Source organism: Budorcas taxicolor, chromosome 21, assembly GCF_023091745.1.
Source record: "Budorcas taxicolor isolate Tak-1 chromosome 21, Takin1.1, whole genome shotgun sequence".
NCBI classification, from domain to species: domain Eukaryota; kingdom Metazoa; phylum Chordata; class Mammalia; order Artiodactyla; family Bovidae; genus Budorcas; species Budorcas taxicolor.
Genome location: NC_068930.1, coordinates 16890425 through 17023529, shown reverse-complemented (window position 1 = coordinate 17023529; position 133105 = coordinate 16890425). Strand labels below are relative to the sequence as shown.

Here is a 133105-nt window from a genome sequence, read left to right as displayed (position 1 = left end):
TGGCATCTGGTCCCATCACTTCATGGGAAATAGATGGGGAAACAGTGGTAATAGTGTCAGACTTTATTTTTTGGGGCTCCAGAATCACTGCAGATGGTGATTGCAGCCATGAAATTAAAAGACACTCCCTGGAAGGAAAGTTATGACCAACCTAGATAGCACATTGAAAAGCAGAGACGTTACTTTACCAACTAACCTCCGTCTAGTCAAGGCTATGGTTTTTTCCTGTGGTCACGTATGGACGTGAGAGTTGGACTGTGAAGAAGGCTGAGTGCTGAAGAATTGATGCTTTTTGAACTGTGGTGTTGGAGAAGACTCTTGAGAGTCCCTTGGACTGCAAGGAGATCCAACCAGTCCATTCTGAAGGAGATCAGCCCTGGGATTTCTTTGGAAGACTGATGCTGAAGCTGAAGCTCCAGTACTTTGGCCACCTCATGAGCAGAGTTGACTCATTGGAAAAGACTCTGATGCTGGGAGGGATTGGGGGCAGGAGGAGAAGGGGACGACAGAGGACGAGATGGCTGGATGGCATCACGGACTCGATGTGACGTGAGTCTGAGTGAGCTCCGGGAGCTGGTGATGGACGGGGAGGCCTGCGTGCTTGCGATTCATGGGGTCGCAGAGAGTCGGACACGACTGAGCGACTGAGCTGAACCTGAACTGAAGGGAGGAAGGGATAAATTGGAAGATTGGCTTTGACAGATACACACTATTGTATAGAAAATAGATACCTAAGAAGGGCCTACTGCATAGCACAGAGGACTCTACTCAGCTCTGTAATGGCCTCTATGGGAGAGGAATCTGAAAATAGAGTGGGCATACGTATGTGCATACGTATCGCTGAGTCACTTTGCTGTTAGCAGAAATAAATACAGCATCGTAAAATCAACTATACTCCATAAAAATCATCTAGAAACACAAAACAAAGAATTACAAAAACTCATCCCAAATGCCCCAAATGGGGACTATGCGCACAAAGGAAACGTGAAGGGGGAAGGACAATGCATAGAAGGTCTTCCCAAGTTCTCCAGCTGCCTTGGGACTCCCTCCCCTCCCTCCCCTCCTCCCCTCCCTCTCCTTCTGTCCTCCCCTTCCTCTCCTGTCCTCCCCCTTCCTCTTTCCTCCCTCCCTCCCTCCCCTTCCTCTCTCCTCCTCCCCTCCCTCCCCTCCCTCCCCTCCTCTCCCTCCCTCCCTCCTCCCCCCTCCCTCCCTCTCCCTCCTCCTCCCTCCCCTTCCTCTTCCTCCCCTCCCCCCCTCCCTCTCTCCTCTCTCCCTCCTCCCCCTCCCCTCCTTCTCCCTCCCGTTCCCCTCCTTTCTCCCTCCTCCCCTCCCTCTCCCTCCTCTCCCTCCTCTCCCTCCTCCCCACCTCTCCTTCTGTCCTCCCCGTCCCTCCCCTCCCTCCTCTCGCCTCCCCTTCTCTTTCCTCCCCTCCCTCCCCTCCCCTCCCTCCTCTCCCTCCTCCCCCTCCCCTCCTTCTCCCTCCCTTCCCCTCCTTTCTCCCTCCTCCCCTCCCACTCCCTCCTCTCCCTCCTCTCCCTCCTCCCCCTCCTCTCCTTCTGTCCTCGCCCTCCCTCCCCTCCATCCTCTCCCTCCCCTTCCTCTTTCCTCCCTCCCTCCCCTCCCTCTCCCTCCTCTCCCTCTCCCCCTCCCCTCCTTCTCCCTCCCGTTCCCCTCCTTTCTCCTCCTCCCTCCCTCTCCCTCCTCGTCCCTCCTCTCCTCCTCACCCTCCTGCTCCTTCTGTCCTCCCCTCCCTCCCCCTCCCTCCTCTCACCCTCCCCTTCCTCTTTCCATCCCCTCCCTCCCCTCCCTCTCCCTCCTCTCCCTCCTCCCCCTCCCCTCCTTCTCCCTCCCGTTCCCCTCCTTTCTTCCACTCCTCCCCTCCCTCTCCCTCCTCTCCTCCCTCCTCTCCCTCCTCCCCCTCCTCTCCTTCTGTCCTCCCCTCCCTCCCCCTCCCCACCCTCCTCTCCCTCCCTTCCTCTTTCCTCCCCTCCCTCTCCCTCCCTCTCCCGTCCTCCCTTCCTCCCCCTCCTCTCCTTCTGTCCTCCCCTTCCTCTCCTGTCCTCCTCTTTCCTCTTTCCTCCCCTCCCTCCCCTCCCTCTCCCACCTCCCCTCCCTCCCCTCCCTCCCCTCCCTCCCTCTCCCTCCTCTCCCTCCCCTTCCTCTTTCCTCCCCTCCCTCCCCTCCCTCTCCCTCCTCTCCCTCCTCCCCCTCCCCTCCTTCTCCTCCCGTCCCCTCCTTTCTCTCCTCACTCCCCTCCCTCTCCCTCCTCTCCTCCTCTCCCCTCCTCCCCCCTCCTCTCCTTCTGTCCTCCCCTCCCTCCCCTCCCTCCTCTCCCTCCCCTTCCTCTTTCCTCCCCTCCCTCCCCTACCCTCACCCTCCTCACCCTCCTCCACCTCCCCTCCCTTCTCCCTCCCGTTCCCCTCCTTTCTCCCTCCTCCCTCCCTATCCCTCCTCTCCCCCTCCCCCACCTCCCCCTCCTCTCCTTCTGTCCTCCCCTCCCTCCCCTCCCTCCTCTCCCTCCCCTTCCTCTTTCCTCCCCTCCTCCCCTCCCTCCCCCTCCTCTCCTTCTGTCCTCCCCTTCCTCTTTCCTCCCCTCCCTCCCCTCCCTCTCCTCCTCTCCCTCTCCCCCCCTCCCCCTCCTTCTCCCTCCCGTTCCCCTCCTTTCTCTCCTCCCCTCCCTCCTCTCCCTCCTCTCCCTCCTCTCCCTCCTCCCCCTCCTCTCCTTCTGTCCTCCCCTCCCTCCCCTCCCTCCTCTCCTCCCCCTTCCTCTTCCTCCCCCCCCTCCCCCCACTCCCCCTCCTCTCCTTCTGTCCTCACCCTTCCTCTTTCCTCCCCTCCCTCCCCTCCCTCTCCCTCCTCTACCTCCTCCCCCTCCCCTCCTTCTCCCTCCCGTTCCCTCCTTTCTCCCTCCTCCCCTCACCTCTCCCTCCTCTCCCTCCTCCCCTCCCTCTCCCTCCTCTCCCTCCTCTCCCCTCCTCCCCCTCCTCTCCTTCTGTCCTCCCCTTCCCCTTTCCTCACCCTCCCTCTCCTCCTCTCCCTCCCCTTCCCCTTTCCCTCCCCTACCTCTCCTCCTCCCCCTCCTCTCCTTCTGTCCTCCCCTTCCTCTTTCCTCCCCTCATCCTCCCTCCCTCTCCCTCCTCTCCTCCCCCCCTCCCCTCCTTCTCCCCTCCCTTTCCCCTCCTTTCTCCCTCCCTCCCCTCTCCCTCTCCCTCCTCTCCCTCCTCCCCTCCCTCTCCCTCCTCTCCTTTCTGTCCTCCCCTCCCTCCCTCCCTCCTCTCCCTCCCCTTCCTCTTTCCTCCCCTCCCTCTCCCTCCTCTCCCTCCTCTCCCTCCTCCCCTCCTCTCCCCTCTGTCCTCCCCTACCCCTTTCCTCCCCTCCCTCTCCCTCCTCTCCCTCCCCTTCCCCTTTCCTCCCCTCCCTCTCCCTCCTCCCCCTCCTCTCCTTCTGTCCTCCCCTTCCTCTTTCCTCCCCTCCCTCCCCTCCCTCTCCTCCTCTCCCTCCTCCCCCCTCCCTCCTTCTCCCTCCCGTTCCCCTCCTTTCTCCCTCCTCCCCTCCCTCTCCCTCCTCTCCCTCCTCCCCTCCCTCTCCCTCCTCTCCTTCTGTCCTCCCCCTCCCTCCCCTCCCTCCTCTCCCTCCCCTTCCTCTTTCCTCCCCTCCCTCTCCCTCCTCTCCCTCCTCTCCTTCTGTCCTCCCCTTCCCCTTTCCTCCCCTCCCTCTCCCTCCTCCCCCTCCTCTCCTTCTGTCCTCCCCTTCCCTCTTTCCTCCCCTCCCTCCCCTCCCTCTCCCTCCTCTCCTCCTCCCCCTCCCCTCCTTCTCCCTCCCGTTCCCCTCCTTTCTCCCTCCTCCCCTCCCTCTCCCTCCTCTCCCCTCCTCCCCCTCCCTCTCCCTCCTCTCCTTCTGTCCTCCCCTCCCTCCCCTCCCTCCTCTCCCTCCCCCTTCACTTTCCTCCCCTCCCTCTCCCTCCTCCCCCTCCTCTCCTTCTGTCCTCCCCTTCCTCTTTCCTCCCCTCCCTCTCCCTCCTCTCCCTCCTCCCCCCTCCCCTCCTTCTCCCTCCCGTTCCCCTCCTTTCTCCCTCCTCCCCTCCCTCTCCCTCCCTCTCCCCTCCTCCCCTCCCTCTCCCTCCTCTCCCTCCCCTCCCTCTCCCTCCTCTCCCTCCTCTCCCTCCTCCCCCTCCTCTCCTTCTGTCCTCCCCTTCCTCTTTCCTCCCCTCCCTCCCCTCCCTCTCCCTCCTCTCCCTCCTCCCCCTCCCCTCCTTCTCCCTCCCGTTCCCCTCCTTTCTCTCTCCTTCCCTTCCTCCGAGGCTCAGGAAGCAGGAGCCCCACAAACAGCTGAGTCAGTGACTGTGGCCGAGGACCTCATGGACCCTACCAGAGACAAAATAACCCACAACAGGCCCTTTGGATGTGAGATCCCAGTTTTTCCTTTCGGGAGAAAACTGAACGAGGAATTGGCCCTCTTAATCTCTCCCAGACCCGTGCGCTGCTATACTGGGGAGACCACGCGGCGTTTCTCCGGCTCAGCGTGTGGGTAACCGAAGGGCTGCTATGAGCCCAGTCTACTCTCAGTGATGTCAGGGGGCTGGGGGCTGGGGGCTCCTCCCAGGGCTGCTCAGGAAAGCTTGGAAACGGCTTTCAGGCGGAAGAGTGACCCCCACCCCGCGGAATCTCCAGAAACCCATGAATATTCCCCCATTGGCTTAAGATTACACCTGGGGCTCCGCTGCTGGACGTGTGTGTGTGTGTGTGTGTGTCGCTCAGTCGTGTCTGACTCTCCTCAACCCCGTGGGCTGCAGCCCGCCAGGCTCCTCTGTCCATGGGATTCTCCAGGCAAGCATACTGGAGGGGGTTCCAGGGGATGTTCCCAACCCAAGGTTCAAACCTGGGTCTCCTGCACTGCAGGCAGATTCTTTACCATCTGAGCCAACTATCACCAAAAACATGTTGCTATAAAGGCAGGAACCTGATGACTCTCTATAATCATTCTGAATTGTCAGAATTATGTCCCTCTCGGTAAACGTTTAGTCTAGGCTTCAATACATGTGGGATTGCAAAGTGCCAGGAAGAATGTCTGTGCCATAAAAACATGCAACTCTGCTTCGTGGTAGAGATCATCTCAAACAATCATTCACCACATAAATGTTGAGCAGTAATAACGCCCTTTTAGAGTGTGGGAGAGTTTGAGACAATTTGGATTTAATAAATTCCTTTTAAAAAAATGTCTGGGGAAATTTAAATTACTGCTTTCTTTTTCATATCAATAAATTTCCTCCTAGCAAAAAAATGGAAGGCTATTTCAAAGTGTGTAGTCGTCACATAGGTGCATTTCAGATGAGGATTCTTCTCAAAGAGAGCAGTGCGCCACCGGATGCCCTGAAGACCTGGCCAAGAACTTCATTTGTGAAGATGTGAAAAGAAAGGATGCCTTTATGACCTCCACGTTTCTTTCGCCCTCCACCCCTCATTTTAACAGATCAGCAGTACTGTTGCCAGCATCAGGCCATCCTCAGCAGAATCTGAGCAATGGTTGCGGGGAGGGGGCTTCCCGGGTGGCACTGATGGTAAGGAACCCGCCTGCCAACGCAGGAGACCTAAGAGACGCAGGTGTGATCCCTGGGTCGGGAAGATCCCTGGAGGAGGGCAAGGCAACCCACTCCAGTATTCTTGCCTGGAGAACCCCATGGACGGAGGAGCTTGGCAGGCTACAGTCCATAGGGTCGAGAAGAGTCAGACATAACTGAAGTGACTCAGCACGCACGCAGGCACAAGGCCAACGGGAAGTGGTCCCCTCGGCCCCTGGGAGTTACAAGATTTATGCCCCCTCCTCTCCCTGCAAGTGGCTCTCTGAATCGCCCTTGTGCTCCAGAAGCTGCGGCTGGGCTGTGATACAAAACAATCAACAGAGAAGTCCAGGTTAAGGGGAGATCAGGCAGAGAAGGCAATGGCACCCCACGCCAGTATTCTCGCCTGGAAAATCCCATGGATGGAGGAGCCTGGTAGCCTGCAGCCCACGGGGTCGCTAAAGGTCGGACACGACTGAGTGACTTCACTCTCATTTCTCACTTTCGTGCATTGGAGAAGGAAATGGCAACCCACTCCAGCGTTCTTGCCTGGAGAATCCCAGAGTCGGGGAGCCTGGTGGGCTGCCGTCTATGGGGTCGCACAGAGTCAGACACGACTGAAGCGACTCAGCAGCAGCAGCAGCAGCAGTGACATCAGGTGAGAGGACGGGAGTGAGAAGCGTCTCCAGGGCTCCCAGGATTAGTGGGGCAAGTTTTTGTAGGCTGTGCTTTCCTTCACTGGAAATTGCAACATGAATATTAGGTAAATGCTTGAAAAACATCAAAGAAAGACTGGAAATTATTTGCAAAACCAATTTTCTTTACTTAATTTTTGTGTTTATATTGAGTTATTCAGAAAGAATATTAAACTCTGGCAGGAAAAAAAAATTCAGTGCAGAGAAAATAGGCACAACAAATTTTAATGACATTTTTCTTGATTATAGAGTCATTTATGATCATTGTAGAAAATTTATAAAACAGAAAAAATTATGTAGAAAAATACAAATCAACCTAAGTTTCACCATCCAGCGATAACCCCTCCTCACATGTTATATATAGTCTTTATTTTTTTGTATTATCCTAAGTGATAAATCAAAGTCCATATGGGATGAGCACTTTAGGCTAGGATTCCATGTACTTTAGATACATTATCTTAATTTGTTCTCACTGAAATTTGTGAGTTAAGTATTGCTATTTTCTTCATTTCATATTTAGGAGACTGAAACTTGAATGGAGATCACACAAAAAGGTGAGTTCTGAACAGTGATTCACTTTGCAATCAACTCTAAACCAGAACTCCTCCAAGTGTGGCCCATGGACCAGTGCCAGTGTGTGGACTGTCTGTTACGGATCCCTGCCCAGACAAGTACAGAAAAGTAAAGACAAGCACTTAGTAACATCTGTAGCAATTTCATATTTGCAACATCAGGGGCTCCTCTGGATGAAGAGGTTTGGGGACCCCGGACACACACAGTGAGACATGGTGTGAACTGCATTCTAGTTACCCAGGAGGTCACGCACTGGTCTGCAATCAGTGAGAAATTCAAAATGAAATGAAATGAAAACCCTGGTCTTGCACCAAGAATACTTTGAGGTGCACTGCTCTAAACCACGTAAACCATGTTTTTAAATGTAGGTGTTATTATTTATTGTTCAGCTATGGAGAGCCAAATGGATCAGGAGGGCCACTGAAAACACAGTTTGTTCCTCACAGTTCCAAGAGGAGGGGCCACAACATGCCGAGCAGGGCCACCGAGGGAGGCAACAGGGTCAGGCGGCAGGCAGAAGGCGTAGGAGGAAAATGTGGGCAAGAGCCGTTGTTGTGGTTTCCATGGAAAGGAACAGGTGAGGCAGGATAAGCACTTAGAATTCACTGGTTTGCATAATTCCAACCTCTCCAGGGTCAGGAAGGACTCAGATGTCAAAGTATTAAAATCAAAATATCTGCTTAAGACAAACAATTTGCGTTGCCGCCTAGGGTGATAACAATGAAATAAAGGTAGGAAAATTAGCTGCTAAGAGATAGAAAATGCAACAATATGGAACAGCTACAGAAACTCTCTGCTGCCCCCACACACATGGTCAGCAGCTTCTGGCAAGTCCTTGTTTCAGACAATCATTGAAGGCAGGCTGGATGAGGGCTTGGGTGCAAAGCTGGAGGTAGGAGAAAAACACCTGCTAAGGTCTTTTCCATCCCCATTGCGGCAGAGCCTGCCCGTCGTCCCTCTCATCTGTCCTTCCCTTCTCTCATGACACGCTTCTCAGCGGAGCACACAGAAGGCCAGGATAAAGATTTGCTTCACGCTTCCCTTGCAGCTGGGTGTGGCCACGTGACTGTATTCAGAAGAGAGTGGACAGATACAGAAGCCAGTTTTAGACAGACGCAGACAAACGTGGCCAGCTTTTAAAACTTTTCGTCCTTTTTTTTCCCCTGTTCTTCTTCTTTAAAGGCGTAGCTTTATTTATTTATTTTTCTCCCACCATTTACTCTCTTTATTTCAGTAACCCTAGAAAATATCCCCAGAGAAAAGGAGACCACAATATCCTAGAAATCAGTACTGACAGGGTGTACTCTCTTCCAGAAGTCCTGCCAGGACATTTGCTGCAAATCTTCCCCTGTTCAGACCCCCATTTTCAACTTTTTAAACTAATTTTTGTTGGAGGATAGTTGCTTCACAATGTTGCATTAGTTTCTGCTGTATAGCAAAGTGCATCGGCCGCTCGTATACCATGTCCCCTTTTTTGGGTTCTTCCCCGTTTAGGTCACCACAGAGCACTGAGGCGAGTTCCCTGTGCTGTGCAATAAGCTCTCACTAATTACCCATTTCATACATAATGTCGATAATGTACATATGTCAACCCCAGTCTCCCAGTTCCTCCCAGCACCCCTCTCCCCATCTTGGTATCCATACATTTGAAGAACTTTCTTTTTGTGTTTATCTCTTCCTCCACTTTATTGCCTGAAACCTGGGTGTGATGGATCATGAGGAAAGGGCCTCACTGTAGGGTGGGAGAGAGGAAAGGTGGGAGGACCCGAGTCCGTAAGAACCTCGGAGACTTTGTGGACAAACCAGCCCTGGCTATCTGCCTGGAGACTTACACATGAGAGAGGAGGGGCAGCGGGAACCTTGTTTTAAACAAGCCATTGGCATTTTGGGTTTACTGTTGTGTGCAGCTAAACTTCATCCAAACTCAGATACTCCCAAAACCGCTGGTCTCTTGATCCTTCTGAAACTTTCCCAATCTGCTTCATCAAGCCTGTCCTGGGGGGACTGCGAAGAGAAGGTGTCCAACCACGAAGAATACATTTGAGGAGAAGTGAAAGAGGACTTGGAGAAGGCGATGGCACCCCACTCCAGTACTCTTGCCTGGAAAATCCCATGGACGGAGGAGCCTAGTGGGCTGCAATCCATGAGATCACTAAGAGTCAGGCACAACTGAGCGACTTCCCTTTCACTTTTCACTCTCATGCATTGGAGAAGGAAAGGGCAACCCACTCTAGTGTTCTTGCCTGGAGAATCCCAGGGACTGGTGATCTGGTGGGCTTCCATCTATGGGGTTGCACAGAGTCGGACACGACTGAAGCGACTTAGCAGCAGCAGCAGCAGCCGAAGAGGACTCCTAATGGGATGCTGTACAAGAAACCCACTTGGGGCCATGGGGCACTCCCCTTTAGCCAGGGTTTTGTGAGGAGATCTCAGCAGGTGGATATTACGACGAATGCTGCCACGGCTTTGGAGACTCTCATCTGCACTTCAGAACTGGTGTTTCACCAGCCTGCTCACCAGGTGGGTGTGACTGTGCAGCTTCCTGTTGCCACTGGTCACCGTATTGAGCTGGAAATTGCTGTTAAACAAGGCCATCATTAAACGCTGACGTATATAAGGTGAAAGTCACTTAGCTGTGTCCAAGTCTTTGCGACCCCATGGACTGTAGGCCACCAGGTTCCTCAGTCCATGGAATTCTCCAGGCAAGAATACTGGAGTGGGTTGCTATTGTCTTCTCCAGGGGATCTTCCTGACCCAGGGACTGAACCTGGGTCTCCCACATTGCAGGCAGATTCTTTATGACCTGAGCCACCAGGGAAGCTCCAAAAGTATATAAACTTGCATTAAATTAACTATATTAAAAACAAGGGCAATACATACTCCAAGGCAGCACTTCCTAATTTTATTCTCCACCTTTTTCCTATGTTCTTGAGATTATTACATGTGTGGTCTCTACCTGATAAAAATACTACATCAGCTCTTCTCAACCTTGCCTTCAGTGAGGTGATGGCTGTGGCTTGAGATTAGCCATGGCTGAGACAGGTATTGAGTTGGTTTCTGCTATGATGGATAACATGGGACCAGACGAGAAACAAAAAGCCACGGCCCGCGAGAATTTACAATCTCACTGAAATGTCATGAAAAACTACGTAGAATTGGTTACGTGCGGGAGAGCTAGCACTGAACTCAACTAGGAGACAGGGGGGCTGGATTCTGTTCCAGTTCTGAAATTAGCAGTGGGGCTGTGGTCAAGCCTCCTGGACTCTGGGTCCCAGGGTTTTCCAGCTGTAAATGGCCTTCTAGGGACTCCAAGCTGCACAAGATCAGAAACTGTGCCCACAGATCCCCACTACATGCCCAGGCGGAGGTCCAGACACATGGTGAGTGATGCAGCGATACTTGTTAGGCAAATAAACGGCCAGGCCCTGCCTCTACCCGCTCCTCCAGCTCTGAAAACATGCAGGCCCCCGATGCAAACTGAGGCCAAGAGAAGTGACGCAAGACTGAGGGCCAGGGAGGCTGACCCAGCCAGTTTCCTGGACGACTCCAGGGGTGTCCGGGGTGAGAGGGCCACACCGGACTCTGAGCACAGAGAAGGCTGATTCTGTGACCTCAGTGATAATTTCGCTGAAGCACCGGTCAGAACAGAGAAAGGGCATTCTTTTGTTTTGACCCTGAGAAAATATTTTTAGCATGTGTGTCTGACAAAGGACTGTTCTCGTGGATGCCTTTATTCTTAATTGTATGATTTTTTTTTTTTTTGGTTAAACCTATTTTTATGGAAATAGTTGATTTACAAAGTTGTGTTAGTTTCAAATATACAGCAAAGTGAAGTCATCCTTTTTGGTTTATCTTCTCCATCTGGTACCTGACTTCACGCTTTGGTTCAAAACCACCTTAATTTTTTTTGTGTATGTGTGTAATTTTACTAGAGCACTAGTTAAAAGCCAGAATAAAGATTTGTTTCACGCTTCCCTTGCAGCTAGGCGTGGCCGCGTGACCATATTCAGAACAGAGCAGACAGATGCAGAAGCCAGTTTTAGACAGACGCAGACAGATGTGGCCACTTTTAAAAACTTTCTTTTAGTCCTTTCTTTTCCCTGTTGTTTTTCTTTACAAGGGTAGTGGCTACAAGAAGTGACACAGATTGAGGGCCAGGGTGGCCGACTCAGGCCATAGTTGGCTTAAAACGCTATCTTAGTTTCCGGTGTACCACAAAGTGACTCGGTTATACACAGATTCATTCATTTTTAGATTCTTTTCTCATACAGGTTATCACCAAGTACTGAGTCGAGTTCTCTGTGCTATACAGCAGATCCTTATACATTATACATAGTAGTATATATTATATATAGTGTGTGTATATTCATCCCAAGCTCCTGATTTGTCCTCTTCCCACGTGTTTCCCTTTGGTAAACGTGTTTTTTTTTTTTTTCTCAATATCATCAAGTCTATTTCTCTTTTGTAAATAAGTTCATTTGTATCATTTTCCAGAATTAGACTCCACACATGAGAAATATCATATATTTATCTTTCTCTGACTTACTTCACTTTAAGCATGACAATCTCTAGCTCCATCCATGTTGCTGCAAAAGACATTATTTCATTCTTTTTTATGATTGGGTAATATTCCATTGTATATATGCACCGTATTTTCTTTGGGTTTCCTACTGGTGCGAGTGTAAAGAACCCACATGCCAGGGCAGGAGACGGAAGAGATGTGCGTTGGATCCCTGAGTCAGGAAGATCCCCTGGAGGTGGGCACAGTCACCCAAACCATTTTCACCTGGAGAATCTCACGGACAGAGTAGCCTGGTGGGCTATGGTCCCTAGGGTGGCACGACTGAAGTGACTTAGCGCACGCACACACCGTGTCTTCTTACCCGCTCCTCCGAGGATGGGCCTTCACCCGCTCCTCCGTGGATGGGCATTTAAGTCGTTGCCATGTCTTAGTTGTCATGAATTCTGCTGTAAGGAACATCGGAGCGCGCGTATCTTTTCAGATTCGGTTGTTAGTTTTATCTAGTTAGGAAATCATTTGCTTATTTCACAGGAACACATTGTCAAGAATTTAAGCCAGAGATGGTTTATGATAAGTAACTTTTATGATTCCTAGCCCCTAAATGTTTATAATATAATTTCAACATTTTGTCAGTAGTTGAATGGTTACAGATTTCTACACTGAAAGTCAGTCACCCAAAGCTTAAATGTTCCATTTCATTTTCTTCCAATATTAAAAGCTGCTAAAAATTTTGATACATGAGTTCTCTCGTCTTTCGTATAAGACAAAATCACCCTTAATACCATTTGAAGGATTAGAAAATTCCTAACAAAAATGAACCATTTCCCCACTTTCTGCTAGCATCTCCAGTTCCCTGGGGAGCAGTTCCCAAGGCCCTTGCAAGATCTCCTGCTGATAATCCCAGAAACAGTTAGAGCAATTGCCTGGACACATTTCCTTCCTTACTTTGACTAATGTACAATGTTGCCATTCACAAAAGCTACAAGTGAAATGCAAATGTGCCCCCCTTTACTTTGTCTTGTTGTTGTGTTTGTGTGTGTGCACTCAGTGGTGTCCAACACTTCGTGAACCCACCGGACTGTAGCCCGCCAGGCTCCTCTGTCTCGTCCATTGTCTGTTCTCACTATAATATTCCAGCTCTTTACACACACACACACACACACACACATACACAACACCCCTACCTCACTCTGCCTCAGGTATAGCTGTTCACAGCTTCTGCTTCAGAGATGGCGAAGTCAGATCATTACCACCTGGCAGATTCTTTTTTTTTTTTTCACTTTATTTTACTTTACAATACTGTATTGGTTTTGGCATACATTGACATGAATCCGCCACGGCTGTACGTGAGCTCCCAAACATGAACCCCCCTCCCACCTCCCACCCCACATCATCCCTCTGGATCATCCCCGTGCACCAGCCCCAAGCATCCTGCATCCTGCATCAAACATAGACTGGCGATTCATTTCTTACATGATAGTATACATGTTTCAATGCCACCTGGCAGATTCTTAACACTCTAAACTGCTTTCAGAGAGTTCAAAGCTGCTGGGTACCAGGTCAGAGTTTTGAATGGGAAAATTATCATATATCACTGAGTTATAAAAACAAGTTTGGATTGACTGAAAGGCCTACACTCTTCCATGTGGAAAGATGAAAATTGAGATTTATGATTATGGTGTTTCTACTGATGAAGAGTGTGCAGGGAGTGAAGATAAATTTGTTCCTTTTATCTTGACATCCCAGAACTAAGGGGATACGGCAAGAATCAAAGGCAATGCAGGCTTACAAATCCATTTAGTAGTGCCTGGGTGCTAGAGGGGCCCTTGGCAATCATATCCCAGAAGTTGCTGAGGCTCAGGGGAGGTGGACTGAATTAAAAGTTCCTCTCTGCTGGGTGAATCATCATGGCAGTTTCGCTCTTTTGAGCCTCAGATTCAAATCTGAGGCTCAAAAGAAGGTAGGGACCCATGTGAAATGACTGCCAACATTTCTGAGAACCTGAGAAGCAGTTCTGGTGAAAGTTTACATACATACCTTGTGGGGGAGGGTTAGTTAAATGTGTAAATGGTACTTGCAGTTTGGGATTTCACTGAATTTCAGCTCTGGGTGCCAGGTCCCACTCCTGGTCCCCGAAAGGGGAGCCAAGCCCTTAGATAGTGTCAGGATGAGAAGGGGCTGTCCCATGACTGGGTATAGCTCTGTCCGACCCCTCTGGGGCTCTGCTTCCTGCTTCTCTTTTCCTCCTGTTAAATATTCCTGGGGACCTGATGAGGTGCCTGAAGAGCTAATAGATTTGATATGCATGAGTGGTCAGTCATTCAATCCCTTTGTGACCCCATGGACTGTAGGTCACCAGGCTCCTCTATTGATGGAATTTTCCAGACAAGAATACTGGAGTGGGTTGCCATTTCCTACTGCAGGGGATCTTCCCGACCCAGAGATCAAACCCCTGTCTCTTGCATTTCCTGCACTGGCAGGGGGATTCTTTACCTCTGGGCCTCCTGGGAAGCCCAAGAGACACTATTAATTTGAGCTAAAATGTTACTGGTTGGTAATGACTTTTGACTTGCTGCCACTCCCATAAACTCCTATATTTTAACCCAAACATTCAATGACTTAGCTTAAAGTCATGATTACTCTGGGACCTTCTAGTTTCTCCGACAAATTAAGGCAGAAAAAAGTAACATGTGTAAACAGAGGGTTCAGAAAGAAAAGAGGCTAGCGCCAAGCATGTGCCCACTCAGTTTACCCAGCACCAGCAGACTTGACAATTCCTATCCAATCATTCTTTCTCTTCCAGATCCCAGGAACACACTCAGTTTTCAGAGAGAGCTGCAAGGGGCAGTGAATGTACAGACCACTGTAAAAGCAGCTGGTTCATGAGGATTCAAACCCAAGTGCTTAGGGACAGCATTCCAAGATCAACTATCATAAGGGTTCCCTGCAGCTCTCCGAGTGAAATCCCATCTCAATGACTCTCGGTGCAAACTCCCTGTTACAAAGCTAGTGCTACTTCCCAGCAGATATACTTGAAGAATGTTGCTCTGTGGGACTGGTTACAAGATTTCTCTATAAGAGAGCAGTGTCCAAACTGTCTGGCACCAAGAACCGGTTTTGTGGAAGACAGTTTTTCCAAGGACAGGGCAGCAGGGGTTGGGGGGGGGGGGGATGGTTTCAGGATGATTCGAGTGTATAACATTTATTATGTGCTTTATTTCTATTATTATTGCATCAGTTCCACCTCAGATCCTCAGGCATTAGATCCTGGAGGCTGGGAACCCCTGCTATAAGGGATGGAACAGTTCACCAAGTTTCTGTTCCTCCTGGCCATTTATAATGACTCCTCAAGTGAGTCCAAAAAAGGAAGCTTCTGACGCTGGAATGATAACACAGGTCACCTAATGGGAAATGGAAATAGACTGTCCTAGCAGTGCTTGTAACAGTGGCGTTTACCTGAACTGGGATGAATGCAGGATGGCAGCAACCTCTCCATGATGTTCAGCACAGTAAGAATATAGTTGGTAGAGAAGCAGAGAGCAAAGGCCAGCCAGTTTCTTCTTGCTTTGGGGGGAGAGGGCTGACCCCACTGATCAATTGTAAGCCATTTAAGAGGCCATAGCTATATTGCAGCTCACATCCTCTGCGTATGCGTGCTAAGTTGCTTCAGTCATGTCCGACTCTTTGCGACCCCATGGACTGTAGCCTGCCAGACTCCTCTGTCCATGGGATTCTCCAGTAAGAATACTGGAGCGGGTCGCCATGCCCTTCTCCCAGGGATCTTCCCCACCCAGGGATGGATCCTGCCTCTCTCTGTAGTCTCCATGACTACAAATGTGCAGGTCTGTCTTCCTCCTGAACCGTGAACCACTAGAGGGCAGAAAACGTGTGCCTCTTGGTAGGCCATCTCTAGCTCCTAGCACAGAGCCTGGCACAGAGTAGGTGTTCAGTAAATATTGCCAAGTGGTGGAGTGAATGGGGGAATGATTGAAGCATGGAGCAGCGTAGCAGTTGCCTCCCATTCTGCCTGCTCCTCTTCCAACATCCGAACCATTTATCTCAGAAAAAACAAGGTTAAATGATATCAAATACAACTCCTACACCCAAGGAGGCAGAAGGACTCAGCACAGCCAGTGCTTTGGAGGAGAAATCATAAAGGTCAATTCGTACCACCCCAGGGCTCCTCCGAAGGGGCTCGCCGCAGTCACCTCTGCTCCAAGCCCCTCTGGGACCTCGCTCCGTGTGGGGGAGCCGACCTGCCTCTCCCATTCATTCTCCAGTGCTTTCCAGAGAGGACTTTGCAATGTAACCTCCCTTTGCTAGCCAGCTGATCATTTCTGGGAAGTTTTCTGATTTCAGGATTGTTTACAATTAGCACAAGAAGAAGAAAAGTTGGGTAATTATCTAATTCCTGTAAAACTTAATGGGGCCCTTCCCACCCCAGGCTAATGGGTGATGCAAAATGTAATTTGAGTTAAGCTGTCTAGTGCTGGGGAAGTGTAAACTATTCAGCGGGAGAGGAGAGTATTAACCCTCGTGCGAGGCAAATTTTCTAGCAGACATTTAGATCAAGGTAGGATCCGCCCCCCACCCCGGGGGGTATTGATTTTGCCAGAAGAGGGCAAGAGCTGGGAAGATGAAACCCAGCTCAGAACTAGCACCCGGAGGGCCCAGGCAGGGTGAGCGCTGTGTCTGCCGCTGTGGATACAGGAGCCACTCCGGCAGGAGTCGGGCTTCTAGCCAAGGCTCCAATAAAGGAACTCAGCGAGCCCTCTCTGGACCCAGTCTCCTTGGGTCTGTCAATGGAGACCAAGAGGACCGCCTGGCGGGGCTGATTTCTCTCGGGGATGGGGGGCGAGCACCTCGCCCACAAATTGCAATCAGCGTCCCCGCCGAAGTTGGCCTGTCTCGGATGTCTTCTCCCCTCCCCTTCCCCCACCACCCCTCCTAATTCGTCAACTGCTGAAACATCTGCCTGGCTGAAACCAGCTCCTCGCCGCGCGTCGGGGGCTGTTCCCAGGTGTTGGGCTTTGTGTTGGAAAAACTTTGCGAGAAACCGAGGGCGCTGGACAAAGACTGAGAGAGGGAGGGCGTTTGCCAGGCGGCGGGGCACGCCGAGCGGCGCGCGCTCTTCCCTGGGGCTCCGCTTGGTACCCGGACGCACGCGGTGCCCTGAGCCCAGCCTCCCTAAGCGGGGAGTGGCTGGCTCCGGCCACATTCCAGCGCCCTCGGGAGCGAAAAGAAGGCAGGCGGGAGAAGCAAAGGCCGGAGGCTGGACACTGGAGTTGCCTAGAGTGGGAGGAGGAGAGCAGGGGCGCGGAGCGAAGCTGTCAAACTGCGCGCTGAGCCCCGCGCGGGGCGGGGGAAGGGAGGGGAGGGGAGTGGAGAGGAGGGGCGGACGCGAGCTGAGAGCGAGCGAGCGGGCTCGCCGCGCCTGAGCAACCCTTGTCTGCCGCCGCCGCTGGCCCGGACTCGCCCGGAGCGCAGCGTGTCTGCCCGGCTGCGCGCCGAGGCTCGGGCGCCTGCCGCTGCGCCCCCCAGCTCCAGCTCTTCTCGCCGGCCCGCGCGGGCCCCGGTGGGCGCGAACCCACCATGCAGCTGCAGTTCCGGAGCTGGATGCTGGCTGCGCTCACGCTGCTCGTGGTCTTCCTCATCTTCGCAGACATCTCGGAGATCGAAGAAGAAATCGGGTAAATAAACAGCTGCGCCGGGGCCCGTGCCGAGCCCAGGCGGGATTTCTTCCACACCCCTGCACTCTGTATCCACCCTTGCACCCGCTTTGTTTGCGCGCCGCGCCCCCCTATCGCTCGGCAGGAGAGGTGGGGAATGATTTGGACCCGGGGTGGCGGTGCCGGGGGCCCGGGACTGTCTGCGCAGCGGCGGGCGGGGGCGCGGCTGCCGCGGGAAGTGCCCGGGCCGGGAGGACTGGCAGCCTCCAGCTGGCCCGCGTAGGGAAGCAGACTCGCCCACCCTGCCTCCCTTCCGTGGCCTGTCCGCGCGCGTTGTCGCTGGGGTCGAGGGAGGGCCCCGGGGAGTGTCTGGGGCGGGCGGAGAGGCCGAGAGTGGAGGAGGTTGGAGTTTCTTTGTCTCCGGCTCGGCCGCTTTCTCGCCTTAGCAAAGTGGGCAGGGGGCGCGCGGGGATCTCTGTGCTGGGGGAGGGGATCCCCGGGGCCAGGGCGAAGGGCGGGGGCTCTCCGCGGGCTCCCGGGAAGGCGAGGTTCCCCAGGACACCCAGATGGGCACACGCGCCTCCCGCCTGCCCGGGAGCCCAGCACCGGGGCGGGCCGGTAGCAGCGCGCAGGGGTTAGCTGACACCCTTCCCCACCCTCACCTGGTTTTGGACGTTCAGCTGATTCCGCCGCGCCCCCTGCTCCCTCGGGTTCTTCTGCTCTCGGGTCGCGGAGACGGAGACCTCTGGGCCAAGTCTGTACCGCCCCCCGCGTGTCCTGGCTGGGATTTGGGGCGGGGCGGGGGCGAGGGGTTCCCAGGCACACGGTCTCGCCCTCGCTTTTCTCCCGTTCCCTCTAAGGGCGGGACCGCGAGCCCCAGTCCTGGCGCAGGACTTCGAGGAGTGCGCACTCGCGGCGCGCGGCGCACCCGCTGTGGGTCCGGGAGGCTGAGGCTCGCGCCCCGCCGCGCGGCCGCCCGCACGCTGGCCAGCCCTCTTCCACAAAGAACCTCCACCCCGTGGTGGGCAAGTGTGGGGAAGGGGCTATCCAGGGTTCTGAGAGGCCCTTTGGAGAGCCTCCTGGCCCAGGGCAGAGAGAAAGTGAGGTCGCAGAGTGGGCAGAAAGAGTGCCCTTCCCCCGCGGGGCTAGCTTCGGGCAGGCTCCCTGCCGCTGGTCCCGCGCCGCGCGCGCCCCTCCGTTGTCCCGCTGGGTATTTCATTCACTCTCGGCGATAGTTGAGGGCCGGCTGAGCCGACAGGCTCCTCCGCAGGGAAGTGCCAGCCCTGGCCCAGAATGCCAAGGCACGAAGGTCTGAAGCCCGGGCCGGGCTCCACTGCCTGTTCTCGCCTTTGCCCCTCGCCCCTGCCCGGGTTGGGAACCCCAGAATTTCTTCCGGGAACTCCACTGCTCTTTTCCTCTCCCTCCTCCTCCTCCTCGATTTCTCCAAGAGCTCAGAAAACTTTCACAAATACTGTTCACGTAATACACGACAGGCTCCCACGCGGAGATAAGAGAAACACTCCCTTCCGTAGCTGTTCGTCTCGAAACTGTGGATCGGCAAGGAAATCCGGCAGGACAAGTTTTGGGGTGACGGAGAACGCGGTGGGGAGGGCCTTCCTCTCGGCTCCCCTCGACACACACACACCCCCATTCTTCCCCAAGATGTGGGCTCTGCCTGGCCCAGGCCACTTGCTGACCTTGACCTGCGAGGGAAGGAACAGCGACTGCCCATTGTGCTAGGAAAACTTAAGAGCTGGGCGCTGTCAGGCCTTGCTCGCTTGTCCATCCACTGAACTTTTACCGAATTTTCTTCTAGAGGCCAGTGACTTTTTAATTTTTAAAACGCGATCAGGAAATCACTTTGCATATAATGCTGCGCTTTCCTGCCAAATACCTTGTAAACCCACTCCCCACCTTAGGTTTTTCAATAGGGTATCCAGAAATAAGCTCCAGGATGGGAGCCAAGAGGGGCATTTACCATACGCTTAAAAGCCAGGGCTCCTCTGCTGTGGGTGTGTTTCCTTAGATCTGTTTCATTGGGGCTGGGGAAGGGGCGCATTCCTGCTTGGGCCCACCGTGGGGAAAATTGTCAAACAAGTCAAATGTGTTACCTCCTGTGGCACTACTTGCCCCGCCCCGAAGCTCCGGTGCCCCTGTCCTCAGGCTGACCCCTGGCTTCCTCCCCCTCAGCCCTCCTCCAGTGCCACCCCCAGTCTGCCCCACACATGGTTCACTCATCTGGAATCTGCCATGACTCGGGGAGGAAGAACATGGAGCAGAGGACCGGAATCCAAGCTTACAAGCCAAGTTGCAAGCTCAGTCACTTATTTAATCTTTGGGAGCACCCCAACTTTGGACAGCCAGCGGGGGCTCAGTGCAGTAAGTGCCGTGGCACAGTAGCCAGTGAGGGGTGCCAGGCATCGACTCCTGTCTTCCTCAACCTATGCCCTGCCTTCCCGGGAGAGCCCCAATCCAACCTATGCCCTGCCTTCCCGGGAGAGCCGGAATCGAACTTCAGACCCTGGGGCTATGGCGCCAACCCTGCCTACCCTTCCCCAACTTTATGTTGACCTGTGCTCCAGAAGATTGCAAATCACCTGCCAGTGCTGGTCCCTGGGAGAAAATAGGGGTTCTGTTAAAGGATGACTGTTTCTGGAAGACAATGGTAGGACCCTGTGATCTGTTAAGAAGGAAGGAAGGGAAAAAAATCTCTTTTTGGAGTAAATTTTCCAAGGATTAACAAATGAGAAGTAAAAGAGGAAAGACGATTTCATGTGTGTTATCTAGAGGAACAAAACTGAGGTACATTTTTGCTAAGCTCTTGATTCCTTTTAGTATTAAGCCTTTTGATGTGGTGTTCTCAGAAGTTCTGTCCTGCCCAAGGAATCGTCTAAGGGATTGCGAAGGGCACGGCTTTCTTCCAGGGGCTGCTTCCCTAGAGACACGTCTCTTGCTAAGTAATGATTTTCACAGTTCCATTTCTAACTTACTTGCTTGTGGAAGTGCCTCCCTGCAGTTGAATGGGAAAAGAAAATGTAAAAAGATGGGTTCTTTGCAAAGGTTTCAAAGAGTGAATTCAAATTCTCAATCAGAGATTGGGTGAAACTTTAGTAAAAGCTCCGATCAACTCATGCAGCACCCCCAAATTTTAGAGTCCACTGGACAAAGTCATAAGCCAAACTTTTTCTGATCATCCCCTGAGCTTTAGCCTTGAATGTAACCTTCAAGAGAGAGTTGTGAGCATGGCTGTCCTGCCCACCATGGTGGGCTCAGAAGCTGACACAAAGAAGGCGTTCAGTAAGCATCTGTTGGATAAATATCCCCCTGGGGTCTGGCCCAGTGATGGACATGCACGGCATCCTTAGGGAACTAACAACTCACAGTCTTGGAACAAGAAGGGCGTGCAGGGCTCCGCCTAAAAAACCTCCTCTCTTTTTGTAATTGGGGTAAATTTGACCCAGAGAAGTAGCTTCACTTATCCAAGATTACACCCTGGCTGGTTAAGGACAGAGCAAGCCTGCTCGTTTGAGCTGGTCTCCTCACTTTTAAACCCATGCCCCAGTCCCCAAGTGAGTTCTCTAATCATAAAAGAATAACAGAACTCTGGACAAACAGGATGTGCACACATGCTAACCCGCTTCAGTCGTGTCTGACTCTTTCCAACCCCAGATACTGTAGCCCACCCGGCTCTTCTGTCCATGGAGTTCTCCAGGCAAGAATACTGGAGTGGGTTGCCATGCCCTCCTCCAGGGGATCTTCCCGACCCAGGGATTGAACCCATGTCTCTTGATGTCTCCTGCGCTGGCAGGCGGGTTCTTTACCACTGGTGCCACCTGGGAAGCCCCAAAGAGGATGTAGCCAGTAGTAATAATAATAGAAAGCATGGCAATGGCAAAGATGAAGATAATGATGGTCATTAACGTTTATTGATTTATTGAGTGCTTGAAGCAAGAGCTATTCCAAGGTTTTGTAGATGTTAACACATGTCATCCTTGCGGAAACCCAGTGGTCCCCTACCAAGTGGCCCCAAGAACTACTATTTGTTGAGCACAAATAGTGCCAGACACCATACTTACTGCTTTAAAGCACTAGTTCAGGGGACTTCCCTGTCTATTCAGTGGTTAAGACTCCATGCTTCCACTGTAGAGGGTGAAGGTTTGATCCCTGGTTGGGGAACTAAGATCTCACATGCCCCCAGGATTATTTTTGGCATGATAAGATCAAAAAATAAATTTTAAAAATGAAGTCAGTAAATGACTTTTAAAATAAATAAATGAAGCACTAGTTTACTCGGTCCTCACCACACTTCTTGGAACCAGCTAGGTACTGTGGCTACCTTTAGGTCATCAGTGAAGACATTGACGCTCTGAAAGACTGTATAACTCGCTCATGATAAAGCCAGTGACCCTAATTCTATGAGAAGCCAAAGTCCCTGTCTTGATTGACACCCTAGACTGCCCTTTCTCTGAATTCTTTGCCCTCTGTAGTAGCATTACAGAATAGGTCTCAGATCTGGGCTTCCTGACTCATTCCCCTGTTTTCCAAAGGCCCAGTTTCTCTAAGGATGTGGTCTGACTTAGTAGTAACCACCTGCACGCCAGCAGTTTAGAATGAGGGCAGGTGAGTGATGAAGACTGAGAAGGACTTGGGGCTCGTCTCCCAAAAGTGCCGCCGGTCCGGTCAGGTTCAGTGTGGCACTGTCCCCTGGTTAGCAGACAAGTCCGCTGGCCATGGGCTTGAGCCTCCCAGACTCTCGGGTGGGGCCTGGGACTAGAGCTTCTGAAGGAGGGAAAACTCCCATTCCACTGCAACTCTGATTCCGATGTCAGTTGAATGAACCTTCCTCACTTCTGCACACCATGCGATTGAGCATCCAGGCTCCTGGACTAGGGCTGACAGTAAAGATGCTTAACAACTGGTCCCTCTGGGGCTCCGCCCTCTTAGAACGGACATCTGATTGGTCAGAACTGATGCCCTCTAGAACATCATGGCCAGGGTCCTGGTGCACCCCAGGCAGACATCAGACGCTGTCTGGGAAGATAATGAATGAACCAGCTCTGATCATCAAACCCGTGAGCTGGCAACTACTGCCATCAGCCAAGGATGAGTGAGGTGCACCTTTTGGTGGATAAGTCCAGGTGGGGAATGAAAGGAAATGACTTTGGACAGTTGCAGTCCAGGCACTCCGTAAGAAACACACATACCTATACAAAATGAGGCAACGTTTTTTATTTTTTTAAAGCCCAATCTTCGCCCCAATCCTTGTGTACTTCGCTCAAGTATAAACATGATTGGAGGATAAAATAGGACAGAAAGAAAGTCTGGTTTTTAACTGACTTGCTCCAAGTCCTTCTTGCCAACTGTTCCTAGCATCAAATTTAAATTGTAAATAGATATCCTTCTTAGAAACCAATTCGCCACTCAGGGCCTCTTTCCCCTTGTAAAGCAGGGTTGCTAGGTTTTAAAATTGCTTAGGTTTTACAAATTGGGGACGTTGTAGATTACAAATTATAAATACTTCTCAGAGAGGGTGGAATTCTATAAAGGCTCCCATTGCTTCTAGTGTGGCATACGAGATAATACGTGATCTGGCCCCTGCCTCTCTCCTCAGTCGCCCTGGGCTCCAGCCATTCTGCATTGCTCACAGTTCAGTGGAACGTACCATGACTTCAGGCAACTGTGCCTTTGCATGCGCACTTATTGCTTTCTGGAACAACCTTCTTGCACACACTGTTCTTCCTGACCCCACCCCATCCATCCTGCCTCCCTCTGACTCCTCCTTTAAGGCTCAGAGCTAGTATCACCTCCTCTGCAAAGCATTCCAGGACCCCAGACTTTCCTTGGACAGTCTGGTGTAGCTGATCCTCCTCTGTATACCCTTAGCATCCCAGTATCCTATGGAGATGGACTCAACGATTATGTTTTTCCCCCTTCTTATCACCAGCCCCTGTATACCCTTAGCATCCCAGTATCCTATGGAGATGGACTCAATGATTATGTTTTTCCCCCTTCTTATCACCGGCCCCTGGTGATAAGTATTGTCATTTGATTGCTAAGTCATGTCCAACTCTTTGCACCCCCCTGGACAGTAGCCCACCAGGCTCCTCTGCCCTTGAGATTCTCCAGGCAAGACTACTGGAGTGGGTTGCCATGCCCTCCTCCAGGGGATCTTCTCGACTCAGGGATCGAACCTGCATCTCATCGAACCTGCATCTCTTGCGTCTCCTGCATTGGCAGGCAGAGTCTTTACCACAGAGCCACTTGGTGATAAGTATATGGTTTAGTAAATAGAGCGCATAAAGTATTTTTAGAATGAACAAACTTGGGCCTCAGTTCAGTTCAGTTGCTCAGTCATGTCCAACTCTTTGTGACCCCATGGACTGTAGCCCACCAGGCTCCTCTGTTCATGGAATTCTCCAACCAAGAATACTGGAGTGGGTTGCCATGCCCTCCTCCAGGGGACTGTCCTGACCCAGGGGTCAAACCCACATCTCCTGCGCTGCAGGCAGAGTCTGCCCTGGAGCCACCTGCTGATAAGTATATGGTTTAGTAAATGGAGCCCATAAAGTATTTTTGGAATGAACAAACTTGGGCCTCAGTTCAGAGTTGCTCAGTCATGTCCAACTCTTTGCGACCCCATGGACTGCAGCACACCAGGCTTTCCAGTCCATCACCAACTCCCGGAACTTGCTCAAACTCATGTCCATCCAGTCGGTGACACGATCCAACCGTGTCCTCCTCTGTCGTCCCCTTCTCCTCCTGCCTTCAGTCTTTCCCAGCATCAGGGTCTTTTCCAATGAGTCAGTTCTTTGCATCACGTGGCCAAAATATTGGAGCTTCAGCTTCAGTATCAGTCCTTCCAATGGATATTTAGGACTGATTTCCTTTACGATTGACTGGTCTCAGGCCAAGCACATGGCAAATATAAGCATTCACCCTTCTGCTCCCAAAGGTCTCTGTGTGTTAGTTGCTCAGTTGTGTCTGACTCTTTGACACCCCATGGACTGTAGCCCACCAGGCTCCTCTATCCATGGAATTCTCCAGGCAAGAATATTGGAGTGGGTTGCTGTATCCTACTCTAGGGGATCTTCGCGACCCCAGGGATTGAATCTAGGTCTCCTGCATTGCAGACAAATTCTTTGCCATCTCAGCCACCAGGGAAGCCCTCCCCACCAAAGGTCTACACAATTGTAAAGCAGCTAAACACCCTCCGCTTGCTAAGAAAGCCCCTTGCTTTTCACTACATGTGTATCCAACACGGAAGTTGCCGCCCAATTGAGAGCACAGCTTTTGTCATCTCAGATGTTGGGGAGCAGGCCATGGGAATGAAAGGAACTTTCTAGTTTGTAAGAGAGGGGGACCCAGTGCTAAGGCTCCTGCTGCCAGTTCAGATAACAAAGCAAAGATGTGAAGCTCCACTTCCAAGACCCTGTCCAGTTCTGTTTCTCCAGAGAGCTCTTCCTAGCTCTGCCACTGCCTATAATGCCAGCGCCCCCACCATCCTCCTCTTGCCTGGAAAGGAAGTGCCCACTATGCCCATCTTTATCACCTTAACAGCCTCCACACTGGCAGTGAGAGCAAGCTTAATTTGAGGCCAGCTGTTTCCTTCCAAGGGCTGGTCCCCTGAAAGGATGCCGAACAGAAAGGATGTGCTGTGTGTTTGAAACATTGAGGGAGAAAGAAATAAGAGGTCAGTTCGATGCATTGTTGTTCAGTCGCCATACAACTCTTCGCAACCCCATGGACTGTAGGACACCAGGCTTCCCTGTCCCTCACCACCTCCTGGAGTTTGCCCAAGTTCATGGCCACTGATTGATATGCATCATCTCAAAGATTTTCTCTATGAAGCACCTTTAAGTGGTGTTTTGATAAACACTGGTCAAACCAGGGAATCATGATGGATCGGCCAAGACTTCTAAGCAGCTGTGAGGACCCTCAGTGGGGTTCAGGAGCCTGGCACCTTTTAGCTGCCTCAAGCAAAAATGACTTCATGAGGCAGGTGGAAGGATATAGTGAAGAGAGTTGGGGGGGCGGTGCCCTTCCCTGGTGAAGCAGTGGTTAGGTATCCCCCTGCCAATGCCGGGGATATGGGTTTGATCCCTGCTCAGGGAAGATCTCACATTCTGCAGGGCCAACTAAGCCCATGGCCACAACTTTTGAAGTCTGTGCTCTGCAACCAGAGAAGCCGCTGCAATGAGAAGCCCATGCACCCCAACTAGAGAGTAGCCCCCACTCGGCGCAACTAGAGAAAAGCCTGCACGGCACACTGCCAGTAAATAAATACAAAGAATAATAGGGATGGGCAGGAACATGAATGCCAGTGGGGGCAGCAGGAGGGGAGTTGGTCAGGAGGCAGCCTCCCACGAGGAGCTGGGCACAGATCCATGTCTCCAGGAGAAGCCCCAGGGTGAGACCCTGGGGTGCCATGTGCAAGCAGGAAAGCCATCCCCTGTGTCTGAGTGACTGCTGGTCTGGTGCTTGTCCTTAAGTGTTGAGATTAGTCACTCCCCTGGGCGGCAGCTGGGCTGGTTTTAAATTCTTCCCGGTCTCCTGCAGTTCGTCACTTGGCTAGGAAACTGCCCAGTGTCCTGACGGGACCTGTTTGTCCCAGCATTTTCTTAGCTTCAGCTGTCGCAGACTTTGCAGTGGCTCCAGAGGTGTCTGTATTCCATGGTGGCAGGGAGTGGCTCCTCCCGGACACTTCTAGCACTTGGAATCCTGGTTGGCTGCTGCTGGAAGCCCCGAGTCCCTGTGCGGGTGTGTGTTTGAGTTCCGAAATTGCTCTTTGAGAAAGAAGCTCTCTGCTCTGTCAGAGTTCTCCAGCACTTGGCTATCATTACTGCAGGAGCACGGAGGCACACAGCTCTGGTTCCTGGTCCCTTTTCAAGGCTCAGGGCTACAGTTTCTCTTCAAGGCTCAGGGCTACACTTTCTCCTCGCCTCTTAGTTGATGGTGGGAGGCTGAAATGACCCTGAGGTCAGCGGTTCCCAATGCTGATCTGCAGATGGGTGGTGACACAGAAGGAAAGGAAAGAGAAAATAAGAGATACATTGTAGCCATGACGATTCTGTTAGTTTCACATTTTTAACCTGTCATTTCCTGAGAACTCTTCTATCTTCTGAGATGATTTTCTTTTGGGTGTTGATGTCCTTTCTTTCCTGAAAGAGGGTGATGGTACATAGTAGTGTTACATTTTTCCTAAACTTAGGGCCAACCTGTTTTTTTTTGGTTGGGTGCAGTAGGGGATCTTAGTTCCCCACCCAGGGATCGAACACACGCCCTCTGTGCTGGAAACATGGTATCTTAACCGAGGGACCATCACAGAAGTCCCTCAGCCCCAATTTTTTTGGAAATGTTATTGATGGCTGAAATCTATAGTCTGGGATCTGAGTTTACCTTGAAGAGTAAACAGAGGGCATTGCTTCTAGAAACAGGGGCTCACTCCTCACACATCTTTTCTCAGTGGAGGCTGACGGCAGCAAAGAATAACAACGGTCTTTTATTATTATTATTATTATTATTATTATTATTATTTGGCGTATCTGTTGTGTGCATATGACAGCCTAAGCACCTTAGCTCTGTTCGCACCTGAATATTCCCAACAGTCCTATAAGGTCCGTGTTGTTATTAGCTCTGTTAAACAGACGCACAGCCTGAGGCACAGAACAGTTAGCAACTTGACCAGAGTCACACAGCCAGTCAGTGGCAGAGCTGGGATGTGCACCCAGGTTCCAGGAAATCAGGAGAACGACCTATAACTGATGTATGAAATGACATCCAATGAGGGAAATATGCATGCGCGTTCCCCCAAAGGATAAAGCTGGGACAGAGAGAGGTCTGCAGGAAAGAGAGAAACCCAGGGAACAGCCACGCTCCAGGAGAGCTCCGGAGACAAGACGCTAGAGGCGGGGCTGTAATGGAATATGGGAGCCCAGGAGATGGAGGCGATTCAGGGTGGCCAGCTCCACGGCATCTTGTTTTGGATGGTGCTCCCCACGCCGCCTTCCCTCCTTCCCTCTCCCCCAGCCTCCACTTGCCCCCACCAGGTCTCATCAGAGTGGCTGTGGAGCATGTTTGTTTGATCAGTTCACTATAGGACACACACACACACACACTGAGGAAGAGAAAAAACAACACAAGTGATTAAAGCCTGGAAGAATTTTTTTCTGGGGAAAGACAGAAGGGCTAGGGTGGTCAGCTTCCCAGATCCTGGCAAGGAAGAAAGGAAGCAGGTGGGGAGGAGACTTCTGCAGGGAGGTTGTGGGGCCCAGGGAGCCTCTTTCCTAGGGGCTGATATTGTACTCGGAGCTGCCAAGTTGGTTCATCTATAGATGTACTTGGAGGCCCAGAGAGGGACCAAGTCTTGCTGAGGTCACACAGCCAGTAACAAGGAAATGAGGTGCCAACCAGCTTTGCCCAACTCCATCACGTGCCTTTCGTAGTGACTTCTGTGTCCCGGAATCACCAGGGACCTGGTGCCTGTTCCCCCTACCTCCTGCCTCCCGCCCTGGGCCATTTCCTGTACCACAAAGACGGTTTGCAAAAGGAAAGTGGAAACACTGGGACTTCAGCAAGGGCTCACGGCCGGTCAGATGAGCCTCCGGAACACCGTGGCGACCCCATACTTGGGTGCAGTACTTCAGCCCATGTTGAGAAGAGGCACACCCCCTTGGACAGTCCAGTGACACGTGGGTGCTTGCCGTTAGGTTTCCCGTCTCCAGTTTCAAGCACAAGAATATTGGCTGCACTCGGAGGAGTGATCCACAGGATTAATTCACATCTTCTTGCTTAGTAAATGCCAGAGTGGGGAGGCTAAGATACCCAGAGAAAATGAACTGGTAAACTGATAGGGCAGGTGACTTGCTTTTGCTCTTCTCCTATAAGCAGCAAGCCCTCCCCTACTGCACTCTGAGGCTCCTGAGGTTTGGGAGCTGACTCTTAGGTGGACTCTGCCTTATGTCCAAACTACACCCCAGTCCATAGGCTTTGTTTGAAGGAGAGGTAAAGAGAAGGGCGAGAGAGGAACCCGCAGTGGTGTGAGGGTCCTGGCCGGAGCTGGGAGCCTCTTCCACCGAAGCAGCAGGGCAGCAGCCCTCTGACAAGTAGCTCCTTAAAGAACAGCCAGCCTTGGGGATGGAGCCAGCCCAAGGTGTCACAGCCCCAGCCCCAGCCCCAGCCTACAGGTACCCAGGCCAAAGCTCTGCCCTCCAGCATCGTTAGAATATGACTCCCTCAGGTCTTCATTGTAAATCTCTCCCAGCTGCCAGCCTAGGACCTTCCTTTTCTCCTGGCTGTAAGAACTGGGGCTTCCCTGCCTGCAAGGCAGGAGGCCCGAGTTTGATCCCTGAGTCAGGAAGATCCCCTGGAGAAGGGAATAGCTACCCACTCCAGTGTTCTTGCCTGGAGAATCCCATGGACAGAGGAGCCTGGTGGGCTACAGTCCAGGGGTTGTAAAGAGTCAACTGACACCCACACAAGAACTGGCAAGTCTTCCCTACAAGCCAGACTCACTGTTCATGCTTCGAGACACTGGACCGCACCTCTGGAGCCCCTGGGAGCTGCTACGGGAAGACTAAGGCACTGATCACTGATGCCATACTTATTACCTGTGTGACCTCAGGCAGGTGGCTTTACTTCTCTGAGCCTCGGTTTCCTAAACTTTCTAAAGGAGTTAATGGTATCCTATTCATAGTGTTCTGAGACATCAGTAAAATATAACTGATGGGAATGTGAAATGGTGCAGCTGCTGTGGAAAACAGTGGGGTGGTTCCTCATAAAATTAAAAATAGAATTACCATCTGACCCAGCAATTCCATGGCTGGGTACATACCGCAAAGAATCAAAACCAAGCCTCTGAACAGGTATTTGTACACTTGTGTTTATAACACTATCATTTTCAGTAGCCAAAAAATGTCCATCAGTGGATGACTGGATAAGCAAAATGTGGTATGTACATAAGACAGGAATGTTGTTATTCAGTCACTAAGTTATGTCCGCCTCTTTGCAACTTCATGAACTGCAGCACACCAAACTTCCCTGTCCTTCACTGTCTCTCTGAGTTTGCTCAGACTCGTGTCCGTCAAGTCGGTGATGCCATCCAGCCATCTCATCCTCTGTTATCCCCTTCTCATCTCTCTTTCAATCTTTCCCAGCATCAGGGTCTTTTCAAATGAGTCAGCTCTTCGCATCAGGTGGCCACAGTATTGGAGCTCCAGCTTCAGCATCAGGCCTTCCAATGAATATTCAGGACTGATTTCCTTTAGAATTGACGTGATCTCCTTGCAGTCCAAGAGACTCTCAAGAGGCTTCTCCAGCACCACAGTTTGGAAGCAGCAATTCTTCGGCGCTCAGCCCTCTTTATGGCGCAGCTCTCACATCCATGCATGACCACTGGAAAACCATAGACTAGATGGACGTTTGTCAGCAAAGTGATGTCTCTGCTTTTTAATATGCTGTCTAGGCTTGTCATATCTTTTCTTCCACGGAGCAAGCGTCTTTTAATTCCATGGCTATTTAATTCATAACATTATGTCATACCAAAAAGCATAGTGGGGAAAGAGCAGAGGGAGAAAAAGAGGAAAGAGGAAAGAACTGGTACTGAAATTAGAGAAACGTCAATGTGAACCATTACTTGGTTATGAGTATATTTGGATACGCTTGCTAGAGGGGAAGGGCAAATTCCCAAGGCCTAGGATTTAGGACTGTGTATGTGCATGTAAGTGTATGTGCAAACATACACTTTTTGTGGACACTGTAAATACTCATTGGCCTGCCTTCCTGTCTAACTTCGGTGGAGGGACCCATATGGCCTAGAAAAAGTCCAAACTGCATGGAAGTCATGGAGTGGTGGGGAAGGGGAGCAGGGGGAAGGAAGGGGAGGCCAAGGGTGCAGACGACCCAGACCACCCGCCCTCCCAGCCCAGGTTCCCAGAGGTCCTTTTCCTTACCACCTGTGTGTGAGAAGCTTTCGTCAGTGTCTGTGGCTCAGGGGTGAGTCTGAACAGAGAGACCCAGAATGCTCATCCCTAGAGATCTTCCTGCTGGCCTGGGGCTTGCTGAGAGGCAGCTGTCTGTCCCCTTTGAGGCTCAGGCCAGACAACGCCCATATGACCGCAGACCTGAGCTAGTGCTCCAGTTTCCAGGGGCACGAAGTGCCAGAGCTGGGGGCTGTTACAAACAGTGCTGGCCCCACCCTCGAGCTTCTGATTCAGCAGGTGAGGCCTGAGAACTGGCATCACTAACAAGTTGCAAGTGATGCTGATACCTTTGGCTCCTCCCTCCGAGAACCCCTACTGGGAGAACCATTGAGCCTTGTCAATCAAAGTGTTATTCTTGGCCCAGCAACAGGGGCCTCATCTGGGGGTTGGGTAGACAAGCAAAACCTCAGGCCTCACCCCGGAACCCACATCTGATTAAATTGAATCTGCATCGAACAAGACCCCAGGCAAATTGTATACACGCTCCCTGCATTGGTGGGAATAATTGGTCTCTTGGCCTTTCAGCAGAGCCCCAGCCCAAGGCAAAGACCTTGACCCGTCAAACCAGGGGAAAGTTGTCCGAGGATCCCTGTTGCCCATCAGAGTTGGCCTTCACCCTTAGATGGATGTCAGAAAAATCAATAGTGGTTATTATTACAGCCAGATGCCTGTGTGCACACCAGTTTTCATACGCTATTTCACACGTGTATTATAAAACCCTGGACAAGACTTCCCTGGTGGTTCAGAGGTTAAGACTCGAGCTTTCCGTGCAGGGGGGGCACAGATATGATCCCTGGTTGAGAAACTCAGATCCCACCTGCCACATGGCGAGACCTTAAAAAGCATACACACATTAAAACCCTGGAAAGAAACCATTTTATGGATGAGTAAACTGAGACTTGCGTAAAGTAACTGCTTAATAAACACACAAAAAAAGAACTGAATTTCATCAAGGTCTAGCTGGTCGTTCCCAGAGTGCCAGTGTTTAGCCCTGTGGATTAACCTGCTTCTCTGTCTTTCCCCTCCCAAAGTGAGGGCCTGGCCATGAAGTAAGGCAAGGAGAAATCTTAAACAAGTGTTGAATTGACGTTTTAAGTGAGCTTAAGGAGGCTGCAATGTCTGTACCAGAATAACCATGATCCACGGCTGGGGCAAGTGATAGAAATTTCCAGAGAAAACTGCTCAGCCACCTGGCCTGTGTCATTAAGCCCTCTCATGCATTTGGCCTGATGTGATCATTCACACAGCTGACGGCCCCACTTCACAGTTGGCACGCGCAGTAACAGTTCCCTAGAGTTCTTGGGGTTCCTGAGTGGTTTTGGTGGCCTGCCCAGCCAGCAATCCAATTCCAAACTCCATTCTCAGTTATAAAAAGCAGAGGAATTGATGAGGGAGGCCTCTAGGGGTGATCGAAGGCCAGTAGAGGGGAGCCTTTTAAAACCAATCTGCTACTTCAGATAAAGACAGCCTCGAGACAGGCTGGAAGCCAGGAATTTAATTTTATTTATTTTTGCCGTTACCTTCTATTTAGGGCAAGGGATATTGGTATTCTATTTATGGCAGTGATATTAAGGGTTCCTTTGATGATAAACCCATTTACGTTTTTAAGTGAGTCAGTTTAAAGAAAATATTGTCAGTAAAGTGGGATCAGCAAAACACAGGGAGGTAGACCCCGAAATGACTGCAGTTGACGCCGTGACGCTGTGCTTGCTTGACTTCTCTTTGGGACCCTTATCTGCCCCCTTGGCAGCAGAGCCGTGACAAGTCCTTGTAGAACTTCTACAGACAGTGAGTTAATCTTCCAGATTAACTAGTTCCAGATACAATGTCTCACTGTATCTGGGAAATTGCCCAGTGCACAAAAAAAGAATCCTCCAGTGAAACAATGTTGTGGACGACTCAAAAGGCATGGGCGGTTGAGCTCCTCCCCAGCCCCCAGCAGCACTGCTAGGTGAGACCCCCTCGCAGCCCCCCAGGCTCCCAGCATCCTCTGCTGTTGCTGCTAGGTTGCTTGAGTTGTGTCCAGCTCTTTGTAGACCCCATGGACTGTAGCCCCCCAGGCCCTTCTGTCCACGGGACTTCCCAGGCAAGAATACTGGAGTGGGTTGCCGTTTCCTCCTCCAGGGGATGTTCCTGACCCAGGGATCGAGCCCACATCCCTTATGCCTCCTGTATTGGCAAGTGGGTTCTTCACAGCTGGCACCTCCTGGGAAGCCCTGTTTTTCACAACTCGCATTTCTTGTATGGTGCTTTTCCTGCTTGCCAGACTGTAGCTTTAGGAGGGCTAGACCATTTCAGATCTGTGCTGCGTTGGTTCAGTACTTTCAGCCCCTTGCACAGTGCCTGGCAGAGAGTAAGTGCTGGTTTGGAGAACAAAGAAAGGAAAGGAGGGAGGGCAGGAAGGAGGGAGTCAGTTTCAGAGAAATGCTCAGAACAGCCTCTGCCACCTGCATTCCACAATCATTTATTTATTCCTTTCCATGGTCAAAGAGAAAATAGAGTGGGTTATATGGGCTCCCGTGTAACTGTCTGATTTGAGACCCGTTGAGGGCTGTCTGGTTTATAGAGGAAACCTACTTTTCCTTTTCCCTCGGTTCCATGGACAGAGACCAGCTCACTGGTAAAGTTTTCCTAGCAGGGTAATTCATGGTGCTATACAAGCTCCATGGCCTGGTACGCAGAAGCCAGGGGGATGTGGATGTGGCCAGAATTGGGAATCTAGTAAGCTGGCTCCTGGCAGGCTGAGATCATGCTGATAACAAGGAGATTAAGAAGGGTCTGCAACCTCCTCCATCCTGTAGTATCCAGGAGGGTTTTTCAATCAATGCTGGTCTAGCCGGCTTAATGGCACCTAATCTTAAACCTTCTGAAGCTGGAGCATTTGAGAGTTGAGATCAATTGAGATAAAATAAAATGTGTTGAACTTTTTGGATTTGGGGTCTTCATCAGAGTTCCATTGTGCAGTGTTGTTTTTATTTTCTGTCTTGAAAATAGGCAGAGATTAGCCACTGGAGAGGGTTGTTCTGCCAGGATCAGATGATGATATATTTGCTTTTGTTCTTCTTTTTTTTCCTCTTGCACAAGATGATTGTTCATGAGGGAAAGATCCATTCCGTCCTGTTCATCTCCATATACCCAGGGCATGTCACCTGGTAAATGCTCAATGACTAAATCTCAAATACAGCGTTTCCGTGTAGCCAGCACACTCTGTGCCATGGGCCACGTCTGCGGGAAGAGTCAGTCTGTTCCTGATTGGGTGCAGAAACAGCAGCCTTACAAGGCATCCAAGGACCCTGGAGAAAACCTTGGGAAGGCTCACCAGTACGTGTTACCATGAGCCTTGCGTAGTCATCACAAAACATCTCATTTGTCACATGCTGGGCTCACAAACCCTGTGCAAGATGCTGGTGACACACAAAGAGGTTGTTCAGTCACTAAGTTGTGTCCAACTCTTCACGACCCCATGGACTGCAGCATGCCAGGCTCCCCTGTCCTTCGTCATCTGCCAGAGTTTGCTCAAATTCATGGCCACTGAGTCAGTGATGCCATCTCATCCTCTGTCATCCTCTTCTCCTTTTGCCTTCAATCGTTCCCAGCATCAGGGTCTTTTCCAATGAGTCAGCTCTTTGCATCCAGTGACCAAAGTATTGGAGCTTCATCATCAGTCCTTCCAAGGAATATTCAGGGTTGATTAGCAACATTTGTTGGATTGTAGAGAAAGCAAAGATGAACTCAGCACAGAAAAAGTGCTCGAGGAGTTTGTGATCTGATGGAGGAGAGAATTCTTGTGTGATGATGAGAAACATGTCGTCATCACAGGTGAGTAAGAGTTGGGAGGGCTGCCACCTCAAAGGCAGGCCCTGAGTTCTGAGGACCTCGATTTCCCCATCTGTAAAGGAGGTTCCAGAAACCACAGATCTTCTCCAGCTCCCCAGCATCACCACTGGGTACCTTCCCTGTTGAGTGAGTTCAGACTTGCTGGAAACATCTAATCCTTTTGCTATGCCTCTAAATTCCTTGCCCTGAAAGGCCAGAGCAGGATAATAAATAGGCGCTGAGCTATTTTCACTTACCACCTGCTCTACATTTAAAAGAAAGTCACTCTAAAGGAGGGAGGAAGGCAGACTTACACACTGAGGGGCTTCCACATGCCCAGCATCTCAGTAGGTGTTCTCACATCTCAGGGAAGCCTCTTGATGAGCAGGCAGGATGAACTCACAGCATCCTTATTCCCCACATCTCAGTACCACTTGGACCATCATCCGGTCACAGCAGGACTGGTGTTCCAGATAAATCATGCTCAGTATACCATGCTCATGCTTCCCTGATGGTAAAGAATCTGCCCTTCAATGCAAGAGACCTGTGTTTGATCCCTGGGTCAGGAAGATCCCCTGGAGAAAGAAATGGTTACCCACTCCAGTACTTTTTAAAATATATTTATTTTTTAAATTGAAGGTCAATTGCTTTGCAGAATTTTCTTGTTTTTCTATCACAGATTGCAAGAATCGGCCATAGGTATGCCCATGTCTCCTCCTTCCTTAACCTCCCTCCCATTTCCCTCCCCATCCCACTGTTACAGATTGTTACAGAGCCCCTGTTTGAGTTTCCTGAGCCATACAGCAAATCCCCATTGGCTCTCCATTTTACATGTGGTCGTGTAAGTTTCCACGTTACTCGCTCCATACATCTCACCCTCTCCTCTGCTCTTCCCGTGTCCATACGTCTGTTCTCTAGTTTCTCCATTGCTGCCCTGTGAATAAATTCATCAGTACCATCTTTCTAGATTCCATATATAAGCATTAGTATATGGTACTTATCTTCCCCTTTCTGACTTACCTCACTCTGTATAATAGGCTCTAGGTTCATCCACCTCATTAGAACTGACTCAAATGTGTTCCTTTTTATGGCTGAGTAATATTCCATTGTATATATGTACCACAGCTTCTTTAGCCATTCATCTGTAAGTGGACATCTAGGCTGCTTCCATGTTCTAGCTGTTGTAAAGAGTTCTGCAATGCACATTGGGGTTCATGTGTCTTTTTCTTGCCTGGAGAATCCCATGGACAGAGGAGCCTGGCGGGCTACAATCCATGGAGTCACGAAGAGTCAGACATAACTGAGCAACTAACTTTCACTTTCATACTATGTTTTAGAAAACACGTGGGTGTGTGTAATAAAATATAGAAAAGCTGGCATCACTCAGAGCCCAGCTGGACCATTTTGGAAGCCTTCTTCCTTCAGTCATAATCAGGAAGATTCATTTTTGCCAGCAAGCATCTCAGCCTAGTGACGGTCACCGGCCTCAGGGGTGAGCCTTGCCATGTCATAGAAACAAAAATTGACCATATGGTGCTGATGGCTGATGATTCAGACCTACAGGAGCGCCAAAGAGGAAGCCCACACAGGGCAGGGAGCAAGAGAGACCTTTTCTGGAGAAGGTGGGATTGGTGCGGGACTTGAAGGAATGGTCCAAGACTTAGCTGCAAGAAGAAAGAAGTTGATGATTCAGATGGGGAGAATGGCCTGAGCCAAAGAAGATTCACGTGCTCATCAAGGAGCTGCTGCTACCTTTGGGGCTTGGCTGGAGTAGGGGCTTCAGGAGGATCTGAGGGTGGAGGAAAACAGGATGGAAAGGGGTTGCAGAGTTAAGTTGTCAGGGGCTCTGGAACTCAAAAAATGAGACTCTTTGGTCTAAGCTGGGCTTGAAAGAACTTTAAAGAGCCTGTGATACATTTCAGGAGATCCATAGTCGCTCAGTTGAGTCCGACTCTTTGTGATCCCATGGACTGTGGCCCGCCAGGCTCCCCTGTCCATGGGATTTCCCAGGCAAGAATACTGGAGTGGGTTGCCATTCCCTTCTCCAGGGGATCTTCCTGACCCAGGAATCGAACCCAGGTCTCCTGCATTGCAGGCAGATTCTTTACCATCTGAGCCACCAGAGAAGCCCATGGACCTCTTGAAGTTTTAGGCATTTTTCTGGACAGAGGATCCATACCTTTTGAAGGATTCTCCAGGGAACCCACAAAGCTGAAGAGGAGCTGCTGTGAACAATTGGGACCCTTGAAATGTTTTGAATGTGCAGATTGTATGTTGCTGAAAGGGGCAGAATCTGCGGGGGACCACCTGGGTCATCTCTAGAAGCAGCATGGAGGGAGGGCAGGGGGCAGGGGGCTGCAAGTGGAAAGGAAGAGAGAACTAGGGAGTCTCGGTTACAGAGAAGAAATCACAACGCTCTGGGAACGTCCGGGATGGCTGAGCCCACTGTGTGTGTATCAGAATCCAGAGGGGTAGCTGTGCCTTAATGAGGAATTTAACTTTAAACATGATTTTAAGAGGACAGAGTTCATCTATGTGGGAATGGAGACATTTAAACATCATTGAGTCACCAATTATTGGAGCTTAGGGACAAAAGAAGCCAGCCAGCCCGATTCCCGGTATTTTCCAGGCATGACAATGACACTCCAAGATGGGGATGGACTTCTCTGAGGTCCCCTAGATGGTAGATCACTGTGACCAATATGTAAGGAATAATACTTAGGGGAGAGGTCAGAGCTGAGATGGAGATTGCAAGCCAGCTGGAGGGAGACAATTGAAGCCATGAGTGTAGCCACCTTTAACGTTGCTGAGATCCCAGGATTAAGCTACAAGAGTTGGAAGCAGGAACAAAAGGAGAAAGGCCATAGTGAAGGACCAAGAAGCGCGAGAACCAAGAGACCGAAGCAGTCACCTGGGTGGTGCAGGGTGGGCACGAACACCCCCTGCAGGAGCGTGCCTGGGATGAGGGTGCTCCAGGGCCACCAGCTGGGGCATCAGCAGGCTCCTGGGGCCAGGAGGAGAAGGGGACGACAGAGGAGGAGATGGCTGGATGGCATCACCAACTCGGTGGACATGAGTTTGAGCAAGCTCCAGGAGTTGCTGATGGCCAGGGAGGCCTGGCGTGCTGCAGTCCATCGAGTTGCAGAGTCGAAAATGACTGAGCGACTGAACTGAACTGGTGCCGTGTGAGTGATTACTTTCCTCGCTGTGGTGAAGTGATGTGAAATTTCAGAGAGCTCCCTGATCAAAGCGGGCCGTGATTACAGGCCGGCCTTGCCAGAGGGTTGAGAAGCAAAGAGAAGCAGGTCGGGCAGATGAGTCAGAAGGAGAACGTTTTACAAATAAAAAAGCGTATTTGTAAACATAAGGTAAGGAAACAACGAGGGAAGAGAAGGAAAGCGGGAGGTTGTAGGAAAATGCCACAACCTTGAGGCAAAAGTAGGACCAATAAACAGGTGAGGGTGAAGAGTCACAGGCCATCTCAGGGGGAAAGGAGGTCCCAGAAACCACATAAATTTTCAGTAGGGAAAACGGATCCGTTAACACATCGGGCTCCTCTTGCTTTGGGACCCTGGCTTGTGCACACCCTCTTGCCTGATGCTCCTCCCATAGCCCTTCTGAGGCTGCCCCCTTGTATTTTAGGGTTCTGACAAAATGCCACCCCCCAGTCAGCCCTTCCGTGCCCACTCCCACATACACCCTCAGTCTCGAATCACCGCTTCTCCTGGCTGCGCCTTGGCCTCACCCCACATGTGGCTGAGTGGCTATGATTCTGTTCCTTTGTTGGGGTGTTCCCTGTGTATGCGTATGTGTGTGCTTCTTGTCTCCAAATCTGTTTTAAGCACCTTCAGACTGGAGACTGTCTCCATCCCCCACGGGGAGTCCAGAGCCCAGCCTGGGGCCCATTACAAAGTGGGGGCTCCATGAACACACACTTATTGGAACAAAAAGAAGAGAAGGCCTCTTCTCAAAAAGGTTTCCCAGGAACAACAATGAAAATTAAATAGAAACAGGATCTGCCAAGTTGTTTACACAGACTCCTCATCTCTTTTACTCTTCACGGCTTACTCATTTTAAGGGATGAGGAAGCTCCATTTTAAAGAGTCCGCTACTGATGGGAGAGTCAGGGATCTCATCAAAGCCTGTGTTCTTTCTGGCAGCCTCATTTTCTGACAGTTTTGGGTCAAAGAGGCATTTCCATCAAGAGAACTCGAGGCTAGATCTTGTTCTCTGGTCCCTGAGGCCAGGTGCTAGGGAGGCCTTGTGCTCCCCTCCCCGTTCTCGCCGGCAGCATCACACAGTTCCGAATGTACCCATGCAAAGCGTTCACGTGCGGGTGTCTGACTAGGTAGAAAAAAAGCATTAAATTTCGCGTCCACTTGTCACTCCACTGTGGTCACTCCACTGGGAAGTCTGCAGGTGAAGAGTTCTCTTTGCAGCTTTATTTACTTCCGGCCTCACTGGGTCGTCGCCACTGCGCGTGCGCTTTCTCCAGTTGCGGTGCCCAAGCCTCTGGGTGCAGCGGCTTCTCTGGTGGCGGAGCACGGGCTCTAGAGTGCAGACCCAGTGGTTGGGCACACGGGCCCAGGGGCCCTGCAGGTGGCATGGGGAATCCTCCAGGACCAGGGATCAAGTTCGAGCCTCCTGCTTTGGCAGGCAGACTCTCAACCCCTGGACCACCAGAGAAGTCCCTTCTCTTCGCATCTTGATTATTCTAAGCCCCAGGGAGGGGCCAGGGTGTCCCCCCCTTCACCCTGGCCTTCTCCCCTGGCATTTCCTACAGGAATGTGATAGCAGGAGAAATGGGAAGAGGATGAGGCTCTGAGGGAGCCCCCAGATACCGAGCCCTCAGTGAGAAGTTGGACCAGTGTCCCCTGGGCACCACCCAAAGCCCAGACCCTGGAGGTAGGGAGCCTGAATCTGTGATGCCACCTCGGGCCCCAGCCCACCCTGGCTCAGGGCAAGAAGAAAAGCAAAGGAGGCGGCACCCTGTTAACCCACCTTTGTTCCTCTCCCTTGCGCTTGTTTAGAACAGAAACCAGTTTCCCAGCCTTCTGCACAGCCTGAACATCCTGTCTGAAGCTGCTGGGAACATTCCAAGTATTACGGCCAAAGTCTCCTGGAGTGAGGGGGTAGGAATCGAGTCGGATGGGACGACCCCAGGTCCCTTGCACAGTCCCCGGGTGGCTTCACACCGCTTCCTCGTAACTGTGGCAGGTGCTGGCAGGTGGCAGGGGATGTTGCAGGCAGGTGATGCTGCGAGCATTTCTGGAGTCAAGTATTGTGTCCCAGGTAGAAGGGCCGCCTGGCCCTGCTCTCTGGCTTCTCTCCAGGGTTTGCTCCTGTTACACTAAACCTCAGTTGTGACTGAGCTCAGGCTTTCACCTCCACCCCCACTCCCACCTTTTGCAGTGGTTCCTGACTCGGCGATGATCCATCAGACAGAGTTAGGGTCAAATCCTGCAACTCTTGGATAGGATGCATAACATCTCTAAGCAAAGTAGGGGTCATAAAAAGGCCCACCTCTCAGGGCTGCAATAGGGACAGAGGAGAAAAATCCACAGTGAGAACTTGGTCTGTGTGTGCCCCGTGGTAAGTGCCCAGGCAGTGTTAACTCTGTGACGGTCACTCCTCCACTGTCCACCCAAGCAGAGTCCTCCTCAAGCCCCCATTCAGACACCTGGTTCAGCATCAACCTGGGCACAGCCTTGGGTGCCACCATCTTCCCTGCGCCCACCTGCACCCACTCCCTACCTGCTACCAGATGCAGTGGTGTTTTTTTGGGTGAAGTCAGTTTCCCTGCCCTCAAGCACCAGGGCTGGAGTTCATTTTCTCCACCCTCAACGCTGGCCCTGGGCTTTGCTGTCTGAACTTTACTCCAAAGCAATCCGAAAGGAGCTCACAGAGAGGACCTGGAGGGCAGATTCCGTCCCCAGTTCCTGTCCAGAGCCGTGGAGTCCTGTCGAACACGGGGTGGGGATGTGGGTGGAGACCACAGCTGAGCCCTGAGACTTTAGGGCTGAGGATCCTTCCAGACCCCAGGCCCGCTTCCTCTTACTTGTCTATCGGTCGGTGACTCAATCAGCGAGTCCCAGAAGGCAGCCTCATGCCACTTCACAGAGCGGAAGGAGCTCCCAAATTTTCACCTCCAGAACGGAGTATTGCCTGTGGGGTGGGGAGGGCAGTGCCCCTGGGTCGTCCTCTTCTGCTGCGATTGACTGTATCAATCAGCATCTTGTCAGCTGTCACTGAAAGAGAACTAGTAACTAACCCCTGCCACTTCCTGTTGGGCTTCCCTGGTGGCTCGATGGTGAAGAACCTGCCTGGCAGTGCAGGAGACGCAAGAGATGCAGGTTCGCTCCCTAAGTCGAGAAGATCCCCTGGAGGAGGGCATGGCAACCCACTCCAGCAGTCTTGCCTGGAGAATCCCATGGACAGAGGAGCCTGGAGGGCTACCATCCACGGGGTTGCAAAGAGTTGGACACGACTGAGCTTGAACACATGCCACTTGCTATACACCCGCGGGACCTGTAGGCTTGCTGTACCTGGCGTAAGTGAGGCTTCTGGGTCAGGAAAGGTCATGGGGAAGGTGACATGAGCTGACTTTGCTACCTGAGTAGTAGTGGGTCTGGTGATTCCAAACTCAGATGCCTTCAAGGTCTAGGCAGGTCACATAAATAAGTGAAACAGCTCAGTGTAAGACAATAGGAAGTGGTGTGGACTCCCAGTGAGGCACGGCTCCACCAATTCATATGGGTCAGGGCTGCCAGTTCTTCTCATTGTTCAAAAGAAGCCAAAACTTGATACTGAGTTGGCCAAAAAATTCATCCGGGTTTTTCCATACAGTGTTCAGCACGGACATGCACACACTGCTGTATTTAAAATGGATAGCCGTCTATGGGGTCACACAGAGTTGGACACGACTGAAGTGACTTGGCAGCAGCAGCAGCAGCCAGCAAGGACCTACTGTATAGCCCAGGGAACTCTGCTCAGTGTTATCTACCACCCTGGATGGGAGAGGGGGTTTAGGGGAGAATGGATACATACACGTACGCCCAAGCCCCTTTGCTTCTTACTTACAGCTATCACAACATGGTTCATCAGTTATACTCCAATATAAAATAACAAGTTTTTAAAACGAACAAAGTTTTTGGCCAGCCCAATGTTTTATATTTTATAATGGCTATTCCCTTGAGTTTTTATCATTGGCATTTTAATTATAAAAGACTTAACGTTATACAAGTCTCCCCCCACCCATCACCAAATACATATTTATGCCAGATACGACCTGGGGCTGGCAGGTCATAAATGCTGACTTAAGTAAACTTGGAAAACAGAATAAAGGATTCTGGGGAGAGAGGATAATGTTCAAAGGCACGATCTTGTGACCTTGACACATTCCAGAAACTGCCCCTTGCTCCGTGGAGGCAGCTGGTGGGCGTGTGAGAAGGTGAAGGTGAGGACCAAGAGGGCCAGCTCGGAAAGGGTCTCTTGTGCTGTGCTAAGGATCTGTGCTGACTCATTTTGAGAGCAGTGGGACTTGATGAGGGAACCCAGAAGAGTTTCGAGGAGGAAGCGCCGTGCATTTTGGAAATCTGGGTCCCACATGGGAGCAGTTCGCAAGGAGTTCCTCTCTGCAGACAGGGAGCTAAGGCAGAAGCCACGGCAGAGGACCCAAGGGAATGGCACCTGCTGTCCTCGAGGGGGAGCGTCTGAAGGCTGGGTGATCTTGAGGGGAAGCCTGGGAAGCGAGGGTGCGGAGGGCCCGCAGCACCCTGATTCTGCATGACTGCCATTCCCTGAGAGAACGCTGGGAGAGAGCAAGTTGAGGTGTGAGTGACGGTCAGGTCTGAGGTCTGTGGGGGGTGTCTGGGCTCTTCTGTGATTCTGGCGCCTGGAGCGCACCATGCCTGAAGGTGCATTGGGAGTTCTGGGCATGTAGATGAACAATGGAAGGGGGGGCTTCCCAAGGCCTAAGGGTGGGCTCTGAGCAACTGGGATACATAGGGGAGGGGCTGAGAAGGAAGGGCTGGGAGGACTGGCTGAGAAGGAAGGGCTGGGAGGAGCAGCTGAGAAGAGTATCAAAGAAAACCCGAAGGTGTTGACACGTGATGAAGGCGGAGGGGATCTAGGACCTAGGGGACGCTTCTGGGTCCATTCAGAGAAATGATGTGTAGTCAACCCACCCAGGGGCCAGGCCATGCTCTGCGGGTCCCACAGGGCCTCCATGCAGCACAGCCTCGTGGCCGTTGGACAGGCCACACCCAGGCCTTGGCAGCATGACTGTCAGACATGCCTCTTGTGCTGTTTAGCTGAGCACGTCTTGCTGAAGAAAAGAAAGGGCATTAATTTACTCCTGGGCAGGGCTCCCCTCTGGACGGCCTCAGAGCCATCAGACAGCGCAGCAGTGGCAGCGGGAACCATGGTCCTGCAGCCCAATTTCTTCCGTCCATACGTGCATGTGTGCTGAGTCGGAGCCAGGCTTCTCTGTCCATGGGATTCTCCAGGCAGGAATACTGGAGTGGGTTGCCATGTACAGTGGGTTGCCATGCCCTCCCCAAGGAGATCTGCATTGGCAGGGTGATTCTTTACCACTAGCGCCACCTGGGAAAACCTTTTCTTCCGTCCACTGTGCTTTATTTCTCCCTAATGGACTGCCCTTGGTGGAAGACAACCTCCCTGAGGACAGCTGTTCCAAGGGGGTCAGTGGCCTGTGGCAGTGGTTTATTCTGATTCCCAAGGCAGCAGCCATCACCTTCAATAGCAATATTACAACTAATATTCACGTCTGCCCGGGGCTTCTCACTGTGATCCCACCATAGGACCCTGCTTTGCAGAGAAGGAAGGACTGCAAAGCTAGAGCCTGATGGCAGTCAGAACTCCAGCCCCCTCCTTGATAGTCCCACTGTCCCCCTTCCCGACGACAGTGCGTTTCCATGAGTGATGACTGCTGCTTGGGACCAGCAGAGTGGCGAAGGGGGTGCATCAAACATCTGGAAGGAAAGTGACTTTAAAGTCCTCCCCAACCCGGAGGCCCTCCAGGGATTTTCTCGGGGAAAGGCTGCAACTGTGTTAGTAGGGACACGGCCTCTGAATGCTGATCCGTCAAGAAGTGAACAAAAGAGAGAGAACAAAGGCCGGCTTCAGACAGAGGCCTTTCAAGTCCCAGCGAGCTGGGTTCAAGAGCGCGGCATGTGGGATGGGCGTTCTGCTTCTCTTTAAAGAGCACGGATTTATCCACACCATGTGACATGAATGAAACGAGGAGTTTCAGGGCTGCCAAACCTCTCCATGAAGGTTTTGCAGGAGGCAAGGCACTGTCCGTAGTGGACACACACGGAAGTGCGGTGGCTTGAATGTTTTTGTCCCCACCAGATTCACACATTGGAACCCTAATGCCCAGTGTGATGGTTATTAGGAGAGGGGGCCTTTGAGGTAGTTAGGTCATGAGGGTGGGGCCCTCATGAATAGGGTTAGTGCCCTTATGGAAGAGGCTCCAAAGGCCCCTCACCCCTTCTGCCTTGTGAGGATACAAGATGCCTGTGACCCAGGAGGAGCCCCTCATCTGGGCACCCTGGCACCCTGATCTCAGACCTCTAGCCTCCAGCGTGCTGAGCCATCAAGCAGTGTTGTTTATAAGCCTCCCAGGCTATGGCATTATGTTCTGGGTGCCCAAACAGATGAAAATGCGGTTGAATGAATTTCATATGAAACTCCTCCTAAGCACAACTCTTCATGGCTAGATCATATTTTATCCTTATTGGTGTGGTCCCAGTGGAGAATCTGAGTTGAATATTTTCCCAGTTAGCTCATCACATGTCTCGCAACTACTTATTGAATAACCTTTGCATGTGTGTGTGCTGGGTTGCTTCAGTTGTGCCGACTCTTTTGTGACCCCATGGACTGTAACCCACCAGGCTCCTCTGTCCATGGGATCCTCAAGGCAAGAATACTGGAGTGGGTTGCTATGCCTTCCTCCAGGGGATCGTCCCAACCCAGGGATTGAAGTTGTATCTCCTGTGGCTCCTACGTTGCAGACAGATTCTTTACCACTGAGCACTGGGGAAGCCCTGAATAACCTTTACTTCCTCTTAAGTCTCAAGCATCTCCCTGACTGTATATTAAATCCTTATGTGCAGTAGGCGAAGGGCAGGGTACAGGGGCCAGTGTTCTGCAGGCACACGTGGTTTGACCACATGCAACTCGAATCCCTGCTCTGCCAGTTTATTTGCTAGGGTTGACCCTGGGCAAATCACTTAACCTTTTTGAGCCTGTGTGTCCTATTTATAAAACCAAAATATGCAAATTAACATGCCACTGGTACAGTGCCTGGCACAGGGTGAAGCTCAAGCAAAGGAAGTTATTCATCCTCTTCACTGCTCTCTTGGAATCCACATCCCCATCCTAAGGATGGGTTTTGTTAACATGTCTGTTTGCCACTGGGATTGTCACCTGGAACACTGAAGCCATCGCTCTTGGGGAGTAAATTCTGGTGGAGAGGGGGCCAGGAAGCTGTTGAAAAAAAGTTCAACCATATTTAGTATTTGAAAATTTTGTAAAACTAATATATTTTGTAAGAAAAATATTTTCTGTATTTTGAAAGAAAGCAATGCTGGACACAATTTTGTTGGGTGTGAATATAGAGAAAAATTGAGATTTTAATTGGGGAGGGTGCCCTCTGTCAGGGGAACAGAATCAAGGAGGAATTTTGTGTCATTATTAGTAGAACCTTAAAGTGTTTGAGAGGAGATGATTTAAAATAATGGATTTCCAGAGCCAGAAGGAATCTGAAAGATGCCCCGAGGACTCTAACCTTTCTCTCCACTTGGGGCCATTTATCATGTCTCTTCCCAGTAGCTTATTTCCTCCAGGGGAAGAAGGTTTGTCCAGGCCCACTCTGTGGCCAGACCCAGGAAGCCCTGACTTTACTAATCCAGGAAGGGAGACATGCCACCATCATCAAAAGTTGACAGAGTTCAAATAAAATGGAGACAGACTTGCCCATCACAAGATGTTCATACAAGAGCACTTTTGATAGCGTGATGGGGACATGAACCAGAATGGAATGGTAGGGGAGATGGTGAAGCGAGGAGTCACTGGTAGTGCAGACGTCTGCAAATGCTGGCGAGAGACAGAAGTAGCGAGGGGTGTATGGAAGGAGGGTTGGGTCATTTACTGGAGGTGAGACAAGCAAACGTACATAAATGCGAGTGGGGATGAGCCAGCCACGTGGCGATGCGACCAGGCGCTGGTCTGAGCCAGCCTGCTGGGTTCAAACCGTGTCACCCCTGCTTGGGGGTTGTGTGGCCCCAGGCAGGATTTCCCCCCTTTCTGTGCCTCTGTTTGTTCTCATGCAGAAATGCATCATCATTTCTGCATCCTCAGGCTACCATGAGGCTTACATGAACTAATACAAAATTTGCAGAATGGAGTCTGACATATACAAAGACCAAGATAAAGACTAGAATTATTAGGCAGCTGGAAGGAAGCTGTAAAAAGATGAGGAAGAGAGAAGAAATAGTTGATAGAGTAATAATCACGGAAGACTGGAAAGGATGCATTTCAGAGCACAGGTGGAGGTATCGGGTTTGGGTAAGAGGACAGCTGCCTTCTCTGTTGTAACAAAGGATGGGAGGAGGCAGCTTCCTGCTATTTGTAAATATTCACAGACCTTTCGTGATGTCCAGGCACTAGAGGCATAGCCGTCAATGAGACAGGCACAGTACTTCTGTCGTGGAGCCTGCAGTCCTGTGGCGAAGGAAGACCATGCGCATAATACATGAAATAGTGATGAAAGTGTTAGTCACTCAGTCGTGTCAACTCTCTGCGACAATATGGACTATAGCCCGCCAGGCTCCTTTGTCCAAGGATTCTCCAGGCAAGAATACTAGACTGGGGAGTCATTCCCTTCTAGGGATCTTCCTGACCCAGGGATCGAACTTGGGTCTCCTGCACTGCAGGCAGATTCTTTACTCTCTGAGCCATCAAGGAAGCAGTCATTTATGGATGTGAAAGCTAGACCATAAAGAAGGCTGAGCACTGAAGAATTGATTTTTTTGAACTGTGGTGCTGGAGAAGACTCTTGAGAGTCCCTTGGACAGCAAGGAGATCAAACTAGGCAATCCGAAAGGATATCAAACCTGAATATTCACTGGAAGGACTGATGCTGAAGCTCCAATACTTCAGCCACCTGATGCAAAGAACCAACTCATTGGGAAAGACCTTGATGCTCTGAAAGATTGAAGGCAGGAGGAGAAGCGGATGACAGAGGATGAGATGGTTGGATGGCATCATCAACTCAATGGACATGAGTCTGAGAAAACTCCAGGAGATCGTGAAGGACAGGGAGGCCTGGCGTGCTGCAGCTCATGGGGTCACAAAGAGTTGGACACGACTGAGCGACTGAACAAGTGATGTAAAGATACAAGGAGATGGGAGAGAGGAGGACCTCCATGGAGGAGGAGGACAGCAGGTGCAGTGTTGAATGGGACGGGCAGGGAAGGCCACTCTGAGAAGGTCCGATTTGATCAAGACTTGAAAAAAAGAGGAAAGGGAGGAGGGAGCCATGGAGTATCTGTTGGAAAAACTTTCCACGGAGGAGAACAGCCAGTGCAAAGGCCCTGGGGCTGGAGCATGCTTGGCAGCTGTGGTAGGTGGGCAGTGGGGGTGGGAGTGAGGCTGGGGTTTCCCTTCTTCCTCCCCGAGCCATGCTACCGGAGGGGCTGAACCCTTTTCTCTCCAGAGAAGGAATGACCTCGGCTTTCTTGGCTCATTTATTCATCCAGTAGTCATCTTCTCCAGTATTCTTACCTGGAGAATCCCAGGGATGGGGGAGCCTGGTGGCCTGCCGTCTATGGGGTTGCACAGAGTCAGACACGACTGAAGCAGCTTAGCAGCAGCAGCAGCAGCAGCAGCAGTCATCTTCAGAAGCACGTTGAATCTGCAGGAGACACGTGACCTCCTCCGCTCCATGGCAATACAGAGATGAGCAGAACCTTGTTCCAGGCTTGCCCCCAGTCTAGGCGGTGAAGCCACATGCTAGGTGAAGCTGCAGTGGTAGCTGAGTATAGGAAAACCTTGCTATAGGTGTGACCACCATACCAGGACAGGTTAAGGGACCCTGACTCACTGTAGAGCAGTCTTCAGAATGGGTGGGAGGGACAAGGGACTCACAAAAGGCTCCACAGCCAAGAATTACTTACTGGAGATCCACTGGAGAAGGAAATGGCAACCCACTCCAGTATTCTTGCCTGGAACATCCCATGAACAGAGGAGTCTGGCAGGCTACAGTTCATGGGGTCACAAAAGAGTAGGACATGACTTAGGGACTAAATAGCAACAAATTACTGAAGAAATCTTCTTTAATGATAGCTTTCACCAGTTCCAACTGCATACATAGATACATATCCAATTCAACCAACTACCTAGATACGTATCACCTCTGAGTTTTAACTGCCTTGGTTTCTAGGGTTTTGAATGATCTGGATTTGTGATGCAGCATTCTCCTAAAAATCTTTGTATTATAAAGTCTGTCTTCTTTATAAGATGAGTGTAAATTGGAGGGCCATTCCCACATGAACTGGTCATCTCAATTCATGCGTCCTTTCCTGCCTCAGTTGTGGTGTCGGTTTATTCCATAAGTGTTCTAGTCTGGAAGACAAATTCTCTGGTCTCTCTTCTGGTTGTTGGTGACAGTTTCATGATGAGAAAGAGGAAAGATCAGGAGTAAGTGTTCGGGAAATGCTTGGCATCCCAGTGGCTTGTTTATTTTTCTGATGTGCAGATGACTAGCATAAGAGACTGGGGAAATTGGCTGGAATCAAAGCCTTCAGCTCTCACGGATGTTTTCTGAGGTTGAGCAGAGGGGAGAGCCAAGACTGAGCCGGTATCTTTTTGTTCCAGCTGATGGAAGCTGATTCACAAACAAAAGTTTGCTGAAATCACATCCAGCGGATACATCAAACCATATTAAGCATGAAGGGAGAGGGGATGGCAGAAGGAGCTGAGTGTTCGGGAGGAGGGTGTAAGAAGACAGCAGCCCGTGAGCTTGCTGACATGACATCCCATTGGCACTTACAATACCCAGTAACCAGAGATCTCAGTTATCATGGAAACACCATTGTCAAGGATACCACTGGTCTCTTCAGAGCTCTGTGCCCGGTGGTGTTTCAGTATCTGCGAGGTCCAAGGGCTCTGGGGCAATGATCAGACCTGCTGAACAGCAAAAGGCCTCTCAGGGACTGTTGAGTGAGACTGTTAGACCTGAGAAGCCGGAAGTGGAGTGGATGGACCTGGAGGAAGGTAACCACATTGGTGCCAGACACGGGTGGCACTGGGAATAAATCTAAATTTGGTGCAAGCATCATACTATCAGCAGTGTCCTTTCCTGCCTGTAAGGCCGAAGAGGAGAAGGGGACAACAGAGGAGGAGATGGTTGAATTGGCATCACCGACTCAATGGATATGAATTTGAGCAAACTCAAAGATAGTGAAGGACAGGGAAGCCTGGCGTGTGCAGTCCATGGGGTTGCAAAGAGTCAGACACAACTGAGTGACTGAATAACAACAATAAGGCTGAAGCTGCTGAGAGGGAGCCCCCTATACCATCACACGGGATCCTGGCTGGCAGTCCGAAAGTGCCTGGCCTGTTCCAGCTTTCACTGTGATCCACATAAGGAGCTGGCAGTGCAGGAGTTTGTGGTCCTCACTGTTGGAGCTGTTACTTCAGGAAAGCCTTCTCTGGCAGTAGAAGCCTACCTCCACCAGAAGGATGTCATCAGGAGACATATGGCAAAGATGCTACATGGAGGGGCATTTTGCTCCTAACATCCTAGAGAAGACTATTCAGGAAATCAGTCCTGAATATTCATTGGAAGGACTTATGCTGAAGCTGAAACTCCAATACTTGGGCCACCTGATACAAAGAACTGACTCATAGAAAAGACCCTGATGGTGGGAAATATTGAAGGTGGGAGGAGAAGGAGATGACAGAGGATGAGATGGTTGGATGGCATCACCGACTCGATGGACATGTGTTTGAGTAAGCTCCAGGAGTTGGTGACAGCCAGGGAAGCCTGGAGTGCTGCAGCCCATGGGATGGCAGAAGTCGGACATGACTGAGTGGCTGAACTGAACTGATCCTAGAGAACAAGTAAGGAAAGCATAGCTCACAGGTCAGATCTGGGCAGCTACCTGTTATCATGTGCCTCTTAAGTCAAGATGATTTGACTTTTTCTAAGAACAAGTACTTATTTATTTATATATTTGGCTGTCCTGGGCCCCAGCTGCTGCATGTGGGATCCTCGATCTTCATTGCCGCGTGTGGGATCCCCAGCCGTGGGATTTTTTAGCTGTGTCCTGGGGGATCTTTAGTTGCATGAGGGATCCCAACCACGGATCAAATCCAGGCCCCCACCCCCACACTGAGAGTGTGGAGTCCCAGCCCCTGGACCACCAGGGAAGTTCCTGCATTTTTAAAAGGTTGCAAAAAGTCAAAATAAGGATAACATCAATATCAAGTTCCTTACAACGTGTCACGCGCTGTGCTACATCTCTGCACTTATTAGCTCGTTAAATCTCTACAGTCACTCCACGAACAAACGTAAGCCTGGAGCAGTGGTCCGAGATCACACAGCTAATGATTAGTTCAGTTAGAATGCAGACCCTGGGAGTATTACCTCAGAGCTTGTACCCTTAACTTGCTTCCCCTTATGACAAGTTCTCCAGCACTGTTAGGGTGGATAGAGGGTAAGTCTAGGAGAGAGATTCAGGTAACACAGTCTGGCAAGTTCACCAGAAAGAAGCAAGGGGACAGAGTTTCTGTTGGGAGGGATGAAAAAATCCTAGAGATGGTGATGGCTGCACGATCTTGTGAACAGAGTGGATGCCCCAGAATTGTACACTGAAAAAGGACAAAATGGACATTTTGCGTTATGCATATTTTTCCACAAAAAGCCTTTGACTGTGTGGATCACAACCCACTGTGGAAAATTCTTAAAGAGATGAGAATACCAGACCACCTTACCTATCTCCAGAGAAACCTGTATGCAGGCCAAGAAGCAACAGTTAGTAGTAGACATGGAACAACAGACTGGTTCAAAACTGGGAAAGGAGTCCATCGAGGCTGTATGTTGTCAACCTGCTTATTTAACTTCTATGCAGAGTGCATCATGTGACATGCCCAGACTGGATGAAGCACAAGCTGGAATCAAGATTGCTGGGAGAAATATCAACAACCTTAGATATGCAGATGATACCACTCTAATGGTAGAAAAAGAGCCTCTTGGTGAGGATGAAAGAGGAGAGTGAAAAAGTTGGCTTAAAACTCAACATTCAGAAAACTAAGATCATGGCATCTGGTCCCATCACTTCATGGCAAATAGATGGGGAAAAAGTGGAAACAGTGACAGATTTTATTTTCTTGGGTTCTGAAGTCACTGTGGATGGTGACTGCAGCCACGAAATTAAAAGATGCTTGCTCCCTGGAAGGAAAGCTGTAACAAACCTAGGCAGCATATTAAAAAGCAGAGACATCGCTTTGCTCACAAAGGTCCGTAGAGTCAAAGCTGTGGCTTTTCCATTAGTCATGTACAGATATGAGAGTTGAACCATAATGAAGGCTGAGCGCCAAAGAATTGATGCTTTGGAATTGTGATGCTGGAGAAGACTCTTGAGAATCCCTTGGACAGCAAGGAGATCAAACCAGTCAATCCTAAAGGAAATCAACCCTGAATATTCATTGGAAGGACTGATGCTGAAGCTTAAGCCCCAATACTTTGTCTACCTGACGCAAAGAGCCGACTAATTGGAAAAAGACCCAGATGCTGGGAAAGATTGAAGGCAGGAGGAGAAGGGGGCGACAGAGGATGAGGTGGTTGGACCTGACTGACCCTAGATCATCCTTTTCCTTGCTTTTTTCCTCACCATGTGTCCGGGGCACCACATACATATGTGTCCTTGGATGGCATCACCAACTTAATGGACATGAGCTTGAGCAGACTCCAGAAGATAGTGAAAGACAGGGAAGCCTGGTGTGCTGCAGTTCATAAGGCTGCAAAGAGACAGACATGACTCAGAGACTGAACAGCAACCACCACAAAAAGAAAAAGCCAGTTTAAAAACCACGCGTGGAGCCTGTTGGGAGCTCTCACTCTTCACGTGACTGACGCTAAATCATTCTGCCCCTTCCTCTCTCCTCACCACGTGTCCTTGGAGGAGCAGCAGGCAGGAACCCCAGTGGTTTCTGTGCACAGGCTGAACACACACACTCAGTATCGTCCCGAAACTGTGAAGGAAGAAGCAGTCACCTGCAAATTCATGACTTGTGCTTCAGTTTAATCTTCTATTCTCAGGACTAATCAGCTGTTTAAGTTGGGTCCAGACTCTTAATTAAAGCTGTCAGCTCTTGAAAGTTCACTTACCGAGCCTGACTCTCCAGTGAGAAACCAAGGATGTGGGAGATTCTAATACAGCTGTGAGACTCCAACACACTAGAACGTGACCTTACCTACAAACAGCTGGGCTTGGATGAAGAGGCTAAACAGAAACACAGTTTTCACCTTTGCTCATTGCTTTTCACTGAAAACAAATCCAACTCTGCATGTTATTCTCTTGTAACATGCTATTTTTATTTATTATGTTGGCTACTGCTTGGAAAGAGTATTACGTTTGTGGTGGAAAGGAGACTAACTTCTCAAAATGTAGTGCTTTGGAGTAATCAACCTGCATCCTAACTATGGCTGAGAATATTGGGCAGGTCAGGTGGACATTGGTTGTTATGAACATTGCACCTTGTTTTATAGCGTTCTTTATAGTGTGCAAAGTGCTTTCCCATGTATTTTTTTCACTTGGATGATCTCAGCATCTTTGTTTCTATGATTTCAGAAGTTGATTAATTATCTTTAGCAGATTTTTCTCACCAGATCATCTTCTTCTGTCACTCAACCAAGCAGGTCTCAGCATTCTCCTGTCACAAGGGATGCAGGCTTATTTTAATAACAATGGAGGCCAAACCTAATTAGACCAAAAAAAAATCCCTTGCCAATTCATGCAGTTCATTTTGAGCCAAACATCTGCAGCCTGAGTTTCTTTGAATGACAGTATGCCCCATTCTCTGGGTATCTGAGAGGTGAAACAGTGTCTTGCACAGGTATAAATAATATGTGGGAACACACTATGCAAGCTACTGGAAAGACTTAGGAAGAAAAGTCCCACTGAGTAAGGTACTGTGCAAGGCTAAGAAGGTGAACAAGATAAGGTCTCCCTGTTTTAAGTTTTATTATTTAATAATAATAGATAATATCTATTAATATGTTATATATTAATAGATATAACAATATGTACTTTAGATAATATCTATAATAATAGTTTATTGTTATTTGAAATAATAATAATAGGCCAACAGATCAGGAAATGGCTGCCATTGAAAACGGTGTTTTTTGTACTCCCAGATCCCAAGAGAGGTGGCACGCCACGTCATGCAGGGCTGAGGGAGTAGCCCCAGGTCCCTTAAGAGGCAGAGGGAGGGGAACTGTGGACAAGAGCCTTTACTGTGGCTTGCAGAGGAAGCAAGGGTGAGGCTGGGTGAGCAGCTTAGGACTGGCTGTCTTGGATAACTTCAGCAGACTATGGGGCATAGGAGCTGACCCTGTGTGTCTGGGATAACTGTAATCCCTGGGTTTATTAAACAGTAGATGCATAGACGTCCAGTACCTAACTCTACGTTGATTATGGCAGGTGGGCTGTGACCCAGGGTGTAAGATCCCAACAAGGGAGGTGGTGGGGCAGGGGAGGGGTTGGGCTTCAGATTGGTTGGTTTGCATTGGAAAGGTGCCCTCCCAGGCCGGTGGTTTACTATCTCTAGGAATCTGCTAACCCTGAGAGAAGCTGCCCCTCCAAAGTCAGCAAGCCCCCAGATGTCAAAGCATCAGATAAAAGAAAAGGCATGGTTAGTGCACGCCCCCCGGGGGCCTCCACTCTAGTGTGCCCGGCAGCCAAGGAAGCGGAAGCCCAAACCAAATCTCGAGACCTTGGTTCCTTCAACTGTAAGAGGAGGAGTTTGGACTAGGTGAATGACAGCGTTCCTTTCATGTCCCCTATCTGTGACCCCATGCCATAACTGAAGATGAAAAGGTGACCAAAGCTGTAGCGGACCGCTGTGGAAGGAGAAGGGAAAGGTGGCTGAGAAGTGAAAATTGGGTTTTGAGCAGAAGCATAGGTGTTGGGCTTGGAGTCTGGCATGGGGTTGGGCTTGGGAAGGTGATGGAATGGTTGGCTGGTGAGGGAAAGCAGGGGCAGGGAGGCACCAGGTGGAAGACAAGAATCTGAGCAGAGGTTCTCAAGTGGAGGTAATTTTGCCTGCCTGCCCCAGGGGACACCTGGAGGCATTTTTGGTTGTCACAGTTTGCAGGGTGTGGGGAGGGCTGCTCCTGCCTTAAAGCAGGTAGAGGCCAGGGCTGCAGCTAAACATACTGCAGCACCCAGTTAGCTGCCCCGACACCCAACACCAACCTGAAACATCAGCAGTGCTGAGGTCGAGAAAGCCAGGGTTAGAGGAAGTTTTAGAATGAAGCCCCGGGGAAGGGACAGACTACCCACTCCAGTATTCTGGCCTGGAAAATCCCAGGGACTGTACGGTCCATGGGGTCGCAAAGAGTCAGACACGACTGAGCAACTTTCACTTACTTTCTTAGTATGAAAAAGTACCTGGTTTGTGGCACCCCAGTCAGCAGGTCTGAGTGCTCCTCAGAACCCGGCCTGGAGGCAAGAGAAGAGAAAGATGGTAGGAGGCGGTTGTACTCAGCATCGCATCCTCTCCAAACCCCTGGTTACAGTAAACCAGATAGAAACCCAAATGCAGGGTTCCCCTCACCTGGAGCCCTCTCATATTCCAAGAAGGACACTGGAGAGAGTTTGTTGAGCTTTGCTGTTTGTATAAGCAGAATTTTAAATTTTTATGAAATCAAATCTGTCTGCATTCCCTCTTAGGCTTTCTTCTTAAACTTCTGAATTTTAGGAGTCCTTCAGATTCGCTCCTCATACCTCATCAGGATTTGATAAATACTCTCTTCCATCTTCATACCAATCTCATATGGGTTGCCTTCTTTAAATATTCAACTGTGTAATTCAGTCTTTTCCAGAGGTGCTACAAGAGTTCTTGGCGATAATGTCAGATGATTTTAGGAATTCCATTGATAAATATTTTGGGGGGTAATGGTTTTGTGTTCTTTTCAAATGAATATATATTCATGATATGAAACCCATATTTTCACCGATGGCGTTGCTTAGGTTAAGAAGTTTTCAAAAGATGAGTCAATTTGAAAACTTAAGTATATAGTAGAATGGGTGATAAACAAAATATGGCAAACTGCTGATAGGAATAGGAGCATTATTACGGTCTGAGAAACACTAGTTAAATCCACTTGAAATTTATAAAAATCAGGAAACACTTAACCTGATTTCCCTCCAACTCACCTCCAGATTATTAATCAACTACTTCAAACCATTTATCGAATTTCTCATTGATAATTTTTAAAAGATAATACATCAGTTCTAGACAATCTTTTTTCCATTAACCTTTCATTAATCTTGAGCTATGACCACACTTTTAATTACAATTCTTGACTTAATATCTGGCCCAGCAACCCTTCCCTCCCGACAAGGAGTGCTGATTTTGAAAACAGGGGTCAGGGTCAGGGCATGGTGAAAGGTCAGTGACTTGTGGACAGCAGCATGCCCAGGAGAGCCCCTGGGCTCTGACCTAAGTATAATAGATTATGGTTACAAGGGAGCTGGCCGGGTAGTCCTAGACCCTTGAATTAGAAGTATGAGTGCTCTGCCATCCCAGGGGGAAATGAAGAGAGACAAGAAAGAGATATTATGCATTGATTGCAATGTGAGGAACCAATGATACTCTATGCAATTAAAAGCTAGACTGTGTGTGATGAAATCTGAGACCTGAAGAGATGCCTGCAAGGAGGCACAGGGTGAGTCATAGCACCCTTCCTGCTGCCGCTCATCCAGCAATGAGGCAGAATGATTCTTATTGCAAACAGTGTCGAAAAGACATTTCAGTCTATCAGGAGAACATAAACACACACGCACTCACATACACACACACACAATGTTATATCTACAAGTATGTGAATCCTAAAGAAATTTAGGATTTCTGGCTTCAAACTTAAAACCAGTGAGGAAATAGGCATTGGCTTCCCCCTCAGAGGTTCTTTAAATACACAGTGATTTTGCAGTGATTTTAATTGTTTCTTTGAAGTATACCAGCACCTCGGCTGAAGGTCTAGATGGAACTTTTAAAAACTGAGAAGAGTATGGAAACCATCTCCTTAAACCACATATCCTACAAATCAGTGGGGAAAATTATTTAATTTAACCATTAGTCTTGATCTTGGGTGGCCTTGCCCTGCAATGGCTTGGGTTCCCAGCCAGAGATTGAAGCCAGGTCGTGGTGGTGAAGGAAATGGCAACCCACTCCAGTAATCTTGCCTGGAGAATTCCATGGACAGAGGAGCCTGGCAGGCTACAGTCCATGGGGTTGCAAAGAGTCAGGCATGACTGAGCAACTATCACTCACTCACTCATGACGGTGAAAGCACCAGATCCTAGCCACTAAACCAGTGGTCAGTGACCAGGGCCCTGGCCTTCAGCTTTGCAGAAAAGAATTCCCACGAAGATGAAAATAGTGAAGCAAGTCAAGTATTATATTAAGAAGACAAAGAATTACAGTACATGCGGGCAGACACATGGGTGGACTCGGGGAGAAATAGAGTCGCTGAGGCACACCCTTGTGGCACTTTGAATTACTTCTGTGGGTCATTTCTTCTGGGTTTCCTTTGGCCAGTCATTATGATTTGCCTGGTTCACAGTCTCTATTTGACATACGTCAGGATCCTCCCGTGTGTGCGCATGCATCTCTTAGCCAAGATGGAGTCTACCAAAAAGGCATCTGGGTAGAACCTCCCTTACCATGACTCCCCTTTGGCCTCCAAGGAGCCTTTTCTGTGCATGTGTGGTTGGGGAGGTCTCCTGACTTCGGGAATGAAACGAGTGGTCTGAGCAGGGCCCAGCCTCCTCCCTTAATTGTCCTGCTACACTCATCTTGGAGTTTCAGTCAATAGGGAATGAATCTCCAATAGCTTTGCCCTGGGTCAGGGAGGTCCATCTGCCTCCTGCCTCAGTCTCACATACAACTTTTAAAAACACACACAGAGCACAAAGTGGGCTGAATACCAAGGCAGATAGATTCATGTCTCCTCTGACCTGGTGCAACTGGCAAAGTAGGGTGAAACTTCATGGCCCTATAGCCCCCACCCAGAACAGAATGTGACAGAACTGAAGGCTCTGTGGGACTGGAAAGGCTTTAGAGTGCTTTGACGCCCACAGCTTATCCTCCAGAGGAAGAAGCAAAGGATGCTAATACTCACCCATCTCCTGCTCCCCTACAGAGTGACACTGCCATTATTTTTCCTGCCACCAAAAAGCAAATCATCTTCACACTTCGTTGGAGGCACTGGTGGAGTCAGTCTCGCTGCCTCTGTTGAACTTCTGAGATCTCACGTTTGGAGACAATGCGGTGGACAACAGCTCACCACAAGTTGCCATTGCTGTTGTTCAGTCGCTCAGCCGTGTCCGACTCTTTGTGACCCCATGGACTGCAGCACACCAGGCTTCCCTGTCCATCACCAACTCCCGGAGCTTGCTCAGACTCACATCCATTGAGTCAGTGATGCCATCCAACCATCTCACCCTCTGTCGTCCTCTTCTCCCACCTTCAATCTTTCCCAGCATCGGGTTCTTTTCCAGTGAGTCAGCTCTTTGCATCAGGTGGCCAAAGTGTTGGAGCTTCAGCCTCAGCATCAGTCCTTCCAGTGAATATTCAGGGCATAATTCCTTTAGGATAGACTTGTTTGATCTCCTTGCTGTCCAAGGGAGTCTCAAGAGTCTTCTCCAACACCACAGCTTAAAAGCATCATTTCTTTGGCACTCAGCCTTCTTCATGATTCAATTCTCACATCTGTACATGACTGCTGGAAAAATCATAGCCTTGACTATATGAACCTTTGTAGGCAAAGTGATGTCTCTGCTTTTTAATACAGGTTTTGTACAGGTTTTGTCATATCTTTTCCTCCAAGGAGCAGAGTCTTTTAATTTCTTGGCTGAAGTCACTGTCCACAGTGATTTTAGAGCCCAAGAAAACAAGCTGCCACTCTTTACACTTTTCCCCCATCTGTTTGCCATGAAGTGATGGGACTGGATGCCACGATCTTTGTTTTTAGGCCAACCTTTTCACTCTCCTCTTTCACTTTTATCAAGGTAAGTGAAAGCAAAAGATGAAGGGCAGATGCTGAGTCAGGCTAGAGTTAAGGTTGAGTCATGCTACAACACGTGCTGAGTTGTGCTAAAGCATGCTAGCCTGTGGGGTTAACCAGAGGGGATGAATCCCAGAGGAGTCTGTCTCGAAGTCAGATAAAATTCTCAAGTGGAAACCTAGGTGGGAATTGAAACAGTGCTCAAGTGGGAGGCAGGAAAGGACCTGAGGTCAGCTTCCCCCTCAAAGACTTGGATTTGTGGCTAGATCAGGATGCTGTCCATTCTGGAGAAGCCGGGGCAATAATGCATCCTCCCTTTGTACTTCTCCAAGGTGGGCTGCAGGACTCTTGGCGACTGAAGAGGGCTTTGTAAAACAGAGCTGGATTTATAAATAATGCATTTCCTTTGTCTTGCAGGAATTCTGGAGGCAGAGGTACAATCAGATCAGCTGTGAACAGCTTACATAGCAAATCTAATAGGTTTGTAAATTAGATTTTGTGTTCATTTGTTTTTGCTGTAAGGCAGCTATTAATCTGCTTCTCCTCTTTGCTGGATGGTGCCCTTCTTACTTAGCAAATAGATCTGTTTCATTTCACTTTGGCTTTGCATTTCTCTAATCAGCGTGTGTGTGCGGGCGGGGGGAGGGGGCTGTTGATAGAAGAGCCCAGGAAATGGCCCCGGTCTAGAGGCTGCGGAGATGGAAAATTCAGATGGGTAAGAGTCTGAAAAGGAGCCCACCCACTTGGAGGCACTTGAGCCACCAATGAGCTTATTCATAACTTGAATTTTTGCCAAATATTGGAGACTCTGAAAGGACTCAGGATTTTTCACCCAATTTCATAGGGAGAGATAAAGATGGAAACTAGAGCACTCAGAAGCTTTGTTGAGACCTCTTAAAAATATAGAGGAAGTCATCTCAGAACTGTTAACTTTGATTATTGAAAGTGAAGTGAAAGTCACTCAGTCATGTCCGACTGTTTGTGACCCCATGGACTATACAGTCCATGGAATTCTCCAGGCCAGAGTACTGGAGTGGGTAGCCTTTCCCTTCTCCAGGGGATCTTCCCAACCCAGGGATCGAACCCGGGTTTCCCACATTGCAGGTGGATTCTTTACCAGCCGAGCCACAAGGGAAGCCCATGATTACTGAAGGTGCACTCTAAATCTAAAAGAGTGTTTCCCCAAATGACAGTCTTTGGCCAGAGGACAGCTTGATGCTGGAGAGTGAGAAAATGCTTTACAAGCCAACAGACCCAGACTTGCCACTGGCTATGGTGGGACCATGCCTAGTCCCGATTCAGAGAAAATCTTCCTCTTCCACACCCTCTTTCTGTAAATGGGGAAACTGAGGCTCAGAGTGATAAAGTAATTTGCCTGTAGTCTCACAGCTTGTGAAATCTCTCCACTACACCCTCTGCTTCTGGTCATGAAAACAACAAAAATTGCAAAGGGTCAGGTCTTCTGTTTCCTTTGATAGCTCCCTATAGGTCTGTCAGCTGGAGGAATACTCAAAACCCTTGAATTTTCTGTTCTCTGCCAAAGGTGCATATTTTTGAATCTCTGACAAGTAGTATCAGCCAGAGGAGTCAGAAGTTTGGGGAATGGAGGTATGTGGGGAGAAAGCGAGTCCCCCAGGTAAATTTCTTCTCTACCTACAAAAAGCAAAATAGAGCCCTGGGTTTAGACCTGTTAAAAGGATTTCATCTCTTTTAGCATGGCTGTTCCAAGGTAAATGCAGAGGACATAGATGTTTGGTTTGAATCCTTTCAAGCTCCAGAATTTGGCATCACAAATCCACTTGTCATTCTAACTGAGAGAATGTGCCGTCAGCACACACAAAAGGAACTTGCGATGTGACCCACAAGCACCACTGTGGTTCCTGCGCTGCCTTTAGAGATGTAATTGTAACCTGGTTTCTTAGAAACCCACTAGCATAGATTTCCAGCAGCTGAATTCAAGCAGGTCCTGTAATGCCTGAGTCAGGTGGGAAGATGATGGTATGCACCCAGAATTATGTGTGAGTGGCCTCAGGCATTCAGAGCCAGCCAGCAACTTCATCCATCCAGGCTCCCCTAGGGTCAAATTCAAATTCAGCAAGCACTTATTTATTGAGCATCTGCTATGTTAGACCATTGGGGAATGCAGAAACGAGTGAGGGAGGTCCCCTGCTGCCAGTCTAGTGGGGAAGAGAAACAGAGCACGAATAACTCTGGAACAAGGCAGGTATTTGAAGAGGCATCTTACAAACCAGGGATAATGAGATAAGGCTACATCCCATCGCCCCAGTATGAGTTTTTGTTTTCCTCTTTATTAAGTTTGCAAACCATCTTATGATACGAAGTTGTTAATGCAAGTGCTCTGCAGAGTTTTGCAAAAGTGGCTTGAAGAAGGATTACTATTCCGACAGTGACTGCTAAGTTTCACTCAGAGGAAACATTGTGGGTGGGAGAGGGGAGAAAGACAGTTTATCACCCCTTTCCTGTCTCCCAGAATATATGTAGGTTATACCTGAGGGAGAGAGTTGGTGCATTCTAGAAGATAAATAGACTTCCTTCCCTTCCCAGGTAATAACTGCAATTTTGCTCCTCCGAAGAAGTTTACATTCAAGCTCGTGCAAAAACAAAACTATTAGGCTTGTCATTGGCTTGCTAACAGATCATGTCTCCCCTCTTCCTCTTTTTTTCCCCCCACTTCCAGAGCTGAAGTTGTGATAAATGGCTCCTCGTTGCCAGCTGTTGTTGACAGAAGTAATGAAACCATTAAGCACAACATCCAGCCAGCCTCGGCCAAATGGAGACACAACCAGACGCTCTCTCTGAGGATCAGGTAGTGGTAATTACCTCTAGGACAAGAGACAGACTTGGCCTTCTTCAGCACAAGCCAGCAAATTGCTGCTCTCCATCACCTAAGGAAGTCAGGATAGAAATAAAATGTTTACCTCCAGCTGAGGCAGGTTTCATCTCTAAGCGATCAATTGGAAATAAAAACCCAAGACAAGCCCGGCAGCCCAACATGTGTGTGCAGTGACTGGTGTGGGGAGGGGGCAGGAGCAGCCAGCTGAGGTCCTGGGTTTGGAAGGAGTGAGGCTCCAAGTCAGCAGCAGAGAGAGCCTGGCAGGGGTAGGGGGGCAGGCATAGAGATCACAGATGGCTTCTTTCCAGAGGAGCCTGAAGCAGCAGTCCTTGCTGCTTCCATCCATCCCCAGCTTTCACCAGTGAGGGTCTTCCCGTTTGCCTCTGGAGAGTTGTCCCCTCCCGTGGTCCTTGGGTCAGCAAGCCCCTCCCTAATGACATGAAAATAAAAAGTCACATCCCAGCAGCAGGTGACCCAGGAGCTGACGGGACGCCTAACCACAAAGGGAGGGTCTGTTTAACCAAAGAGGAGCTCTTGTCTTGATCTTAAAAAAAAAAAAAAATTTTGATTAATTGATTTATTTTTGGCTGTGCTGGGTCTTGCTCGCTGCGCAGACTTTTCTTCGGTTGCAGTGCGTGGGCTTCTCCTTGCAGTCGATTCTCTTTCTCTCGTCGCGGAGACGACCTCTAGGGCACGTGGGCTCAGTAGTCCCCACGCGTGGGCTCAGTAGTCCCCGCGTGTGGGCTCAGTAGTCGCCGCACGCGGGCTCAGTAGTCCCCGCGCGTGGGCTCAGTGGTCGCCTTGTGTGGGCTCAGTAGTCCCCGCGCGTGGGCTCAGTAGTCCCCGCGTGTGGGCTCAGTAGTCGCCGCACGCGGGCTCAGTAGTCCCCGCGCGTGGGCTCAGTAGTCGCCTTGTGTGGGCTCAGTAGTCCCCGCGCGTGGGCTCAGTAGTCACCGTGTGGGCTCAGTAGTCCCCGCGTGCGGGCTCAGTAGTCACCGTGTGGGCTCAGTAGTCCCCGCGCGTGGGCTCAGTAGTCACCTTGTGGGCTCAGTAGTCCCCACGCGCAGGCTCAGTAGTCACTGCGTGCGGGCTCAGGGCTCAGTAGTCCCCGCGCATGGGCTCAGTAGTCGAGAGCCTGGGCTCAGTAGTCGTGGTGTAGTCTCAGCTGCCCTTTGGCATGGGGAGTCATCCCGTATCTGGGATCAAACCCATGTCTCCTGTGGATTCACCACCACTGGGCCCCCAGGGAAGCCCCTTTTGTCCTGACCTTTACAGAGTGATGTTTTCAGAGCAGTGTGGTCACCGTTGGGCGGTGGGAATGGGGAGCTGTGGCGGAGGGATTCCAGGGTCAGCACGGTGGCCACTTGGCTTTGACAGAGCCACAGTAGACCCCACACAGACTGGTCAGTGTAGCCCAGCCATTCCCTTGCAGACGGTGTGCCGGGAGCTGACGTGAATCAGACACGCTCGCAGGAGACCCAAGTGTCACAGAGCTAGAGCGCGGCAGTGAGATACTGGCAATGGGCAGTGTTACCTCATAGAAATAGGTGGGGAAAGCGCTTCATTTTGCAAGTGGACTAAGAGGGCCAGCCAGGAGAGAACTTGCCAGAAGCAGTGGGTTTTGAGGGATACTTAGCAGTTTGCCAGGCATGCCACGCTGCTGCCTAAAGTTTGGTGTCTGTACTCAGCGTTGCTGGAGCACCCCTCGGGAGGAGGGAAGGAGGGGATGCTGGTGTGGTAGCCAGGACCAGGCAGGAAAGCTCTGACATCACGGGGAGAAGGCTGAGAACGGGTGGCAGGGGCCTGGTAGTCAGCCTTGACCTTAGCCGCTGGAAGGGCCACCACATGGAGTGGGGAGCTGCCCCCTTCAGGTGCCCCCACCCCCTGGTTCTTGAAGCTTGGCTTTGGGACCTGAGGAGGTGTGGGGAGTAGGGAGGATGAGCTGGGAGGGCTGGCAGCTGACAAAGTGCCTGAAGGAGTGGACCCTTGTCACCTCCCTTCTGCCCCCCTCATTCAAGGTCTCTTCTGAGGTCCCCGTGATGGGGGCCCCAGCCTTCATCTTACACCCCAACAACTGCCAGCCTGCCCTTACTGACCCCTGGTCAGTAGTCCTGGGGAGCACTAGGCCTGAGGCTGCTGTAACAAATTTCCACCAACTTGATGCTTCAGAAAAAAGAAAATGCATCCTCTTACTGTTCTGGGGGCCCGAATTCTGAGCGTGGCCTCTGAAGGCTCCAGAGGAGACTCTGTCTTCACCTCTTCCAGCTTCTGCTGAGTCCAGGTGCTCCCCATCGTGTGGCCGAGCCGCTCGTCTCTGCCCCGTCTTCACAGAGCCTTTCCCTCTGTGGCTGTGTGTCCCCTCTCCTGTCTCTGATAAGGGCACTTGTCGTTGGATTTAGGCCCAGTGGGGTAATGAAGATGACCTTGAAATCCTTAATTTAATTACATTTGCAAAGAGGCTGTTTCCAAATATAGCACGTTGCCGTTCCCAAGGGTTAGGAACGTGAAAGTGAAGTGAAAGTCGCTCGGTCGTGTCCGACTCTTTGTGGCCCCATGGACGATACAATCCATAGAACTATTTAGACCAGAATACTGGAGTGGGTAGTTTTTCCCTTCTCCAGGGAATCTTCCCAACCCGGGACTGAACCCAGGTCTCCCACATGGCAGGTGGATTTTTTTGCCAGCTGGGCCACAAGGGAAGACCAAGAACACTGGAGTGGGTAGCCTAGCCCTTCTCCAGCAGATCTTTCCCACCTAGGAATCAAACCAGGGTCTCCTGCATTGCAGCCGGATTCTTTACAACTGAGCTAGTTAGGAGGTGGACATATGTTTGGTCTGGGCTGTGTTGTGGTTAGTCATTCAGTTGTGTCTGACACTTTGCTGCCCCATGGTCTGTAGCCTGCCAGGCTCCTCTGTCCATGGGGGTTTTCCAGGCAAGAATACTGGAGTGAGTTGTCATTTCCTTCTTCATGGGATCTTCCCAACCCAGGGATTGAACCCAGGTCTCCTGCATTGCAGGCGAATTTTTTGCCAGCTGAGCCACAAGGGAAGCCCAAGAATACTGGAGTGGGTAGCCTAGCCCTTCTCCAGCAGAACTTCCCAACCCAGGAATCGAACCAGTGTCTCCTGCATTGCAGGTGGATTCTTTACCAGCTGAACTACCAGGGAAGCCTCATATATTTGGGGGAGCTCCTATTCACCCGAGGCTTCCCTGGTGGCAGAATGATAAAGAATCTGCCTGCAGTTGAGGAGACCTGGATTCCAGTCCTGGGTGGGGAAGATCCCCTGGAGAAGGGAATGGCAATCCACTCCAGTATCCTTGCCTGGAAAATCTCATGGACAGGAGCCTGATGAGCTACAGTCCATGAGGTCGCAGAGTCAGACACGACTGAGCAACTAATACTTTGACTTTCATTCATCCCAGTGTGGCTCAGTGGTAAAGAAACTGCGTGCCAATGCAATAAATGGAGGTTTGGTCCCTGGGTTGGGAAGATCCCCTGGAGAAGGAAGTGGCAACCCACTCCAGTATTCTTGCCTGGCAAATGCCATGGACAGAGGACCCTGGCAGGCTCCAGTCCACAGGGTCTCAAGAGTCGGGCACGACCGAGTGGCTGAGCAACATATGCACAGCACCTGTGAATGAAAACTTTCTGCCAGAACAAGCCCACCTGTGATCTCCACTTGCCCTTTCTCCCACCACCGGGTAGAGAAAAGGATATCCCCACCCCTTTGGAGAAGAACAGACTGTGGCCTTCGTGGGGAGCCTGCAAGCACACAGCCACCTCAGCAGGAACAGCGTGCCTTCACCCAGCGGGGAAAAGGATCTCCTTCATCTTCCTTCAATTAGTCACCAACATTATTCATAATAAAGATTCTGTGAGTGATTTGGAATGCTGTTTAATAATTGGTAGTAATTTCTCCTAATTAGTTAGAAATTAATTCAGGCACAGAGGAGTTTCTCTGTGGGCTTTCTGGGGGCTCTTTGCTTTTAAATATTCTAGGGTAAGCAATTGCAAAGGTTTCAGCAATTTCCAAGCCGTATTAGTTTGTCAATTGCATCATCTTTGGTAAAGGTTCAGTAAATAAAAACAATGCCTCTGTTTTCCATTAGGAGATAGAAATTATTCATCAAGGGTGGTTTTCCATGCATGAAAACACAAGATTCAGGTCATTAATAAAGCAAAACCAGTGGAAACAAAGCGTCATGCCCTGCCAAGTATTCTAGCCACCCTTGGACAATGCCAAAGGCTCCCAAATCTGGACCCACCTAAGAGTCCCCTGTGGAGCCTTTCAAAGCATGTTGAGACCCGGGCCATGCTGAGAATCAGGATTTCTCAGGCGTCAACCTGGACCTTCTGAATTCTTTATGGTTCCTCAAGGATTGAATGTGCACCCCACCAGGATACATCACAGGTTGTGACCATCTCAGAGCGCATAGACTCTCAGGGATCAGTGTTACCGTCTGTTCAATGGGGCAGCAACCTTGCAAATCCTTACATTTGCAAAATGTGTGATGGTCCTGTCCCTCTGGAGCTTGGTGGAAAAGAAGAACAGTCTCATCCTATCTGTTCTATATGGGGGCTTGCTTGCTACAGGAAGTGAAGTTAATTCCAGCTGATCTGGGTACCAGATTTCCTTCTCCTAATGACTTGAATCATTTCTAACAATCTTTGGGGCAGTGTATGTGTGTGTGTGTGAGTCACTCAGTCATGTCTGACTCTTTGCAACCCCATGGAGTGTATAGCCTGCCAGGCTCCTCTGTCCATGGGATTCTCCAGGCAAGAATACTGGAGAGGGAAGCCATTCCCTTCTCCAGGGCATCTTCCTGACCCAGGGATGGAACTGAGGTCTCCTGCACTGCAGGTGGACTCTTTACCATCTGAGCCTCCAGGGAAGCCCTTGGGACATATACAGTTTTTACAACAAAACCTCCAGTTAGGATCCCCAGCCTCTTGGGATAAAATTTCCCAGGAGATTCTGAGAGGATTCTTGTCCCTTTTCAGACCACATCCCATCCCATTTATGTGCTTTGCTAGATGATTCTGGAACTTTCCCCCTAGAACTCACCCTGGAGCCAAGAGGAATGCCCTCTTGTCCTCAACACAAAGCAGTGCTGCTCTATGGGACCAGACCTCTCTGGGCTTTGCAAATCACAGTCGACAAACTCCAAGCTAATAGCGGCGAGAAGGGCCAGAAAGCGCACAACCCGGAAAGGACCAGCGCACAGGCTTCAGGCCGTGTTCTCGGGCCCACCGAGGGGGAGTGCTGACACATCGCCACTGCACCCAGACAAGGCTGCCAGGGAGGAAAATGGGCTCTGAGGAAGAAGGGATAGGAGTCATCTTGGTTTCCTGTTCCTAATTCAGGACTGCTTGTCAGATGGTGACCCTGAATCCCGCTCAGAGAAGGGGGTCTGACATAGGATGACTACAGTCTGGGTTTGCCCAAGATTCAGGGACACAGTTTGCCCCTGGGGCACAGAGCTTTCAGTCTAAGACCATGCTTTCCTAGGCAAACCAGCTCGATGGGTCACCCTTCCTTCCAGGTCCCTCCGTGATGAACTCGCATTGAGTCCTAAAGACGTCATTTCCCAGGGCAGGTGTCTTGTCTCTTAGAAAGGGGGTGTGAGCACAGCCACCAGATTGGCCTCTGGGCCATTTTGCCAGTCTCTGCCTGGAACCCATTCTCAGAGGGCAGCTGACCTCTCACTTCACCTGGGTGCGGGTCTGCGGCAGTTCTGCAGAGTGACCGAGGAGAGGAAAAGCCAGGCGGGCAAAAGGCAGTTAGCAACAGCAGACTTTTTTCTCATGTGTGTTTGGCTTTTGCAGGAAGCAAATCTTAAAGTTCTTGGATGCTGAAAAGGACATTTCTGTCCTCAAGGGGACCCTGAAACCCGGAGACATTATTCATTACATCTTCGACCGAGACAGTACAATGAACGTGTCCCAGAACCTCTACGAGCTTCTCCCCAGAACGTCTCCACTGAAAAACAAGCACTTTGGGACGTGTGCCATCGTGGGCAACTCCGGGGTCTTGCTGAACAGCGGCTGCGGGCAGGAGATTGACACCCACAGCTTCGTCATCAGGTAACCGCAATAGCTACTTTGGATCCAGAGTGGCAGGCACTGCCAGTTATCCCAAGAGGCTGAAACAAGGTTAGGTGGCGTAGCTCCCTGTGCATTAGAATTGCTCGGGTAGCCTTGAAAAGTCCCAAAGTCCAGGCTGAGCCCCAGACCATTTGAATCCATCTGAAGGGTCAGAGCCCAGGGAGCCTGAGGGCTTCTGACGTACAACCAAGACTGAGTATCGCTGATCTAGAACAGAAGCAGGCAGACTCTGTCCCACGGCCTGTTTTTATCAATAAAGTTTTATTGAAACAACAGCCAAGCTCGTTCATTCTTGTATCCTCAATGGCTGCTTTCTCACGGCAGTGGATTAGTTGGGCAGAGTTGAAGAATCAAAACAGAGAGAGCATACAGCCCACAAGCCTAAAATAATATCTGGCCTTTTACAGAAAACTTTGCTGACCCCTGGATAGAACCCAGGACAAAATGTCGGTTTAAAAAAATAGTCTCTTGGCCAGTTTTTGGTCCAAGTTTATAAAACTCTTTTAAGGTGTATTCTACTAGTGTCTTTATTACCCTGTAGATAAAACCTGTGGAGTGAGGGGGCAACAAGGCTGGGTGGCTTAGATCCCTGTGCATCAGAATTGCTCGGGTAGCCTTGACCATTCTTCTCTCCAAAGTGTCAGCTCTCATTTCCCAGTCACCTGGGGACACGTTTGGCCCTGACATCTGACCCCCCACCCCAACCCAGACAGACTCAGAAACAAGGCCTTGCTGTCCCCTGATCAAAAGCAGGGCACACAAAGCCTCAAATTTCATCCCAAACACACCCCGGCCCTGGCGGAACCGCGTCTCACGTTTCTATTGGGACCGTCTTGATGCAAAGAGAGCCTTGTCCTCGGCTTTGGGAAGCGGCCTTATCACAGAGCTCCCTGGACCTCAGGACGTGGGACTAGATGGTGTACTGACTCCTGTGTCCGCTGTGATGGACGAGCCTCCACAGCCCAGCAACCTCCCATGTTTTAATTTGTTGTCCTCTGCCTGGTTCTGTCTGTGCCTGGCGTCCCCACTGGCTCAGTCTCTTTTTTTTAAAGCCCTCGAGTCTAAAGACTGGAGACAGAGGGGAGAAGGGGAGGGAAGTGGCAGGTTTGTCTGATTAGAAGCCAGAGAAGAGGTGAGGGTAGGTGAAAGTGTTAGTCGCACAGTTGTGTCCGACTCTTTTTGACCCTATATGGACTGTAGCCCGCCAGGCCCTTCTGTCCATGGGATTCTCCAGGCAAGAATACTGGAGTGGGTTGCCGTGCCCTCCTCCAGGGGATCTTCCCGACCCGGGGATTAAACCTGGGTCTCCTGCATTGCAGGCAGATTGTTTACCACCTGAGCCACCAGGGAAGGCCTTGGTAGGAAGAATATTAAAGATGCAAAGGGTCCAGTCACCTCCTGGGGACCAGGGCAGAGGTGGCCTGATTCTCATGGTGACCTTTCTTTGCTCCACCCAGCCTGACCCCAAGATTTCCAGAGGCCACGGCAGGTTCTAGTCAACATTTTGTTTGTTTGTTTTGGACACTTGCACAGAGAGATGAGCAGCGTGGTGTCTGGAGTCTGGTCTTGGCTCTGCTATCCTTTTGTTGCTTGACTCAGAGTGTGTCACTCCCCTTTCTGGGCCTCAGTTTCATCATCTGTAAAATGGGTATTTGGGCTGGTGGTCTCTGAACTTCAGTGAGCATATGAACCACTTGAGCTTATCAAGAGGCAGGGTCATCAGGGCTGGGGTGAGGCCTGACTAATGCCCTTGTGCTGATGCATGGACCACACTTGGAGAGATTCGGCCACAGCCTGCTTTGCCTCTTCTGGGACCCACATCCACAGCAGTCTACACACACTTAGAAAAGAGGGAGCCACTTGGGGCAACGTGTGGTTGTCCTTTGACCTTGACTCCTTGGCTCTTGCAGATCTGTGTGTCTGTGGGGCAGACTTGTGAGATCTTTAGGGACAAAAGTCAGATGGCCCAGCTGTGTACACACCCACATTTGATGCCAGATGCCAGCACCCCTGACATACAGGCCCTTTGCCATCTCACCCTGCTTGCTTCTCCAGCCTCATCCCCACTGCACAATATGCCCCTCTCAGACCAGATCACCAGCCCTCCTGTACGTACCAGCACAGGTCCACACCTCTATGCCCCAGGAATACATTCATTGGGGCTAAAATGCCACAGTGTGATGTTTTCTAAGCTGCCCGGTTATAAGACTCAGCTGAAAAGCTTGTAAAAATAACTATCAATTCCTCAACTCGCCTGCTGAATCCAGATCTCCAGGTGAGGGACCTGGGGAGTCTGTATTTTTAACCAGTGCCTGAGGTGATTCTCCAGCTTTTGCAAGCTGGAGAAACACTCTCCTGAGGAGCCTCATCCACAAACGGGCTTCTTCTCTTCCATCCTCCTAGACTTCCCGCACGGTTACCCCCTCCAGAAGACCACCTGAAGTGCCTCCTCCCTGGGAGGATGCTGGTAACTGAACATGTACTGAGCTCTCCCTGTGGTCCAGCAGCTTTCTAAGTACTGTGGGTGTCTGGGGGCTGCTTTCATCCCTGGGAGAGGCCCCTGCTGTGATCTCCATCACAGAAGCTGTTGTGGCTGTTCCTTAGCCAGCGGGGAAGCTCTCAGAAAGCACAGAGAGGCTGAACAGGTTACCTGGAGTCACACAGGTAGAACGCACTAAGTCGCTTCAGTTGTGTCTGACTCTGGGTGACTTTATGGACTGTAGGCTAGCCCGCCAGGCTCCTCCGTCCATAGGATTCTCCAGGCAAAAATACCAGAGTGGGTTGTCGTTTCCTCCTCCAGGGGATCTTCCCGACCCGGGGACTGAACCTGCATCTCTTAAGTCTCCTGCACTGGGAGGCAGGTTCTTTACCACTAGCGCCACCTGGGGAGCCCAGGTAGAAAGTGTCAGAGCTGAATTCTGAACCCAGGAGTGTGTCTTTGGAGCCCAGGCTCTGTCACCTGATGTGACCTGGTCACACTTGCCTATAACATGGTCACCATGTGGGCTGAGTGCTCTTCTCCAAGATCCTGAGCACCGGAAGGCAGGCACTGTACCACTCCTGGGCCCAGCAAGTTTCTATGAATGTGCTAGAGAGAGAGCATGCTCAGTCATGTCTAACTCTTTGCGACCCCATGGACTGTAGCCCACCAGGCCCCTCTGTCTGTGGGATTCTCCAGACAAGAATACTGGAGTGGGTTGCCATTTCCTCCTCCAGGAGATCTTCCCAAACCAGGGATCAAACTCGCATCTCCTGCGTCTCCTGCATTGGCAGGAGGACTCTTCCACTGCTGAGCCACCTGGGAAGCCCACGAATATGCTAAGGACCCAATAAATATACATAGCAGGAGATCTTCTTCATAGCAGGAACAGAGATTCCAGAAGGGACCAGAAAGTGCAGGAAGATGCCCTGGGTCTTTGTTTGGGGATGAGGAGGAAGCCAAGAGAGTGAAGGATGGATAAAGTGAAGGATATGCAGTGGTGCCTCAGCTTTCCCCAAAGGATCATTCATTGCCGCCTTTCTCTCCGGCAGGTGCAACCTGGCCCCCGTGCAGGAGTATGCCCGGGATGTGGGGCTCAAGACCGACCTGGTGACCATGAACCCGTCCGTCGTCCAGCGGGCCTTCGAGGACTTGGTCAACGCCACGTGGCGGGAGAAGCTGCTGCAGCGGCTGCACAGCCTCAACGGCAGTATCCTGTGGATCCCCGCCTTCATGGCCAGGGGTGGCAAGCAGCGGGTCGAGTGGGTCAACGAGCTCATCTTGAAGCACCACGTCAACGTGCAGACTGCATACCCTTCTCTGCGCCTGCTGCACGCCGTCCGCGGGTGAGCGGCCCCGGGGTGCGGGAGGGGTGGGGGGGGGGCGTATTCCTTTCCCAGCTGCGTCTGCAGCCCCCACTCACTAGTTGTCTAATTTCTGCAAGTCACCTGGCCTCTCTGAGCCTTGTGTCCTGGAGAAGTGGGTCGGCAGACAGGCAGCATGTGGAATGCTGGTGTTGACCGAGGGGTATTGCTTGCCCAGAGTGCCGCGTGGAGAATGATCCTCCAACTGCTGTTGAGCGGAGAAGGAACCATAAGGGGGCAGGAACAGAAGCAGGAATATTTGTCAGGAAGCTCTTGCTGGAGTCCAGGCTGGGACTTACAGTGGTTTAGACTGGGATGGTGGGCGTGAATATGCCACAGTGTGGCCAGATTTGCCAGAACATTTGCAGTAGTATCTAAGTGTTAGTTGCTCAGTCATGTCCAACTCTTTTGCGAAAGCCACAGACTGTAGCCTGCCAGGCTCCTCTGCCCGTGGGATTTCCCAGGCAAGAATACTGGAGTGGGTTGCCACGCCCTTCTCCAGGGCATCTTCCCGACCCAGGGATAGAGCCTGCATTGAAGGCAGATTCTTTGCTGTCTGAGCCGCTGGGGAAGCCATTTGGAGCAGAGGCAGCAGGACTTGCCAATGAATTCTGTTTAAGGACCTCAAGGGGTGAGAGACAGAGAAAAATCCAAGGCGACTTGTCAAGATTAGAGGTAGAGCAGATGCTTGGTCGATGGTGTCATTTTCTGTGATGGGAGAATTTGGGGGAAGTTTGTGTGTGTTTCGGCATGTTGAGAAACAGCTCTTTCTCGGACGTGTTAAGTATGAGATGTCTGTTACAAATGTACCCCTCCACAGTCCTGCCCCCCATCTGGGTCCTGCATCTAATGATTCGTCCAGTCCCCTGGCAGCTCGCAGTCTTCCCCTGGTGTGGTAAGACAGTTTCCGAGGGATCTAGGGATGATCTTCACTTGGGCCTTAGCTTCACTTGGTGTGACCTGGGAAGCCCTCTGAACCGCCCAGAAGGGACTCATGCTATTCTCATAAAGGTGACCCCTCGAGGCACCCGAGCCTGTGACCCACACTGGTCTCATTAGAGTAGGTATCAGTACAGAAATGCATTGCCCCCAAGAAAGACCCAGAGAAACACCCAGTGAGAGACACTCGTGGCTGATGGAGCAGAGTGATACCTGCATGGACCAGGGCTCACAAGCCACGTCCCTCATCCTGGAGGCTGACCTGTCAAGCCTCCCTTTAGCGCCCACTTCACCCCCCTACAGGGAGCTGCTCTGGTGGCTCAGACAGGAAAGAATCATCCTGCAATGCAGGAGGCCCAGGCTCAATCTCTGGGTTGGGAAGATCCCCTGGAGAAGGGAGTGGCAACCCACTCCAGTATTCTTCCCTGGAGAATTCCATGGACAGAGGAGCCTAGCGGGCTACAGTCCATGAGGTCACAAAGGGCCAGACACGACTGAGCAACTTTCAGCTCAGCTCATTCCCTCCCAGAGCGGGGCTGTTGCAGCATCCCGAACTCATCGGTTCAGTCTCCATGCCTTTAACATCATTTCTTCCTGGAAGGAGGTCTTTATGTGATTTGGAGGTCAGAGGATATAAGGGAAGGAGATGAACTGCCTTTTGGTAAAGAGAGAAAAAGTCCCTTGGCTGGGGAATGGGCAACCACCTGGAAGAAACGACGCAGCCAGAGCTATTTCCAGCTATAATTGACTCACTTTCACCTGTCAAAATAGCATTAAGAGCCAGTAATAAACCCTTTAAACAAACAGGCTGTTAATCCTGAGATTGCCGCGTCTTCCTCTGCAGGAACTCCCAGGAGGAAATACTGCAGGAGACAAATGGGGAGGGCTTCTCCTTTTAGCAAGTGGAGGAGGTGGGGGATGAGGACTCCAGGGGCTTGGGACTGATTTCTGCCAAGGACCCCCTCCCTCTGTGGGGACTCTGGGCCTTGTAGGGTTTGTGTCCAGGAGGGATCATTGAGAAGATGAACAGTGTCTGTATTGAGAGGAAGGGCTTGCCTCTGTCTTGATGGGAGCTCATCTGGTGTTTACTGCAAGAAGCATGGGCTGATAAGGGGCACAGAACAAATGCGTCTGAGAAAAGACCAAGGGGTCATAGAGAAGAAGGCTGAGGAGGAAGCTGGCTAAGAGGCGATCTGGCCTGGCATCAGAAACATGGGTTTGGGAGGTAGGGACACATGGGTTCACATCCCAGCTCGGTTACTCCCTTAGTTGTGTAACAAGCTCGGCCAGGTGGCTTGTCTCGCAAGCCCCGCTTTCTCTCTGTATCCACTGGTGAGCAGTAGCTGTGACAGAAGGTCCCGTCATCAGTACAGGGTGTCCTGTGCCGACCCAGGGGAGACGCAGGCAGTCAGGCATGGCTGCTGTGATCACGGCAGCTGCCTCCAACCGCCGGCCAAGGGAGTGGACTTGTTCTGTAGGCTCACGAGGTAGAATCAGGATCAGAGGGTGAAACCACAGAAAGGAAAGTACATTTAGGCTCCGTTTGATCAAGGTTTCTAAAGAACAATGGACCAAGTCAAATTCACCTGTCAGGAGCTCTTCACCTCAAAGTTCCAAGATGGACTATAGTTTTCAGAATAATCTCATTTCCTTATTAAAAGTCTATTTATGAGGTTTTTAATCCAGTCTCACCCCTGGTTATGAGGTGGGACCAGATAAACACTATTTATTGTGGTAAAATATACACCACATGAAACTTACCACTTTAACCATTTTTATAGTTACTGTAAAGTTCAGTACAGTTCAGTAGTGTCCAGCATATCACATTGCTGTGAAACAGATCTCCAGAACTTTTTAATCTTTCAAATCCAAAATTCTGTACGCATTAATCATAAGTCCCCTTTTCCTCATAAATCCAAGCTCTGGTGACCACCATTCTACTTCAATGTCTATAAATCTGGCTAATTTAGATACCTCATCTGTGTAAGTTGCTCCGTTGTGTCTGACTCTTTGTGACCCCGTGAACTGTATCCACCAGGTTCCTCTGTCCATGGAATTCTCCAGGCTAGAATATTGGAGTGGGTAGCCACTTCCTTCTCTAGGGGATCTTCCCGACCCAGGGATCAAACCCGGGTCTCCTACATCGCAGGCAGATTCTTTACCGTCTGAGCCACCAGGGAAGCCCATTAGTTCCCCTAAAAGATACTTCACATAAGTAAAGTAATAGAGTGTCTTCTTTGTGACTGGCTTGTTTTGTTTAATGTGATGTCCTCGGGGTCCATCCATGTTGCAGCATGTGTCAGAATTTCCTCGGTTTTGCAGGCTGAATAGCATCCTATTGTATACAGATGTCATGTTTGGCTTGTCCTTTCATCCATCAATGGACATTTAGATTGTTTTTACCTCTTGACTCTTGGGAATAGTGTTGCTATGAAGATGAGTGTGCAAATATCTCTTTGAGAACCTGCTTTCTGTTCTTTTGGATATACACTCAGAAATGGAATTCTTGGATTATACAGTGGTTCTATTTTTTTATTTTTTTAGGACCCTCTATAGTTTTCCACAGTGGCAGCACCATTTTACAGCCCACCAACAGTGTACAAGAGTTCCAGTTTCTCCACATTCATACCAACATTTGCTATTTGATTTCTCCACATCCTTACCAACATTTGTTATTTTGTTTTTTGAGAGTATCCCATTTTAACCATTTTAAAGTGTACAGTTCATTTAGAAGAAATTCACTGTCACAGGAAAACATAGACGAATCTCTATAATCTTGGGTTTGGCGATGGTTTCCTAACTATGACTTGAAAAGAACAGGCAACAACAACAATAATACAATAAATCAAAGTGGACTTTGTCAAAATTAAAACTCTGTGTGTGCCAGAAAAACAACACATCAAGAGAGTTAAAAGACAAACCATAGAATAAATATTTGCAAATCATGTATCTACCAAGGGATTAACATCCAGAATATATAGAGACCTCAATAACTCAACAACAAAAAAACCAAACAACTCACTTCAACAATGGCCAAAGATTTGAATAGACATTTCTCCAAAGAAGATATACAAGGGACCAATAAGCACATGAAAAGGTGCTCAACATCACTAATCACTAGGGAAATATAAGTCAAAACCACAATGCCTTGCCACTTCACACCCACTAGAATGGCTGTTATCAAAGCAGTGGAAAATAACAAGTGCGAGGAAACTGGCATCCTTGTGCTTGCTGATGGGACTGTCAAGTGGGAATTGACTCTGAGACACCCTGTGCCTCTGTTTTACAAATGAGGAACCCGATGCCCAGACAAGTTTTGTGACTTGCATGAGGTCACCCAGCCAGTGAGAATCACAACCCTGCGCTGAGCCATGTTGGCTCACTTTAATGCAGTGTCCTAGGTGCAGCAGAAATTCACATCCACCCACTTCTGTATTGGGGCGCACTGTGAGTTCAGGGGGCTGGGAGCTGCTGTACTGCACAGGTGGTCTTCGCAAACTGCAGTGGGGAGCAGCGTATCAAGACTCCACGTGCACAGCACCATTGTCCCAGACACAGGGCAGCTTCCCCACCAGGCAGAACAAACAGGAAGGTCAGCACACCTCGGAACAAACGTATGAGATAGAGTCTGTTTCCAGACCCGTTTTACTCATAAGGAAAGAGGTTCAGGAATGCTACGAGAGAGAATCACCCGAGCTCACTCAGATGGGCAGGAAGGGGATCGATCAGAATCCACAATAGAGGTTAATGCTCTCTGCTCCTCCCACCGCCACCCTGTTCCCGTGTCCTTGACATACAGACTGATCTCTGTCTGTTGACCACTGATGCCCCATGGTCACTGATTGACTACCAGCCTCCTGTCCTGCCAACTGTCCCATTTTTTTACCTGTGACTTGCATGAAGTCAGGGGCTTCCCAGGTGGTTCAGTGGTAAAGAATCCGCCTGCCAATGTGGGAGATGTTGGAGATGCAGGTTCAATCCCTGGGTCAGGAAGATCCCCTAGAGGAGGGCATGGAAACCCACCCACTCTGGTATTCTTGCCTGGAGAACTCCATGGACAGAGAGGAGCCTGGTGGGCTACAGTCCACGGGGTTGCAAAGAGTCAAACAAGACCCAGCAACTAAACAACAGCACAGATGCACTTGAAGGCGTCAGTTGTCTGATTAGCAAATTCACAGGTGGTGTGACTTTGGGGGAATTCCCAATACATGGGTCCTCAGCGTTGAATCCAAATTTCTCTTGTCAGGCTGAAGTGAAAGTGTCAGTCACTCAGTCATGTCCGACTCTTTGCAACCCCGTGGACTATAGCCCACCAGGTTCCTCTGTCAGTGAAAATCATCTCCAGGCAAGAACACTGGAGTAGGTAGCCATTCCCTTCTCCAGGGGATCTTCCCAACCCAGGGATCGAACTTGGGTCTCCCACATCTCAGGAGAATTCTTTCCCTTCTGAGCCATGACGGAAACCCTTGTCAGGCTGAAACAATGAACCAATCTAAGAGGAAGACATTTCATATGAATGAATGAATTCAAGACTCTCTACTTGGGTTCCAAACGACTGTATGGGTACAGAGGGATCGGCAGTACAAACCATCGGCAGAGGTGTGATCGCCCAAAGGAATAACATGATCTTAACAGTACACATCCTTAGCAATGGATGGATGGAGAACATCTTTGACAGTCAGGGAGTTCAGTTACGGCTTGATCAAATCCCACTCAGAGAACCTCATTCAGTTCTGGGTACCAGGCTGGAGAGGGGCCACAGTGGCAAAGAAATTCAAAAGGTGAAAGGATTTGGAAAGAGAAGTCTCCAAGGAACATGACAGCAGTTTTTCTTCATTCAGCAAATACTTACAGACACCTTGAGGGTTCCAGGCCTGTGCTGGGGAAACACAAAAATCATTAAATGAAGGCTCCTGCCTTGAAAGAGTCACTGATTTGGGCTGTGAGGCTGCAGGTGTACAATGAGTTCTGGGAAAGAATCTATAGCAGCAGTCCCCAGCCCTTTTTGGTGTGCGTGCATGCTAAGTCACTTCAGTCGGGTCCGACTCTGTGTGACCTTATGGACTGTACCCCGCCAGGTTCCTCTGTCCATGGGATTCTCCAGGCAAGAATACTGGAGTAGGTTGTTATGCCCTCCTCCAGGGGATCTTCCCGACCCAGGAATCAAACCCACGTATCTTATGTCTACCTGCATTGGCAGGCTGGTTATTTACCAAGCACCACCTGGGAAGCCCAACCTTTTTGGCACCAGGGACCAATTTCATGGAAGACAATATTTTTCACGGGCTGGTGTAAGGGATGGTTTTATTCTAGCACATTACATTAATTGTGCACTTTAAGGCTGCCACTGATCTGACAGGAGGTACCAGTCCATGACCTGGAGGCTGGGGACCCCTGATCTAGAGTGAGTCCGGTTTCCTATGGACACTGGGAAGAACATTCCATCAAATACGATCATCTGAAATGATGGTTGCCTCTTAAGAACGGATGAATTCTGCATTCTTGGAGACGTCCAGTCTGCAAGGCCTGCCCCTTCCTGGGCTGTGGAAAGGGAAATCCATACTATACAGCGAGTGTGTTAATTTGCAAGGGCTCCTGTAACAGAGCACCACAGGGCGGGTGACCTAAAGAACAGAAATGGGTTGCCCTACAGTTTGGAGGCTAGAAATTCTTCTGGGGGCTTTGAGGGAAGAATCTGTCCCATGTGTCTCTCTGTGGCTTATAGATGGCCGTCTTCATCATCCTCCCTGTGTGTCTGTCTCCAGCTTTAAGGACATCAGTTGGATTAGATTAGAACTCAGTCTCATAACCTCACTCTAACTTGGTTATCTCTGTAAAGACTTTTATCTCCAAAGGTCACATTCTGAAGTACTGGGAGATATGACTTCAGCATACGAGTTTTTTTTTTTTTTTAATAGTTTTTTTTTTAAGATTTTTTTTTAATGTGTACCATTTTTAAAGTATTGAATCTGTTACAATACCATTTCTGTTTTATGTTTTGCTTTCTTTGGCCACAAGGCATGTGGAAGTGGTTTGCCCCAGTCTCCTCCAGTGAACACAGATATGGAACGTGAAAGTGTGTTCCATGGTGGAGGTTTAGTCGCTAAGTTGTATCCAACTCTTTACCACCCCTGTTTGGACTGTAGCCCTCCAGGCTTCTCTGTCCATAGGATTTTGCCAGGCAAGAATACTGGAGTGAGTTGCCATTTCCTTCTGTGGATCTTCCCAACCCAGCGATCAAACCTGGGTCTCCTGCATTACAGGCAGTTTCTTTACCAGCTGAGCCACCAGGGAAGCTCATGGTGGTGTCACCTAAAGAAAGGGAGGAAGGACTGGAGTGTTAAAGCACGATGGCATTTGGTCATTTTTAATGGATTGTCTCCATTTTTTTTTTTAATAGCAGGTACATAGTCCAAAGAAAAAGTAAAATAGTACAGAAGGATTTCAAGTGAAAAATGAGCCCTTCTCCACAGAGACAGCCTGTTAAACTGGTTTTTCTATGTGTAACCTTCCAGAGATATCCACTTTCACACCTTAGGGAGCATGTTTTAAGCACTGCATTTGCTAAATTCTGAGAATTATTCCATACCGCCATGCACCACTTCATCCTGCTTCACAGCTGCCTAACAGTCCACCATATCTGGACCATAATTTCTGTAAGCAGAAGGCATCAGTGGGCATCACAGGCTTTTCCAGTCATCTGCTGGTATCATCATTATTACAGAGATCATCCAAGTCTGAGATCTACACACATATGTGTGTATGTAGGCTTGCTTTTTAGATGCGCCATTGCTACAAAGAGATGGTTTTGCTACACACATTGTGAGTTTTCCTAGAGACTGCCAAATTGCCCAACCTGGAGGTAAGTACCAATTTACACTCCCACATATGATTATTGAAAATACCTGTTTTCCCTTAACCTCGCCAACATGACATATTATTAATACCTGCTATCTCTGCCAATCTGGTGAAAAAATGACATCTGACTGTTGTGTGAAATTGGATTCCTTCCATTGTGAGTGAGGTTAAATATATAAATATATATTTTCTGTTTGGAGTGGCATCAGTTTAGATTCTTGGAGAAGGAAATGGCAACCCACTCCAGTGTTCTTACCTGGAGAATCCCAGGGACGGGGGAGCCTGGTGGCCTGCCATCTCTGGGGTCGCACAGAGTCGGACACGACTGAAGCGACTCAGCAGCAGCAGCTTAGATGCTGGAATCTAGCCTGCAGGTGCCTCTTGGTTTGCTTGCTTTTGCTGTGCTGGGTCTGTGTCGCTGCGTGGGCTTGTCTGTAGTTGCAGCGGGTGGGGCTGCTCCCTAGTTGTGGCGTGCGGGCTTCTCGTTGCAGTGTGGCCGAGCATGGGCTCCAGGGCGCGCGGCCTTCAGCAGTTACAGCATCTGGGCTCAGTAGTCGCGGCTCATGGGCTCTAGAGCACAGGCTCAGCAGTCGTGGCACACGGGTATAGCTGTGAGATCCAAAGCCTGTGAGGTCTTCCCGGAACAGTAATCAAGCTCGTATCTCCTGCATTGGCAGGCTGATTCTTTACCACTGAGCCACCAGCAAAGCCCTAGCCAGAAGGTTTAAACCCCCAGGAAATGGTTTTGCCAGGTCCTTGCATGGCCCCTAGGACAGATGCAATATCTGTGCAAGAGTGGCTGTCTCTTGACTCCCTGAGCAGGGAGCTCCTCGACCCGGATGTAGCAGGAAGAACCCTTTAAGTAACCAGCATCTTGTTCTCCCTCCTTTCTTTGGGCAACATACTGTCTAGGATGCTGTAAGCCTACCTTTCGCAGGTGAGGATCCAGTGTCTGCCTAGAAGGGTTTAGGGTAAGGCTGGACTCCTTCACCTCTCCTGCCAGTTCCCCCAAAGGCAGACACTAGCCTCTACTTGTTCATCTTCACTCATTGCTTCATTAAATAAAGATTGTGAAGCACCCACTTTGTAGATGAGCTATACTAAGATCCGGGGTAATATGGAAGCAGAAAGTCAACCTATTGTCATAGAAATTTAAATTGTAGGGGAGGAGAAAGACAAGTAAATAAGTCATTATAGCATGGTCGGTACTAGAATAGGAAAAGAACAGTGCACAGGACACAGAAGCACCCAGGCAGGTCCTGGAAGGCTTCCTGCAGGAAGTGGCATTGAAGCTGAGACTGTAAGAAGGAGTTGCCAGCCAGGAGAAGTAGGAGGTAGTGGTGTCCTAGAAGAAGCCGGAAGTCCCTGGTAATAGTGTGGCTGTGCACAACAGATGGTGGGAGGGATTTCAAGCCCAGATCTCAAGGACTTCACCAGTCGAGCTGAGGGTGCTAGCTGTCCTCCTGTGGATCTCAGGAGTCACAGGGGCTCTATTGGTGGTATGGTCAGACTTGAGGCTAGCCTGGCTCACTGAGAGCACCAACTTGGGTAAGCATGGAGGCCTGGGGACCAGGCATCGGCCTCAAGAATCCCCAGGGCTTGCCCAGCTCTGCAGGTTTACCCCAGCCTCTGAAACAGACCTCCGATCTCCACTTCCACAAAGCTGGAAAGCCACATCCTGAGATCCCCCCAAGACGCCAGAGCTCTCAGGTGCTCCCAAGGACAGTGATAGTCTGTGGAGTCCCTGGACCACCACTGGCTGCCGATGTAGATGACGAGAGACCAGGCTGTCTGAGAGCCCTGCTCCTGGCTTTGCTGCTGATCTGTGCAAAGCATCACCAAGAGTCCCTCAGCAACCACCTGTGACACATTGCTGTTCCTTGGGGATGATATGAGCCATATCCCACGAAGTGCTTTCAGCTTAGAGAAAGCCCTCTTGGCCACTTTTTCTGAAAGTGGCAACCACCATGCTTGCCATGTGCTGAGCACGGGAATCCAGGGAGAAAGACAAAAAAGGCACTTTGGTGATGATTTTTGGCCCTCCTCATTTATTGCCGTCCACGCTCGTAAAACATGGCGCTTAGTCGTCCTGGCAATTGGGGTAACCGCTTTGAAAAATAATTACTGCCTTCTTGGAGATTACTTTGCCTTCTAATTAAAACCTCCAGACTGGTATATTAAAGGTGCATTGTCAATGCAGCATCCCGGATACACCCAGCTAACCTCATTTGGGAAGGCAAAATTAATTAGTTTGTGTTTTAACACCCAGCTGTTATCCTAAGGAAAAGAAATTGTCTACAAGTCGGCCACGCACACTGTCTCTAAATTGGCCAGGGCGGCTGAGGAGAAATAAAGGAAATGGAGAGTGATTTGTTCCTGCATAACTCCGCCAGCTTCTAGAACAAGCTGCTCGTTAGACGGTGGCCCCATGTCCCTGTCAGACCTCGCTCGGGAGTTCTTGTTTACCCAGAGAGGCAGAATTGGAAATGAGAGGGCCCCTCCTGCTGCTGAGCTCAGTTCACTCTGGAGCCTCTTTTGCTCCTAATACCTTTCGCTGAGCAATCCTGGGCAGCAGATCTGAGAGGCTGGGCATTTCTCTTCCTGTCCCAGCCGGTCAGACTCACAAAGCTGCGTGCACTGCCAGCCGCCCCCCTCCTTTACTACTACCTCCCCTTTTGCAATTCCATTTAAGTCCAGCACTTGCCGAGCGCCGTGGAAGCCAGGATAATCAATTCTAGTTTATGCTACAATAACAATCCCTGGAGCCCTTGTCATTTCGCACAACAGAAGTTTCTCATCCTTGCAAAATGTGATGTAGGTTGGCGGGGGCTCTCTTCCAACCAGCGATTCAAGGACTTAGGATTCTTCTATCTTAGGCTGACATCTTTCCAGGAGTCACTGAGGTTATCCAACGCAGGAAAAAAAGCACTGGAAGAACCATTAGTCCCGCAGGGGGCATTTCCGGCTGCAGCCCATTGGCCAGAACTGGTCACGTGACCCCAGCTCTTTGACAAGGGATGTTGAGAGATGTAGGTGAGCCCGCAGAGAACTGGTCGAGTGATGCTGTCTCTGCCGCAGGGCCTTGGCTGTAGCACACACTGAGCCAGGGGCCTCTGATCGCCCCACAAAGGAGCGTAAGGCGTGGGGGAGATCACAGCCTAGTGGGAGTCCAACCCAGACAGTCATGAAGGGTCAGCCCGGGTTGAGAAGCACAATAGGAAATGTGGAAACAAAACTCATGGTAACAACGGGGAGAATGACTAACTCAGTTTGAGCAGAGGAGAGAGGGGAACAAAGGGAGCGTTTCCAGGAAGACGTGATTCATCAGCTTAGTTTGGGGGCAGGGGGCGGAGAGTTCACCCAGAGGACATGTGGGGGACAGGCGTATCTATGAGGAGGGCACAGCACAGGTCTGGGTAACCTCAGACCCACCTAGGAGCTACTTGGATGTTTCCCCACTGATTTCATTCTTCCCAGCCCCTCTCTGGTCAAAGCACTGATGGCCAGAAAAAAAAAAAAAAGTAATTTCTAAAGGCCTTACCCCGCTAAAGCCTTGCGATCAGAAAATAAACCGCAAATCCCGAATATGGCATGTGGCTGTTGTTAGGCTTGAATAGCTCAGAAAGTGAGTAATCTGTGAGATGCTCCCATGCAGGGACACAGCCTGTGGTTCGTGTGTCTCTGGATACCATCAACAGCGGCTCCATCACCATGGAGCACAAACAGCCCAGGAAACAGGAGTGGGGAAGCCGCATTTATCCGAGCTCTGTGTGACCAGCTGCGTGAGAAGTTTGCCTCTTCTCGGGCAGGTCACCCTGGATTCTCATTTTCTCCTCTGTAAATTGAGAGACGGAAACGAGTTCGATCCAGGAGACCCGTGGATTACTCACAGATGTGGTCTATGAACTCACTCAAGAGAGACCCACGTGATTTATTTTTTAAATGTTTTAAATTAGTTGCCAACATTTAAAAGTCTGGAGAATTTGCTTGAAAATCCAGATTTCGGATAGCTTTGAAAAAATTAGAAAATTTGACAGCACCCCACAGGACAACCTTAAAACCAGGCGCCCTATTAGATGCCACAGGCCATGCTGCTCCCTGTTGCCTTGGCAACACAGAGGCCAGTGTCAGTCTTCCTTCCACACGTGTCCCAGCTCATTCAGTTATATCCCCTTGCCAGGTTGCTACGCTGGATGAGCTCCCTAGACCCAGTTGTCTTTAAAGCTCTGTGACTACGCCTCATGCTTACTTTTAACCATCTCTTTTCTCTAAACAAGTCTCCTTCTTAGGTTCTTGTAGCAGAACTGCCTGCCAGTTAGAGCAGGACTTCTTAGCCTTGGCTGTACAGTTGAATTTACTAGGGGAGGTTTTAAAAATCTGTGTCCAGGCAGCACCTGGATGGTGGGAGCCAGGCCTCGGTCCTCTTAAAGCTGCAGGCGATTCCAGTGGGCAGCCTAGGGTGAGAAGGGTTGAGTTACAGCTGAAAGTGCAGTGGACTAGCTCAGGAGGGGATGAGCTGCCCGTTGCTAGAGGTGGTTAAGCCGACGTAGATAAGCACTTCGCAGGGACCAGCTGCTCTCTTGTGGATCCTTCTCCTCCTTGCACTTTCCCTGCCTTCACCCCACAGGGTCCCCCCAGGCTCCACTCAGTGCCACGGAGCATGCACATCACACTTACAGGGCTTCGGGACATCCCTGACCGTCCAATAATTAAGACTCCACGCTTCCAGTGCAGGGGGCAGGGGGTTGATACCTGATCAAGGAAGATCCGGCAGGCCGTGCAATGTGGCCAAAAAATATTTTTAAATCAAAAAGTGAAGGGGCTCAGCATAGGGCAAGTGGAAGGTTTTACTAGAGATAAAGAGGTTGGACCACACTCTCATTCTACATCCAAGCAGGAGAAAAACCATGATGGGAAACAAAAGTGATGACAATGAGAATGGCTGTTTTCCCACTTCTGGATTATATGGAACTTGGAGGCTGTCTTTGTTGTTGTTGTTTAGTGGCTCAGTTGTGTCTGACTCTTTGTGACCCCGCGGGCTGCGGCCTTCCAGGCTCCTCTGTCCATGGGATTCTCCAGGCAAGAACACTGAAGTGAGTTGCCATTTCCTTCTCCAGGGGATCTTCCCAACCCAGGGATCGAACCTGTGTCTCCTGCATTGGCAAGTGGGTTCTTTACCACTGAGCCACCTGGGAAGCCCCTGGAGGCTGTCTTGGTGACCCCTTGGTCTGTGCCCCATCATTGTATAAACGTGAAAAGTGGGTTCAGTAGGGAGAAGCGACTTGCTCAAGGACACGCAGGTGGCTGTTGATAGAACTGTCACTGAAACTCCCTTTCAGCCTCTGTCGCTTAGTCGGTGAAATGGAGGTGGATTCTTCCTTACTGTTTTCTTGTGCAGGTGAACTGAGGCCCTCTATGTATGGAGGGAGCTCAGAGCCTCACTCACAGGAACCCCTTAGCCTAAGGCTCCACTCTTCCCCATACAGGAGACGTGGGTTTGATCCCTGGGTCAGGAAGATCCCCTGGAGAAGCAAATGGCAACCGACCCCAGTATTCTTGCCTGAAAAATCACATGGACAGAGGAGCCTGGTGGGCTACAGTCCATGGAATTACAAAGAGCTGGGCATGAGTTAGAGACTAGACCACAACAAGCACTCTCCCCCACCCCGCCCTTGTCTCCTCTAACACTCCTGGCAGACTCCTTTGCGGGACCCAGCCACATTGGGCAGCCCACATCAGAGGGTTGTGGGGCCTGTGGGCAGGGATGGGAAGGAAATCTGATGATGCTTAGGAGGCAAGGAGGTCAACCCCTGCCAAAGCCAGGTATGGTGCCAGGCAGTGGGCATCACGCAAGAGGCGGCCCCTTATCAGAGCTGGCCAGAGCACCAAGATCGGCCACACCTGTGTGCGTCGTCTGTGGCTGCTTAGTGCTAGGACAGCAGAGGCCAGGAGTGTGGCCGCCACCTGGCCCTTTACAGAAAAGGTTGCCAGCCCCTGCTTTAGATTTCAACAGGCCTGGGCTTCCCTAGTGGCTCAGTGGTAAAGAATCTGGCTGCCAATGAAGGAGACACAAGACACTCAGGTTCAGTCCCTGGATCGGGAAGATCCCCTGGAGCAGAAAACGGCAGCCCACTCCAGTATTCTTGCGGGGAGAATCCCACGGACAGAGGAGGCTGGTGGGCTACAGGCCATGGGCTCGCAAAGAGTCGAACTCCGCTGAGCACACGCGCAGTGTTATGTACTGAGCTCGAGGCAAGGTCATTTTCTACCTCGGTGACCTTGGGCAAGCCACTTCCAGCTCTGAACCTTGTGTCTGCATCTGCATGTATTCACAGGCTTGTGTTCTTTACATCCAATCACATATATGAAAGCACAGAGCCTAAGGGCAGTTCCAGTACTTGATAAATGATGGCTGTCACTATTTACAATAGCTACGGCATGGAAGGAACCTAGATGCCCATTGGCAGATGGATGGATAAGGAAGTTATGGTGCATATACACAATGGAATATTACTCAGCTAATAAAAAGGAACATATTTGAGTTAGTTCTAATGAGGTGGATGAACCTACAGCCTATTATACAGAGTGAAGTAAATCAGAAAGAGAAAGACAAATACTGTATATTAACACCTATATATGGCATTTAGAAAGATAGTACCAACAATCCTACATACAGGGCGGCAAAGAAGACACAGATGGAAAGAGCAGACTTTTGGACTCTGTGGGAGAGGGTGGAATGATTTGAGAGAATAGCATTGAAACGTGTATATTACCATATGTAAAACAGAGGAAGTTTGATGCATAAAGCAGGACACCCAAACCCAGGAGGATGGGATGGGGAGGCAGGGGAGAGGGGTTTCAGAATGGGGGGAACACATGTATACCTGTGGCCGATTCATGTTGATGTATGGCAAAACCACCGCAATATTGTAATTATCCTCCAATTAAAATAACTTAAATGGTGGCTATTAGTCCTCTGTAAAAGGACCTTGGAATCGGCCACTAGATTGGTATCCACAGATGCTGGAGTGGCAAGAGGCAGGCTGTGGAGCAAGAGAAAAGTTTCCTCCTTCCTGGAAAGGATAATTCATAAACTCACGTTAATTTTTTGTGTTTCTTTTTTTCCCACTTTTTTCCTCCAGATACTGGTTGACTAACAAAGTTCACATCAAAAGACCCACCACGGGCCTCCTGATGTATACCCTGGCCACGCGTTTCTGCAGCCAGATCTACCTCTACGGCTTCTGGCCCTTTCCGCTAGATCAGAACCAGAACCCTGTCAAGTACCACTACTATGACAGCCTCAAGTACGGCTACACCTCCCAGGCCAGCCCCCACACCATGCCCCTGGAGTTCAAGGCCCTGAAGAGCCTCCACGAGCAGGGGGCTTTGAAACTGACTGTCGGCCAGTGCGACGGGGCCACGTAAGGTGGGCGCCCGGTGGGACTCAGTGGCTCACATTTGCTACCAGCTACGCCACAGGCAGATGGGAGTCGGGGCGGCACAGACTCTAGAACAAGCAGGCTAGTGGTTTTCTTTGTTCAAGTGTAAAACAGTGACCAGAATATATATATCTATTCCTGCATATATATATTGACCTGAGTATTTATAACTGTGTGGTGTTCATCTAGCATTAGGCAGATAAGCCACAAGAAGAAGGTGTGGAGACCCCACCTGGACCAGATTGAGACTCGGTGCATCTTTGGGGGCAGAAGGACTCGACGTGAAAAGAAGCCAGTCCCACGACTTGGGATGACACGCTGCCTCCCGGATTGGAGAGGTCTTTGGGCTCATGGGTGATCGGAGAACCACCTGTGGACAGCTGCCCCGAGCCTCTGAGAAATGTGGATTCTGGGTGAGCCAAGACCCAGAGGGGACAACTGGACCCATGTCTAACATGGTGCTATTCTTAGAGAAGAGGGAGGTTGGAATGTTCAGCCCAGCAAAGGAGCACATGGTCACCGAGGAGCAGAGGCCAAGTCAGAGCTGAGCACTTGGTTCCGTGAACTTAGAGTTGAACTGCCCACGGGATGAGCCATGGTTGACCCGCCTGTCCCAGACTGGCCTCCATAAATCTGGGGAGAAGGCTGGAGAAGACACGGTGGACAGATCATAGTCCAGCTTTGTAAGAACCCCCAGGAGCCTGGCACGGAGCAGGCAGATGACACCCAATTGCTAGGGTGTCTCAAAGTGTGTTTTTGAAAAATCACAACTTCCTATCAAGAGAGTTGGTGCTCTGACCCAGAATAAGGCAAAAGAGTGTCCCAAGTGTGGTGGTGGTTCTTTAAAACAACTTGAGTCCGTCATGGAGGAAGGGAGCCTGGGCTTTCATCCTCAGGGTTAGCCTTCTTCCTTGCCCTGTTAGAATGTCCCCAGAGGGACAGTCCTGTTCCCTTCGGCCACCAGGGAAGCCGCCGCTAAAGCTTGAAAGGGCACGGCAAAGATAAATGTCATCCTTTTAAAATCGCCTTTCTGGTTGCCTCAGGAGCCCCAGAATGCAAGGCCGGGAAGAATGGTAAGCGTCGCGCTCCATTTGCCTGCAGCCACTGTTTGTTTGCTTTCTGCATCATGCTCGCTGCGGGGTCTCTGCAGCTAGACTTCTGTGTCAACGTCACTTTCTTGTTGCTTTCTTATCCTGATGGTCACACTAGCCAGCACTGAGCTCCAACACTGAGCTTTTCAGCTCTCCGGGGAGAGGCTTCAACGTCCATCCCCACCTCCCTGTTTTCACAGAGGCAGTGATTTTAGAATTTGGCACAAACCCTATGAAGATGAAGAGTTCAGACTTTTTTTTTAAACCAAGTATCCAAATGCAGTATCCAAATACTGGATATAATCTCCGTGGGGAATCCTGGGCTCCATGCAGATAACGTGGGGCTAGAATCACAGGTCACGTGTAGATGAGCGTTAGCCAGCTTGATTTGTTAGCTTCATTCTCTTGTCTGATAAATAAGTGTTTTAAAATCTGTTTGAAAGATAAGTTTAAAAACAACAACATTGTCTTGAAGGTGAAGGGAGTTAAGAAAAGGGATCAAGATCTGCTTCCAAGCCTAGGAGGCCAGACATAATCAATGATGATTCAGAGCGGGACATTTGCTCGAAATTAATGCCTGACGGGAAGCCAGTGGGGGCGGTGGAAAGATGCTCGGAACCTCTTAACCCCACAGGCAGACGCTCCAGCTCCGAACCAAATCCGCACCTCTGTGTTGTTGCTGTTCTTGTTGACACTTGAAGTCTGAGATTTGGGATTTGCGTTGTAAAGTGAATATTTTAAAAAGCAACAGCCCTCACAGCCTCTGTGGGAACAGAGTGGTTTGGACTTCTCACAAGAAGTGGAAATTAACGTCTCGTATTTTACACTTCTCCAGAGCCTTTCACCCTGAGAATCTCAGAGGCCCTGGAAGATGTTTCCTTGTGGAAGCCTCCAGCATCCTTGGGAACAGGCAGAATTTCCAGGCTCAGAGGATTAGCCAAGGCCTTGGGTTCCAGGAGGTTCCAGTGGCGAGTGCAGAGAAGAGCCTCATGTCAGGTCCAGAGTCAGCCCTGCGTCCATGTACCCGTCAATGCCGCTCCCTGCAGGGGAATCAAGGGGCCAGAGCTCTTTTTAAAACATGGCTTTCTTTCTGTCTCTTCTTGGTCTTGGTTCCTTAAACTGAAACTACTAGAGCTGAAGGGGTAGGGACCATCTGCCTCTGGGCTCTCTCTAGAGAATGCTGGGGACCCAGGACAGTCCACACGTCACCACTCCCAACCCGCAGGCCCTGTGCTGCCAAAGCACTTTGGCTATGTGATGGCAGGAGCTCCAAGGCCTTGGCTTCCCCTCCGCAGCCACCCTTCTCCATCTGAGCACCACGATCAGGAGGCAGCCGTCTTCTCCTCCTACTTAGAGCTCAGTTTGCCTGAGAGTCCACTGTAGCGTCTGACCCAGCCTGGCTAGCCTGCAGCCCCAAGGAGTCCCAGTCTGTACCTGGCACCCGGTACCCTGATCTGCTGCCTTGTAACCACAGTGGCCACAGGCCTCCAGGAGCAGGTGCAGTCAGCAACCTCCCCCTGACCCTCAGTCATCCCCAGTCCCCTCATCCTCACCCACCCTGAAGCCCCTCAGCCCTTCTGCATTCTCCTCAAGCCCCCAAATGAGCCCCACTCTCAGCCTCCTCCTTTGCTGCAGAGATGGAGCCATCTGAAATGCAGTGTCTCCTGTGGATCTCTTGACCTCTTTCCTCCCCTTTCACTGCCCTCCTCCCATTTCTGAGGGAACATCCATCCCCTTGCTGGTCCTTAGCCACCCCGCCCCCTCTGTGCTCTCTCTCCACCAACAGGCACGCACCCACCCGTCCTGACCCCCGTGGCCTCATCCCTTCATCCCCAGGCCCAGGAGGGGCTCTCTGGTGCTGGTGCCACCTTTCCTCTCAACCCCCTCTTGGCCTCCACGCTCCTGGGGCCAGAGACTCCAGGTCAAAAGCCCCTTCTCATCACCAAGCTCTCTGCATTGCTCAGCTCCACACCGACTCCTGGACGTTCCCTGTCCCCAAGGTGCCCGGAAGGCCACATTCTCATGATTTTCCTCCCCCTTCCCATTGCCCCTTCATTGTTTATTTATGTATTTATTTATTTATGTATTTATGACTTATTTATTGACACCCTCACCTTAATCTATAGAGTAGCCATGGTAGGCCTGACTGTTGTATCCCTGTCTCCTCCTTGGCCCACACTCAGACCTTCCCCACTGTGGCGTCCTCTCCTCGGGCCCCTTTCATCGCAGCCCTGCATGCTCTGTTAGCACCCCTCACCTTCCTGTGAAGTCAGCCTCCACTTCCTGCAGCTCAGCACCTCCCTCGAGCTCCAGACTCGACTGAACACTGCACGCTGGTCATGCATCCCGCCTGCTCTGGTGGCGCCAGAAACTCAACATCTCTGAAGCCAAATCCATCACTTCTGCCTCCTCTTCTTCCACAGTCTCTCCACCCAGTTCTGAAACCCTGAAGTCATCTCGGTTTCTTCTCCATGCATCCCCTTGTTGCTCTTGCACCATCCTTGCCTTCTGGTTGCTCCGGCAATTTCAGCGTCGGTCTCTTCTCGCCGGATCCTCTGGGCCTGCTTGCACGTTCTCTGTCTATCCTAAACATTCATAGAGATTTATCTTTTTAGTCTCCAGCCATTCACAAACTCTTAAAATAATGTGCAAGTCTTTGTCCTGACGTTACAGGCCATCCAGTAAGGCCCGATCCTTCCTTTACACCCTGCACTGGTCCATCTAGAATAGTCATCATTCCTCAAAAAGGTGCCCAGTCTTCCTGTCTCTGTGCCTTTGGTCTTGCTGTTCCCATCCCCTGGAACACTCTCTTCTGGTTCCTTCAAGGCCCATGCAGAAACCACATCTTTCATGAAGCTCCCCAAATCGACCGACCACTGGGATCTCTCCGTCCACTGAACCACCGTAGCACTTTATTTGTTCCTTTCTCACGGCACTTACCATATTCTGCCTTGTATTATAGTTATTGTGCACTTGTCTTATGACGTTCTTAGATTGTAAGCTCGCCAAGGGCAGGGACTGTGTTTTATTCATCTGTGTCCATCATGGCCCTGGGGGTCGTGCATAGCACACAGCAATTGCTCAATAAATGTTTGTTGGATTAACTCCTTAATGCCTATCAAGGGCTGTATAATTAAGAAAATCATTTTGCTTCATAGGATGCCACAGGAACCTCCAAAGAATCAGTGAGTTGAAAAGATACAGATATCATTATCCCCACTGTGTAGATCATAAGACTGAGGCAAAAACCACAGGAAGCCACGTAGGTCACCAAGAGAATTTGCATCCAGGTCTTCTGGTTCCCACTCCAGGGCTTTTTCTATTAATCAGTGCAGCTGAGTCGCTGTAAACTGAAAACTGATCCGAGGCACAGTCCTGGCTCTCATGAGTCTGGGCATCAGTCAGAGTCAGGCGAACCTCGGTGTGAACCGCCGCTTGTGTGCCCAGCAGCACAGGCGAAATCTCGCTCTGTTTTGGAGAGGATAAGAGCCCTTCGGGTTTTACCAGGCCCAGGGGGTGGAGCTGTGGGACCTCATAAATCATTCCCGCTGCTGTTGTCACAGGGCAGAAACTGGCCATCCAGATGGCAAGAGAGACTACCAGCTGCAAGGGGGCTGCTGTTTGATAAATCTCATCATGCCTAATTCAGGCTCCTCTTCCAGAATGAATAGAACAGGAAGGGGAGTGAATGATGCCAGTCAGATGGGGCTCCAGACGCGCGTGCTGCCTCCTGAATGCCCTCACCGCATCCCCAGTGACACTGACGGCCTGCCCCAGCCCGCCCGGCTCTCTTCAGCACTGCTGGGTGTCATCACCCCCTCCCATCTTTATCCCCATCCTATTGTTTTCTCCTCTCTGGGGCTCTTTCCCTTGGTACCCACCAAAATCAAGATGAACCTCGGAGAGCCAAGTTACAGCTCTTTTTGGGAACCTGAGGCCTGGCCCGGAGCAATGGATCGAGGTGGCAGAGGGGCCCTCAATGCTCTTGAACAAGGAGCTGTTCTGGTGGTGGGGGCAGGGCATCCACAGCAATGGGAGGTTTCCGTGGTTACTGTAGAGAAGCAATGTTTTCATTGCCCTTGAGCCTCATGATGAGGGTAGGAGTCTTATTTCCATCCTTAGGTGGTGGGGCCAGTTTCTACATACAGTGCATCAAGCTCACCAACCTCATCATCCAGATCTGTAGGCAAAGTTCAACAGAACCAGCCAACAAGGACACTGAAGGCCCTTGGTGGCCTGTCTTGGTCTTCCTTGCCACTTCCCCAGCCATCCATCTCATGTCCCCCTTGAACCTGGGGTGGGAAATGGGGTTCCCAACGGGTTCCAAGAAGTGTGTCGAGAAAACCCCAAATACTGTAGCCATGAAGATGAATCAAGCATTAAATATGAAACATGCTTCTCTAAAACTGATCCAGCACCAGCTGTCCACAGCCAGACCTTGGGCAAGTAATAGATTATGAGGAGCTGGCAGCCAGGCTCTGGGGAGACAGCCCCGTGTCCCATGTGGACCAGGCAGGGCAGGCCCAGCCAACAAGGAGTGCAGATTCCAGGTGAGTCGGGGTGAAATTGATGCTGCAAAACACTTCTTCCTTTTAGTTCAAAGCACCATCATTTTCTAGACCGAGGTTGTCACACTGGAGTTGCTGGGCCGCCTTTGAGATGGGATGGTTGACTCAGCACCTTTTGAAAGGAAGCTGGCTGTTGCAGAGAAGACCATCTGGGGGTGATCTGCTTCACACAAGGAAAGCCAAGATTGCGCTTTCTCATCCTGATGGCCAGGGTTGGAGCGCATGTAACTCGGTGTAGCAACCGTGGCAGCTCCTCATGCTCAGGAGTATCTCTGGGCAAGAACTCTGGGATGGGTACCAGAGGATCCAGTTCAAGAGCCCGGGGAACATGGATGAGCCACTCGACATTGGTGCCTCTCAGCTGTAAAATGGAGAAGACATCTAACTACATCTAACTAGCTCCTTGCAGGAATTATTGTGAAAATGCAGATAAAGGAAGCGGCAGAGAGAGAAGTCTGGTGGGCGTGGGTGGGAGCAAATGCATTCAGCTCTGAGTTTCAGAATTCTGCTCACACAATTGCCCTGCTTAAACTTGTCAGTGGCTTTCCTTCCCCCTGGGGAGAAAATTCAAAGCATCTTTTCATCGCTCATGTAGTCTTGAATGCTCCTCTCCCCTCTGGCTCACTATATCCCAGCTACACAGGCTGTTTTGCTTCTCCTAGAACTTGCCACACCACACTCATTCCAGCCTCAGGACCTTTGCACATTCTGTGTCCTCTGCCTGCAAAGCTTGTTCTCCAGGTCCTTGCAGGATGCCTACCTCATCTTTCAAGTCTCAAATTGAATGTTACCTCCCAGAGCGTCCATCCCTGGTCTCTGAGTCAATCACTCTCTATTACACACACATTGTCCTGCCAGGTGGTCCTTATAAACCATCTGAATCATCTCGCTTATTTTGTAGTTCTCAACCCTGGGCAAGGGCTTCCCAGGTGGCGCTAGTGGTAAAGAACCTGCCTGCCAATGCAGGAGACAAGAGACTGGGTTCTATCCCTGGGTTGGGAAGATTCCCCCAGAGGAGGAAATGGCAATACTCCACTCCAGTATTCTTGCCTGAAGAATCCCATGGACAGGGGACCTGGGCAGGCTACAGTCCATAGGATCGCAAACAGTCAGACACCACTGAAACAACTTGGCAGGACGCATGCAACCCTGGATAAAATTCATAAAGGCCCCCTTGCCAAGGCCACGGAGGGGACAATTTTAATCAGTATCTCTAGAAATGAATGAGGGGCTCAGTATTAAAAAAAAAAAAAAAAAACTTCTAGTGCACACCCAGGGTTGGGAAACCCTGACGTTTTTGCTCTTTGCTCCCTTGTTTATTGTCTGCCTACCCTTCTAAAATGTTCAGTGGGCACTTGTTTTTCAGAGCAGTTTCTTGTACCCTCGGAAACGGAAGTGGCCACCCTCCAGGGTTATGATGGATGCCCCTTCTTGGGGTGCTGGCAACAGATTACAATGTGACCGCTTTCCTGGCCCTCTGAGGGGGCACCAAGTAGCTCTGAATTCTGCTGGTGACACTTAGTCCCTGTGGTCCCCCAGGTGGATGGCCAGCATAAACCCTTCAGCTGAGCTCTAGCTGCTAGGTGTCCAGTCCACTCATATCTGCCTCTACGTCTTCAACTTGTCTGTTCTCTGTGACAGCCTCTGCTACTGAGGGGAAGAAGCCCCAGGCACTGAGTCCACATACCTTTGAAGGCAGCTCCCCTTTCCTCTACACACACACACACACACACACACACACACACACACACTCTCTGGCCCCTCCCCTCTCATATACCCGAAGATTGGTGACCATCCAGTCCTGGGGGAGCTGTTGGGTGTCATCCAAATGCACTGTACCCCACCCCCAACAAAAGGCCAGTCAACAGGAACAGGTAAGGAGGTGCCAGTGTGCCCAAGGACATCTGCTTTCAGTCATTCATTCAATTTCAGGGACACACTGAGCGCCAGCAAGGACTTAGCCCTGTTCTGGGCATTGTGGGAGATCCAACCCCCGCCCCTGGAGGCTCAAGTCTAACGGAACAATTATGCACAACCAATGGGCTGCCTGCCTGCTAAGTCGCTTCAGTCGTGTCTGACTGTTTGCAACCCCATGGACTGTAGCCCCGAAGGCTCCTCTGTCCATGGGATCTCCCAGGCAAGAATACCAGAATGGGTTGCCGTGCCCTGCAGGGGATCTTCCTGACCCGGGGATCCAACCCATGTCTCTTCTGCCTCCTGCGCTGGCAGTCAGGTCCTTTACCACGAGTGCCACCTGGGAAGCCCAGGCAACAGCAGAATGAGATAAAAGGGAACCACCTATCCAAGCTGGGGGGATTTAAAGCAGCTTTCGCAGAGGAGATGGTGGATGAGCTGGGCCTTGAATGAGTGAATTTTTGAGAGATGGACAGACTCTAAGACTACCCACTCTAGGAAGTTTTCACCCTCCTTCGTGACAGCAAAGGACAGGGGATGACTCAAGCCGCCACCTGCCATATTGTTGCCAATTTCCACCAGTTCACAAAAGCCACCGAAGGCATCAGCTGTGCCATCACTGGTCCAGCCACCCCTCTAGATCCAAATGCTGTCCCTGGAGAGACCACCTGGCTCCATGAGATCCGCGATTTGTGTGTGGGTAATGGTCTCTGCCGAGCCAGGCAGAGGAAGGACAGGCAGCTGCCCTCTCCATCGGCAGCTGAGGTCCACAGAGTCAGCCTGTTTCTTGCAATCCAAGCCCACTCTTCATGCCCTCATCCTCTTCCCATGGTGCCTTCCTCGGAGGTATGGCTACCTAGACCTCAGTGTTCCACTTCTGGTCACGGTTTCCTTGGCTGGTTTGCAGCTGTTCTCACTGTAAAACCTGTCACCCGTCCAGTCCTTGAGGAAATGCTACAGCAGTTCCCAGAGGGGCAGTTACCCACAGAAAACACTGAAGCCCCATCCTCTCCGGGTCTTTCCTGGGGAGGATGGCAGTCCTTTGCTGCTCACCAGTGGGCGTCAAGTGGATAGAAAGGAGGCGCTAAGGACGCAAGTAGCAGCAGCTCTTGCATGAGCTGGGGGAGGGGGTGGGCACGACTCCATTCCTTGCCTTGCAGAAGACCCTCTAACTGGAGTGGGCTGGGGGGTAGGAGGGGAAGCGGGGGCTGCTGAGCGTGTTCCTGGCTGCGCCCTCTGCTCTACCCAGGCAACACTCAGGCTGGGCTCCTGACCTCCTCACTGTGGCCATGCACTGTGTGCCCTCCTCCTAATCTCATCTTTCTCCCAGTCCCTGCTGTACGGGGATCTGCTCTCCTGATTTACTTAACACTTTTAATTCCACCCAGGTAACGGGCAGGATACATCCATGTATATATGAGGACAATCTTAAGTCTTTACAAACACCCTGAATAGTTTCTTAAGAAATTATCACCAACATGTTCAAGTATTATCAACATGTTCATTACTTATCCTAATATATGTGTGTCCTCCAAAGCAATAGATTATCTGACCACATCGACCCAATGGTAGAAAAAGTTGGAGTGAGAAGTAGCCAGACACCTTAATGCATTCTGGCATGGGAATTCAAAATTATACAAGAAAGATGCCCAACCCAGCAACCACAAGCTCCTCTGACTGTGTCCAAAGGAGCTCTGAGTGTGCCCCCCTCATGTCCGGGGCCACTGGCGTCACTGTACCCAGTCTCTAGCTACAGCATCTCCATTTCCCTCTCCTCGCGGCCTTGACTAGCCTCGTCCTCCCCAGTTCACGTCCATTCATCATGGTTCTCTTCCGTCTGGCCGGGTACGCTGAGTGGACCCCAGAATGGCTGGGCACCCTGACTCATCTCTGACTCTCGCCAAAGAAATTTCCCCTTGGGTGGCTTAAAGTGAAAGCGAAAGTTGCTCAGTCGTGTCCGAATCATTGTGACCCCAAGGACTGTATAGTCCATGGAATTCTCTAGGCCAGAATACTGGAGTGGGTAGCCTTTCCCTTCTCCAGGGGATCTTCCCAACCCAGGAATCAGGCCCAGGTCTCCCGCATTGCAGGCAGATTCTTTACCAGCTGAGCCACAAGGGAAGCATTGGGTGGGTTAGATGTGTAAAGATAGGAATTTCCTGGACCTTACCCTTAGGTATTCTACTCTCAACCAATCAGATGTGAGCATTGGAGGAAATTTCACTCAAGCTGCAGAGGAAAATGGAAGCTCAGATCGAAGGAGCCACCCGGACAGTTAAAAATACTGAAACTTCTCTCAACCCCAATCTGGTGTGGGGAGCCATGAACAAATCATGGAGGAGACACACTCCTGTTACTTCTTGAAGCCTCTCTTCATATTTGCTTCTTTATCTTAATTGATTTTTGTGTGTGTGTGGAAAGTAAGATAACAGATTCAGAGTTTAAAATAAGGTTTTGTCTTAGGGAACCCTCCTACACTGTTGGTGGAAATGTAGGTTGGTGCAGCCACTGTGGAAAACAGTATGGAGATTCCTCAGAACACTAAAAATAGAATCACCACATGATCCACTAATCCCACTCCTGGGCATAAATCCAGACAAAACTATAATTGAAACATGCAACATGCAACATGCAACACTATGCTCATAACAGTACTATTTGCAACAACCAAGACATGGAAATAGCCAAAATGTCCATTGACAGATGAATGGATAAAGAATATGTGGTACACATATACAATAGAATATTACTTGGCCATAAAAAGAATGCAATAATGCCACTTTCAGCAAGATGGAGGCAACTGGAGATTAGCATACTAAGTGAGGTAAGTCAGAAAAAGACAAATACCATATGGTTGCAATTATGTGTGGACTCTAAACTATGAAGCCAATGAACCCACCTATGAAACAGAAACAGAATCGTGGGCAGAGAACAGATTGGTGGTTGCCAAGAGGGAGGTGGTTGAGGGGGTGACGGTGCGGGAGGCTGGGGTTAGCAGATGCAAGCTTTTATATATAGGATGGATAAACAACAAGATCCTCCTGTATAGCACAGAGAACTATATTCAGTATCCTATGATAAACCATAATGGAAAAGAATATTAAAAATGTATAACGGAATCACTTTGCTGTACAGCAGTAATTAATACAGCATTGTAAATCAACGATACTTCAATTAAAAATAAGCCTTTGTCTTTACTGAAAAACTGCATGGAAGAAGAGGGTGAAGGGAATTCGCACAAGTCGAAGACTGACAGCCGCACGTTCACTGCTGAATGCATCAAAATTATAGGCTTTCTCTTCCACCAAGTCACAGCCTGAGATCCCCTCCGTGAAGTGCCTTGTGGTGTGTCTGGGAGGAAAGGCTCATGCTTTTCTTCAGATAATAGAAAGACAAATCTTATCATTTAGCAAACTCTGAAAGGGCTATTTGAATGGGATGCAGACGACATTTATTTAAAGAGGGCCAGGAGGTTTGCCCAGTAAAACGTTAAGGAGATACCATTTCATAGCAATTACAGGTTTCTTCCTCCCACCACAGGTTACGTGGGCGCATCTCTGTCTATTATGGAGTAAATCTCTTTATTTCAACCTCCCCTTCTCCACCTACAGTCTCATGTACATCAGTATTAGGAAGATTATTTTGCCACTTAGATTACATTTTTCTTTGTTCAATTCATTCTGCTTGAGATCATTCTGCTGTCAAGAATTCCCTGTCCAATGGCAGCAACAGAGAAATAATTTAAAATTTCACTTCTTACCCGGATGCCTGACTTCCCATCCTCTCTTCCTCAAGCTCTCCTGGCTAAATCTGAGCTAAGATTTCCCAAGTGTCTATCTTTCAGATTTTCAAATGTTCCTCTTTTTATTAGGAAAACATAAGATCATTCATTCTGACCAATCTTTCTGTATTTTTCAAACTCAGATATGTTTGTACGATTCAGCCAGGAAAACAGAAACCTCTCTAGGTATTTTGAGCAGGAAGAGATTTAATGCAGGGAGTCAGAGGTTTGCAATACTATTGGACAAACAGAGATGATAAAGTCAGGGAAAACCAAAACTAACTTTCAGGAAATAAGAAAGTACAGAGACCCCTAAAATGGCCATGGGTGGTCATCGCCACAAAATACATCATCTTTAGGGGGTGGTCTAAGAAGACCCTGGCAAAAGCTCGTGTCTACTGTCTTCTGAAGTCATGTGATTGTCCAAAAATAATGACTTCTGCTTTCTATTTTCTGCTTCTGAATCACACTGAATGCCTCCCATTATGAGTCTAAATCAGAATCCTGCTGATGAGGGATGCTGGGAAATGTAGTTCTCAAAATCCAACCCCACAAATATAGCAGACACTTTATAAGGAAACAGGGATGAATGTTAGTTTCCCACAACAAACACACCAAGTGTCCACATTTTTCCAAGTACTCTGTTGGTGGAGACAGATATAGATAGAAAGATAGAGACCGCTATTCTACATTTTCCACATGAAGAAGTGGAGCTCAGATTTGTTAGGTAATTTGTCCAAGGACATACAACCAACAAGTGAGACCTGATCTCATTTCTGAGCCCACATTCTACAACCTTCTCCTGTCTCATATAATGTTTAGGACACAAACTTTCATAACCTATACTATTCTCTTGCAGTGCATCTTCGGAGACTATCCAGGAATAAATTTTTCCTACTTCAGGAGCCAGTTTACATGTCTTATTTCACAGCATTTCCGTGCAGGTTTGTCTCCCTCTCTCCAGTGATATTCTGCCTCAGATGTCCTGAGGCTGGATGCCCACATCTCCTCTACCAGTTTCTTTTTTTAAGAATTAATTTATTTATTTTAATTGAAGGATAATTATTTTACAATTCTGTGATGGTTTTAGCCATATATCAACATGAATCAGCCATAGGTATACATGTGCCCCCCCATCCTGAACCCCACCTCTCTCAATTTCAGCTGATCCCTAGTTGTCTGAGGTTTGCTCACTTTCAACTTGATATTGTTAACTTCCAAGCTGGTACACAGAGGAGTTCCCACAAGCCCCTACTTCAGCTTCTAAGGCACCTCTTCAGAAGGTCTGTGATGACCTCTGAAAATCTCTGAGTCTCCAGTACAGTCTTTCAGGAAATACTAGAGTTTCCCAAGATTGCTGTCAACGACACAGGCCATTCAGGTTCAACTTGGCTATCTCCTGATCTTTTTCAGAGATAATAGAAGTCCCCTGCCACCTGCTGCGGCTGCTGCTGCTGCTGCTAAGTCGCTTCAGTCATGTCCAACTCTCTGCGACCCCATAGACAGCAGCCTACCAGGCTCCCTTGTCCCTGGGATTCTCCGGGCAAGAACACTGGAGTGGGTTGCCATTTCCTTCTCCAATGCAGGAAAGTGAAAATTGAAAATGAAGTCGCTCAGTCGTGTCCAACTCTTAGCAGCCCCAGGGACTGCAGCCTACCAGGCTCCTCCATCCATGGGATTTTCCAGGCAAGAGTACTGGAGTGGGGTGCCATTGCCTTCTCCTGCCACCTTCTAATAGGAGTCAAACTAGATAGAGAAGAGGAGTTGAGGGGGAAAGAAGTGGCAGCTCCATAAATTACTCAGCTGGGCTAGCAGGTGCCTATAATTTTTCTTCTGCCCTAGAGACAAAAAGACAATTCTTGGTGATGAGGAGCAGGGTCTCAGCACCTAATGATATCATCAGTCAGGATACCACTAAAATGAGTTTATCTCCAATTTCCCATCCTGAACAAAGGCATTTTTCTTACCCTGCCCATGGACATGAAGTATATACACTCTTAAATCCAAGCCCCCACCCCGCTTACAAGAGAAAGAGATGAATGCAGGAATTAATGCAGTTTGGTAAATAGTGGGGTGCTTCGCAATTTGCTTTCTCAGTTAAAAAGAAAAGCAGAAAAACTAACAGGATTGTCTCCCCTGAATCATATCTAGAGATAAGGGTAGAGGACAGAAGAGAAGCCCATGCTACAAAGTGGTGGCTTTTCAAAGCTATTTAAGGTAACACTATAAGTCCCCTACATTTAAACCTTCAAGTCTCAAACTTGCGAAGATGTGAATGTGCGTTCCATCAACGCCAGGTGTGTGTGAGTGAAATCACAGCTTGCCCTCCGTCTGCTGTCGCTGACGACCCCTCATCTCTGCCCTCTCCCACCTCCTCTCCCTCCTCCATCACCAACTCTTCTGGCCTGTTCACTCGATGCCAGCCCCTGCGTGCCAGCTGCTGTGCTGGGCTCCTGTTCTTTCCAAGGGATTGTACTAACTTGCCAGGAGAAATAACGACTTCAGACATGCCGATGACACCGCTCTAATGGCCGAAAGGGAAGAGGAGCTAAAGAACCTCTTGATGGAGGTGAAAAAGGAGAGTGAAAAAGCTGGCTTAAAACTCAACATTCAAGAAACTAAGATCACAGCATCCAATCTCATCACTTCATGGCAAACAGAAGGGGGGGAAGGGGAAGCAGTGACAGATTTTATTTTCTTGGGCTCCAAAGTCATCATGGATGGTGATTTCAGCCATAAAATTGAAAGACACTTGCTCCTTGGAAGGAAAGCTATGACAAACCTAGACAGCATATTAAAAAGCAAAGACATCACTTTGCCAACAAAGGTTCGTATAGTCAAAGCTATGGTTTTTTCAGTAGCCATGTACAGATTGGATAGTTGGACCATAAAGAAGACTGAGCGCCTTCAAACTGTGGTGCTGGAGAAGATTCTTGAGAGTCCCTTGGATTGCAAGGAGATCCAACCAGTCAATCCTAAAGGAAATCAACCCTTAATATTCATTGGCAGGACTGATGCTGAAGCTGAAGCTCCAATACTTTGGCCACCTGATGGGAAAAGCCAACTCACTGGAAAAGACCCTGATGCTGGGAAAGGTTGATGGCCAAAGGAAAAGCAGGCAGTTGAGGATAGAGTGATTAGATGGCATCACTGACTCGACAGACATGAATCTGAGCAAACTCCAGGAGATAGTGGAGGGCAGGAAGCCTGGTGCGCTGCAGTTCAGGAAGTTGCAAAGAATCGGACATGACTTAGAGACTGAGCAACAACAATTGTAAGAATAAAAATATTTTCTTTATTTTTTTTGGTTTTTTTAAATGTATTATTTGTGTGAAAAGTATTATAAACCTATTACAGTACAGGCCTATATAGCCGATGGTGTTAGCTAGGTACCTAGGCTAACTTTGTTGGACTTAAAAACACACTTTCAGAACAGAATTCATTCATGTGTAGGGAATTTATTATAAACTGATAGGAAAATCAACAAGACTGATGAAAAGATGCTGGAAGAAGCAAGGTAAAAATCGAGACACCAACTCCACTCCTGCCTATGCAAAATCACTTCATTCGTGTCGGGCTCTGTGTGACTCCATAGACAGCAGTCCACCAGGCTCCCCCATCCCTGGGATTCTCCAGGCAAGAACACTGGAGCGGGTTGCCATTTCCTTCTCCAATGCATGAAAGGGAAAAGGGAAAGCGAAGTCACTCAGTCGTGTCTGACCCTTAGCGACCCCAGGGACTGCAGCCTACCAGGCTCCTCTGTCCATGGGATTTTCCAGGCAAGAGTACTGGAGTGGGGTGCCATTGCCTTCTCCAACTCCTGCCTATACCAGCTGGTAAATCTCATCTCAGCCTATTTAAAAAGAACACACACAATGAGGGGGATCTAACCTTTTTCTAGAACAGGGGCACAAAGAAAAGCAGGCACTGTCTGTTTATGACTTATGCATCATCCTTGCCAACCCTGAGAGAGACTCTTAAGAGCAATGACTTCTATTATGGAATTACAATGAGGCGTCCCAGGGAAACATTAAACCATAGGTTAGATTCCAACCAGACTTTTACTCCTGCATGTGCTAGAGGCAGAAGGCTGGCCTAGATGGTGTGAAGGATGTTGTTTCAGCCCCATAATTCCATCCCCTGGTTCCTATGCATTACATCAGGTGACTCCCATCAGAGCTCAACTCAGAAGGGCCTTAGCTCTACCCCAGGTAACAGGAAGATGTCAAACATTTGTATGTAAATCTGTTTATAAGGGCTAGACCCCAGATGACTTACTGGTACCCAGAGTTGGTTTAAAAGCAGTGTCAATTAACTGAGTCCTAATAATCTTGCAAGGACTTCCCTGGTGGCTCAGTGGTAAAGAATACACCTGCAATGCAGGAGATGTGGGTTGCATCCCTGGGTCGAGAATAAACCCCTGGAGAAGGACATGGCAACCCACTCCAGCATTCTTGCCTGGAGAATCCCATGGACAGAGGAGCCTGATGGGCTACAGTCCATGGGGTCACAAAGGTCAGATACAACTCAGTGACTAAACCACCACCACCAGTAATCTTCCAAACCAGAGTTCAGAAGCTAATTTCCCAGCGAAAAGCACTTGCTTGTCTTCCCTTTGGAAAGCATACACTGGCTCATTTCTACTGGAGACAAAGTAAAGCCCATGAGAGCCCAGTCCAGGCCGTGGCTTCAACGTAGTATCCCTGTGTTCCACACACACCAGCCCTCCCCAGCGTCTGCCTCCACTCTGCCATACCCCCCAAGAGAAAGGAAAGAACTGGCTAAATTACAATGTGTGCTAGAAATCAGCTCCTTTATGACTCCCTATAAAGAGAACAAAGCTTTAAATAAACCATTAAATAAACTCTTAAAACCTTAATAGAACCTCTGCCTCTTCTATGTTGAAAAATTTTGTAATAAAGCCACACGGCGGTGGGAGATGGGAGGGAGGCTCAGGAGGGAGGGGACATACCTATACCTATGGCTGATTCATGTTGATATATGGCAGAAACAAACACAATATTGTAAGGCAATTATCCTCCAATTAAAAATAAATTTAAGAAATAAAATGAAAAGCACTTTAAAAAAGCCACGCGGTGCTTCTCCTTCACACTCTGCAGGTTTATATTGCCAGTTATAGCAGAAGCTATGTTTTAGGTCTTGAAGGCATATTGGGTGGATGAATTTGTGATCTGGACAATGAGAAAGGAAAAACCCTTATCCACATATATTGACCCTACGCCACCAAGCTTCCTTAAATTAACTATGTTCTGTCATCTACAAAAAAGGTTACAGAAAGCTAAAAAAATCTGCTCATCACCCTTACTAAAGAGGAGAAAGACAGCGTGAGTAAAAATGCCCTTTTCTGCTTCCTGAATGATGGACAGAACTGTCCCAAGTTCCAATAAAAACAATTTGAAGTAAGACGCGTGCACAATTCTAGGTGTGGGCATCCCGATTAGAAATGGAGCTTTTTGAAAACTATGAGAACAAGTCTGCATCAAGATGGGGATTTAAAGCATCCATGTACCTCTACCTGCTTCAATATTAAAATATTTTAAAAGGGATACAAATTCGTTGGCACCTACGGAATGGGAGAGAAAATGAGAAACTGGAAAGATGAGAAGCAGATGGGTGAATGGGAACTGACTTGGCTAAGCTGTAAGCTGGCAGCGGGAAAGGCGGCTACAGGTGCACATAACTGGGGTATGAAGATGAGGCTAAAAACAGGAAAATTGCTTAAAAGACCATAAAGAAGTGATTGGGCCTCCCTAGTGGCTCAGAAGGTAAAGGATCAGCCTGCTTTGCGGGAGACCCAGGTTTAATCCCTGGGCTGGGAAGATCCCCTGGAGAAGGGAAGGACTATGCACCCCAGTATTCTTGCCCGGAGAGTTCCATGGACAGAGGAGCCTGGTGGCCTACAGTCCGTGGGGTTGCAAAGATGGAGATGAGGCTAAAAACAGGAAAATTTGTTTTAAAAAATTGTCTAAAGAAGTGATTAGACCCTCTAATTCCCTCTCCCCTCTAAGAAACTGGGTGATGGCTCCACGCACACCTCAACTTAAAGCAGATGAAACCAAAGAGCAGGCATAGGACAGAGGGACCGAGTGACCCGACGCACACTCAGTACTGAGACTCCCCACCCGCTGTTCCAGCTCCTTCCAGAGATGGGCTACTATGCTTCACTCCCTCGGTGAAGGGGTAGAAGAGACTTCTTCTGGGACATGACCAACTCGAGAGAGAAAGACAGAAAGATGCTGAGGTCAGAGGTCAGTCAGATCTTGTACACTGAAGCTCACAATCCAAAAGCCTGTGGCACAGGGAACTCAGTGTTAGGTGGCCGCCTGGATAGGAGGGGAGTTTGGGGGAGAATGAATACATGTATACGTATGGCTGTGTCCCTTCGCTGTCTACCAGAAACTATCATGACATTGTTTGTTAACTGATTATACCCCAATACAAAATAAAAAAGTTTAAAGTTTGAAAAAAAAAACAAAAGCCTGTGGCAAAGGCAGCAGTGAGCATTCCATTGGTCATCGCGGTGGTCAGTGAGCCCTCCGTCTGCCGTCCATGCTTTCCAGCCTGCTTGCATTCAGCAGTAACTGTAACTAGATCTGGCCAGCTGACTGTAGGCAGACGTGGCATGGTACTTCTGGAATGAAGCGTAAGACCCAGCACGCAACCATCTGGCTGTCTGTTCCCCTATGAGGTGCACAAACAGGCCACAGGATCCAGATGAAACATCTCCAGGATAAGACACCCTCCGTCAGCCTGGGTCGCTGAGAGCGGAAAAGAGTTCCATAGCAACCTTCACCGCCTGTGTTATGTGCGAAATTAACCTTCATTGTGTGAAGCCACTGGAGGCTGTTTCAAAACACAAGTCTAGTCTCCCCTGACTAACACAAAGCCATGCGCACACACGCAGGGTATGCAAACACCGTTTAGGTGTACAGCGGCAAAATGCAAGCACTCAAGGATGCTCAGGTATCTGGTCCTTCACCCTTCCAACTGTATCTCTTGCTGAAGCCCCTCTTAGGGAATCTCTAGATAAATCTTTTTTGACTCCTGAGAAATATACCACACGGTCACCCAGCATCCCTGGTTCTCCCAACCTGGTGCCTTCATTTCTAACGCAGATATATATCAGGCCACAGAGCACTATGTTCCCCACTTCCAGGAAATAATAGCTCTCCAGGGGGTCCTCCAGATAGCTGTGCTCCCCTACAGAGTGTGGATTGGGGTGCAGAGCAGGTCATATCACATACCAACAATTCTCCCCACAAATACCCTCTCTTTCCAATTTCCAGTTTCAATTACTTTATACCTTTGAGATGGGTGATGGATGAAGGGTCAAGACACTGGTTTCTAGGTCACTGTCTTTGTAAACCCTGTTCAGATGTCTAAATCCTGGCTTTGGAATATGAAGGTGCTTGTCTGCTTTTGTTTTGTTCTTGGCTTTCGGCATCTCAGCTAAAAGAAAGAAGTTCAATGTGCTGTTACAGGTAATGGTTCAGGCAGCTTCCTTGAAAGCCCATGCTACAGGGTCAGATAATGTCAGTGACCTAAGTTTGTACAGCTCCGTCTCTGAGGAACCAGAAAATAGACATCTGGTAACTCGAGAGCCATGATTACAGCTGATTGAAACTTGAAGAACAGTAAGAAGATGTGGGCCATATTTTAGCAATCTGAAACAAGATGAAATTCCATTATCTGCCTCTTGCTTCTGGTTTACAATCTCATTAAAATCAGAATTCCAGATTAGCTGCATCTGTGTTACCATGACATCAAATGGTTTGTTGTTAGAACTGTTCCCTAGCCAAGAAGTTAAACTTCATAGCAATGGGCCAATGGAAATAGAGTTGGCACAGAAGCTCTCCTGGGGTTAGAACATGTTTTACAAACTGAAGTGTCCTTCTTCTGTGACTGGGAGGTTTCCCAACAATGCCCAGGCTTCTGAAGGTCAATTGTTGAACAAACTGAATCACAGTTACAAAGCGTTATTGCAGAATGGAACTTTGGAGACATTTGAAGCTGCATCAAGTAAGTTAAGAACACTCAGTCTTAGGTCCCAGGCTCATGGCAAACAATTAATTTATCTCACCACGTGGCAGCACCCACAAAACCCAGCCTCAATCAGTACCCATCAATGCAAGATGACATCAAAGATGAAACTGAATGGCCAGTTCTACCTGAGTCCCTGGTTGTACAGGTGAGGAACATTGTCCTATTACTTGTTCAAGGTCAAAAGCAGAGAAAAGACAAGACTTCTCTGTTCCATGTTCTTTCAATCACTCCACCCTGAATAAATGAGAACACAAGCATTTCTCTCTTACATACCTGTGGTCCATTCTTCCCATCAAATCCCCCCAAACACTCAAGACTAGTTGCAGATGTGACTCAGATGTCATACCTACCAGTCTCTTCTGAGCCACAGTACTTCTGCTTTTCCATTCTGGGGCTACCCACACCCCCGGTAAGAGGCATCAAAATAAGATCTAATACTTTTGAATGGGCCAGAACCACTAAATTCATTATTTCTAGAGCCTCCTGACCTTAACAGAAAGTCAATGTTATGCTTTCAAGTTAAAAGGCCCAACTTATTCCTGGAAAAGTAAAAATGGAATACTTCCAAGTGCCATATTATGGATGCGCTAAGCTCTTGGAGCTGATTGCATTTGAGGTCTTGAGTCTAGAAGGGAACCAAAGAAAACAAAAATCATCCCTTCAGACTCTTAGCACCTTTCTGAATCTTTTCCAGATGACCTTGCCTACGTCAGTCCAGAATAGAAAGTAGTTGTAGGTTAGAGGTGAACCTGAAATGCAGACATAGACAAATAGTTCATTCTATTCTTGGATTGCATATTACTGCTCCATATGGGGGTGGGGTGGGGGTGAGCCAAAACATATGGTACTCCATCTGTAAGATGGAGCTGGCTGGGTCCCACGAATGGCTTTTAATGCAAGTAGATTCAGCCTGATTTGGTCTGCCTCCAAAGAAGGCGGAAATGCCAGTGATTCAAATATTGTGTAAAACCATTGAAATTAATGGCACAAAACAAGACTCATTTGTACTCTGCCTAATTTAAAAGATGTCTGCCTGGTGTAAAGTAATGAATTAGCTATGGGGGTGTTTGGACTGAGTGTTCAAAATCCTCTTGGAAGGAACAAAATGCCTTTCTTTTTCCTTCTTTCAAGCCATTCTCTGTTATTTTGTACCATTTCCCCCCAGGAAATCCACTAAGCATTTTGGCTTCTGTTGTGGGCTGAATTTCATGAAGTTCACAGCACTGGACACAGATGATTCTACTTTAACTACCCAAGGTCAAGTTGGGAGGGAGAATTCAAGAAGATGCTCTTTCAAAAGCTGCCTAGTGGAGCCATATTGTTCATGCTTTTCCAGAAAATCTCCAACAACTACTCATTATTAGCATACCCAGTGATTGTGAGATTGTGCCCTTCCTGAATGCAACAGGAGAGAACTTGAAGTTCATCCTTGGATGATTGCACTGGGCTTCCATGCCACACGCTCCATGGGAATATCTCCAAAGGCTCACGTGCAGCCCCAGCCCCATTCAGTCAATAAACTATCCATCCACTCTCAGGATAATGATGGTAATTAATTAATGCATGGGATTAATGCATGCTGAGATCCTGCTCTGTGCCAGTCATCACACTATGCATTGCTGCTGCTGCTGCTGCTAAGTCGCTTCAGTCGTGTCTGACTCTGTGCGACCCCAGAGACGGCAGTCCACCAGGCTCCCCCATCCCTGGGATTCTCCACACAAGAATACTTGAGTGGGTTGCCATTTCCTTCTCCAGTGCATGAAAGTGAAAAGTGAAAGGGAAGTCGCTCAGTCGTGTCCGACTCTTAGCGACCCCATGGACCGCAACCTACCAGGCTCCTCCATCCATGGGATTTTCCAGGCAAGAGTACTGGAGTGGGTTGCCATTGCCTTCTCCAGGCATCACACTATACATTACATGTGAAATATACAATTCCATTCTTACAATAATATCATAAGATAGGCTCTGTCCTCCACACTTTTCAGATGAAGAGGCTGAAGTTTAAAAAGTTGCCAAAGTCAAAGAGATAGTGACTGGCAGATCAAGCACCCCGGTGTTTCTGCCCCAAAGACTATGCTGAGATTGAACAGGAAAATGTGGTGCAGCTACCCCTGTGAGCACCCACCTAAGCTGATGCATCTCTCCATGGGACAGCACAGCCTCTTCGCTGTTGTTGTTGAGTCTCTCAGTCATGTTCAACTCTTTGCAACCCCATGGACTGCAGGATGCAAGGCTTCCCTGTCCTTCACTGTCTCCTGGAATTTGTTCAAACTCATGCCCATTGAGTCGGTGATGCCATCCAACCATCTCATCCTCGGTTGCCCCCTTCTCCTTTTGCCCTCAATCTTTCCCAGCACAGGGTCTTTCTTTGCCAATGAGATGGCTCTTTGCATCAGGTGGCCAAAGTACTGGAGCTTCAGCATCAGTCCTTCCAATGAATATTCAGGATTGAATTCCTTTAGGATTGATTGGTTTGATATTGCAGTCCAAGGGACTCTCAAGAGTCTTCTCCAGCTCCACAATTCAAAAGTATCAATTTTTTGGCACTCAGTCTGCTTTATCATCCAGCTCCCACATCCATACATGACTACTGGAAAAATCACTGCTTTGACTATACAGATCTTTGTCGGCAAAGTGATGTCTCTACTTTTTAATACAATGTGTAGGTTTGTCATAGCTTTCCTTCCAAGGAGCAAGCATCTTTTAATTTCATGGCTGCAGTCACCACCCACAGTGATTTCAGAACCCAAGAAAATAAAATTTGTCACTGCTTCCACTTTTCCCCCATCTATTTGCCTTGAAGTGATGGGACTGGAGGCCATAATCTTAGTTTTTTTAATGTTGAGTTCCAAACCAGCTTTTTAACTCCTCTTTCATCCTCAAGAGGCTCTTTAGTTCCTCTTCACTTTCTGCCATTAGGGAGGTGTCATCTGCATATCTGAGGCTGTTGATATTTCTCCTGGCAGCCTTGATTCCAGCTTGTGATTCGTCCAGCCCAGCATTTCACATGATGTACTCTGCATATAAGTTAAATAAGCAGGGTGACAATACACAGCCTTGTCGTACTCTTTCCCAGTTTTGAACCAGTGAGTTCCACTTAATTTAAAGTACTAGTTACTCAAACTAGGAATGACAAGAAAAGCAAGCATTCTCTAGTCATAACCGTCAGTCAAAGCAAGGCAGGGAAGAAGCCTGCACAAAATCTCCATGGCACCATTCCCACCTGGATGGGACTGGTTTCCTCAATATGGTATTATATAACTCAGATCAAGACCCCCTGATGAAGGCCAGAGTTCACCAGAAACCCCACATTGCCCATCTTTCCCTTTGAAGGGAAGACTCTGTAATTTGTGGTCCATTCTTGACTGCCCTAGTCAAGTAGTTTTCAAATCTATTTGCCAACATAGACCTCACCTCCCTAAATGACACTGACAAGTGGGAACCCTTCATCTTAAGAGGAAATAGATGGCTCTTAGCTTTCTTCTCCTCCAAAGGACAAACTCTAAAGATTCTAAGAAATTTCCAAATATCACCATTGGAAATCCAAAGTTTTAGACCCATTTTCCACCTCCCACCTGTAAGGATCCTGGCAGACCCAGAGTCATGGACATATCCACAGTTCCTTGCTAGGAAGCAGAGTTCTTTGGAAACCTATCAGACTTAGTGTTAACAAGAGCCATTTTTATAATTGCGCCCATTAAGCTAACTATACCACTTAGGTGATCACAATAGGTATGTGTTCAAGGGAGCCCAAGCCTGAATCATTTCCAGGAGGGAGTGTTAATAGAACCTTTGGTCAGAAGCAGCCTTTCTTCTGCAGGAGGCACAGGGCACCTGACTTGTATATTACTTGGTTTGAAGGAGGTCACTGCACCTGTTTATTTTGTATTAAATACCTTCTGGAGCTTTCAAAATGGAGATGAAAGTTATAAAGAAATCAAAAGAAAATGGTTTTAGATCCTCAGCACCCATTCTAAAAAAAAAAAAAATTATCCTAAAAGAATTAAATATGGATTTCTTGGAAAGGTGGATGAGGGACTTCCTTTGCTGGAAAATCAGAGTTTCTTTTCTTTTTCTTTTTTTTTTTTTTTTTTGTGGTCCCTTCTCTTCTGTCTTCATTTCGACACCCAGCATGAGGTTTAGCACAGAGTACACCCACCAGAGTTCTTCTTGGAGAAGCTATTTGTCTGTGCCTGGCCCAGCAAGTGCCAATATCGGCGAGTTCCATGGGCACGGTTATAGAGGTTTACGAATGGTGTGAGGACATGCTGAGCTGAGCTGAGTTGGAGCTTGGTCCCAAGGAGAGAGCCTGCCTGCCCAGGCTCAGGCCCATCTCCTGCTTCTAAAAGAAAGTGCCCTACTGGGCCCAGGTCCTGGAAAACTGACGCTATGCGGAGTCACTGGCCCTCTGCCAAGCTGCACCCCTGCAGCTGCACACACAAGCTGCACTCTGCTCCTGCGCATACAAGCCTGTGTGCCCTACTCCCCAGTTCAGGACCACCCTCCCTCCTTCTCCATCACTGAATCTGTAAATAAGGCCAGAGCTCTGCCACCTGAAGAAAGGGCCCTTCAATCTTGAAACATGTTGCAGACACGAATCGCAGTCTTCCATTCGGTGCACAGGTAATAAAACCTGCTTCATCTTTCTATAATTCAAGCTTATTTCTATTTTGAGCTATCACTCCACGAGGCTGGGAGAAACTCTAACTCAATCAATTCACTTCCCTGTGACTGTGCCTAAATCCTAGGGACTTACTTGGTGCACAAATTGGGGGCAGGGGTGCCATCTGGTCCTTGATGTCAACTGCCAGCTTGGGTACCCACCACCAGCACCTCCTTCATTTCTCTTCTCCACGTGCTCAGGCCAGCTCTCCACTGCTCCTCTGCCTGTGGAGGGTCCAGGAACGACTCTGCTCTTCTGGGACTTGGGGTGGGGCCTTGGCCTGAGGGTGGTCACCCAGCTTCTGGTTCTACCCCTGATGTCTCCATAAACACACTCACTCACCTTCCCTGAAAGGCAGTCAACTGTGGACACTGCTGGCTTTGTTCAGTTTGACATAACTTGTTGCTGCTATGACTGCAAGATAATCACAGTGGAATAGAGAAGACAAAGAGGAATCATCAAGGGACAAAAACAGTCAGTGCTTTTAAAAATAGGACACCGCCTTCCAGGTGACCACACAGCAGCACCCCTGATGTGTTCCGTTTGCTGCCCTTTTTATTTTTCTTTAATTTTTTAATTGGAGGATAACTGCTTTACAATGTTGGGTTGGTTTCTGCCATATGACATCACAAATCAGTCATGTGTGTTGTGTGTGTGTGTACATACAGACGCCTCTCTCTTAAGCCTCCCTCCTCCCCCCATCCCACCCACCTGGGTTATCACAGAGCACCAGGCTCAGCTCCCTGTGTTAAACAGCAGCCTCCCACCACTGTCTGTTTCACATGTAGTAGTGTATATACGCCAATGCTGTTTTCTCAACTTGTCCCACCCTCTCCTTCCCCCACTGTGTCCACAAGTCCATTCTCTGTCTGCATCTCTATTCTTTTCCTGCAAATAGGTTCATCAATGCAATTTTTCTAGATTCTGTATACATGCACTAATGTATCCAAGCATGCTAAGTCTCTCGGTCATGCCCAACTTTGTGACCCCACAGACTGTAGCCCGCCAGGTCTTCTGTCCATGGGATTCTCCAGGCAAGGATACTGGAGTGGGTTGTCATTTCCTCCTCCAGGGGATCTGCCCCACCCAAGGATCGAAACCACATCTCTTATGTCTCCTGCATAAGGATTCTGGCCACAGAATCCTTATTGTTGTTATTGTTGTCCCCTTTACTGGCAGGTGGGTTCTTTACCAGTAGCACCACCTGGGAAGCCCATATGCGTTTATATGCAATATTTATTTTTCTCTTTCTGACTTCATTCTGTATGAAAGATTCTAGGTTCACCCACCTCAGTTCAGTCGGTTCACTACCTCCCTTTTTAGAAGGTGGTGTAAGAGAGGGTTGGAGACAAGGCAGCCTGTGGTCATGGTGGGGACAAACCCGTCTCTGGAAGACAGGGTGTGAGCTGGGAAGGACAGCAGGCTATTTTAGGAAAGAACATGCCCCCATGCAGACGGGCTGGCCCTCGCCAGAGCTCCTGGGCATTTGTGTGGTGAGCTCGTAAGGCACTCGGATCTCCTTGCAGCTGACGCCTTCCTTCTGCCAACACAACACCCACCACATGATCAGGACAGGCATCCCAAGGTTCCTGGGGTCCTCCCAAGCATTCAGGGAGTGGAGCTTGTGGCTGCTACTGCAGTGAAGCCTTTCCTCCTTTAGCCTTCCCCTGCCAGGTATGAGTCTTCCAAACCCAAACAGGGCTGCCCTTCCTGCCGGGGGAGACAGTGGTGATTCTGTGGCCAGAATCTTTGAGATGGTGAGTTCTGGAGTCAAGAGACAGGTTCAGAAATCTTGCCATGACTCAACCTAGTAGTGTGGTCAGGTCTCACAGAAGCTCCCCTTTATCTGTCTGTAAACTCACAGTTCAGTTCAGTTTAGTTCAGTTGCTCAGTCGTGTTCAATTCTTTGTGACCCCATGGACTGCAGCACGCCAGGCCTCCTTGTCCATCACCAACTCCCAGAGTTTACTCAAACTCATGGCCATTGAGTCGGTGATGCCATCCAGCCATCTTGTCCTCTTGTCGTCCGCTTCTCCTCCCGCCTTCAGTCTTTCCCAGCATCAGGCTCTTTTCCAATAAGTCAGCTCTTCACATTAGGTGGCCAAAGTACTAGAGCTTCAGCATCAGTCCTTCTAATGAATATTCAGGGTTGATTTCCTTTAGGATCGACTGGTTGGATCTCCTTGCTGTCCAAGGGACTCTCAGGAGTCTTCTGCAACACCACTGTTCAAAAGCATCAATTCTTCATCGCTCAGACAGTTTTATGGTCCAACTCACACATCCATACCTGACTACTGGGAAAACCATAGCTTTGATTATAGGGACCATTGCTGGCAAAGTAACATCTCTGCTTTTTAATACTCTGTCCAGGTTTGTCATAGCTTTTCTTCCAAGGAGCAATCATCTTTTAATTTCATGGCAGCAGTCACCATTTGCAGTGATTTTGGAGCTCAAGAAAATCAAGTCTGTCACTGTTTCTATTGTTCCCTCATCTATTTGCCTTGAAGTGATGGGACAGGATGCCGTGATCTTAGTTTTTTTGAGCGTTGAGTTTTAAGCCAGTTTTTTCACTATCCTCTTTCACCTTTATCAAGAGGCTGTTTAGCTCCTCTTTGCTTTCTACCATTAGGGTCGTGTTGAGGTTTAAGCCAGCTTAAACTCACCGATACCCGTGAGAATGGAACAAGGACATTCGTGTGGAATCCTTAGCATGGTGTCTGGCACATGGCAAGAGCTGATGACCCAGGAAGTCAGCTCATTCCCTTATTACGACCACCAGCTTCACCCCAGTCCATCGCCTCATCCTTCTCCCTGGACAGGCAGATCTGGAGGCGGGGGGTCCTCCAAACTCCTCTCCTCCCAGGACCGAGGCTTAGGCCTCTGCTGACCCATCCCCAGGGAAGCCCTGTCGTTGCAACCAGACCCAGGGGGCCCTGATTTTGCAGTGTGTTTATGGAGTGATGGGCTGACTACAGTTCACCCTCTTCCTCCCCCTCCACTCAGCCTTAGCAGTCCTCACTCTGCATGGGGGACGTGTGCTGAGTGGCCCAGTTAGCATCAGGAAGCCGAGACCATGTCACTTCTGTGCCAGCCACTCCTCACCAGCCCATCTTACAGCCTTTGCTATAAACTGACCTTTCCAGGCCAACTAACTGAGCCCGAATGTCTGAGAGTGTCACCTCGGCCCCAGTTTATGGGTGATGAGGTCTGCAGAACAAGGATATCTGACCCCGAGTCCCAATATTTCTAAGGCTCAGGCGGCCAGAAGTCAGAGCCTGAGCACTTATTTCTGGTGCTTTGGGGAAGAAGCTGTGATTTTCCTTTGGGAGAGTCTCTCCCTGGTTCTAGGAACAACCATTCCGGTGCCTCTTTTACAGGGTATAGACACAAGTCCCACAAGTTAGTATCCAGATGAACAAATCTGGAAGCAATTTCTCTGATTGGATTATGGACCTCCAGTTTTGAAAATTTAGAAGACGATCTCTGCAGCAGTCGGAGATATCTCTCCAAAGATGATTCAGATGCTAGCTAATTTCTTTTCTCTTTAATTAATTTGTATTGGAGTATGTGCTGGGCCATGCCGTGCTGTCGTGTCTGACTCTTTGTGAGCCTTTGGCCTGTAGCCCGCCAGGCTCCTTGGCCCACGGGATTTCCGAGGCAATAATACTGGAGTGGGTTCCCATGCCCTCCTTCAGGGGCTCTTCCTGACCCAGAGATCGAACCCAAGTCTCCTGTGTCTGCTGCCTCGCAGGCTGATTCTTAATTGCTGAGCCGCTAGGGAAGCCCTATTGGAGTGCAGTTTGCTTTATAAAGCTGTGTTAGTTTCTTGCTCTACAGCACAGTGACTCAGCCAGATGGACACATATATTCGGCTTTTGGCTTTCTGTCCCATTTCGGCCGCCGCAGCGCGCCGTGCTGCACGGTAGGGTCTTGTTCGTTATTTATACACAGTAGACAACGTGTGTCTCCCAGTGCATCCCACACTCCCTTCCCCGCTTGGTCGCCATACATTTGTTCTTTACATCTGTGGCTCTATTTCTGCTTGACAAAGAAGCTCATCTATACTATTTTTCCAGATTCCACATATAAGCAACATTATACAGCATTTGCTTTTCTCTTTCTGACTTACTTCCCTCTGTACGACAGTCTTTAGGTCCATCCACGTCTCTGCAAACCGCACAGTGTCATTCCTTTTTACAGCTGAGTAATATCCCGTTGTATATATGTACCATATCTTCTTTATCCATTCCTCTGTCATTGAACATTTAGGTTGCTTCCATGTCCTGGCTATTATAAATAGTGGGGTGGGAGTGGGGATAAGGGGATGAGAACACCAGACTGACTCAGGTGTGGAAGGAAACATCTCATGATTTGGGAAGGCGTGGGACTAAGTGAAAAGGTCATTGTGGGGAGGGCAGTGGGGACAGACAGGAGTCCTGTGAGATCTTGGGGTGAGGCCCTTCACAGGAAACGAGACCCCAGAGCCAATTTTAAGGTTTTATTTTCTTTCATGAAATTCCTTCAAGTCTCAGTGAAGTTTGTAAACAGGTCAGTGTTTGGGTTGGTCCATTAGAAGATAAAGGGGGGAGTCAGTGTTTAAGTCTGGGGCCAAGGCAGACTGCAGGAGGGGGGGACCCTCCTTTAGAGAACCGGGGTGGATTTTCTGGATGTGTGTAGACGTGGACACTGCCTTGCCTGAAAAGCATCTGATGCTGTGGACATTTGTTTTTTTGATAGAGGGAGACGTAAGAATGCATATGAATTCACTGACTCAGAGTCTATTATTTTTGTAACTTTTTAATTTATTTATTCTTACTTTTGGCTCTGCTGGGTCTTCACTGCAGCGCAGGCTTCTCTCTAGTTACGGTGAGTGGGGGCTGCTAGTTGTGGTGCAGGGGATTCTCGTCGCGGCGCCTTCTCTTGTGGTGGAGCACGGGCTCTGGGGCTCACAGGGTTCCGTGGCTGCAGCTCCCAGGCTCCAGAGCACAGGCTCCAGAGTTGTGGCCCGCGGGCTTAGTTGCTCTGCGGCACGTAAGGTCTTCTCAGATCAGGGATAGAACCCGTGTCTTCTGCACTGGCATGTGGATTCCTTACCACTGAGCCAGCAGGGAAGACCCTCACAATTCATTTTTAAATACACAATGTATCACACTACATGACACATTGTGTGCCAGGCCCTGTGATGCACAGGTGGTCAGGATACACGGTGAAGAGACAGTGGTGGTTCTTGCCCAGATGGAGTATCCGTCACCAGGCATTGATGGACAACAACATTCTTATCCTACAGGCAATACATTGGGCTTCCCAGGTGGCACTAGTGGTAAAGAACATGCCCACCAATGCAGGAGGCGTAAGAGGCGCGGGTTCAATTCCTGGGTCAGGAAGATCCCCTGGAGGAGGGCATGGAAAACCACTCCAGTATTCTTGCCTGGAGAATCCCATGGACAGAGGGGCCTGGTGGGCTACAGCTCATAGGGTCACAGAGAGTTGGACACGACTGAAGAGACTTAGCGTGCAAGCACACAGGCAATATATTGATTAGGGCTCTGCTGAAGGCAGCAAAAGAGAAGAACAGAGGCCTGTGAGAGGATGCTACTGGCAACCTAATGTGCAACTTTGATTATTTCATTGAAACGTTCTATTTTATTCTATTTTCAACAGAAGATCATTCTATTATTTAAACACCAAATTTTATTGGCATTTCATCGTAAAACAGCAATTGACATCGACTAAAAATGAAGTTCCAGACACTCTCCTGACTTGCTTGCTTCTGAGATACAGTTCCAAAACAGAATTCTGACTGTTCCCTCCCAGCCACAAATACAGTGTGGGGGCAAGAGTGGCCCAGAAAAGAGGGCTGGTCAGCAACAGGTGGGTGTAATGGGCTGAACGAGGAACCATCAAGATTTACATGTGGAAGTCCAGAGCCCCAGAACTTCAGATACAACTGTGTTTGGAGACAAAGCCTTAAAAGAGATAATTAAGTGAAAACGAATGCTTTGGGGTGGGCCCAAACCCAACAGGCCTGGTGTCCTTATAAGAAGAGGAGATTAGGGTACAGACACACAGAGGGCAGAGAGTATGAAGACAACTGGGAGAAGACGGCCGTCTGCAAGCCAGGGAGAGAGGCCTCGGGAGAAAGCAACTCGGCCAACATCTTGATCTCAGACTTCCAGCCTCTATTTCTGTTGTTCACTCTGCTAATTTTGCTATGGCAGCTGTAGCAAAATAACACAGTGGGAAAAATCTTCCAGAAGGAGGCAGAGGAGCCGTATCTGCGTGCCCAGCATCCCACGTCTCTTCTCTGTGTGCCATGAGTCAGGCCTGCCCCCTCTCCGAGCAGATGTGGGGCCTTTGCTTCTACAGGCAGGGACGGAGTTGGGGGGTGGGCAGGGCAGTCAGGGACCGAGGGCAGCACTGCTCTTTCCTGGAGCCCCATTTATTTTCCCTGATGCCCACTCAGTCCTTTTGCCAGACTGACTGTCACCCCAAAACGGAGCGCCTGATCTATCTTCCTGCAGACTCCGTGAATGTCACATGTTTCTCACCTTCTCCCCTCTTCCTTCAACCACTGGGTGAATACAAAACAATCTCCTGAAAGTCCCCAGCAGCAATTGTCTCTCCCAGAACGAGGGGCATGGAGCTCATAGATTAAAGGAGATTACCTCCTCGGATTTAATGAGAGCCACTGTGAAAGCAGTGTCCCTGAGAAAAGGGGGAAAAAAACACCATCAAAAAAGAAAAAAAGAATAGCCATCCAATTAGTGTCTCTAACATGGCCTCATTATAATCCACGTCTGACATTTGCCAGTGGTGTTAGATTCGAGCTGCAAAAAATGTCTTTTGAAAAGCAAATTGACATTTGCCATCACCCTCCCCCACCCGCTGGAGTCCTAAGACTTAAGCACTTACCGTGGCAGCTGAGATTAGGCAAAGAAGACAGAGGGACCACAGGTGAACTAACTCATGACAGGGAAGGACGAGATGCCTGATGGAGGAGGGGGAGAGGGCAGAGAACATCGGAGCTACACGTGAATGATCCTCACCTTCCGTGCCTCTGTGTGATTTCCTTTTTAGGGAACATTTAATAAGAGACAGAAGCCAGATTTGGTTGAGCTGGATGCAGGATCACCATGGCAACCTTCCTTTGGAGGTTATCCAAGTCAGGTAGTGACAGCAAAGCTGAGTTAAAGGTCATCCCTGCCGAGAAAGATGGGCATTGATAAAGTATTTTAACAAGACCCAGAGGAGCTGGTATTTGAAAGCAACCCACAGAGGACCAACTAGACCGTAGGAATGAGAAGCAAACAGCAGCAGGGTGAGAGGGGGCGTTCTGTGGGGGATTCCATCAGAGCCCCACGCTGGAGCTGTAAACACCTCACCCTCCACGCAGAGAACTTGGGTCTCCGCCAAAAGCTCAAACTTGACACAATTGTATTTGCTCAAAGGAAGGGTTAAAACCCATTGGCCTCTGGATGGTAAAGAAGTACATCTGTGCAATTCTGTGCCCAACACATTTTCAGGCATTCCTGAAAAGTTCTGAGCGAGCCAAATTTTGGCAAATGGAACAGCACTGACCTTCTTTATCACTCCCAGAGATGCTTTATTTAATCTCTTTTCTATTAGAACATCACTTTAAAATCTTGGAGTTAAAAACCCTTTTCTAGCACATCGCTGAAGCCAGAAAGCTCTGAGGAAACCACATAAATATGAACGTGTGGCTGGCCGGGAGGAGAAAATGTAAAATGAATTTTAAACATAAGAAAATGTGACAGAACTAAGATCCTACATGCTGTGGAGCAGCTAAGTCCATGCGCTGCAACTACCGAATCTACGCACAACTGGAGAGTCTGTGCTCCTCAGTGAAGTTCCCACGCAAGGCAAGGAGAATCCTGCATGCTGCAACTAACATCCAATGTAGCCAAACAAATAAAAATTTTTTAAAGGAAGAAAACAACAAAATAACCCGACATCCCTCATAAATAAGCAAGTTCAGTTCAGTTCAGTCGCTCAGTGGTGTCCGACTCTTTGCGACCCCATGAATTACAGCACGCCAGGCCTCCCTGTCCATCACCAACTCCCGGAGTTCACTCAGAAGCAAATGCCTATCTAAATGATAGCAAATAAACATAGGTACATGAAAACAATTGTATTTTACTATCACATAATCAAGGATCTAGCAGTGTGGTAATACTTAGCAGTTGATGGGGTGTGAGGAAACAAGCATTCTTACACACTCCTGGTAAGAGTGTAAATTGGTGCCACTCGGTGGTAGACAGTTTGTATAAATCTATCAAAATTTAAAATGGACCTCCCTTTGAGATGGAAATTCCACTTCTGCATAGCTGCTCTCGTGCAAAGATATATGGACACAGGTGTTCATTCATTGTAGCACTGTTTATACTAGCAACAGATTAGAAACAATGTGAAGGTCCCACAGGAGACAGAGGGAAGAAATTATGAAACATCCATAACATGGAATAATAGAAAGAATGAGACATGTACGGGTGTTGACATAAAATAACCTCCCTAATACATTACATGAAAAAAGCAAGTACAGAATTGTATCATATGCTCACCTGTACTTTTCCACAATTACAGAATTTCACTGTGTGCATATACTAATTAATTTTAAAATTTAGGCTTAAAATGTCATCTGGGATTTGAATTATGGACCATTTGTTCCACATGGTTGGAGCTTCCCTGGTGGCTCAGGTGATAAAGAATCTGTCGGCAGTGCAGGAGACCTAGGTTCAATCTCTGGGTCAAGAAGATCCCCTGGGGAAGGGAATGACTACCCACTCCAGTATTCTTGCCTGGAGAAATCCATGTTGGTAACCCTAGCATCCACTTCTCCTTTCCTCCTTCACAGTACCTCAGGACTCCATCCATCCCTCAAGTAGCCCATGAGATTCAAAGGACATAAACCTACCCAACTCCAGTGGTGGGCCCTGAGTCAGTGGGTTTCAGATTTCAGGAAGCATCAGAACCAGCTGGAGGGTTTATTAAACCAGAGAGTGTCTGACACAGTAAATCTAGAGCGGGGCCCTGATGAGTTTCATTCCAAAGAAGCACTGATATTGATGGTCTGGGGACCACACCTGGAGAACCCATGATTTAAACCAGAAAATCCTTCCTTTGTGTTAATGATGGCTTCAGAGCTACAGCAGCAACACCATCTGAGATATCTGATGTGAGTGTGATGGGATGTTTTGTGGAAGACCACTTCCTTCTCTTAACAGAGAAGCACAGAGTAAACCACACTTTCTTTCCTCTTCCCCCGAACATGAATGGGACAGGGATGAAACCCTGACTGTTATTGGGAGGTATCTTATAACCACAAGAGAAATCAACCTTTAGATGCTCCTAATACTGTGAAAGGAGCAGAAAGATGAAAAGCTCGAAGTCCTGGATCTGAGGTCCGTGCCACGGCTAGGTTCCCCTCCATATGAGCCAATGCATTTGGTTACAGTTCAGGCCCCTGGATCTGAGGTGCATCCCACAGCTAGGTTCCCCTCCATATGAGCCAATGCATTTGATTGCAGTTCAGGCCCCTTGACGCTGTCTTCTGTTGCTGCTGTGGTTTAGCCCCTAAGTCGTGCTCGGCTCTTTTGCGACCCCATGGACTGTAGCCCGCCAGGCTTCTCGGTCCATGGGATCCTCCAGGCAAGGACACTGGAATGGGTTTCCATGCCCTCCTCTGTCGGGATCTTGCCAACTCAGGGGTTGAACCCACATCTCTTAAATCTCCTGCCTTGGCAGGGGGATTCTTTACTGCTGAGCCACCAAGGAAGCCCTTTGTCTTCTGTTACCTGTAGACAAACACTTTCCAACTGACACAAGCCTAGAAAAGACACTATTTTAAAAAATATTTAAAGTTAAAACCATTTTCTTTATGGCAAAATGCCATAAACTTAGCATAGACTAATAGCAGATTGGGGAAAACATTTGCAACACGTGCTTTCTGTGTCCCATCTCAGTTAATACTCTGGTCAAGCAAGCCTTCCTGCTCTCTCTCTCAATCCAGTGCCACACAGAAGTAGGTAATGAAGAAATACAACTCTGAATCAAAGCTCAGGGAAAGAACATTATTTAATAAGTAGCTCTGCAGGGTCAAAGCCTACAAAGAGGTTGGAACACTCAGAAAAAGCATCCTTTATAAATGTTTATCCCATCTATCTTCTCTACAAGCCACAGAGCCCGGCAGCTACCTCCAATCTTCTCTGTCTCCATCCATCCTCCAAAACGTTGCCTGATTCTTCTCTTTATGATGCCTGCCCTCTCTAGATAAGTCACTATCGTGTAAAGTCATCCAGTCCTCTTGGCTACTACCAATACTGTCTTTCCCATTTACTCCTGGTGCAGTTGAGGTGAGGGAGGGGTGAATGAGAGGAAAGCAGTGACATTTATGCCTGTAACTAATGTAGAGATATAAAAGTGACAAGGATATAGATATATATGAACCAATGTAGAGATGAAGAAGTGACAGCAGAATTTAAGTAACTTAGTCCAAAGTCACACCTGGAAAACCCAAGCTGTCAATCATTACACTAATCTGCCATCAACAGAGGACTGAGAATATTAATACAAAAATCACTCTTACAAATCAAAGAGGAGGAAAACCATTCTAATGGAAACATTCTCAAAGAACATGCACAAGCAAATTAAAGAGAAACAAATTGAAAAAGAGGTTCAAGCTCACTAGTAATAAAATGAATGGAAATTAAAACAATATTTCAGCTAGCAGACGAGCGAAGTTTTTTTAAAATTAATTATAATTCATGTTGGCTGGGGTATGGAGGAAAAGGCACACCCACACTGTGCTCATGGGAGAGTAACTGAATAAAAATTAGGTAATACCTCCGCAAATTTAAAATCAGCATACATTTGACCCTGCAGTTGTGTTTCTAGTCATTTATCTTAATGAGTTCATCAGACAAGCAGAAAAGAAATATGTACAAGAATGTTTGCAAAGCCTGTGTTTTAGTAGTAAAATATGGAAAGAACTTAGAGCCCATCCATAGGGGATTAAACACTGTATAGGAGAGAAAGAAAAAAATAATACTTGTTACAAACTCCCCAATACAGAACCCCACAACTGACTTCCTTGCCTACTTGATCTTAGGCCACACTGGACAAACACAGGCTCCATCAGCAGAACTCAATCTTGTCTCTGTACAAGTCATAGCAGGGAACCCCAAGGCAGAATGGGGGATCTCAGCCTATCCCTGGGAGGTGGAGGGACTGAGCCTCACAGACCTAGCTTCTTCTCCAAACCCCTTCTCTTTGGAGGATTAAGTAAGGCATTAGAGAAAGGCTGAGGCATTATTCTAATAGAGGTCCTACTATCTGGAAACAGGAAGACAAGAGAAAAGGGGTTCCCCTTATCCCAACCTTACATAGGTTTCAATATTCACAGAAAAAATGTCTGGAGATGAATATCTATCAGAATAGTCTCAGTAGTGGAACTATTTCCTTTTCTTCTTTAATTCACTATTCTAGCATGTTTCATTAGTGACAGAAGCAGAGCCAGACATGTGCTTGCCTCCTGCAGAAAGAGAAGAGAAGGAAAATAGCTTTACATACCTAGTATGTGCTGGGCTGGGCAGCCTTTATCTGTGCTTTGCTGTGCTGTGTACACATTGGACCCTTTGAGGATGTTTCCCTAATGAGCAAGCAGCCAGAATTCTCACACTGCCTTACTCTGGGGAATTTAGGAAGTTGTAGAATGTTGCAAGGCAGCAGGCCCGCAGTGAGCCTACCATGATGGGGGGCCACCATGGTTGGGGGCAAGGGGAGTCCATGGGAGGCAGAGGTTGCAGGGGGGATGGCCCAAACCAGATGGAAAGTGTGGCTAGACTCAAGATCTGCAAGGCCAGCAAGAACTTAGGCAGGGTTTAGCCAGTAGGGTAGGGGTAGAAATGCATCTCATCTTCAACAGGTATAAGTGGCAGATACCAGAAGGGTGCCTATTAAGCAGAAATGAAAAAGATTCTCTCCAGAGGAATCATAAAGAATCCAGAGGCTGGCAAAAGGATACCTTAGTTTGCAATGAAATCACACACATCTATACCTATACCCAAAAACCATCTCTTGAAAAGACAGCAAGAATAAAGCATTTAAAAGAAGAAATATTGGCTGGGTAGAGGTTTGAACATTGAATTTGATTAGATATTTCTAGATGACAGGACTAACTTGTGAGAACTGCTACAAGACTACAAAAGTGCTAGCTGTTCAGTTGTGTCGGACTCGGCATCCCCAAACTGTAGCCCGCCGGGCTCCTCTGTCCATGGAATTTCTCAGGCAAGAACACTGGAGTGGTAGTCATTCCCTCCTCCAGAGGATCTTCCTGACCCCAGGATCAGTCCCATGGCTCCTGCATTGCAGGCAGATTCTTTACCATCTGAGCCACTATGGAAGCCCTCAAGATTACAAGACTGCAAAAAAAAAAAAATATATATATATATACACACACACACACACACACACACACACACACACAGTGTTGACTAGTTGTTATTCAGTCACTCAGTCGTGTCCAACTCTTGGCAAACCCATGGACCACAGCACACCAGGCTTCCCCGTCCTTCACTATCCCCCGGAGTTTGCTCAAACTTATGTCCATCGAGTTGGTGATGCCACCCAACCATCTCATCCTCTGTTGACTAGAGCATAGTGGAAAAAGAATCCTCACATTTGGCTGACAGTAGAGTGACTGAAGAAAAATTAGGTAATACTTCTCCAAACTTAAAATCTGCGTATGTCTGACCCTGCAGTTCTGCTTCTAGTATTTATCCTGACAAGTTCATCAGATAACAAGAAAGAAAGAAATTCAATCTCTGCCAATAGTGGCAATAAGGGGCATTTCCAGACGGGTTTTCAAATCTGAGTTGGAATGCGTTAATTTCTGCCATAGTGTTTCTACTGTATTCTTCCAGTATATTTTGAAGGACAGGAAGGAAATGTTTTGCTGTTGTTAGTTGACCTCTTACCAGCACACTGCAAAGAACTCAAGGAACATTTCTAGAATGAGAAAATGATGTGTGAATCTTAACACAAGAAGAGAGGCTTAAGGCTTTGGAGTCAACCCACTCCATGTCTTCAGATAAACCTATAAGGATTCTTGGAGGGGGAGGAATAAGCTGAGAGGCTGAGACTGATGTATACCCACATAGACCATTACAGATTACGGAGTCGAGTTCCCTGTGCTATACAGTAGGCTCTTATTAGTTATCTATTTTAATAAATAGAGCTGGCAGAGCAAAGCCCAGAGACCCCTCAAAGTAGAAGGTATAACTGGAGACACAACAAAGAGCTGGAACCCTAAATGCTACCCCCAGTATAAGAGTGTTCCGATAACAAACCCCCCTCTCTAAGGACTACAAGGAAAATGACCTGCTTCAAAAGTCTGTGGTAAGTAGAAGAGAAAAGAGTCTCCCCTGAGAGTGTGTAATCTCAAGTCAGATTCAGGCAGGTTCACAGGCTGAGTTTAAATTAATCTGGTTGATTTGAAAAACCTCAAGGTAAGAATTTAGTTCAAATAGCACTGGGTTGTTAATTCCCTAGACACCTGACAGCAAGCAATACCTTTCCTCTCTGAAGAAAGTGATCTTCAACTCCACCCTCAAAGTATTCCCACAGGTAAAGTTTTAAATCAGAGTTCATAACTGACAACAAGAAATCATGAACCAGAGCCAGCTGAAAATACAGACAGCAGAATAAGACCTAAAAAACATGGTAAGATACTAGAATTATTAGACACAGAATATAAACTCAGTCTTTTAGAAGTAAACTTGTATGTTCTAGCATGAAGTGAAGTGAAGTGAAGTCGCTCAGTCGTGTCCGACTCTTTGCGACCCTGTGGACTGTAGCCTACTAGGCTCCTCCATCCCTGGGATTCTCCAGGCAGGAATACTGGAGTGGGATGCCATTTCCTTCTCCAGGAGATCTTCCCAACCCAGGGATCGAACCTAGGTCTCCCATATTGCAGGCAGATGCTTAACCATCTGAGCCACCAGGGAAGAAGATGTCAAATTATAATGCTGCACATCTAATATTTGGGCTTCCCAGGTAGCTCTAAAGGTAAAGAATCCTCCTGCCAATGCAGGAGACACAAGAGACTCAGGTTTGATTCCTGGGTCAGGAAAATCCCCTGCAGTAAAAAATGGCACCCCACTCCAGTATTCTTGCCTGGAAAATTTCATGGGCAGAGGAGCCTGGCAGGTCACAGTCCATGGGGCTGCAAAGAGTCAGACATGACTGAGCACACATACACGCCTAAAACTTACATAATCATTTTTAAAGTAAAGGAGAGTTGAGTAAGAAGAAAGCATATCTAAAAATGACTAAGCATATTTGGGGTAAAAAAGATTAGAATGTCTAGAAATAAGAAATATAATCACTGAAATTGAAAATATACTGCAGAAACACTGGACACCCACAGCATCAATGCTGCTGCTGCTAAGTCGCTTCAGTCATGTCCGACTCATGTCCGACTCTGTGCGACCCCATAGACGGCAGCCCACCAGGCTCCCCCATCCCTGGGATTCTCCAGGCAAGAACACTGGAGTGGGTTGCCATTTCCTTCTCCAATGCATGAAAGTGAAAAATGAAAGTGAAGTTGCTCAGTTGTCCAACTCTTAGCAATCCCATGGACTACAGCCTACCAGGCTCCTCTGTCCCTGGGATTTTCCAGGCAAAAGTGCTGGAGTGGGGTGCCATTGCCTTTTCCGACCCACAGCATTGGCTAAATGTAAAAGCCCTGCCAACATCAAGTGCTATAAGGATTAGACCATTTGGAATGCTCATTCATTGCTGGTGGAAATGCAAAATGGTATGGAAACTTTAGAGGAAGTTCTGCCAATGTTTTATAACATTAAATATTCATTTACCATGTGGCCCAGAAATCCCATTTCCAAGTGTTTACTCACAATAAGTGAAACATAAGTTCACACAAAAACCTATAAGCAAATGTTCATTGTACTTTTATTTGTTATAGCCAAATATTGGAAACAACCTAAATTCTAGCAACTGGAAAAAGGATAAATAAATTGAGGCACACCCATGCCCTGGGATACTCTTCATTGGCTAAAAAAGGAAGGAGAAATAAAACAGATTACATCAACATGAAAGATTTCTGTTCTATGTAAGACATCATGGACAAACTTAGTAGAAAGTAGCCAGACTAGGAAAAGATATCTGGGACTTCCCTGGTGGCTTAGATGGTAAAGCATCTGCCTAGGTTAAAGCGATATCTACGATGATTAAAATCAACAGGAAATATTGCATAGAATATATAAGAATGTCTGCAAATCAACAAGAAAAAACAGAAACACAGCAGAAAAATGAGGAAAAATATAAACAAGCATTTTACAGAAGAGAAACCTCCAAGCTAACAAGTATATGAAGAGGTGCTCAAACTCCACTAGGCATCCAAGAGACGCAAATTAAAATAACAATAAAATATGCACTTACATGTATGAGATCAGCAAAAATTAGGGAAATGGCATAATGCCAAATACCAGAGGACACTTGGAGACACAGAAACCACAGGCACCACTGGCAAGAGCTGCCCTGAAGCGCCAGGCGGGGCCACTTCACCCAGTTAGGAATATGCATTCCCTGGGAGCCTGCCATTCCACTCCATTAGATCCCGAGCATACGGTCATGCAGGGCTATAAGGGGATGTCTATGGAGATGCTTGGTGTAGCTGTAGGTGGGGGGCAAAAGGGTTTTCTGGCATCCATTACTGAGAGAACATAGAGGCAAAACACTACGCATTTACTGTGAAGCAATTACAAACTATGGATTAAGTACTCATATACTTAATATATATATATATCATTGAAGTATAGTTGACTTACAATCTTTCAGGTGCATAGCAAGGTAGTTCAGTTATACAGATATGTGCATGCATGCTAGGTCACTTCAGTCAATTCTGAGTCTTTGTGACCCAGTGGACTGTAGCCCGCCAGGTTTCTCTGTCCATGGGTTTCTCCAGGCAAGAGTACTGGAGTAGGTTGCCATGCCCTTCTCCAAGGGATCTTCCCAACCCAGGGATCGAACCTGTGTCTCCTGAGGCTTCTGCCTTGGCAGGTGGATTGTTTACCACTGAGCCACTAGAGAAGCCCAGTTATACATATACACATATATTATTTTTCAGATTATTTTCCATCATAGCTTATTATAAGATAATGACTATATTCTTTGTGCTATACAGTAAGACTTTGTTGCTTGTTCCATATCTATTTCATACACTTAATATAAAAAGAAACAGAATGATCTATATAACACAAGTTAAAAATATATTCCCATATAAAAACAATATCTATCTTCCAAGAATACATGCAAAAGAAAAGCTGTACATTAAACATATTAGAGTGGTTGTCTCTGGAGTAGACAGTAGCAGGGTGGTGGGAGGAAAGAGTCTTAGAAACCAGGAATAAATAAATGATGGTAGAGAAGTGCTTTGCATGAATCCATTATGATAATTCACCATGAACTGAGAAGCATAATTAACTTGGCCCTCTGATCTTGAGGCCTAAATAAAAATCCACCCAGAATAATAAAAAGAAGAAAATTTGTTTCTTCAAGAAAGAAAATATTTAAGGATTGAAAAGAAAGAAATGAAATTATCATTGTTTAGAGATTATATTATGAAGTACATAGAAAACCCCAAAGCATCTACAGGTAATTAGAATTAAAAATAAGAGAATTTGAGAAGTTCATCAGATTTGAAACCAAAATATAAAAATATTTGTCATTTCCATACACCAGTAAGAAAAAATTTCAAAATGTAATTTTAAAAAGCTGTAATTTAGAATAGTACACACAGCAAAATATATCAACATACAGGCTAACAAGTTTATCAAAGAATAAATTTTATTAAAGTTGTGCAGGACCTAAATTGCAAATTATTAAAGACTACCTAAAGAGATAGATAGGCTTATCATAATAATGGATTGAGAAACTTAATATCACATAACGGTCAATTATCCTCCAATTAACCTTTAGGTTTAACACTATTCTAATTGAAATTGGATAAGACCCTGATGCTGGAAAAGATTGAAGGCAGGAGAAGACGACAGAGGATGAGATGGTTGGATGGCATTACCGACTCGATGGACATGAGTTTGAGTAAGCTCCAGGAGTTGGCAATGGACAGGGAAGCTTGGCGTGCTGCAGTCCATGGGGTCGCAGAGTCGGACATGACTGAGGGACTGAACTGAACTGAATCAAAATTCTAATAACTTTTACTTTAGTAGAACTTACTAAGCTAACTGCAAAATGTATGTATATAGAAGAATAAAAGGCCAAGAATAATCAGGACATTAGAATGAGTAGAAGTAATTTGTCTCAGCAGATACCAAAAATAGCAATGAAGATAGTAGGTTTTGGTACAAAATGGACAAAGAGATCAGTGAAATGAAATAAAAAGCCAGATGCAGCAAAGGAAACCATCAACAAAAAGAAAAGGCAGGCTAATAAATGAGAGAAAATATTTGCAAATCATACATATATTAAGAAATTAATATATAAAATATATTTTAAAGCTCATACAACAGCATAAAAAAAAATCTGATCAAAAAATGGGCAGAAGACCTGAATAGACATTTTTCCAAAGAAGATATTCAAATGGCCAATAGGTACATTAAAAGGCACTCGACATCACTAATCACCAGGGAAATGCAAAACAAAACCACAATGAGGTATCACCTCACATCTATTTCCCTGGAGAGGGAAATGGCAACCTACTCCAGTATTCTTGCCTGGAGAATCCCCCAGACAGAGGAGCCTGGCGGGCTACTGTCCATGAGGCTGCAAGGAGTTAAACATGACTGAGCGACTAACACTTCACTTCACATCCATTTAAATAGCTTTTATTATTAATAAGATAACAAATAACAAGTGTTGGTGAGGATGTGGAGAAAAGGGAACCCTCATACACTATTGATTGAGACACAAGTTAGTTCAGCAAGTACAGAAAACATTACAGAGGCTCCTCAAAAAACAAAAACAACTACTGTATGATCTAGTAATTCCATTTCTGAGCATTTATCCAAAAACACCGATTAAGAAGAAAACCATAATTCAAAAGGTCATATGCACCCCAATGTTTATTGAGCATTATGTCGAATAGCCAAGATATGGCAACAACCTAAGTACCCATCAACAGATAAACAGATAAGAAAATGAGGTATATATACCGAATGGAATATTATTCAGCCATAAAAAATGAAATCTTGCCGCCTGTGACAATATGGATGGATTCTGAGATAGCATATGATCTCACTTCTATGTGAAATCTGAAAACAAAACCGAAACCAAAATTTACGAAGCTCGTGAAAGTGGAAGTGTTAGTCTCAATCCTGTCCAACTCTTTGCGACCCCACGGACTGTAGCCCTCCAGGCTCCTCTGTCCATGGGATTTCCAACAGGCAAGAATACCGGAGTGGGTAGCCATTCCCTTTTCCAAGGGATCTTCCCAACCCAGGAATCAAACCCAGGTCTCCTCCATTGCAGTCAGATCCTTTACCGTCTGAGCCACCAGGGAAGCCCTCAGTTCCAGAGAATATATTGGTTGCCTGAGTCAGGGGGTAGAGGGTGAGTGAAACAGGTGAAGAGGACAAAAGGTACAAACTCTCAGCTATAAAAAGAATAAGTCATGAGGATGAGAGCTGGGAATAACATCACACACAAGAGTGTCAGAGGCCGAAAGGGGCCGGGGCGGCACTTGTGAGAGGCACCTGCCACAGGAAGCCAGCGGGATGCCACCGGGGGCCCAAGGAAACCTGAGTCCCTGCCTGGAGAAACCACTGCGCAGGCGCAGGCCCCCGAGACTAGCCCAGCGGCTGCAGGTCCTGCGTGCAGCCAGCAGCCGCCCTCTGACCAGACACGCACCCACCACCTCGTGGAGCAAATGTCAGGGCGATCGCCTTCAGTTAACTGACACTTCCCCCAAAAGCTCAAAGGTCAGGCCAGAAATGATTGTGTCCTGTGATGGCAAGTTTCCCATTACTCCACCCTCATAGAAATGGGGACTCCTGATCTAAGGTAGGTTTGCATGGAGAAATGAAAGAAAATCCATGTTTGTAAATAGAAAGGCTGGGTTTTACAAACTGCCTGACCTCTGAAACATCATATACCATACATTTACATATATATATGCGTGCTAACTCACTTCAGTCGTGTCAGACCCTTTGCAACCCCAAGGACTGTAATCTGCCAGGCTCCTCTGTCCATAGGATTCTCCAGGCAAGAATACTGGAGTGGGTTGCCGTGCCCTCCTCCAGGGGATCGTCCCGACCCGGGGATCGAACATGCATCTCTTATGTCTCCTGCACTGGTAGGCGGGTTCTTTGCCACTAGCACCACCTGGGACGCTTATATAAATGTGTGAAAGTGATAGTTGCTCAGCCACATTCGACTCTTTGCGACCCCATGGACTGTAACCCACCAGGCTCCTCTGTCCATGAAACTCTCCAGGCAAGAATACAGGAGTGGGTTGTCATTTCCGTCTCCTGGATAAACAGAACGTGAGGAGTCACTAAGCATCCTGATTGTGACTGGCTTCTTCTAATTCATGGTGCATCAGGGGCTCTTTCCCAGTTACTTACATAGTATTCACATTATGAATTATATATAACATTGATTTGAAGACAATTACCTGGGTCCCCTGAGTCTTCTCTTCAAAGCAAACATCTCCCACTCTTCCAGTGCACAGTGGCAGACCCCTGTTTATCATAATCTGGGAAAACTCCAGCTTGTTGCTGTCTCTCTTGTTAAAGTGTATTGACCAGGGATACACCCAGTCCAGGCCTGGAAAATGAGCAAAGGCAGTTTAAAAGTTGATTTTTTTCAGCATAAGATTCAGCCACAAGACACTGGCATGGATTTAGCCTGTGTCATGACCCTCTTGAGAGTCCCAACTTGAAAGTCTCATTTCAGGGTGTTGACAGCCACTCAAAGACTCTGACTTTTGACCTTGCTCTCTGGCCAACTCCACCCACCACCTGCCCAGAACTGGTTTTGCAATTCAGGCTGAACTCTTTCTCCACCAAAACCAAACCGCTGGCCTTGGTTGCCCACGTGTTGTCTATCTCCCAAATTCCTCTTGTAAAAAGCTGCAGCTGAGTGTTAGCAGTTCCTTCTTAACAAAAAAAAAACCTAACATGGTGAATTGTGTCAGGAGGAAAAGCAGGGGAGGGATAAACTGGGAGATTGGGATTGACATACACACTACTATAGATAAAACAGATACCTAACAAGGACCTCGGAGAAGGCAATGGCACCCCACTCCAGTTCTCTTGCCTGGAAAAGCCCATGGACGGAGGAGCCTGGTGGGCTACAGTCCATGGGGTTGCTAAGAGTCGGACATGACTGAGCAACTTCACCTTCACTTTTCACTTTCATGCATTGGAGGAGGAAATGGCAACCCACTCCAGTGTTCTTGCCTGGAGAATACCAGGGACAGGGGAGCCTGGTGGGCTTCTGTCTATGGGGTCGCACAGAGTCAGACATGACTGAAGCGACTTAGCAGCAGCAGCAGCAGCAACAAGGACCTACTGTATGGCACAGGGAACTCTACTCAGAACTCTGTAATGACCTACATGGAAAAATAATCTTAAAATGAGTGGGTATATGTGTATGTGGGGGCTTCCCAGGTGGTGTTGGTGGTAAAAAAAAAAAAAAAAAAACCAGTCTGCCAATGCAGGAGATATAAGAAACGCAGGTTCAAGCCCTAGATCAGGAAGATCCCCTGGAGGATGGTGTGGCTATCCACTGCAGTATTCTTGTCTGGAGAACCCCATGGACAGAGGAGCCCTGAGGGCTACAGTCCATGGGGTCGCACAGTCAGACATGACTGAAGCGACTTAGCACGGAGGCACACACACATAGGTATATGTATAACTGAATCGCTTTGCTGTGTACCTGAAACTAACACGACATTGTAAATCAACTATACTTCAATAAAGATTTTTTTAAATTGCTGAATATAGGTAGTCATAATATGGCTGATGATTACACTATCTTTTTTTGTTTTCTGGAATTTTTTGCAATAAAAAGTTGGAGATGAAAAAAGCATGGTAAATTTTGTGTTAGGTGCTTTTTTTTTTTAACAACCAGTGGCTCAGCAGGTAAAGAATGTGTCTCTGTGCAGGAGACACAGAAGACATGGGTTGGATCCCTGAGACAGGAAGATCCCCTGCAGGAAGAAATGACAACCCACCACTCCAGTATTCTTGCCTGGAGAATCCCCTGGACAGAGAAGCCTGGCGGGCTACAGTCCATGCGGTTGCAAAGAGTTGGACATGACAGAGCTAAGCAGGCACACACACAGGCAAGAAGGAAGGGGAGGGAGGGATGGGGAGAAGCGCTGTGGGAGGTGCGGGCCATGCGCAGCATTTGTAGCACCCAAGAGAGGGGTGTGCCAGCCCCAGCTCACCACCCCCACCTTCCGTTCCCATCCTGGCTTCATAGGATGTCACAAAAAGACCGCCAAGCACCTTGGTGTCTGTCGGCCTAAGTTCACACGACATTCCTCTCCTTAGAACCGGCCTCCCCTTGGCTGTTGCTCTGACGGTGCAGGCCCTGGAAGCACAGGTTGGGGCCCTCTGGGAGGGATGTTCCTGGCCCGACAGTGATGCTGAGGAGTGGTCTCCAGGTGCTCACAGAGAGGGCAGGCCCGGCCCGAACCCAGGGCAGCTGAGCTGCGGGGAGGAGGCCTGCCCAGGATGTCCCACCCCAGCTGGCTGCCCAGACCAGTGTCTCCTCAGCTGAGTCTTCAAGGACAGGCAGAACTGTGCTCCTTTTCGGCGAGAGAGACCATCACGGGTGAAGGAGTGACGGTGGGAGAGAGTCGGGCAGTTTTCTCGGGGTGCCAGCGATCCTGTGCGGTGCAAGAGGGGCGAGCTTGCCTGGAGGGGGTGGGGAAGAGCAGAGGACAGAACCACGGACAGGAAAGGCCCCCTAGGCCCCAGAGACAGGGCTGGCCTGGATTCTGTCCCGAGTAATTGTATGCTAAGGGGGAGTGTGATCAGATTTGTATTTTAAAGAGGCCATGGAGGGAAATAATGGGATAGAAAATGAACGAGAACAAAAGATAATAGCTTGGGAAACAGAAGCTGCAGAGAGCAGATGTTATGGGAGCAGGAGAACGTGAGGGTCAGGGGGCGGGGTGGGAGGCAGTCTGGGGTTCCAGGGAGTGGGGTCACTCCGCAGCTCTGCCTTGAGACTTGAGCTGAGTCCCAGTTCTTATTGGGGAGGACAGTAACAGTGCTCTTTGACCTCCCTGAGCCTCAGTTTCCCTCTTCTTTAAAGCAGCATATTGTTGCTGTTGTTCAGTCGCTCAGTCATGTCTGACTCTTTGCGACCCCATGGGCTGCAGCACGCCAGGCTTCCCTGTCCCTCACCACCTCCCAGAGTTTGCTCAAACTCGTGTGCATTGAGTTGGTGACGCTATCCAACCATCTCATCCTCTGTCGCCTCCTTCTCCTCCAGCCTTCAATCTTTCCCAGCGTCAGGGTCTTTTCCAGTGAGTCAGCACTTCCCCTCAGATGGCCAAAGGATTGGAGTTTCGGCTTCAGCAGCAGTGCTTCCAGTGAATATTCAGGGTTGGTTTCCTTTGGGATAGACCACCAGGCTCCTCTGTCCATGGGATTTCCCAGGCAAGAATACTGGAGTGGGTCCTTCTCCAGGGAATCGTCCCGATCCGGAGATCGAACCCACATGGATTTTTTACCACTGAGCCCCTGGGAAGCCCTTAAAACAGCACAGAGATTTATAAACCAAGAGAAGTAAAATGCATGTGAGAATATAACTCTCTAAGACAGGTCTGACTCATCACAAGGGTTCAGGAAGCTCTCCATGGAAAGTAGCGGTGGAGTTTCTGCAGAGCAATGGGCCATGGCAAGGAAGGCTGGAAGAAAAGCAGCAGTTATTTCAGTTTTGCCAGAAACCTTCAACAGAAAGGGAGCCAAAGAAAGAGAAAAGCAGACGGGTTGGAGCTTTATAAAAAACAGGCCTTGAGGGGAGGGGTGGGGGGTGGGATGCTGCATGCTTCTTGGAAAGCCACTCTGGAATCTTCTGGGAGCAAAATGGGAACAGTTTTGATTCACTAAGAGCAACATTTGGTGAGACCTGGGAGAGCCATCAACCTCAGAAGCCAAGAGCCACCCCAGCCTACCCACCTCCATCAGGAAACATGCTTCCAGGGCATAGGAGTGGTCCACACACTGGGAGATCCCCCAGTCTAGCTTCTCATGGAGCTGTTCCCACAGGAGGACCTTAGGCAGAGCCTCAGCCTACTGGTGAACAAAGGAGCCAATAATTGAATGACCGGGACATGTGAAACTGGACAGTTTCAAGGAAGGCTCTGAGAAGTGCTGACAGCAATTGCACAGACGGGAGTCAGAGAAGAAACGGCTAGAAACCCAACAGCTGGGCTAGAAATCCAACAGCTGGGCTAGGCTATGTATCAATTTTTCTTTTAAACCTCTCCATAAATAAGGCCTTCATCAAGAGAGTACATTTAGAGGGCTAGGCAATAGATATTCAAGTTCCATTTAATCAAAATCAATTAATCATAATCTGCAGCCATTTAATTTGGTCTGAGTTAAAGCTTACCCTCAACCTATGGCAACAGGGCTTTCCTCCCACACCATAATCCGGATGGCAGGAGACGTGGAAAACCATCCCACACAGGTCTCCCTCCTTGCCACTGATATCCTACATGCCTACACATTCTCTTATTTACCCATAGGGTGACATTCAAGGCCAAGTTCAAAAGTAGCACACTCCATTGCCACCCAGAGTGTGCTAAGTCACTCAGTCGTGTCCGACTCTTTGAG

The 133105-nt window shown here is 48.9% G+C and overlaps 1 protein-coding gene across 1 annotated transcript; it reads left to right on the top strand.

The window, feature by feature from the left end:
* The first annotated feature begins 16939 nt into the window (after positions 1-16939).
* ST8SIA2 (ST8 alpha-N-acetyl-neuraminide alpha-2,8-sialyltransferase 2) lies at positions 16940-86509 on the top strand. The gene is made up of 6 exons (XM_052659837.1): positions 16940-17037; positions 57550-57612; positions 59831-59959; positions 65815-66072; positions 69625-69918; positions 84876-86509. The coding sequence occupies exons 1-6, from the start codon at positions 16940-16942 to the stop codon at positions 85159-85161; spliced, it is 1128 nt and encodes a 375-aa protein (XP_052515797.1). The 3' UTR covers positions 85162-86509.
* The last annotated feature ends 46596 nt before the right edge of the window (positions 86510-133105 follow it).

What these genes read in the sequence shown, in the direction of transcription:
- ST8SIA2 (XM_052659837.1), top strand. Translation starts at nt 16,940, where the DNA reads ATGCAGCTGCAGTTCCGGAGCTGGATGCTGGCTGCGCTCACGCTGCTC. An exon ending in GAGATCGAAGAAGAAATCGG is followed by an intron (nt 17,038 to 57,549) that starts GTAAATAAACAG and finishes TTTGTCTTGCAG; the next exon opens with GAATTCTGGAGGCAGAGGTA. An exon ending in CTGCTGCACGCCGTCCGCGG is followed by an intron (nt 69,919 to 84,875) that starts GTGAGCGGCCCC and finishes TTTTTCCTCCAG; the next exon opens with ATACTGGTTGACTAACAAAG.